Raw genomic sequence first — 144,179 nt, 5'->3', positions numbered from 1 at the left:
TGGGTTGAAGATTTCTGGTCCGTCCAAAGTTCTTTATGACAACAAAGTCTCCGGGTTTCAGCTGATGACCTGGACTTTCCGGAGGCTTTGGCAATGCATCGAAAACCTGTTGGTGAATGAGACTCAATTTAGCAGTCAAGTCAAAAAGGTAATCAATTAGCATTGGGTATTCCAGCTGCCTAAACTCCCTAGGTCTTGGTACCCCCCAAATATTAGCAGGGCGACCGAACACAATCTCATAGGGACTAAGCCCTACTCGGGAATGCACAGTCGCTCTTGTGGATAACAGGGCCAAAGGTAAGGCATCTGGTCAGGACAAGCCCGTGGAGGCTTGTATCTTAGCCAATTTCAGCTTGAGGGTGCCATTGTAGCCTTCAACTAAACCTGCTAACTGGGGGTGATTCGCACTGTGGAATTTTTGCTTGATGCTCAAGCCTGCACACACACTCTGCATAACTTTCCCTACGAATTCACTTCCATTATCTGACCATACAATCCGTGGCATGCCATATCTAGGGAAGTATTCCTTTAGGAGGATTTTGGCAGTGGACAAGGCAGTATTATCTTTGAGTGGATATGCTTCGATCCACCTAGAAAAAGCACAGACTACCACTAAAACATATTTAAGGTTATTACATCGATCCATGTGAATGAAGTCTAATTGAATCACTTCGAAGGGGCAGGAAGGAGGAGCGAAGTGACCAGCAGGCGTGGGGGTTCCCTTGCCAGGATTATGCATCAGGCATATCATGCAGTTTCTCACCACTCTTTCTGCACACTTACTAATTCCATCATTCTTCCAGACTGGAGCCAACATCTTACAAATCCCTTTAGAACTGATGTGCGCTGCTCCATGCGCCATCGTTACCACTGCAAGCACATACGCATCAGGCAACATCCAACGCTGTTGTTCCGTCAAATCAATCCAACATCCATTCGAGTCCAATTTACCCGTTTTCTCTTTCCATGCAAGTTTTTCCTCTTCAGTCGCTTCTTCCTGAATCGTTCTCACACTTTCCATTGTGTCCTCACACATTCCCGAATCAGTAACCCATCTTGCAGATGTTGCAACATACATCCCACTCATCAGATTCCTAGCTGTCTGTTTTGCTGTCTCATCAGCAAAGGCATTTCCTCGACCAACATCATCCGTGATTGCTCGATGAGCACTTCACTTTACAATCACAACTTCCATTGGTAAGGTTAGAGATTCCAACAAGTCATTAACTAGCTGACCATGCTGGATCTTAGTCCCATGGGACGTAATAAAACCACTTTCCTTCCACAATCGGCCAAAACTATGGGCTACGCCGAACGCGTACTGACTATCTGTGAACACATTCACTCTCTTTCCCTTAGCTAAAACACACGCTCTAGTCAATGCAATTAATTCTGCAGCTTGGGCAGAATTCTGACTCACTCTTGCAGTCTCCACAATCGTACTCAAAGTCGTTACTGCATAGGCAGCTGTTACATCACCATTCTCCAATTTAAAACAAGACCCGTCAACATATAACGTGCCATCTGGGTCTGATAACTGAGTGTCTTTTAGATCAATTCGTCCTTTTGTCTCTTCCTCAGTTCTAAAACAACAGTCATGTGGCTCAGAATCACTCGACTCCTGACTAGTCGGCAACAATGTTGCTGGATTCAATACATTGCATCTCTTAATCTGAATATGACTTGCTAACAGTGTCAGCTCATAGCCTGATAATCTAGCACCGGTAAGGTGCTGCGTCTTTGTTCGGTTCATGAGTGTATCCACGGCATGTGGAACCATGACCACTAGCATGTTGTTCATGACCAAACCAGCAGATTGTCGAATGGACGCTGCAGCTGCCGCTGTAGCTCTCAAGCAACTAGGCAACACTCTGGCTACCAGGTCTAATGTTGATGAAAAATACGCACAAGGGCGTTGTTTATCACCAAATTGTTGCGTCAAGACACTCAACGCGCAACCTTCTCTTTCGTGGACATAGAGTGTAAATGGTTTACTGTAGTCAGGTGTACCCAACACAGGAGCTGAACATAGTGCGTTTCGTAACTCAGAAAAGCTTTGCTGACATTCGTCAGACCATGGCACTGGATTCGGAACACCTTTCCCAGTCAAAGCCACCAACGGTTTTGCCAAGAGAGAAAAATGTGGGATCCATTGCCTGCAGTATGAAGTAATACCTAAGAACGCACGCACTTCTCTCTGTGTGCTAGGAACATTCATCTGCGTAATTGCTTTTATTCTCTCTGGGGTCAACCTTCTTCCCTCCTTTGACAAGAGATGACCTAGGTAGGTCACTTCTTGGCAACAGTATTGCATTTTGGAAGGTGACACCTTGTGATTTAAATCAGACAAATGATGCAATAAGGAAATTGTAGCTGCTTTGCAAGTTTCCTTGTCATCGGCAGCCACTAGAAGATCATCGACATATTGCACTAAGGCAGAACCAGGAGGAAGTACAAAAGAATCCAACTGACTTTTTAATGCCTGACTGTAAATGGACGGGCTTTCACAATAGCCTTGTGGAGCACGTTTAAACCTGAAGCTTCGTCCTCCTAGAGAGAAGCCGAAAATATCTCTGCTTTCTTCGGCTATCGGAATGCTGAAAAAGGCATTCTTCAAGTCGATCACTGAGAACCACGTGGCTGTAGCAGGAATCAACGTTAACAATGCTGTAATGTCTGGAACCACAGGAAACTGTGGAATCACAATTTTGTTAACCTCTCTAAGGTCAATTACAAATCTATAGACTGGAGGTTTTGAGGGATCAGTGCGTTTTAGAATAGGCAGTACAGGGCTATTACAGACATTTCCTCTAGTTTCCTCTATCACGTCTTTCTTGATCAAATCTTGTACTATCAGTAGGAGCGCACGCTCACCTTCACTAGAGATTTTGTATTGTGGGATTCGTGGAAATCTGACATTTGCTTTCAAAGTTACTACATATGGTGGAATTTCCAAAAGACCTACATCGTTAGGACCAGTCGCCCAAAGAGTATCAGGGAGAGAACGCAGCTCCAGTGGGAGCGCATCCATTAACAAATACATCGGGGAGATGATTCTTCTACCTAATGTAAGCTGTACTCCTGAAGGAGAACAGTACAGTGTCGCATATAGGCGTTTTAATAAGTCTAAACCAAGCAGATTTTCATTACAACCAGTCGTCAAAATCAAGGGTGCTTTCAATTGACGAGGCCCAACAGATATAGACAAAGGACCAGAAACAGGGTTGTGAACAGGGGCGCCTGAAAAACCTACAGAAACATTTGTTAAGCCGGACAAAGGTGCGCCAGGGAGTTTTGCATGTATGATAGAACTTTTTGCTGCGCCAGTATCCAACAGAAACGGTTCGACTACACCTGATGTGGCTACTGCGACATAAGGCCCACTCTGGTCTACTGGAACTGATACTACTCCCTCTCTTTGCCCAAGGCTGTCCTAGTACTAGTTTTGCTGAAATTCCTCACCAACTTCACAGTAATCTTCAACATGATACTGTTGAGATCTAGCTGGCTGTGTAGACTGACCATTTCATTGATCAAAATAATTAGAAGGGCGATCATTCATTTGTGGAGGCATAGCACCTCGTCCTCGACCTCTAGAATTTTGCATAGAACCACCACGACCTCTCTGAGCTGCAGCAGCATTATTTTGTGCCAGTACCGGACACTCATTCTTATAATGACCTTCCTTTTTGCAATAGACACACTGATTCCATTGGTACTGCGGTCTCTGTGAACCATAGTCGGTCCTCTGATATGGCCCTTGCTGTGTATTCGTTTGATTAGTGCGAGGCGGATATGCTTGTTGCAAAAGGACTTTGGTTTCTAAATCTTTCGTTTTCTTATCTGATTTTTCCTTCTCTTCTTTATCCCTATTTTCATAGTACTGGGCAGTTGCAAGTATCTGTGCAGTCGTAGAGACAGCCCACGCACTTTCAGAATTCTTTAATTTATTACTGAGCTCTGGTAACAGATTGTGCACAAATTTATCAACAAATAATCTCTGGCCTCCTTCCGTGCTCATATCCTGACCACTGTGATCTACGAAAGTTTCCTCAAATCTAGTGAAAAAGTCGGAGACGCTTTCGTCTTTCTTCTGCCTGCATGCGGACAACTTGTCCCAGTTAACGCGCAATGCTGGCATCAGGGTTTTCATTAAATCGATTATTCTACCGGGCAAATTAGCAATTAAAGGTTCATGTTTAGAACCCCCAATTTGTTGACCATCTGCCGCAATAATAGCTGCCCAATCACCACCTAGGGCAACTGGATGATTTTCTCTACGAATTTTAGCCCAGATTGGTTGCGGTACTACATTACCAAATAGCATATCAATGTCCGCTAAATTCATTACGCAAGCTTCAACCGTCTGAGCCAACTCTTTGTAATATCCAGCGGGATTTTTACGTGGATCTGGCAAGGCCTGTTTTACTGCAAACACTTCAGCTCGCTTCCACGGAATGTGTATCCACACTTTCGGGAATTGGGCCGGAGCGGCCGCAATACCATTCACTGCATCAGCTTGCACAGCGTCGCGCCATATTGGCGGAACCTCCCTCATAGGGTATTGGCGACCTTTATTTGCGCTACCTTTCTCTGAATCTCTTGGTGAACGAAGGGAAGGATCAACCCTAAAACCTAGAATCAGTTCCATTGCTTCTTTTATCTCCTGACCAACTATCATACCTGCAGCAAATTTTTGTTGAATATGAATTAATTCGTCTGGAATTTGTTCAGAATCATTCTCATCCCATTCCTCACGTAAAAGGGAACACATAACATCAAACACATAGCGTTGTGTCGGTTCATTCCATTGCATAAATGTATCTAATACATCTCGTACATTATACCTTCCAACTTTCGAAATCCACCTGAGAGCAGTGGAATCTAATATTCCTCGTTCCTCAACACTAGGAAGCTGACTACGTCTCTGAACAGATTCAGAGGCAGGACTTTTAATCAAAGTTTTGTAAAAGGGGGAGAGAATATTAGAGACAGATTCAGTAATTCTCCGACGAACAGAAAGCGGAGTCATATAGCTAGAGGAAGTTTGAAGTAGAGTGGTAGTTGGGACAGAAGAAACAGCACCAGTAGGTGTAGGAGGCAAAGTAGCTTGCGAAACAACAGGTATCAGCGGTACAGGCATAGGCAAAGGAGCTGGCAACCCTGGAAGAGGGGGTGCCGGAGGAATATTGTTAACCACAGGGAATGCAGGAGCTTGATTCAGGGGAGCAGGAGCAGGTATACCAGGCTGTCCAGCAGCCGGTAACACAACATTCGGCAGAGGTGGAGCTGTAGCACCCTGTGCATACGGTGGAGGTGACCTCAACAAGTAAGACAACAGAGGATCGTTTTCGGAGTCCTCCACTATCTTAGCTGTACTTGATGGCAAAGCAGGATAGCACTTGTCTATCGCTAAATTACGCTCTCTATCGGCTACCTCTATCGCTTTCTCAGATTCATTGAGTTGCAGCTGCTTAGCAGACTGTTCTAAAGTCAATTCTTGTTCTTTCTGCTCTTTCTTCAACTTTTTAGTCTCTCTCTGTTTGGATTCTTTTCGCCAACAACGGAAAGAATCAAACATTGCCGGCCTGGCTTTCTTTTTAAACAACTTTCTTTCTAGATTATCGAGAATTTCAGGTTCGAAACTACCATGTAGTGGCCAACTAAGGACACCATCTTTCTTCGTGTAGCGGATCCATACCTCGTTATAAGAGATAGGGCCCACACCGAACTTGCAATAAAGATCATAAAGAGGAGTTCCAATCCGAGGAACCGAACACGAGTCCTCCAACCAGGAATCCCTGTTGCAACCAAAACATGAAAACATAGAACTTTTCTGACTTACCATGTTATAAACCGGAACACAGAACAAACACAAACAAAGGTGAGCACTCGAACTAAGAACTTAGGCCTACCAAAGTGAACAAATGTATCGATACCCAAACCAAACCAAAAGATTATCGTAACTAGAACAACCAGTGATAATCTTACAAAACCAAACCAAACCAAGGAACTAAAAGGATTATCCAAACCCTTACGAAGTAACCAAACAACTAGCAACCACTTAATACTTAACTGAGGCACTGAAGACGTCACCAAGGAAAACCCGCCACGTCTCGCTGTACTAAGGTCTGCACCTCGGGTCCAAGACAGGGCGACGGTCAAGGCAACGGACCACTGCAGCCGTCCGAACGGGAACCCTCGTGGAAGAGAACGTCAGGCCACTTTTGCGATATGCCGGGATCGATGAAGTGGGGCGCCTCCCTCCGGAATCTTCACACGAAGCTTCTCGAACTCTTCAGGCTTTTGGACCGGTACCGAATGACGTCGCCCTACGTTGGGCGCCAACTGGAGTTCTGGACTTTTAATTACGGTCCAGAGGTGTCAGGGACAACACCCGAAGACCCCTGAGTTCTACCTGTCTCGGTGCACAAATGAACAGAAACACGGGCTTCTCGATGGTGGCGTCAAAGACCAAAGGTTTATTACTGCAGGGACACAGAAGTCACAGAAACTACACACGGGCAGATTCTAGGAGCCTGTTCGATTTGCACTAAGTTGGTTGCTTCTTAAATACAAAATATTTAGCTGGGGGCAACATTCTCCACATACTAGTGTGTTTCTCAAACTTTATGTCCTAAACAATAAATATTTGGCGTTACACAGGATTCGTCAACAATATCTGATGTCAAAACATTTACGAATGAGAGCTTCCCACTGTTCCATCATAATCCCATGTCATCTTTCCATTCAAGAGCCGGACCGCCTCATCGTAAATTTCGTTACCTCCCCCTAATAAAGGCCCAGAAGGAAAGGAGCAGAGCCAGGTGCAGAAGATAGAAAACAGGATAAGAGATGTTTGTGGGTCGTAAATGGGCAAGGCTATCAGCTTCGGCCGCCTAATCATGATCAGGCCAACGAACACGAGAACCAGTATAGCAGGACTGGCCTCGGGCCTCGGAGGCAGCTTTTGCCGAGTCATGCGGCCACAGCGTTTCTGTCCTAAGGTGCACGTGTCACTAGCAAGGTGAATCGCCGGCCAAAGCCTACGTGTCCTTAAGTGAAAATGAGGTGATCAGGGGTCACTGCGTGTCCATTGACTATGTGAGGGCAAGAATACAAGATGGATGCCATGATCTAAAATGGATGCCATCGGTGTATCAGAAATGTGTTTATAACAGGAGTGCTCTTGCTCGTAGCATAGCGAAAACACCAGGATATACTAAATGGATCATTTGCGGTTCATCGGTATCAAAATTATGAGTTTACGACAATGTTGAAAACACGGGTTCAAATCGTCACGGAACCTCAGACCCTCCTTTTGCCCTTACATAGGCAATTACTCAGTCTATGTCAGAATCTATCTCGATGTTCATTAGGTCAGTGATATGTTGTTGCATCATCATCCTTTCTCGCACCTTGTCTCTAAATACAGGCGGTTTTCTAAGACAGGTTGCAGCACAGAGGCTACACAAAGCGGGACCACATTGGATAATAAGGCAGCACGAGAATAGGAATACTAAGAAAATACCAACGACCATCAGAACCTTCCATCCCCACGCTGACAGTAGAGTCCAAAGCCATTCCATTAAGGACCAATTTCCCTTGTCTACGTGGATAGAGTCGGAAATCTTGTGAAGCTTAGAGATCGCTTCATACACTGTCGGAGCATTATTGGGGATAAAAACACAGCAGCTCGATTGGATCATTCTACATACCCCACCTCGATCTGCAAGTATTACGTCAAGAACCATACGATTCTGTAACGTCATGAGACGATCCACCTGGAGCTCAGCTGTTAAATTACTAAGGGCACCCGCAGTTTCTGTAATAGTAGATTCAACTACCCGTGTTAGTTGACGTAGGTTTCTACTATTGGCCATAGGCCCCCAGAACGGAAGGAAACCTTTGAAAAAGTCTCCGGCTTCCTGACCAGCGGTATCTTCTTTGCTGAAAAAACCTCTTGCTACTCTGGTCTTGTGATAATCTGGGGAAGCAGTGTATGTCGGAGGCAATAGTCGAGCAATATAGCATGAACCTGAAAAGTCAGCAGGCAACCATGTATATGCCCTATCCTGACAAATGAAGTAGGTACCCTTAGCAGTTAGAAAGGCAGGGGAAGAGTTAGACGGATACACATAAGTCTCAACACAGTCACTCTTCCCTAGCCGAGCTCTTGGATTTCTCCCATTACCTTGCAAACAGACTTGACCTCGGTGAGGCACGACCCAAACTGGAGTGGAGCTCTTACGCTTGCTTTCACCCAAACTAATGCGATACTCTGTAGAATTCCAACTCAGATAAACTCGTAGTTCATCCCTAGGATAAGATGGGGTGTTATTGACGTCTTTAATCATGTCAATGATTCCCTTGACTAAAGCTTTATTAGCGGAACGTGGTGGACGCGGGGGATAGGTCTCGAGGGCATAAACAAATATAGTCTGAAAGGCCTGAAATGATCCATTATAGCTAAAAGGCAAAACCAGATAGGGAATGCCTTTATCCATAGTGTGTGGTATCAGACCACATACCCAGCAGTCTATTGTGTTAACTACCAGTTGGTGTTGATGCAAGAGCTGTACAAAAGTGTTATTTATGAATTCTGAGCATCAAGCTTGCTCGTGTTCGGGGAACGGATGAAAGGAATGAATAGAAGCAACAGTAGAAGAAACAGGATCAAGGGGAGGTACTGTAGTTGTTATCGGTGCAAAAATCAAATGAATACCAAATATGATTCCACCCACCAACATTAGTAAAACAATTAAAAACGTAATCGCACATTGCATCATAAAACATTTGTTATGAAGAATCTTGTACAGTCTATTTCTGCGAACATAAATTACATTCTCTCGGTGCAGCCCAGGAAGCTCCATCTTCTACAACCGCTCGCGACCACTGATGGTATGTACGTAGTTGAAAATGCCTCTACCAGCCCTGGGAGTTCCCAGAACTAACAGAAAGACCGACCTTGTGTCTGGCCCCCGCAGATTCAACTAGGCACAAAGCCACGACCCTACGGCTACCCAGACGGCAAGGTAATAAGCACAATAGAAATATACAAAGAAATGCAAAATATTTAGCAAACTTCCTGGCTGGAGGCAATGTTTTTAGAGCAAAATGATCAGAAAATGGGCAGTTTCCTGCTTTATTAGTCTTTAGAATAAGATCGGAGGTTGTATCTCAGTTTTCCTGGAGTAGTTTGATCGGAAATAGACTGTTTTCAGCAGGAGTGACAGTGTTCGAGTTCGCAGAGGGCAAGTTTTCGATTGATGCAGTGTTCTGGTCAGTGTTCAAAGGAGCAGCTTCAGAAAAAGAGTCAGAGTTCGGTGGATCAGTTATCCGTTCTGCATCACTGAAAGGAACGTATTTTGGAACCGGTTCTGTTTCTGAGGCACCAATTCCTTTTCTAATCCAATTATCATAAGGGAGTGGTAGGGGTACACGCTTAGTATGTGTCGCGTGGACCCAATTTTTTCTTCCAGCCACTCGTACAGCAGTCCTTGTTGCCAACAGCACCTGGAACGGTCCAACGAATTTGGGTTGAAGATTTCTGGTCCGTCCAAAGTTCTTTATGACAACAAAGTCTCCGGGTTTCAGCTGATGACCTGGACTTTCCGGAGGCTTTGGCAATGCATCGAAAACCTGTTGGTGAATGAGACTCAATTTAGCAGTCAAGTCAAAAAGGTAATCAATTAGCATTGGGTATTCCAGCTGCCTAAACTCCCTAGGTCTTGGTACCCCCCAAATATTAGCAGGGCGACCGAACACAATCTCATAGGGACTAAGCCCTACTCGGGAATGCACAGTCGCTCTTGTGGATAACAGGGCCAAAGGTAAGGCATCTGGTCAGGACAAGCCCGTGGAGGCTTGTATCTTAGCCAATTTCAGCTTGAGGGTGCCATTGTAGCCTTCAACTAAACCTGCTGACTGGGGGTGATTCGCACTGTGGAATTTTTGCTTGATGCTCAAGCCTGCACACACACTCTGCATAACTTTCCCTACGAATTCACTTCCATTATCTGACCATACAATCCGTGGCATGCCATATCTAGGGAAGTATTCCTTTAGGAGGATTTTGGCAGTGGACAAGGCAGTATTATCTTTGAGTGGATATGCTTCGATCCACCTAGAAAAAGCACAGACTACCACTAAAACATATTTAAGGTTATTACATCGATCCATGTGAATGAAGTCTAATTGAATCACTTCGAAGGGGCAGGAAGGAGGAGCGAAGTGACCAGCAGGCGTGGGGGTTCCCTTGCCAGGATTATGCATCAGGCATATCATGCAGTTTCTCACCACTCTTTCTGCACACTTACTAATTCCATCATTCTTCCAGACTGGAGCCAACATCTTACAAATCCCTTTAGAACTGATGTGCGCTGCTCCATGCGCCATCGTTACCACTGCAAGCACATACGCATCAGGCAACATCCAACGCTGTTGTTCCGTCAAATCAATCCAACATCCATTCGAGTCCAATTTACCCGTTTTCTCTTTCCATGCAAGTTTTTCCTCTTCAGTCGCTTCTTCCTGAATCGTTCTCACACTTTCCATTGTGTCCTCACACATTCCCGAATCAGTAACCCATCTTGCAGATGTTGCAACATACATCCCACTCATCAGATTCCTAGCTGTCTGTTTTGCTGTCTCATCAGCAAAGGCATTTCCTCGACCAACATCATCCGTGATTGCTCGATGAGCACTTCACTTTACAATCACAACTTCCATTGGTAAGGTTAGAGATTCCAACAAGTCATTAACTAGCTGACCATGCTGGATCTTAGTCCCATGGGACGTAATAAAACCTCTTTCCTTCCACAATCGGCCAAAACTATGGGCTACGCCGAACGCGTACTGACTATCTGTGAACACATTCACTCTCTTTCCCTTAGCTAAAACACACGCTCTAGTCAATGCAATTAATTCTGCAGCTTGGGCAGAATTCTGACTCACTCTTGCAGTCTCCACAATCGTACTCAAAGTCGTTACTGCATAGGCAGCTGTTACATCACCATTCTCCAATTTAAAACAAGACCCGTCAACATATAACGTGCCATCTGGGTCTGATAACGGAGTGTCTTTTAGATCAATTCGTCCTTTTGTCTCTTCCTCAGTTCTAAAACAACAGTCATGTGGCTCAGAATCACTCGACTCCTGACTAGTCGGCAACAATGTTGCTGGATTTAATACATTGCATCTCTTAATCTGAATATGACTTGCTAACAGTGTCAGCTCATAGCCTGATAATCTAGCACTGGTAAGGTGCTGCGTCTTTGTTCGGTTCATGAGTGTATCCACGGCATGTGGAACCATGACCACTAGCATGTTGTTCATGACCAAACCAGTAGATTGTCGAATGGACGCTGCAGCTGCCGCTGTAGCTCTCAAGCAACTAGGCAACGCTCTGGCTACCGGGTCTAATGTTGATGAAAAATACGCACAAGGGCGTTGTTTATCACCAAATTGTTGCGTCAAGACACTCAACGCGCAACCTTCTCTTTCGTGGACATAGAGTGTAAATGGTTTACTGTAGTCAGGTGTACCCAACACAGGAGCTGAACATAGTGCGTTTCGTAACTCAGAAAAGCTTTGCTGACATTCGTCAGACCATGGCACTGGATTCGGAACACCTTTCCCAGTCAAAGCCACCAACGGTTTTGCCAAGAGAGAAAAATTTGGGATCCATTGCCTGCAGTATGAAGTAATACCTAAGAACGCACGCACTTCTCTCTGTGTGCTAGGAACATTCATCTGCGTAATTGCTTTTATTCTCTCTGGGGTCAACCTTCTTCCCTCCTTTGACAAGAGATGACCTAGGTAGGTCACTTCTTGGCAACAGTATTGCATTTTGGAAGGTGACACCTTGTGATTTAAATCAGACAAATGATGCAATAAGGAAATTGTAGCTGCTTTGCAAGTTTCCTTGTCATCGGCAGCCACTAGAAGATCATCGACATATTGCACTAAGGCAGAACCAGGAGGAAGTACAAAAGAATCCAACTGACTTTTTAATGCCTGACTGTAAATGGACGGGCTTTCACAATAGCCTTGTGGAGCACGTTTAAACCTGAAGCTTCGTCCTCCTAGAGAGAAGCCGAAAATATCTCTGCTTTCTTCGGCTATCGGAATGCTGAAAAAGGCATTCTTCAAGTCGATCACTGAGAACCACGTGGCTGTAGCAGGAATCAACGTTAACAATGCTGTAATGTCTGGAACCACAGGAAACTGTGGAATCACAATTTTGTTAACCTCTCTAAGGTCAATTACAAATCTATAGACTGGAGGTTTTGAGGGATCAGTGCGTTTTAGAATAGGCAGTACAGGGCTATTACAGACATTTCCTCTAGTTTCCTCTATTACGTCTTTCTTGATCAAATCTTGTACTATCAGTAGGAGCGCACGCTCACCTTCACTAGAGATTTTGTATTGTGGGATTCGTGGAAATCTGACATTTGCTTTCAAAGTTACTACATATGGTGGAATTTCCAAAAGACCTACATCGTTAGGACCAGTCGCCCAAAGAGTATCAGGGAGAGAACGCAGCTCCAGTGGGAGCGCATCCATTAACAAATACATCGGGGAGATGATTCTTCTACCTAATGTAAGCTGTACTCCTGAAGGAGAACAGTACAGTGCCGCATATAGGTGTTTTAATAAGTCTAAACCAAGCAGATTTTCATTACAACCAGTCGTCAAAATCAAGGGTGCTTTCAATTGACGAGGCCCAACAGATATAGACAAAGGACCAGAAACAGGGTTGTGAACAGGGGCGCCTGAAAAACCTACAGAAACATTTGTTAAGCCGGACAAAGGTGCGCCAGGGAGTTTTGCATGTATAATAGAACTTTTTGCTGCGCCAGTATCCAACAGAAACGGTTCGACTACACCTGATGTGGCTACTGCGACATAAGGCCCACTCTGGTCTACTGGAACTGATACTACTCCCTCTCTTTGCCCAAGGCTGTCCTAGTACTAGTTTTGCTGAAATTCCTCACCAACTTCACAGTAATCTTCAACATGATACTGTTGAGATCTAGCTGGCTGTGTAGACTGACCATTTCATTGATCAAAATAATTAGAAGGGCGATCATTCGTTTGTGGAGGCATAGCACCTCGTCCTCGACCTCTAGAATTTTGCATAGAACCACCACGACCTCTCTGAGCTGCAGCAGCATTATTTTGTGCCAGTACCGGACACTCATTCTTATAATGACCTTCCTTTTTGCAATAGACACACTGATTCCATTGGTACTGCGGTCTCTGTGAACCATAGTCGGTCCTCTGATATGGCCCTTGCTGTGTATTCGTTTGATTAGTGCGAGGCGGATATGCTTGTTGCAAAAGGACTTTGGTTTCTAAATCTTTCGTTTTCTTATCTGATTTTTCCTTCTCTTCTTTATCCCTATTTTCATAGTACTGGGCAGTTGCAAGTATCTGTGCAGTCGTAGAGACAGCCCACGCACTTTCAGAATTCTTTAATTTATTACTGAGCTCTGGTAACAGATTGTGCACAAATTTATCAACAAATAATCTCTGGCCTCCTTCCGTGCTCATATCCTGACCACTGTGATCTACGAAAGTTTCCTCAAATCTAGTGAAAAAGTCGGAGACGCTTTCGTCTTTTTTCTGCCTGCATGCGGACAACTTGTCCCAGTTAACGCGCAATGCTGGCATCAGGGTTTTCATTAAATCGATTATTCTACCGGGCAAATTAGCAATTAAAGGTTCATGTTTAGAACCCCCAATGTGTTGACCATCTGCCGCAATAATAGCTGCCCAATCACCACCTAGGGCAACTGGATGATTTTCTCTACGAATTTTAGCCCAGATTGGTTGCGGTACTACATTACCAAATAGCATATCAATGTCCGCTAAATTCATTACGCAAGCTTCAACCGTCTGAGCCAACTCTTTGTAATATCCGGCGGGATTTTTACGTGGATCTGGCAAGGCCTGTTTTACTGCAAACACTTCAGCTCGCTTCCACGGAATGTGTATCCACACTTTCTGGAATTGGGCCGGAGCGGCCGCAATACCATTCACTGCATCAGCTTGCACAGCGTCGCGCCATATTGGCGGAACCTCCCTCATAGGGTATTGGCGACCTTTATTTGCACTACCTTTCTCTGAATCTCTTGGTGAACGAAGGGAAGGATCAACCCTAAAACCTAGAATCAGTTCCATTGCTTCTTTTATCTCCTGACCAACTATCATACCTGCAGCAAATTTTTGTTGAATATGAATTAATTCGTCTGGAATTTGTTCAGAATCATTCTCATCCCATTCCTCACGTAAAAGGGAACACATAACATCAAACACATAGCGTTGTGTCGGTTCATTCCATTGCATAAATTTATCTAATACATCTCGTACATTATACCTTCCAACTTTCGAAATCCACCTGAGAGCAGTGGAATCTAATATTCCTCGTTCCTCAACACTAGGAAGCTGACTACGTCTCTGAACAGATTCAGAGGCAGGACTTTTAATCAAAGTTTTGTAAAAGGGGGAGAGAATATTAGAGACAGATTCAGTAATTCTCCGACGAACAGAAAGCGGAGTCATATAGCTAGAGAAAGTTTGAAGTAGAGTGGTAGTTGGGACAGAAGAAACAGCACCAGTAGGTGTAGGAGGCAAAGTAGCTTGCGAAACAACAGGTATCAGCGGTACAGGCATAGGCAAAGGAGCTGGAAACCCTGGAAGAGGGGGTGCCGGAGGAATATTGTTAACCACAGGGAATGCAGGAGCTTGATTCAGGGGAGCAGGAGCAGGTATACCAGGCTGTCCAGCAGCCGGTAACACAACATTCGGCAGAGGTGGAGCTGTAGCACCCTGTGCATACGGTGGAGGTGACCTCAACAAGTAAGACAACAGAGGATCGTTTTCGGAGTCCTCCACTATCTTAGCTGTACTTGATGGCAAAGCAGGATAGCACTTGTCTATCGCTAAATTACGCTCTCTATCGGCTACCTCTATCGCTTTCTCAGATTCATTGAGTTGCAGCTGCTTAGCAGACTGTTCTAAAGTCAATTCTTGTTCTTTCTGCTCTTTCTTCAACTTTTTAGTCTCTCTCTGTTTGGATTCTTTTCGCCAACAACGGAAAGAATCAAACATTGCCGGCCGGGCTTTCTTTTTAAACAACTTTCTTTCTAGATTATCGAGAATTTCAGGTTCGAAACTACCATGTAGTGGCCAACTAAGGACACCATCTTTCTTCGTGTAGCGGATCCATACCTCGTTATAAGAGATAGGGCCCACACCGAACTTGCAATAAAGATCATAAAGAGGAGTTCCAATCCGAGGAACCGAACACGAGTCCTCCAACCGGGAATCCCTGTTGCAACCAAAACATGAAAACATAGAACTTTTCTGACTTACCATGTTATAAACCGGAACACAGAACAAACACAAACAAAGGTGAGCACTCAAACTAAGAACTTAGGCCTACCAAAGTGAACAAATGTATCGATACCCAAACCAAACCAAAAGATTATCGTAACTAGAACAACCAGTGATAATCTTACAAAACCAAACCAAACCAAGGAACTAAAAGGATTATCCAAACCCTTACGAAGTAACCAAACAACTAGCAACCACTTAATACTTAACTGAGGCACTGAAGACGTCAGCAAGGAGAAACCCGTCACGTCTCGCTGTACTAAGGTCTGCACCTCGGGTCCAAGACAGGGCGACGGTCAAGGCAACGGACCACTGCAGCCGTCCGAACGGAACCCTCGTGGAAGAGAACGTCAGGCCACTTTTGCGATATGCCGGGATCGATGAAGTGGGGCGCCTCCCTCCAGAATCTTCACACGAAGCTTCTCGAACTCTTCAGGCTTTTGGACCGGTACCGAATGACGTCGCCCTACGTTGGGCGCCAACTGGAGTTCTGGACTTTTAATTACGGTCCAGAGGTGTCAGGGACAACACCCGAAGACCCCTGAGTTCTACCTGTCTCGGTGCACAAATGAACAGAAACACGGGCTTCTCGATGGTGGCGTCAAAGACCAAAGGTTTATTACTGCAGGGACACAGAAGTCACAGAAACTACACACGGGCAGATTCTAGGAGCCTGTTCGATTTGCACTAAGTTGGTTGCTTCTTAAATACAAAATATTTAGCTGGGGGCAACATTCTCCACATACTAGTGTGTTTCTCAAACTTTATGTCCTAAACAATAAATATTTGCCGTTACACAGGATTCGTCAACAATATCTGATGTCAAAACATTTACGAATGAGAGCTTCCCACTGTTCCATCATAATCCCATGTCATCTTTCCATTCAAGAGCCGGACCGCCTCATCGTAAATTTCGTTACCTCCCCCTAATAAAGGCCCAGAAGGAAAGGAGCAGAGCCAGGTGCAGAAGATAGAAAAACAGGATAAGAGATGTTTGTGGGTCGTAAATGGGCAAGGCTATCAGCTTCGGCCGCCTAATCATGATCAGGCCAACGAACACGAGAACCAGTATAGCAGGACTGGCCTCGGGCAGAGGAGGCAGCTTTTGCCGAGTCATGCGGCCACAGCGTTTCTGTCCTAAGGTGCACGTGTCACTAGCAAGGTGAATCGCCGGCCAAAGCCTACGTGTCCTTAAGTGAAAATGAGGTGATCAGGGGTCACTGCGTGTCCATTGACTATGTGAGGGCAAGAATACAAGATGGATGCCATGATCTAAAATGGATGCCATCGGTGTATCAGAAATGTGTTTATAACAGGAGTGCTCTTGCTCGTAGCATAGCAAAAACACCAGGATATACTAAATGGATCATTTGCGGTTCATCGGTATCAAAATTATGAGTTTACGACAATGTTGAAAACACGGGTTCAAATCGTCACGGAACCTCACTATTTAACACCTTGCCTGCGGCACCAATTCTACCCCGGTGCTGAACATTCCAATCGCGGGTGTGGTCATGGCGGAACGGTTCCGTCATGAGCACAGCGCGACTGATGCTCATGACGGAACCGTTTCGTCATGAGCATCGAAGGGGTTAACATATATATGTCCTCTTTGGCGCCCCTTATTCAGTCTTTTGGGTTTAGTTTGACCCATTATGCGGATGATACCCAAATCATGGTTTCATTACAACCAGCTGAGTGGCGGAGCAGGGCATTCCGATTTAAGGACTGCATGAATGCCGTAGGGATTTGGATGGCCCAAAACTGCCTTAAATTGAACTCCGGTAAGACGGAGGTGGTATGTTTCGGAAATGATCCTAATTTTTGGACCCCTGAATGGTGGCCAGATACCCTGGGTTCTCTCCCTTCACCTAACAGGAAGGTAAAAAACCTAGGAGTGTGGGTGGACCAGAAGCTTAGTTTCAGAGTCAAAGTGAATTCAGTGGCCTCTGCTACGTCCTCTGCTCTCAGGTCCTGCAAGAAGATTCTGCCGCTTTTACTGAAAGAATGCCGCCAACCAGTCATCACTGCTCTCACTATGTCTAGGCTGGATTACTGTAACAGTCTGTATTTTAATATCCAGTAGGGAATAATGCAGACCTTGCAATTCCTGCAGAATTTTGCTGCTAGGTTGGTGTCGGGCATTCCAAAATACGCACCAATCTCGAAGGAGATACGGAAGCTTTATTGGTTGCCAGTTATGAAGCATACCCATTTTAAAGCTTTGTATCTGGTTCACAAGGCACTTCATGAGACTGGTCCGGCCTATTTAAAAGAGCGCCTGTTGTGGTATACTCCAATCAGATCACTGCGGTCATCTGATGCAAAGCTGGTCCATGTGCCATTTGCAAAAAAAGCCACCTTATGTGCAAGAAGCTTTGTAGTGAATGCAGCTAAGGCTTGGAATAATCTTCCAGTATACTTCAGAGGTATGACCAGCTTATTGGCTTTTCGAAAAGCTTTAAAATACTTGGCTGTTCACAGGTTAATATTACCTCTGTTCTGAGCCTTGGGCAAGATTTCACATAGCGGTAGGACACCTACGGGTAACAGTAGTGCTTAATAAATGTTATAAATAAATAAATAAAATACATGGATTCCCCTGTCAGATTAAAAACATCACAGGTTAGTGTTACTAAGGGGGGTTTAATGCACCCTCGGAGTCCAGTTTGGCACCCTTAATTGGTTCAAATTCTGGTCAACATATTTTGCACCCCACATGGTCAAAAAGGATCTGTGGCGTTTCTAGGAGTTGGCCAGACCATGAGGGACAGTCAACGAGACTGTTTCATGTTGCCCTCACACATACCGAGAGATGTCATACTTCTTCAAAGGGCAGTTGCTCCTTGTCGGGCCAGCGCTGCAATGCCCTATGGTCCCCCCGAAGGGTCACTTCAGCAGAGATCTTTTGTTGTCTTGCCATTTGATGAATGCAAGTGGTATCTAAGCGGAGTGGTGTGATGTGAGCTAAGAGTGATTGGGGATATCACCTAAACCTTTATGCTAGATATTCCTGCTAGATCTTTCTGCAGCATTTGATATGGTCCATCACGATTTGCTGATGGACCGGCTGCAGGAGATCGGAGTACAGGGCTCCGCCTGGAGACTTCTGAGATCTTTTCTGTCAAACCGGAGTCAGTCAGTGTCTCTGGGGGAATTCTCTTTCGAGCCTTTCTCATTGCCATGTGGGGTCCCACAGGAGTCCTCATTGAGTCCGTATCATATGTGTCCTCTTTGGTGCCCCTTATTCAGTCTTTTGGGTTTAGCTTGACCTCCTATCCGATGATACCCAAATCGTGGTTTTATTACAACCAGCTGAGTGGTGGAGCACGGACGTCCGTTATAAGGACTGCATGAATGCCGTAGGGATTTGGATGGCCCAAAACTGCCTTAAATTGAACACCGGTAAGACGGAGGTGGTATTTTTTAGCAATGATCATAATTTTTTGACCCCTGAATGGTGGCCAGACACTCTGGGTCCTTTCCCTTCATCTAACAGGAAGGTAAAAAACCTAGGAGTGTGGGTGGACCAGAAGATTAGTTTTGGAGACCAAGTGAATTCAGAGGCCTCTGCTACGTCCTCTGCTATCAGGTCCTGCAAGAAGATTCTGCCGCTTTTACTGAAAGAATGCCGCCAAAGAGTCATCACTGATCTCACTATGTCTAGGCTGGATTACTGTAAAAGTCTGTATTTTAATATCTAGGAAGGAATAATGCAGAAGTTGCAACTTCTGCAGAATGCTGCTGCTAGATTGGTGTTGGGCATTACAAAATACGCACCAATCTCGAATGAGATGCGGAAGCTTCATTAGTTGCCAGTTAGGAAGCGTACCCATTTTAAAGCTTTGTATCTGGTTCACAAGGTACTTCATGGAACTGGTCCGGCCTATTTAAAAGAGTGGCTGTTGTGGTCTACTCCAATCATATCACTGCGCTCATCTGATGCTAAGCTGGCCTATGTGCCATTTGCAAAAAAGGCCACGGGGTGGAAGAAGCTTTGTAGTGAATGCAGCTAAGGCTTGGAATAATGTTCCACTATACCTCAGAGGTATGACCAGCTTATTGGCTTTTCGCAAAGCTTTAAAAACTTGGCTGTTCACAGGTTAATCTTACGTCTGTTCTGAGCCTTGGGCAAGATTTCGCATAGCGCCAGGACACCTACGGGTAACAGTAGCGCTTAACAAATGTTAATAAATAAATAAATAAATAAATAAATAAAATACCTGGATTCCCCAGTCAGATTAAAAACATCATAGGTTAGTGTTACTAAGGGGGATTGTAATGCACCCTCGGAGTCCAGTTTGGTACCCTTAGTAGGGTCAAACTCTGGTCAACATGTTCCACGCACCTGGTGGTCAAAAAGTATCTGTGGCGTTTCTTCCAGACAAAAAATATGGGTGGGATTCCTACCCCACAATTGTTTCAAAAGATATTAACCTAACAGTGGTACCTACTTGTCTTGGTATTGGATGTCCAACCGAGTTAGAGAAAAGGAAATAGTGCATAAAGTAACAACATAGTCATCATGTTTTTGGCATTAGACTTTCTAATTAACCAGAATGTGCCTTCTCGTGGACCATAAGGTATGTCAGGAGCTGAAATGACCACCAGATACAGACAGGCAAGCAGATAGGCATGCAACATATATGAAATAAAATAAAACATAATTGTGCGGAGGCATACTTACACATGAGGTCATAAGCATTAGGTTTCCCATTGTATCTTGCCATGGTGTCAAATCCCAAGCTGTGCCAGCCTTTGTTGTTCAGCCAATATCACTGTGCAGTTTCACAAATATTGCCCAGAGAATCGTAGATTGATGGTGATAGCCACATGCCACCTTAATAAGTGAGAAAATAAATAGATATGGTCGAGTCATGCTTAAATCGGGAGATTGCGGTACAAAAGGGGGTGGTGGAGAGATTGATCATATTTTCTGTTTTGTATGATATAGATACAAGAGAGGAGCGGCCTTACCTAGCTGCATGTTACAGAGCACCATGGGATGAGGCAGAGATGCCGCTCACTGGTGTGCTAAACTGGAGAAAGGGAGGGGGAGACGGAATTAAGTACATTTACCTTAAAAAAAAAGTGTTTATCGGTCGAGCTTTAACTGATGGCTCGTTTGTTTAAATTGGAGTCTGCCACAGTACTCACGGTTGCTGAGTGTGAGCCGCTTGACGCACCTAACCTGATCCTCCGCTCTCCCGAATGATTCTGCCGGGCGGTGGAGACACGTGTTTTAAAGGGCTATTCCTATGCTGGGAGGGTCATGACCCGTAAATGTTCCAATGAGCATGTCAGGCAGATATTTTGGAATAGATATTCGCTGTTGTCTAGTTGTTTAAAAAAAAATCAGCGATGTTTGAGAGAAGAGGCTGTGTGTTATGGGGCCTTTGTATTTACAGAATCTATTTTTATGTTGCATTTTGGCAGAAATAAATGGAGAGTTTCAACACTTCTATCAGATTGCGCTGTTCACGTTTTAACACAGCGGCACTCCCTATGAATCAAAAACGGAAAGGTATGTATAACTGTTGTCTAATTGTTATTAACTAGTGAATTTCAGAAAACAGGCTGGGAATGAATGTATACAGAGACAATACATCTGTGTTCACAAAAATCAATTTCTGTGTTGCACTTTAGAAAACATAATATGCATGGCGAGTTTCTATATCTCTATCAGATGGTGTTAGCTGTTTTTAACATAATGGCATTCTTTATTGATGCATAAAAGCAAAAGTATAAGTATAATCTCTGGTAAGGAGTCATGATAAAAGCCGCATTGAGGATCTGCCTACTGGTCACATCATTTACGGTTATTTCTTCATGTGGCTGGGATATAGTAGGTAAAGATGAACTTCAACTGAACACTCGAAAACATTACAACTAGGCAAATTCTGGACAAAGAAACAACAAACAAATTGCAATACTAGGAACCGCATTTATCTTATAACGTGCTCATGCCATACGTTTTACATCGGGATGACATCTAATCCAATCAAAATAAGAATAGGGGAACACAGGAGTACCATAAGATGTGGACGCAATGCCACGAAGATGTGCAACCCCTTCAATGAATTAAGACACTCCACTGAAGGCTTGAAGTGTAAGGACTTTGAATCAAATCCAATGTGGGACTCCACCACACTATGCAGATGTGAAAAACAATGTGTGTTCCGTCTTCACACTAATCTCGATGGTCTAAATGATGAAATTCTCCAGATCGGAGTGAGGGTACATCAATCTGGGCCCGCTGTGAAAAACGTTCAATGTATAATGATCATTACCTGCACCATAGACACATGATCAACATCCAATGATGAAGATCTTCCCACGAAACGGACTCAGCGGTCTTTTACTACTATTAGTATTTACACAATTTATATATGGTTATATAAACATACACTTTACCTACTATAACCCAGCCACATAAAGAAATAACTGTAAAATCATGAGCTGGAGCTAGATGGAAAATGAGTTTTGTGGTTCCATCAGTAGAAGATTTTCAGGATGAAATTTTCATGGTTACACATCACATGAAAAACTGTCTAAATTAAAGCAATGATCTTCTGGTGTTCTGTAAATGTTAAGCTCAGTTTTGGAAAACATGCATTTTCCAAAACTTTATGGAAGTTCTCCTCCATTTGGGGCATGTAGACAGAGACCGATAAGATGAAAACTCTAGCAGAACATCTGGCTCCACAGTCCTTCTGGGATTTCCTTTCTTTCTCAGTATGGTGAATGATTGTGTTTGATCATTTCATTATTTTGCACCTGTTAATTGCCGCCCCACTAAAACCTCACAAATAAAATGCCAATTTCATCAAGTCACAGTAATGTCAGGCATCATTCGATATCATCTGAACAATGATGTCAATACCGGTCAAGTGCATCTTAGGTCCACCATGCATGTATATGACAGAGTCTGGAAGGGGCCACAGATATTAGCTGCATATGTAAATTGAAATGTGATGGACACAGAGGAGGAATACTGATAGGCTGAAAAGGAGAACTTTGAAGTTCTGTGAGTTTTTTCACCTTGTCCTCCCTGGAAATAGGAAAAAATGCTGCTGTCATGAATCATTCTTCTCTTGTAAATATTTCTGACAAACCAAAGGGCATACAATGGCGAGGGGTGAGTGTATAAACATATGGAAACAAAGCCTCACTTTCCTGAAGGGGTCCACCATCTATTGGTCAACTGCGCCACACCTCCCTTCCTGGAAATAGAAAAAGGACAGTGTAAAAGAAGGGGAGAAAGAAAGAAAGGATAACCACAGGACACTCAAAAGGGGAAGGAAAGGAGGAGTCAAAAACAACAAAAGGGACTATAGTTTCGGGCCTGGGAGAGAATGCCTGACAACGATTCTCCTGAAAAAGAGAGTGAACACTGGAGCTTGAAAGAGCTCCAGGAGGGTTTCACGAAAACAGACATGTAACAAGAGGATGAGGGAAATGTCCATCCCAACTTGGAGCAGCAGACAGAGGGAGCTGTCAAACTTGAGGAGGGAGCCGACAAAGACCCCCGAAGTAGGGAGTGGTAGATGCCACCAGTGCTGATGGTCACAGTCATACCTGCCCCAGTCAGGAGGTCTGTGACTAACCAGGTGAGTCCCAGCATCAAGGAGAAGTGAGAAGAGGAGGAGGAGGGGGCGAACACAGGTTGCTTATCAACTGCCAGGCACGACGGAGTAAAAGAGTAGGATCCTGGAGATTTATTTTAAGGTGGGAATGGCTTCATGGGGCAAAGAGGAGGCACTTCCCTGATAGATAGATACCTGGACTGAGGTGAAAAAATACCTTAATGTGGGAAACTGCCCTATATCCTTATTAACAGAGCTTTCTTTTAATATTCTTATTTTTCTTTTGTGTGTAAATGGGTCTGCTTACCTGAATAAAGTACCCGCCACCATGCAACCATAAAAAGAATAGTTGGACTAAGCAGGGAAATGTGATAGACCTGCCTATTTAGGGACAAGCGCTGACAAAAATGAAGGCATAATTAGTAGATTGTATCTGTTTACCTATGTTTTTTTCTGGACACTTACCTGAGAGCCTGTCTCGCCTAGCGTTGCAGCGCGAATGCGCTGCCATCGCTTTGCGAGGCATGCAGTATGCACTGTAGTGTGGAAGCTTTGTGGAAGCTCCGCCCACTCTACGGCCCATCTTCTTCATTGGCTTAGGTTAAAAATACTGCCTTCTGATTGGTTTTAAGATTGTTCGTCCCTCCCCTTGACAGCCATGTCAGTCATTTGTATTCTTCCATGGCCACTGGCCCCTTTACAGCACAGATTACTTTCTTCCTGTGCCCCCTCCCGCAGTCGGATGCCACTGGCTCATGTGGCTCCTGGGAGGCTGTATTTTGTGTAGATGTTGTGGTAACCAAGGTACGTTCACTTGGAGAAAGGGCATCACTGAAAATACATGCTTTACTGCTGACCATTTATCAGGGCCGGCTTTATCACTGGTGACTCCCCTTGCGATAGTGTTTGCGCGCTCCCCCAGTGAACTCCTCTGTGGATTCCATCACCACCACCCTGTAACAGTGTCCCTTAAGTCTCCATAACCACTCTCATATGCATTATTTTGTTTTGTAGCGCTATTCCTACCAGTACGTAATGTGTTTTCACTTTATATCATACAATCGCAAGATCATGAATTGTACGTGTATAAATCATTGTGTAGTAAATATTACATAAGACAAAGGTCTACAAGATGTAGGGGTTGAATGCCATCCATACTCATAGACAGTATAGTCTGAGTGCTTGGTCTGGAGAAGCATAAACTGAGAATTTAAAACATGATACAGAGGTTGTCTTTTCAAACAAGAATTGATTTGTACCCAAGTGAACTCTTTTACTACAGTAGGATAATAAAAGACTGTGGAACAAAATAACTAACCTATACCTTACAGTTTGCATGCAGCTCTCTGACAGTTAAAAGCGAACTGTTCTGTATTATGATTTTAACATATAAGCTGCAAGTAACAAAATTGTCTCTTTTACAGCAGCGGGAACCTATTGAACTATCTACGTTATATGCACTTTGTGATTTGCATGTGGTTTGCAACAGACATGCTAAGCGCTACTTTACTTTAGATTAGACAAAACTCTGAATTCTCTTCAACAGGTCCATTATTCACCAGAGCTATCTTGGCATTTTGTTGCTGAACACTGATCGGTGTTATTAACAGCATTTAAAGAGGACTGGCATTCACTATTAAAGTTATGAAAGGTGTGCTAAAGGTTGCTGGGCAAAGAAATAATCAATTAGTTAAGTTTCTCTTCATTGGAAAAGTGTTTATTATGGACAGAACGCGTGTGTGTTAGAGATGGAGTAGGGCAGCACGGATATTAGCGTTGAGTAACATCTCAGTTTGTAGAAGGTGCGGAATACTGCACGTGAATTTTCCTTGAACTACAGCTTGAGAACCGGTAGTTGTCGCTGCAGAAGTGTATGATTCCATTCTGTGCTTTAATTCTGAGTGGAAGCACAATGCGCCACTCTGTGAGCTATACAGATGCTTTGGTGCAAGCCGTGAAGGGTGCCTTGGTCTGTTATTAAATCAATATTTTGTTAGTGTACATTGACTATAAAAGGGAGGCGGAGTATTGGAGAAGCAACAAGATGCTACTGCTTACCATAATGCTAAGGTTTGAGGGAGAAAGGGGAGGTTGGGAAGTAGGAGGGGGCTGTAGGCAATGGCAATAGATGGTGTGCATGACCATCATATATGGTTATAAAGATGGCACTCTCGGAGGCCGACAGTATAGATCGAGGCAAGACTTATTGTATATCTCGAAGCAAATTTGTGGATGTGCATATAATTGGTAAATACTGGTTTTCAGGGATGGTGGAGTGCTAGGTCTTTGGTTTTTAAGGGGGGTGGTGAGTAACTGGTGTGGGCCACGCTCATCTGAGCTTATGGGGTGCTCTGTTCTATTGTATTGTTGCCTTTAAACCCAAAGCATTCTACAGTTTCAAGGCACTTGTGTTTTTATTCCTGTGTAACACAAGTTTAGGGGCCAGATGTAGGTAGACAAATTCCGGTCGGTAACGGCTGAAAATACCGAATTTCGGCCGTTACCGACCGGTATTTGCATTTCGAGATGTAGGGGCTCAAAAAACTAAAGAATCAGTAAATTTACCCAATCGGTAAAGTTACTGACTCAGTAAATTTACCGACACTGTAAATTTACAGAATCGGAAAATTTACAGAATCTGAAATTTTACAGAGTCAGAAAATTTACTGATTCGGTAAATAAGAAATGGTAAAAAGCATTTTGAGATGTAGGTAACCTCTAAAATACCAAATTTTCCTGAAATTCGGTATTTTAGAGTCTGTATTTACCATGGATTGGAAGCAGAGGGTAACCAGGTGCAGGCTATAAAATAGGGCACCAAAATGCAACAGTGTAACCAGCATGGCGGCATTCTACGTCATAGCAAGGCGGCTACGGCTACAGGCAGCAGGAGAGAGGGAATGTAGAAGGGAGAAGCAAGTGTACAGGCAGAGGATCACACTCTTCCAATTGACTGAGCCAGAGATACTGCAAAGGTACAGGCTACACCCCCAAACCATCCTGGACCTGATCAGGGACCTGCACCCACTCTTGGAGCACCCAACACCAAGGGTGCACGCCATCTCACCCCATGTGCAGGTACTCTGTAGCATACACCTGCTTGCATCTGGGAGTTACCAGAGTTTTTTTGCTGTGGTAGGTGGGGTGTCCCAGAGCTGCCTGTCCCGTTTCTTCAGGAAGTTCCTGGATGCCATGATGCAGAGAATGGAGCATTACATCCGCTTCCCGGAAACTGATGCAGACCTGCTCAGGACCAAGACTGACGTTTACCTAATGGCACATTTCCCACACGTCATTGGCTGTATTGATGGGACCCACATCCCAATATGCCCAACTGCTGCCACAGAGTACATTTACAGGAACAGGAAGTCATCACACACAATCAATGTACAAGTAATCTGTGATGCCAAGTACATGATCTTGGACATAGTGGCCAGGTACCTAAGAAGCACCCACGACTCCTACATCTTCCAAAACAGTGGGATCTACAGCCGCCTGACAGCGGGGGAATTTGGCGAAGGATACCTGCTAGATAAATTACTGTGTGACACTCCCTTGATAGTTAATGCAGACGTAGTGTAATGTGTGCCTGTGAGTAATGGTTTTCTCATTTCACTTTAGGGATTAGTGCATATGCCCTCCATTCCTTCGTCCTGACACCCTACCTCAACCCCACGACCCCCAGCCAGAGACGATACAATTTGGCACATGAATCAACCCGGAACATCGTGGAGCGCACCTTTGGCCTTCTGAAGAGCAGGCTCTGCTGCTTCCACAAAAGTGGAGGGCACGGCAGTACTCACCAGTCATCTGCTGTAAGATCATTGCAACTTCTGCAATGTTGCACAACCTTGCTACTAAGAAGGGCACCAAGGTGGAATTGAGCGACTAATGAAACCATGATGATGACCATGCACTACCTGCACCCAACACAGTAGGAGTTCTAACACCAACAGACGGCAGACAGAGACGGGCAGAGATCACACACAACTACTTTTGAGTAAGTAGAGAGACACAGCAAGGGTTTCAATGCAATAAACCTAGTTTAATTGGCACTACGGTAAATGTCTGAAGACACATTTGTTAACTCCCAAGTGTGCCTAGCCCAACTGGGCGGAAAGGGTTCACCTCACCCTCACATGTCCACTCGAAATTTGGCAGCCTTACTGTCTGCGCCCATGCACTAAACTGCGTGATGCCTGTGGGTGGGTCTAATCATGGTCTGCTGTGCCAGCGCTTGTACTCTGGCGTCTGCTGCTCCTCTGAATTTCCGGGATATGGGTGCTGCTCCTGCTACTGGTGTTGTCTGTGTCCCCTAAACCTTCACCTCCTGTGGTGGCTGACTGGTTAGTCAGCAGCACTTCCATTGCTGTAGTGACTCTCCCCATCCCCCTTGTGAGATCTGTGCAGCAGTGCACCAGCCCCTCCTGCATTGCAACAGAACGGCGACACAGCAGTGAAGTCGCGTTTGCCAGACGGTGCATGCCCCTTGTCTGCTGTTGCATGCCCTGCCTCTCCCTGCACCTTTGTGCGCGGTCCTCATGGAGTTCGTCACAAAGTGACATCACACACTGTGACATGTCCCTGACCCCATCGGCCATGTCCCTCATGCTGTCCGCCATTAATGTGATCCATGATGTGATTCATGTTATCAAAGTTTTGATTCATTTTGCGCATTTGTCTGTGGACTGCACTAATTGCTTTCACCGGCAGGCGCTGCACCTTCACCATTGTTGTTTCAAGGCCACGGAAGACACCGTCACCATGCCTACTCAAGCTTGCCTCCCGGGCCCTAGGGCGTCTTGTGCCTCCGGATACAGTGACAGGAGGAGTGGACGGAAGACCAGCTGTATTTTCCACCATTGACTCATTTGGGATCTCACCCTCCCTTTCCTCATCAGAGGATGTTTGTAGGATTCTTAGCGGGGGAACATCATGCCTCCTGAGCCTGCAGATTTCTGACACCTCTGAGTCTGCTGGTGTGGAAAGTTGTTGTGGCTCATGTTGCGGTGAGTCAAAGAGCAGAGGAGATGATGGCAGTTGCATGGTGGCTGCCTCTGGTGTGGCAGCTGCTTGTGTGCAGGGTGCTGGAGGTGTTGCAGTGTTGGGCCCTGCATCCCTGGCTTCTTCCTCACTCCTCTCCCTTTGGGGTGCCCTCTTCTCCCTCTCCTGCATTGTCTTGCGCGAAGTCTCTCCTGTGGACAGATATGGACAGTGGCTTAGTGGTACTTTCACTGTGTATTTCTTTAATAAATCACATATCATTTGCACTATTTCATGGTCCTCCCTTGTCTCTAATTGTATTGTGTGGCATGCCTCACATCCTTTCATTTTGCCTGCTCTGATGGGAATTCTTATGATTACCACTCCCATAATGTATTGCAGGTGGATACAGAAGCCTGTACTGGAGTTCCTCAACACACAGCCACATTGGGGTAGAGAGACAGGCAAGGGGTGAGGAATGATGGACATGTCCCTTACCTTTCTTTGATGCAGCTCAGACTGAGCTGTCAGCATCACCAATTCCTAAAACGCTCTCTGGCTCCAGTGTGGACTCCACAAGCTCTTCCAGATCCGTGAGAGCAGGTGCCCTGTTCTTTCCTCCACCTGTAGCATTGGCCTCTTTCCTTCTTGCTGCTAATTTCTTTTTGGTAATGATCCTCAGATCATACCATCTCTTCTTTAGATCTTCCACTTCCCTGGTTGTCACTCCAATGGCGTTCACCTTGGACTGGATCCCCAGCCAGGTATTCCTCTTCACAGCCTCTGCTTCCTGCAGAGACTGCTTTCCAAAAAGCTTGGAGTCGTGCTTTACCACCTCCTCCACCAGCACCTGCAGTTCACCTGTGCTGAACTTCATCTTCCTCTTTCTCTTCCTCTCTGCACCTTCCCTCTGGGAGTCTTGGGGATCCATTTTTCACTCCTGCACAGCTCAGCTTCACAACAGCCTGTCATTGTGTAACTGCTCTCCTGGGTTACTTTGCACCTGCATGGGAGTGGCCGCTTACTGGTTGTGGGGTGGGGTGGATGCATAGGATTGGTTGATTCCTCTGTTGGTTGGCTGAGGGGCGGGGTGGAGGCACGTGATTGGTTGGTGGCTCAACTGCTTGCTTTTTTTAATCCCCGATTCGGCATTTACCGATTCGGTAAATACCAATTCGGTAAATCCCATTCATTCCTAGGGGCATCCAGGCCCTTAGGAATGAAAGGGATTTACCTAATCGGTATTTGCAGAATCGGTAAATACAGAATCAGTAAATACCGAATCAGGGATTCCGTTTTTTACCGATTCGGTATTTATTGCCGATTTTTTCCCTACATCTCATTTCCCATTTCTAAAATACCAAATCGGTAAAATTAGGTATTTTAGAATCGGTAAGAATTAGTTACCTACATCTGGCCCTAGATCTTTATTTGCACCTTAGTAAACAAGCTTGTTACCCAATAGCGCTCAATGGACAGGTCTTTTACTTTTCTAGCTATCAACCTGAAGTTGATGATGTATTGTGTAATCTTAATTGGTGTCACAGGGGTGTGGAATTTAGTAAAATATCTGCATGTCCATTGGGCAAGTTGCTTCATAAATCTACTTGTACTGTAACAAAATCCACTTGTCCCTTTTGTTCCATTTAATGCTGCAACAAATTATGGCAGCAATCTCATTATATAAGAGGTCTGAATTAGCCTCTCTGATTATGCCAGGGATACTTCCATAATAGGGTTTGAATACTAGCAATTCCCATATGTTGCCATGTTTCCACAGATCTACATACTGGGGCTGAAAGTAATTGTAAACAATAGTTCCAGGGTTGGAATGCCTTTTTGAGTCTGAGCAAACCTACTTACATGCATGTTTTAAGGGTTTTCACCAACTCGTCTCTAATCTTTTCTGATACTGTGAGAGGTTGGAAATGTACTCCTGACAATAGCAGATATAAAACTTCTTCCAGGGTTGGGGAAAAAGTGGTTGGAGAGAAAGTGAACTTGCAAACGCTCTGATTTTTGCATGAGCAAATCTACACCTGCATATTTGCTCAGGCTAAAAAGCATGTTATAAATATTTTGTAGGAGTACTATTTCTTGGCCTATTTCTGTAAAATCTTGATGATACTTTAGTATATACTTATATTGTTATATGCTTTGTGGACTCTGGAGATCGCGTAGGGTCTTTTTTTCTGTTCAACTGCCTCTATTTAACTGTCTTGATAGAAAACGACCAGCAGAGGTCAGTAAAATACCAGAATTGCTTTCTGCTTAGGGACTTTCTTTTTTTATTTTTCTGGCAACTGTCTCTATTTAACTTTCTTGACAGAAAACGACCAGCAGAGGTCAGTAAAATACCAGAATCACTTTAGCATTCTCTAGATTCCAGTCCATAGAAATTGTCTTCCATGAGCACCCATAGCTAATAACATTTTTTCAAATCTTGTATTTTCAGTGATATGACCACAGAAGGCCCTGATTTTATATTGAAAACAGAGCTTTGGACTATACCAGGGGGAATTTCTCTCCATGTGTTCCCATACCTGGCATGTCATGCAGTTTGGTGCTTACTTTCCCTCCATGTTAAAAAACAGTAGATGTTTCAGCACCCAGGCCAATGTGCTGCATAGCTAAATACATATAAGGCCCCAAAGGCGAGACCGAATGCATTGCAAATACTTTTTCTCCGAGGGTACCGCTGGCCAGTGGATCACCCACTTGACACCTATGAAGAAGAAAAGAAAGGCATGAAACTATGAAGAAATGGGAAGACCTGAACAACAGTTTCAGAAACCCTTCCCAGACTTAAACAAATTCTGCTTCCATTAAGTCGACCATATAATCAATTACAATTGCTAAAAGACTAAAACTCAAGATTCCTATACTTTATTTTCACCCACCATTCAACACACCTACCTCAAATTCTCCAGCAGTAGGATTTGTATAGCTCTTTTGTCTGTGCCCTGTGATTTCCAAATGTGTATACTTTTTGAGTTCTCTACTCTTTCTTTGCAAAGTAGACAAAAGAACTTCAAAATATCCTCTGTCTGATGTAGTTATAGAAACTGTTATGTAGCAGAGAGCTTACAGAATCAGTCCGCAGAGAGTAACTTTTTTTTGTAAAAATGTTTTTGTCCTCATGTCACCATGGCTTTCTGCAAGTCTTGGACCATTTTCTGGTGCCCTTGTTTGTCTCATGGTCCATTGCTTACGCCCAAGCCTTTTACAAGACTCTTGTTGCTTCCAAGAGGGGGGATTTACCTCTCAAGCTGCCATGCTATTATGTAATCATAGGACTATGGAAAGATTCCTTTTATTTCATTTCACAATGGCCCAGTGTTTGTATCTCCATACTAGGCCTGAGCGGTAAATTCCGTTCCTCCTGTGGAATTTGCTGAATTTGGGTAATTTTGCGTTCCGCGGAGAACACAAAATTGCCAAAAATTCTGTGATCCACGGCTTCGCAGAATTTTTTGCTTGTTCGCGCTTTCAAAATGCGTGTTCGCAAGATATTTCCCCCCTAGCACGCCAACAGCGTTCGCGAACAGGAAAAAAGCATCGCGACTGGGCGGAACAAGCAATTCTGCATGTTTGCGGAACTCTGCATGCTTGCGGAGATTTTTTACCATTTTGCGGAGCTGTGCAAATTTTGCCCACCCCTACTCCATACTAACTTGACCATTTCATTAAATCCTGCCAAATGTCCCCCATCCTTAGTGGATTACAATCAGTGTCCATTTTGCTTGTCCACTTGGCTACTTTTAACCATTTGTAGGGTGTGGAGGCACAGTGTTTACATATCTCCAGTCTAGCCAGTAGTAACAGTAAAATATCAGACCCCTTTTTTCCAACCCAAGCATCGATGACACCATCAAGACCATGCGTACAACCACTCCGGCTCTCCGTCAGACCCATTCCTGCACCAAGTCTTCAACGGAGCAAGCAGCTTCATCGCACCCCACCTGCGCAACGTCATCAATTGCTCCCTCGAGACCGCGACCTTCCCAGAGATCTTGAAACACGCAGAGATCAATGCCCTACTCAAACAACCTAAGGCAGACCTAAGATACCTCAAGAACTTCTGGCCCATCTCTCTGCTCCCCTTCCCGGCCAAGGTCATCGAGAAAACCTTCAACAGACAGCTAACCCGATACCTCGACGAAAACAGAATCCTGGACCTTTCCCAGTCAGAGTTCTGCAGCAACCAGAGCACCAAGACTGCCCTCATCACCGCCACCGACGATATCAGGGCCCTGCTGGACAACAGCAGGACCACAGCACTCATTCTCCTAGACCTCTCTGCTGCCTTCGACACCGTCTGCCACCGCACACTAGGCGCACGCCTCCACGCCGCAGGGATCCGAGACAAGGCTCTGGATTGGACCACCTCCTTCCTCTCTGGCAGAACGCAGAGCGTCCGCCTCCCCCCATTCCGTTCCAAAGCCTCCGAGATCATCTGCGGCATACCCCAGGGATCCCCCCTCAGCCCGACGCTGTCCAAAATTTTTATATGGCCCCGCTCGCACACGTAGCCCGACTGCACGACCTCAACATAATCTCATATGCCGACGACACTCAGCTGATCCTCTCCCTCACCAAGGACCCAATCACCGCCAAAGCCAACCTCCACGAAGGAATGAAGGCTGTGGCCGACTGGATGAAGACCAGCCGTCTGAAGCTGAACTCGGACAAGATCCTCGGCTCCAACCATTCAGCCTGGGACGACTCCTGGTGGCCTACGGCACTGGGAGCAGCCAAGACACCCACCGACCACGCACGCAAACTGGGAATCATCCTCGACTCAACGCTCTCAATGACCAAGCAAGTCAACCCCGTCTCCTCCTTCTGCTTCAACACCCTCTGCATGCTCCGCAAGAGCTACAGATGGATCCCGACGGATACAAGAAAGACAGTCACGCAGGCCCTCGTCAACAGCAGACTCAACTACGGAAACGCCCTCTACGCGGGAGCCCCAACCAAGCTCATCAAATGACTACAACGCTTGGCACAACTGATCCTCGATGTACCACGCCATTGAAGGACTGGGTTTTCTTAAGATCCAGCGGTGCCAGGGATAACACCTAAAACCTTCGTGGGTAACCTGTTCCGGCGTACAAATGACAGAGACACGGGACACTTCCTTCGGCGTCAAAGATTCGAGGTTTATTACTGCATGGAACACAGAAGTCACAGGAAGTACAACACGTGTAGGTTCGAGGAGTCTGCTTCAACTTGCCTCTGTGGATCGCTCCTTTTATACAGTTTTTATGCATAAGATAACACAGTACACAAAGGTTTACAACTCGGTTCCCATCGTAAAGACCATAAGGGGTTGCTTTCATGTATTCAGGGCCCGGAACATAAGTACAGAAACATTTGGTAGTTCCCACCTGTAAAAGCCCGTCTTCCCACCATTAGTACATTCCAATCAGCAGTAAACAAATCGAGGAAGGGACAGAAACAGGTGCAGAGGAAGACAGAAACAGTGGGGAGATCGGAAAGGGTGTAAAAAGGGGTGGTATCGGGAAACACGAGCTGCATGCATCAAAGGGGACGTGCCTAATGAATGCACAACTAAGACAATAGACCGGCACGGCAAGATGAGCCTCGAGCGGGGCCATCTGCCTTACAGTGCCATCCCCCTCATCATAAAGACACTTTCAAAGGAAACGTGTCTTCCGCAAAAGTTTGGGAATCCCAGGATCGCGAAGCGGACAACGTCCGTTCGCTGGCTACTTGAGGGCAAGAGACAAAATGGATGCCGTATCTAAGATGGAACCCGTGGGCTCGGATGAAGAAACCCACGAAACAAACGAACGGTTTAGGCTAGCACAGCGAAAACGCGTACACCCACTAAACTCGTCATTTGCGGTTCATAGATACCAGACTCGACCATATTCGTGCGAGTCGAAAACACCACTTACGATCGTCACGGAACCTCAGACGCTCCTTTTGCCCTCATGTAGGCAAGCACTAGTCCGAATCATAATCGATCTCGATATTCATCAGACCATCTAGATGTTGCTGTAACATAATTCTGTCCATCAGAGTTCCTTTGGTAACAGGCGGCTGTCTTATACACGTCGTAGCACAGAGGCCACATAAGGCAGGACCACAGTGCACACAAAGACAACACGTGAACAGGAATGCTACAACAGCCCCGATGATCATCAGAATTTTCCAACCCCAAGTCGACATTAGGCCCCAAAACCACTCAAGTAGCGTCCAATCCCCTACGTCCACGTGTATGGACTCAGAGATCTTATGCAACTTTGAGATGGCTTGATAAACAGTCGGAGCGTTGTCTGGAATGAAAAAACAACAGCTCGAATGGATCACCTTACATACTCCACCTCGATCTGCTAAAACAACGTCTAAAACTATACGGTTTTGTAACGTCATAAGCCTATCCGCCTGAAGCTCTGCTGTGATATTACCAAGGGCACTGGCAGTGATATTAGCTGTCGATTCCACTACTTGAGTCAACTGTCTCAGGTTCCTACTATTGACCATAGGTCCCCAAAACGGAAAGAAACCCTTGAAAAAGTCTCCTGCCTCTTGACTGGCAGTGTCCTCTTCGCTAATCACGCCCCTCACAACTCGGGTCTTGTGGTAATCGGAGGCGACTGTAAAAGTCGGTGGCAACAAGTTTGCAATATAACATGTGCCCGCAAAGTCAAGGGGCAACCATGTATATGCACGGTCATAGCAGACAAAGTACGTACCCTTGGCAGTCAGGAAAACAGGGGAAGAGAGCATTGGTAAGACATACGTCTCGGAGCAAGCACTCTCTCCAAGGTGAGCTCTCGGGCTTCGGCCACGACCTTTTAGACAGAAATTACCAAGGTGGGGTACGATCCATATTGGAGACGAGCTTTTAAACTGTCTTTCGCCTACGAGCGCACTATACTCAGCCTCACTCAGATCCCTATAGGCTCGCACCTCTTCCTCTGGGATGAGCGACGGCTCATAGATATCCCTATCTAAATCAGCAATCGCTATTGCCAAAAGCTTGTGGTACGGACCGGGACCAAAGTGTGGAAGACGTGGCTCTCGATTGGGGTAGGAATCTAGTGCGCTTCGAAATATTGTTTGAAATGCTCGAGCTGAACCCTGGAAACTATAAGGAAGGACCAAGTACGGAATTCCCTTATCGGTGGTATGTGGCATTAACCCACACACCCAACAATTGGTAGTGTTTACCACCAACTGATGCTGATGAAGGAGCTGAACGAAGGAATTGTTCATAAATTCCGCACGTCTGACCTGCTCGTGTTGGGGTAGGATGTGGAAAGAATGAGGAGAAACAGTGGATGTAGGTTTTGGCTCAGAAGAAGGGGTAGGTGAGGCAGAAGGCAAGAACGACTGTATCATGTAATACACCCCACCCACCAATAGCGTAGAAACAGTTAAGAACAGAAGGAACACCTGAAACATGAAGCATTTTGTACGAGTAATTTGCTGCAACTTGAATCTTTGGCCCTGAGCTTTTTCCAAATCCACCAGCTTAGAGAATGGCATCCTCTAAAACCGTCCGCAACGTTTTTGACGCACTTCGTTCTGTGTAGCAGGAGTCAATCCCCAGGAGTTCCCAGGAACTGACGGCCTCTGACCTAGTGTCAAGACCTACTAACCAGAAGGAAGTACCCGCGCGGCCCTACGGTCCACCCGGATGTAAGGTATCTTTATTTACAAATATGTACAAAATTTCCTAGCTGTGGAAGCAAAAACACATATATGGAAAAAGACTCACAATATTACAAAAATCACAAGTATACGAGTGTGTTCAGACTGAATGGTGTCAATGGGGTAACGTGAATGTCGAAGGAGAAGGCAAAGCTTTTATTAGTCTTTGGTATTGGATCGCAGAAAATAGCGGCTTCTCCCAGGACGTGTCTGTTCGTCAAACAACTGATCCGATGGTGGGACAGAGTTCTGCTGATCAGTCAATTGTTCAGATCTTGAGTTTTTTTTCGATGACAAATGTTCAACAATGTCGTCCTGCTGCACTGAGGGCTCTCCAACAGGCTGAGCGTCGCTAAAAGGGACGAAGGTCTGCACAGTTTCCTTTTCGGACGAGGCAATGCCCTTCCTCACCCACGAGTCTGCCGGCAAAGGTATAGGTACCTTTTTAGTATGGGTGGCGTGCACCCAGTTTTTTCGTCCTTCCAAACGAACAACAGTCCTCGTGGCAAGAAGCACTTAATAGGGTCCAGTGAAGCGGGGTTCAAGGTTGCGCTTCCGTCCGAAGTTTCGCGTTACTACCCAGTCTCCTGGCTGGAGCTGGTGGCCTGGACCCTCCGTCTGCGTCGGCAGTGCTTCAAAGACCTGTTGGTGAATTAACCTCAGTTTAGCAGTCAGATCATGCAAATAGTCGATCAACATTGGGTACTCAAGATCAGAATACACACTTGGTCTAGGGACCCCCCAAACATTTGCAGGGCGGCCGAACACAATCTCGTAGGGGCTAAGCCCTACTCGGGAGTGTACAGTCGCCATTGTTGACAAAAGAGCTAAAGGCAAAGCGTCAGGCCACGAGAGACCAGTCGTAGCCTGAATCTTCGCCAACTTCAATTTAAGGGTGCCATTATACCCTTCAACCAAACCTGCTGACTGGGGATGATTGGCGCTGTGGAATTTCTGTGTGATTCCAAGGCCCTTACACACACTCTTCATCACACTCCCCACAAACTCACTTCCGTTGTCAGACCATACAATCCGTGGCATTCCATACCGAGGAAAGTATTCCTTCAGTAGGATTTTCAAACGTATTTCAGGTTATTGCATCGCTCCATATGGATGAAGTCTAGCTGAATCACCTCAAAGGGACATGAAGGGGGAGCAAAATGGCCAGGAGGTGTAGGGGTTCCCTTTCCAGGATTGTACATCATACATATCATACAATTCTTAACCAATCTCTCAGCACACTTTGTAATACCATCATTCTTCCATACAGGGGACAACAACTTGCAGATACCTTTCGCACTAATATGTGCCAAGCCGTGTGCCATCGTCACAACAGCTAGTACATACGCATCCGGCAACATCCACCTCTTACTCTCCGACAGATCAATCCAGCAACCATTCGCATCCAACTTTCCCGTACTCTCTTTCCACTTCGTCTTTTCAGACTCAGTGGCCTCGTTCTGAATCGCTTTCACACTCTCGATGGTGTCCTCACACATACCAGTCTCTGTAGGCCACCTAACCGAACTCGTCACATACATTCTAGTACTGAGATTCCGGGCAGTCTCCTTAGCAATCTCATCCGCAAACGCATTGCCACGACCAACATCATCCGTCACCTTACGGTGTGCACTACATTTAATAATCGCCACCTGCTTGGGCAATGTAAGTGCATCCAAAAGATCATTCACGAGCTGTCCGTGCTGAATCTTCGTACCATGCGATGTCATAAAACCTCTCTCTCTCCACAAACGTCCGAAGCTATGGGCCACGCCAAATGCATATTGGCTGTCAGTAAACACATTCACCTGTTTCCCTTTTGACAACACGCACGCTCTAGTCAAAGCAATCAGCTCTGCCGCCTGAGCAGAATTCTGATTCAATCTCGCAGTTTCCACAACAGTATTCAACGTCACCACAGCATACGCAGTCGTTACATCGCCATTCGGCAACTTAAAACACGACCCATCCACATACAAGGTCCCATCGGGATCTTCCAATGGAGTATTTTTCAGGTCAACACGACCTTTTGTTTCTTCCTCCGTTCGTAAGTAGCAGTCATGAGGTGCTACTTCGTCTGATTCCATACTGATTGGCAACAAAGTCGCCGGGTTCAAGACGTTGCAACGTTTAATTTGAATGTGACTTGCCAAAAGCATCAACTCATACCCAGACAACCTTGCACTCGTCAGGTGTTGAGTTTTCGTACGATTCAAAAGAGTGTCAACTGCATGTGGAACCATCACCGTAAGCATATTATCCATGACCAATCCTGCAGATTGTCGGATGGACACCGCAGCTGCCGCTGTTGCTCTCAAACAACTCGGCAATGCTCTAGCTACTGGGTCCAAGGTCGAGGAAAAATATGCACATGGACGTTGCTTACCACCGAATTGTTGCGTCAAGACACTCAACGCACAACCTTCCCTCTCGTGAACGTATAGTGTAAACGGCTTACTGTAGTCAGGAGTACCTAACACAGGGGCCGAACACAACGCATCACGCAGTTCAGAAAAACTTTTCTGACATTCTTCCGTCCATGGTAAAGGAGTTGGAACATCCTTGCACGTAAGAGCCACCAATGGTTTCGCTAGCAATGAAAAATTCGGGATCCATTGCCTGCAGTGTGACGTGATACCCAAAAAGGCACGCACATCTCTCTGAGTCGTTGGCACAGTCATTCGAGCAATCGCTGCAATTCTCTCTGGGGTCAACCTTCTTCCCTCCTTTGACAATAAGTGACCTAGATAGGTTACTTCTTGACAACAATATTGCAGTTTAGAAGGTGACACCTTGTGATGTAAGTCACAGAGATGCTGCAACAATGACACCGTAGCAAGTTTGCAAATGTCCTGAGTATCTGCAGCCACCAATAAGTCATCGACATATTGGATCAAGGCCACACCGGCCGGCAACGCAAACGCATCAAGTTGGCCCTTCAAGGCTTGACTGTATATCGATGGACTCTCACAGTAGCCCTGAGGAGCGCGTTTAAACCTGAAGCTGCGGCCACCAAGAGAGAAACCGAAAAGGTCCCTACTTTCTTCAGCAATCGGAATGCTGAAGAAAGCATTCTTCAGATCGATCACTGAGAACCAGGATGCAGAGGCTGGAATCAGAGTCAGTAGAGCCGTAATGTCAGGCACCACAGGGAACTGAGGAATCACAATTTTATTCACCTCCCGTAAATCGATAACAAAACGATAAACAGGAGGCTTTGATGGATCAGTGCGCTTCAAAATGGGCAGTACAGGGCTATTGCACACGTTTCCCCGAGTCTCCTCGATAACATCTTTCTCAATCAAATCGTAGATGATTGCTAACAACGCTCGTTCACCATCAAGGGAGATACGATACTGGGGAATACGTGGCAATCGAACATTAAATTTCAAGTGAACAACATAAGGGGAGATGTCAAGCGGGCCCACGTCATTGGGACCTGTCGCCCACAAAGATGCAGGAAGAGAACTCAATTCCGGTGGAAGCTTGTCGATGGATAAGTACATAGGAGAGACAACTCTCTCACCCAACGTAAGCTTTACTCCCGCAGGAGAACAATACAAAGTCGCATACAGACGTTTTAGCAAATCCAGGCCCAAAAGATTTTCACCACAACCAGTAGTCAAAATCAACGGGGCTTTCAGTTCACGAGGCCCAATTGTAAGAGGCAAAGGGCACGAAACCAGATTGCTAACAGGGGCGCCAGAGAATCCAACGGAAACATTTGTTAAGCCAGACACAGGTACGCCAGGGAGTTTCGAATGTATGATGGAACTTTTCGCTGCACCAGTATCCAACAGAAAAGGCTCAACGACGCCCGAGGTGGCAACTGCGACGTAAGGCCCTCTCTGATCAACCGGAACTGATACTACTCCCTCTCCTTGTCTATGGCTGTCCTAGTAATTACCGTCGTCAGCGTCCTGATCGACGTAATAATCGTCCACATTGTACTGAGCAGATCGCCCTTGCGACGATCCGCGCTGATCAAAACAATTATTAGAATCAGAAGAATTGTTGGAACGATCATTTTGAGCACCGCGACCTCTACCACGTGATGTCTGTTGAGGACCACCACGACCTCCTCTAGATGAATTACCACTATTTTGATCACGCAAAACTGGACAATCGAATTTCAAATGACCCTCTCCCCTACAATAGGCACACTGATTGTACCCTAACGAAGATCTCTGCGAAGAGGAGTCATTTCGTGATTGTGACCTATTTGACTGAGACTGCGATCGATTCCGTTGTTGCGAATCATTCTGATTCGAACGTGGAGGATACGCTTGCTGCAACAACACTTTAGTTTTGAGTTCTTTCGTCTTCTTATCGGCACGATCATTCTCCTCTTTCTCTCTATTCTCATAATATTGGGCCGTGGCCAATATTTGAGCAGAAGTGGAAACAGCCCACGCACTTTCTGAATTTCGTAATTTGTTGCTTAAGTCAGGCAACAGATTTGAGACAAACTTATCCACAAACAATTGCTGACCTCCCTCAGTACCCATATCCTGACCACTATGATCAATGAATGCCTCCTCAAATCTCGTAAAGAAATCAAATCCTTCTTTTGTTTGCAAGCGGACAGTTTGTCTCAATTCACCTTCATAGCTGGCATAAGCGTTTTAATTAGAGCGATAATTCTCTGGGGCAAAGCCGTAATTAGCTGTTCAGGCTTGGCCCCACCAACTTGCAAAGCATCAGCAGCCCCTAATGCATTCCAATCACCGCCTAATTCCGCCGCATGGTCTTCCTGACGAATCTTTGCCCATACCGGTTGCGGCACGACATTGCCAAATAGCATATCGATATCGGCAAGATTCATTATCGTAGCATCCACAAGCTGCGATAATTCTTTATAATACCCTATAGGATTTTTGCGAGGGTCAGGCAAAGATTGCTTCACCTGCAAAACTTCCGACCGTTTCCACGGAAGATGTATCCACACCCTCTGAAAATGTGGCAGAACTGCAGGATTTTGAGTAGCATCACCTGGCATCCACACTGGTGGAACTTCGCGCGTGGGATACTGACCAGGCGCTGCAAGCGGTCCCTCAATGTCGTCTAAAAACAACGCCCGAGGCATTATAGAAGGACGAAAAGACAACAACTGCTCAACAGCACGTCGAACATTGGTGCCCACCAACATTCCGCTCGCAAACTGGAGCTGAAGATTAGTCAGAGCAGTCATTACATCGTCAGATGCATCAGCCGATATTTGGTCACGTAGAACCTTACACATTTCTTCAAACACAAACCTTTGTGTCGGTATGTTGAATTGACAAAACGTATCTAACACCACACGTGGAGGATTTCTAAGGGGGTATTTCATCCAACCCATCGCCATATTATACAGTGTGTCACGTTCCCTACTACCGGGAAGCTGACTTCGTCTTTGAGGACCGTCCGAACCAGCGGACTCAAGAATAGGTCCGAGAGAATTAAAGAAGTTAGCAGCAACAGAAGGGGTACGACGTCGAACAGATGGAGAAGAAGAGTAACACAACGGGGTAACAAGTGAAGTATCAGGAACAGAAGAAACAGCAGAAGTAACCAGAACAGCAGGAGCAGCGGGAGCAGGAGTATGAGGAAGTACAAGCGGAGGAGCAGTAGGGACGGAAGCAGGTAGAGGAGCAGGAACGGGTTGAAGAACAGGGACAGGTTGTGGAACAGGAGCAGGTGAAGGAACAGGGGCAGGAGGAACCACAGGAGCTACAGTACCCTGTGCGTACGGAGGTGGTGACTTCAAGAGATAGGACAACAAGGGGGTCCTCTACCGATTCCTCCTTCTTATCTGTACCCGTCGGTAAAGCGGGGTAACACTTATCTATAGTCATACGCTGCAATCTATCGAAAACTTCCTTTTCCTTTTCCTCCTTATCTCGCTGAAATTGCTCTGCGTTTCTTACCGTGGTAACAACTCCTTCTCTCTTATTACGTTTAATCTGTTTGATTTCTCTCTGTTTGGCTTCTTTACACCACAACCGAAAGGAATCAAACATGGCCGGCCTTGCTTTTCTCTGAAACAATTTGGCTTCACGATTGTCTAAAATCGGGGTCTCAAAACTACCATGAGGTGGCCAACTAAGGACACCGTCTTTTTTAGTATAGCGAACCCAACACTCATTGAATGTAATTGGACCTAAACCGTGTTTACTGTACCGCTCATAAGTTGGAGTTCCAACCGGAGGTATCGGACACGAGTCCTCCAGTCGGGAATCCGCACCACAACTTCTAAAGCAACTAAACAAAGTACTACGGCCAGGCATCTTGCACACTAACCGAGTTTCACAAACGTCAAGGGTTATAGGATTGACAATGTCCCTGCAAAGAGCAAAAACCCTCGGTTTTTGGCAACTGCAGACGTCAAATATGACAACAAAGAACCAAGTACTAAGAACCACAAATGCAATGGAACCATGCAACAACTAAGCACCCACAACAAAGGACTCTGGGAGCGACCCACAAATACTTAACTCAAAGATCGATGGCGTCACCAGGAAGGCCCGTCGATCGTCTCGCTGTACCAAGGTCTACGCCAGGCGCCAAAACAGGTCTACAGTCAGGGCAGCAGTCCGTCGCAGCCGTCAGGAGGCGGGGATCTTTGCGGGAAAAGTTGTTGGGCCACTTGTTTCGACAACAGGATCGATGAAGCGGGGTGCACCTTCCCTCGGAGATTTCACACGAAGTTCCTCACGATCGTCGGGCTTGGACCGGTACCACTGATGTAGCCCCACACTGGGCGCCAACTGAAGGACTGGGTTTTCTTAAGACCCAGCGGTGCCAGGGATAACACCTAAAACCTTCGTGGGTAACCTGTTCCGGCGTACAAATGACAGAGACACGGGACACTTCCTTCGGCGTCCAAGATTCGAGGTTTATTACTGCAGGGAACACAGAAGTCACAGGAAGTACAACATGTGTAGGTTCGAGGAGTCTGCTTCAACTTGCCTCTGTGGATCGCTCCTTTTATACAGTTTTTATGCATAAGATAACACAGTACACAAAGGTTTACAACTCGGTTCCCATCGTAAAGACCATAAGGGGTTGCTTTCATGTATTCAGGGCCCGGAACATAAGTACAGAAACATTTAGTAGTTCCCAACTATAAAAGCCCGTCTTCCCACCATTAGTACATTCCAATCAGCAGTAAACAAATCGAGGAAGGGACAGAAACAGGTGCAGAGGAAGACAGAAACAGTGGGGAGATCGGAAAGGGTGTAAAAAGGGGTGGTATCAGGAAACACGAGCTGCAGGCATCAAAGGGGACGTGCCTAATGAATGCACAACTAAGACAATAGACCGGCACGGCAAGATGAGCCTCGAGCGGGGCCATCTGCCTTACAGTGCCATCCCCCTCATCATAAAGACACTTTCAATGGAAACGTGTCTTCCGCAAAAGTTTGGGAATCCCAGGGTCGCGAAGCGGACAACGTCCGTTCGCTGGCTACTTGAGGGCAAGAGACAAAATGGATGCCGTATCTAAGATGGAACCCGTGGGCTCGGATGAAGAAACCCACGAAACAAACGAACGGTTTAGGCTAGCACAGCGAAAACGCGTACACCCACTAAACTCGTCATTTGCGGTACATAGATACCAGACTCGACCATATTCGTGCGAGTCGAAAACACCACTTACGATCGTCACGGAACCTCACCATGACCACATCACTCCCACCTGAGAAACCTGCATTGGCTCCCCGTCAACAAGAGGATATCCTTCAAGCTCCTCACCCAGGCACACAAGACACTCCAAAATACCGGCCCAGCCTACCTCAACAGACGGCTCTCCTTATACACCCCAACCGCCAGCTACGCTACGCCGACCTCTCACTCGCCACCGTCCCATAGCCTAATGTACATGAAGGGTGTGAAGTGTCTCATTTGGAGGTTTCAGTTAAGAGTAAAACCCCACAAAAGGGGTAAAAACTCCTTTGGCAATCTTGAAGTTTGTGCAGAAATCTAAAGTCCTGTTACCACCTTTTATTCTGTGCACTCCATGTCACTTGTGGAAAATGCTTTAAGTCACTATGAGTATGGGAAGACTGAAATGGCCCAGCCAGCGAGGACACTCGGTAGCCCACAGTGTTTAGCAAAATGCTGATGGAGGGAAACATGTCTTTTCCTTCTGAACCCAGGCACTCTAAAGTGAGCTCTTAGTATGGTCCTCTGCACAGATTCCAGCACCAATGGAAGAAATGTAAGCTTTAGCTATATTTCAGCAAATCAATTAACTTTATATGCACATTACATGCCAGTTTCTCAAAATGCTTACATTTCACCATGAAATAAAAAAAAATACTTTCCATAAATAAGGTGATTTCCCCCAAAGAGATATTGGTTGTTTTTTATGAAAACAAGAACAGTATAGTTGTCCTAAAATACTCGATTTTCATTTTATTTGTCAAATCTCTTTATTGTTATCCAAAAATAACACATAGACTGGCCTGCAATCAGTGGCCTGTGAGAGAATTAATGACACTGAAACAACACGGTGTAACTTTCCAACCCACCAACATTACATTCCCTCCAAGAATAAGTTTCATCAAGTATGATAGGTGATTGCCTGTAGACAGATGTCCATGCTCCTTCCCGGATCCCAATGAACCATGACCCCATGTTATATAAGCACACTTATTTCTGTTCCTGTTCCTCCTGTGAGTCCAAACCTGAGTCACTGATTCTGGAGCAAGCTTCACTTCCTGTTCACTTCCTTGAGGTATATAAGCCAATCCACTTTAGCTACATCCATCGCCCTTGTGAACAGTCTTTTTCTCCTGCTTAGTTTCAACCATTTCTATAGTCATGTCTCATTGAACACAATAGTCAATTTCCGTCTATTGAGAGATGATACAAAAGCATGTCTCCATTGGTAATGGATTTTGTGTGACCTACGAATATCCATGATTGTCTAAATTATCTTCCCTTATGCAATGTTGGACTTGCCAAGTCTTGGAAAAACTATTCTTTACGACTTTATTTCTTCCCTTGGTCTGAGCAGTAACATCAACTACTTCTTCTCCTCAAAGAAATTATCCCCCATTAATATGTCAGGAGAGGCTTTGTTCTTTGTTCCTGTGGAACCATGGGTGTGATTTTACCACTTCGGAACTCTCTGGGCCAGTCTCTGATATAGTGAAGCAGGCCTCCAACATAGCTTGAATTTCTAGACTCTCTGCTCCTGGCAGCAGGCCTCTTGTAAATATGTTATTACATCTAGACCCATTCTCTAGATCTTCTTGTTTTCAAATACTTTCCTCATGTTACTGTTGCAGCATTTGGGAGAGGCACCACAGTTGGTGCTGTACTTCTGAACTCTTATCCACCGTCTTTTTGATGTCATCCACTCTGGTTTACAATAATGTCAGCTCATTCTTGAGTTCTTTATTGCAAGAGATGAGTACCTCTCTTAAATAAATCACCTCTGATTTGATTTCTGCCAGGACCTGCTGCAAGGTTGTGCATGACTTCCTGTGGGCATGATCTGCCACATGCTTATCAGGATAAGGGGTGTGTTATGGGAATTTGGTTCTTTGTCTTTCTGCAATTTCTTTGGCTAAAATGTCCATGACTAATAGCTCTCTCATACTTCTAGTTGCAGATCTATTTGCTTTGTGTTGGGATTAATTTGCTTACTTATATGTGTTCTGTGGTCTTTAGCATTTGACAAGGTCATCAGTCTGGTGAACCCTGGAACTGTTTATGTGCCTATTGGCCAAATATGTAACCCATTAAGTTTTCTCGTGCTTTTCTGTATTAGGCACTTAGGGGCCTATTAGGATGGCGGACGGACCTGCGTCCGTCCGCCACCCCCGAGGTGGAGGGACCGTCCGCAGGGGCAGCGGCGGTCCCTCTGGTGCAATTAGGATGTGACCGCCACCCTGGCGGTCACATCCTGTATCTTTAACCTTGCGGCGGGTGCTGCTTGAAGCAGCACCCGCTGCAAGGTTAAAAATGCATGTTTTACATTTACATGCACAAATCGGCAGGCACCGCACGGTGCCTGCCGCTTTGTGTATGTAAATGCTGAGGGATACCATAGGTACCCCCCATGTGCAACCCCACCACCTGACATCCTGGGGGCCCGCAACGGGCGCCCAAACACCAAAGACCACATGCTTTTCCACGGGGGAAAAGCTGCCGTGGAAAAGCATGTTGCAATGCAGATCGCAATTTAGCTGACGGTGTCTTGCAGACACCGCCACCAAATAGCCCTCCACACCCTGCCGTCCGCCGCTGGTCCCACCGCAATCCCACCGCTATCCTAATCTGGCTGTGGGTGTTTTCTGTGGCCGCGGCGGTGAATCCGCATACTCCAGGTCGGCGGTGGCTTCCGCCGTCCCTGAGGATGCGGATTCACCGACATCCTAATAGGCCCCTTAGTTCTTTTGTCCTGCCCTGATTTCTGTTCCACAAAGTACCAGGCCTCCTTTGCTGCATTCATGCTGGGATATCTCCCTGTAACTGTCATCCAAAGATTGCCTATTGCCTTGAGAGTCGATTTACTGAAGGAATGAGTGTATCTTTAAGACTCCTGTGTGCTTCTATCTATCAGGTAGGAAAAGCTGTTTCTCCCTGCCAGCGGATATTTATCCTATCCTGTCCTTTACATATATCCAGGGCATATTTCTTTTTTTAAATCCTACCTAAAGCAAAAGTGAAACATAAAAATACTATCTAAAGTCAAATGTTTGTCAATTCCACCACCACACCAAAAGACAACGCCCGCAACCTCTGCACCCTCCTAGACAGTAAACTCACCATGGACTGACAGGTCAACATAGTCTCCCCAGCCTGCTTCCACACCCTCTACATGCTCCGAAGAATCTTCAAATGGCTCCCCACAAGCACCAGGAAAACAGTCGTGCAAGCCCTAATCACAGCCGTCTGGACTATGGCAACGCACTGTCCACAGGAACCACCAACAAACTTATGAGAAGACTCCAGACGATACAGGATTTGGTGACCAGACCGATGCTTAACCTGTCAAACAGACCCACATCACCCAGTACCTGAGGAACCTCCACTGGCTCCCCGTCCAGAAAAGATGCCAATTCAAACTACTGACACACGCCTGCAAAGCCCTCCATGACCAAGGACCAGCATAAATGAAGCATCACCTGAACTTTTGCAAACTATCTAGAAACCTTAACTCAGCCTCCTTCGCCCTGGCACAAACACCTGTACAAACCCACAGTGGGGGACGCTCCTTCTCCCACCTTACCCCCAAGACCTAGAATACCCTCAGTCACCTCCCATCATCACCCTTCTGATGCACTTCAGGAAGTAGCTCAAGACCTGGCAATTTGACTAAGTTCAGCAACCGAGCACCTGGCTAACCTCACAGGTGATCCTCAGAAGCTTGTTTCCGGTCCAGGGAAGGCATGGCTTGGGAGTTCGGGCTGGACTGTTCCCATGAGGCACAGGGTCAGACTGATTTGCATATGGCCATGTTTGAACTGGGGTGGTGTGGAGTGCAAAAAAACGATAGATTTAGGCCCAGAACTCTGTACTGGGGTGAATGTATGACATTGTTCTGCATTCTGTCCATCAACTGTGGTTTTTGCATTTGTCAGCCCGAGCGGGATGGGTATGCTCAGACGTGAGTCCCATGCTCTCCACACCACTAGATTCAAGCAAGCCAGGCTGAAGACGGTTGGAATGCCAGAAACCGGTCCTCGGAAGCTTGTTTCCGGTCCAGGGAAGGCATGGCTTGGCAGTTCGGGCTGGACTGTTCCCATGAGGCACAGGGTCAGACTGATTTGCATTTGGCCATGTTTGAACTGGGGTGGTGTGGAGTGCAAAAAAACGATGGATTTAGGCCCAGATCTCTGTACTCTGGTGAATGTATGACATTGTTCTGCATTCTGTCCATCAACTGTGGTTTTTGCATTTGTCACCCCGAGTGGGATGGGTATGCTCAGACGTGAGTCCCATGCTCTCCACACCACTGGATTCAAGCAAGCCAGGCTGAAGACGGCTGGAATGCCAGAAACCGGTCCTCGGAAGCTTGTTTCCGGTCTGGGGAAGACATGGCTTGGCAGTTCGGGCTGGACTGTTCCCATGAGGCACAGGATCAGACTGATTTGCATATGGCCATGTTTGAACTGGGGTGGTGTGGAGTGCAAAAAAACGATGAATGTAGGCCCAGATCTCTGTACAGGGGTGAATGTATGACACTGTTCTGCATTCTGTCCATCAACTGTGGTTTTTGCATTTGTCACCCCGAGTGGGATGGGTATGCTCAGACGTGAGTCCCATGCTCTCCACACCACTGGATTCAAGCAAGCCGGGCTGAAGACGGCTGGAATGCCAGAAACCGGTCCTCGGAAGCTTGTTTCCGGTCCGGGGAAGACATGGCTTGGCAGTTCGGGCTGGACTGTTCCCATGAGGCACAGGATCAGACTGATTTGCATATGGCCATGTTTGAACTGGGGTGGTGTGGAGTGCAAAAAAACGATGGATGTAGGCCCAGATCTCTGTACAGGGGTGAATGTATGACATTGTTCTGCATTCTGTCCATCAACTGTGGTTTTTGCATTTGTCACCCCGAGTGGGATGGGTATGCTCAGACGTGAGTCCCATGCTCTCCACACCACTGGATTTAAGCAAGCCGGCTGAAGACGGCTGGAATGCCAGAAACCGGTCCTCTGAAGTTTGTTTCCGGTCCAGGGAAGGCATGGCTTGGTAGTTCGGGCTGGACTGTTCCCATGAGGCACAGGGTCAGACTGATTTGCATATGGCCATGTTTGAACTGGGGTGGTGTAGAGTGCAAATAAACAATGGATTTAGGCCCAGATCTCTCTACTGGGGTGAATGTACGACATTGTTCTGCATTCTGTCCATCAACTGTGGGTTTTTGCATTTTTCACCCCGAGTGAGATGAGTATGCTCAGACGTGAGTCCCATGCTCTCCACACCACTGGATTCAAGCAAGCCAGGCTGAAGACGGCTGGAATGCCAGAAACCGGTCCTCTGGAAGCTTGTTTCCGGTCCATAGAAGGCATGGCTTGACAGTTCGGGCTGGACTGTTCCCATGAGGCACAGGGTCAGACAGATTTGCATATGGCCATGTTTGAACTGGGGTGGTGTGGAGTGCAAAAAAACGATGGATTTATGCCCAGATCGCTGTACTGGGGTGAATGTATGACATTGTTCTGCATTCTGTCCATCAACTGTGGTTTTTGCATTTGTCACCCCGAGTGGGATGGGTATGCTCAGACGTGAGTCCCATGCTCTCCACACCACTGGATTCAAGCAAGCCGGGCTGAAGACGGCTGGAATGCCAGAAACCGGCCCTTGGAAGCTTGTTTCCAGTCCAGGGAAGCCATGACTTGGCAGTTCGGGCTGGACTGTTCCCATGAGGCACAGGGTCAGACTGATTTGCATATGGCCATGTTTGAACTGGGGTGGTGTGGAGTGCAAAAAAACGATGGATTTAGGCCCAGATCTCTGTACTGGGGTGAACGTATGACATTGTTCTGCATTCTGTCCATCAACTGTGGTTTTTGCATTAATCCACACAGCACAACACTGATACAATAACCGCTTAGAAGTTGGAAAATCAGTGCCCTAAGTACAATAATTCACCAATCACGACAATGGAATAAAAAATGTGGTGTTTACTTGTTACAACGCATTTTTTACAACGCACTACTTTTACAACGCATCCATTACAACGCGGATACTGTTACAACTCATGTTTTTACAACGCATTTTTTTACAACGCAGGTACCTTTACAACGCATACCACTACAACGTAAGTATTGGTAAGTATATAGTTATATTTTAAATGTTATATGTTTTGGGTTAAGGGGTATTTTTAGGGGTTAGGGTCAGTTTTGGGTTTTAGGGTAAAGGGGTATTTTTAGGGGTTAGGGTCAGTTTTGGGTTTTAGGGTAAAGGGGTATTTTTAGGGTTCAGGGTCAGTTTTGGGTTTTAGGGTAAAGGGGTATTTTTAGGGTTCAGGGTCAGTTTTGGGTTTTAGGGTAAAGGGGTATTTTTAGGGTTCAGGGTCAGTTTTGGGTTTTAGGGTAAAGGGGTATTTTTAGGGTTCAGGGTCAGTTTTGGGTTTTAGGGTAAAGGGGTATTTTTAGGGTTCAGGGTCAGTTTTGGGTTTTAGGGTAAAGGGGTATTTTTAGGGTTCAGGGTCAGTTTTGGGTTTTAGGGTAAAGGGGTATTTTTAGGGTTCAGGGTCAGTTTTGGGTTTTAGGGTAAAGGGGTATTTTTAGGGTTCAGGGTCAGTTTTGGTTCAGGGTCAGTATTGGGTTTTAGGGTAAAGGGGTATTTTTAGGGTTCAGGGTCAGTTTTGGGTTTTAGGGTAAAGGGGTATTTTTAGGGTTCAGGGTCAGTTTTGGGTTTTAGGGTAAAGGGGTATTTTTAGGGTTCAGGGTCAGTTTTGGGTTTTAGGGTAAAGGGGTATTTTTAGGGTTCAGGGTCAGTTTTGGGTTTTAGGGTAAAGGGGTATTTTTAGGGTTCAGGGTCAGTTTTGGGTTTTAGGGTAAAGGGGTATTTTTAGGGTTCAGGGTCAGTTTTGGGTTTTAGGGTAAAGGGGTATTTTTAGGGTTCAGGGTCAGTTTTGGGTTTTAGGGTAAAGGGGTATTTTTAGGGTTTAGGGTCAGTTTTGGGTTTTAGGGTAAAGGGGTATTTTTAGGGTTCAGGGTCAGTTTTGGGTTTTAGGGTAAAGGGGTATTTTTAGGGTTCAGGGTCAGTTTTGGGTTTCAGGGTAAAGGGGTATTTTTAGGGTTTAGGGTCAGTTTTGGGTTTTAGGGTAAAGGGGTATTTTTAGGGTTTAGGGTCAGTTTTGGGTTTTAGGGTAAAGGGGTATTTTTAGGGTTCAGGGTCAGTTTTGGGTTTTAGGGTAAAGGGGTATTTTTAGGGTTCAGGGTCAGTTTTTAGTTTTTGGGTAAAGGGGTATTTTTAGGGTTCAGGGTCAGTTTTGGGTTTTAGGGTAAAGGGGTATTTTTAGGGTTCAGGGTCAGTTTTGGGTTTTAGGGTAAAGGGGTATTTTTAGGGTTCAGGGTCAGTTTTGGGTTTTTGGGGTACAGGGTAACAATAAATTAAATTTAATTTTAATTTAAATTATTTAATAGCAAATAAATTACATTAAATTACTTTGCATTATTTTTGGGGTTGAGGGTCAGTTTTGAGTTTTTGGGGTACAGGGGTACAGGGTAAAAATTAAGTAACATTAATTTAAATTTAAATTAATTTACGGAAATTAAATTATTTAAAATTACATTAAATTATACTTTTAAAATTAAGTTACTATTATATTATTCTTATTAATATATACTTACCAATACTTACGTTGTAATGGTCTGCGTTGTAAAGGTACCTGCGTTGTAAAAAAATGCGTTGTAAATACATGCGTTGTTACATGACCCGCGTTGTAAAAACCGCGTTGTAACAGTATGCGGAGTAAAAGTCCGCGTTGTAACATCATATATCCAAAAAATGTATTTGATAGACTAAACTCTGCAATCCTCTCAATACAATATATAGTAAATCCAGTTCAAAAGGCGTCACACGCTTCGAGGTATTATAATTTCCAGTAGACGTTAAAGTCGAATTTCGCCCAAGACAAACGTTAAACTCCTGTGTTACTTGTAATTATCGGTCGTTCATTATTGGTACTGTCTTGCTTAAAAATAAATTGTGACTGTGTACTAGGATTCATGTTTAAATATGAATGTTTAGTGAGGTTTTAGGGGTAAAAGTAGTACACTGATATGATAATGTACTTAGTTTTTTTAGCCCTAAACAAAAGAGCAGTAATTAGTATGTTAATAGGGCTTTGAATTATGAAGATAGCTGTGTAATTGTGGCCTAAGTGACATCCGACTACACAGGGCTGCCTATAGCTATCAAATCACGTGTATATTACCAGTATTGACGAAACTTGGTTATAACATTATTTGATTAATTTCTTTGCTTTCAGAGATTGGAGTTATTTTAATTCATTACCATAAATTAATTACTTATATGCCTTTTCAAATAGCTGGTTTACATAATATTCCACGGTGTTTATTCTGGAGAATTTTACCCACCATTGTTCCCTGTCGGGCGCATCATGTGTGCACAGTGGAAGTCAGAATTATCTATCTAATAAGGTGACTACTTTCTACAAGAGTCAGTATTTAATTGTGCAATTAACTTGCCCTGCAAAACATGCAAAGAAAAATGAAAAATAAACATTTAGGGAATCTGTGATGGACCCTTCAGACCAAAATAAACAGAAGATGACTAGAAGGTTAAGGCACATTTGTGAAGAAGCCAGTCATTTTGCAGTCAGATCCTCGCTCGTGAGCCTGGATCGCTGTTTGCAGAGCTGGGCAAACAAAAGTTTATAACAAGCATTGGCATGGACAATAGGTCGCGCCTTTGGGGCCTTATAAGTGTTTAGACAGAGCTATTGGCTATGTTAACGTTTTTAATGTGTTGTAGAGCATTGGGAATGTTGTGCAGCATGTTGAAAAGTTATAAGTTATAATAAAAAAGTGGTATAACCATTTTTGTCACCTTATATATAAAAACATTCTTTTAAGCCCCAGAGACTCCCTCCGTACCTCTGGGTGGTAATTTTTCTGAGCCCTCTGTGCTCTACAGCTTTAGGTTTGTTTCAGCTGTTTTGAAAGAGCAGGAAAGAAACGTTAGATGCGCTGCATAGTGTTACTGCTAATGAAGCAAAATAGCATTTTGGTTTTGGAGCACTCCATGCATGTTAATCGAAATAAAAGGAACATGTGCAACATTTAATATAACATCACCCATGGGAGGAAGGGAGCCCAACAGAGCTTCGTATTAGTGTAAAGTGTAGCTTTGTCAGTAAGATTAAGAAGTGGGAAAAAGTGGTACTTTGTAAAATGAGACCGTATAAAGTGCACTGGATATGGCGTGTTACTACATCGTGAGATGTGCTGTGCTATTAATAAAGCGCTCTATTAGCCTAAAGAGCAGCCTTCTTTGTGATATTTCAAAATGGGCAAATAAATTATTATAAGCCCCAGAGACTCCCTCCGGAGTTCTATGCGGCAATATGTCTGACCCTATGTGCTCTGCAGCTTTAAGTTTAGTTTCAGCCATTTTTAGAGAGCAGGAAGGAAGGATTGGTGACGCTGTATGAAGTAACTGGTATGGAAGCAAAATAGCATTTTAATGTTGGAGCACTCCCTGCATTAAAAGTACAATAAAATATTTGGTTAATATTTGTGCAAATTAAACAGTAAAGTGTGCTTTTGTTACAGCTGAATGCAACTTGTAGGGTTTTATGTAACCTGAAAGGGCGGAAGATGGAGTGTTATATTATAAAGCTGTTACATAGCTGTTGGAGGTTTTAAAATGCAATAAGAGCTGCTGTAATTTAGTGCCAAGAGAAGGTGTATTTGTAACGTTAAATATCATAAATAGCTATTATTTAACTGAGAAGAAGAAAAGGTGAGGGATGCATTGTAGGAGTTCAACAGAAATATAAAGGCAAGTTGTGTGCACCGTTGGAGGATGGGCGGCCAATATAATTCCTAATTAGCATATAGTGCAGCTTTTTCCATTATATGACAAAGTGTGGACAAAGAGGAAAAGTGTGAAAAAAGGAGATAAAGTGCACTTGATATGGCATGAGGCCATTGATCCCTTCCAGAGGTCTAAGTGATATTAATAAAGCTATCAATTAGCGTAAAGTGCAGTCTTCTTTGTGATAATAGGTCAAGATTGGCCCGCAGCTACAGGTGGCCAAGGGTCTGTCCCTAAACATACAACCCAAAGGCGAGTAACAGATAAGCAACATCTGACATCTAATGAGGCCCATGATTAGGGGGTAGATCCAGAAATGAACTGGCTGCACACGCTGCTAACATGCTGCTGCAAGTCACCATCAACTTCTCATTTCTGCCTCTGATGTTTCAGTCGTACAAGTTATGCTAGTAAAAGAAAAGTAATAAAAAAACAAGAAGCCTTTAAGGAGCGTGCTTTGAATTACTTCATAGACTAAATTTTTCTGCTTGAAGCTTCAGGTCCTGTTGAATAATACACTCTGGGGTTAGGAAGTTTGCACAGCTCACCGGTCTGTGTGTGTGTTTGTGTGTCCTTGCAGAGCAGACGCCATCCCGGCGGGTGCTGAAGCCCTCGCCTCCCCACTGTGCCGATGCCCACACCACCCTGTGACTTGTCTGTGATGGACGGCTGTCTCCTGGCCTCTCACTGGAACATTGTACAAGTGAGAACACCATTAGCATGGCCATTCGAGAATTGTTGCCAGTCGCAGCACAGATTCGACACCCCAGATTGTTGTGGGTAGCAAAGATGCCAAGTGACGGAATGCAAGCAAGGAACAAGCATTTCAAAGAAAATCAGGATGGCGCGTTTACATCAACATCAATTAGTAACCAGATGAAGGATACAGGAATCGCCAAATATGCAATGAAAGCTATAGCAGGCCTGAAAAGGAAATAAATTGCTTTAGCAGATAACAAGCGAAAGCACATGACCCAGAAGGAATGCATCTGCCAACCTGCTTGCTCCCGAGACCCATAGGCCATGGGAGTGAACATTTTAAGAAGATGTGGGACATGCACCCGCCTTTGACCAATTGCATGCTTTCATTTCTTGAAAGCCACACGCAAAGGCCAATTGATGTGACAACCACATGCACAAGCTTTCTGAAAGCCTTCTAAATGTTTGGAGTGATTCCAAGAGGCCCTCTCCTAATGCAGCGCATTCGCACTGCACTCCAGGCGAGACCTAAAAAAGGACAAGGCACATGAGGGTGCATCAGAGACATGCCAAGCTGTCTGGACTTGAGGGGTGGAGTTCGCAGCCGTCCTGCTTATAACAGGATGCAGTTTATTGTCCCAAAGGCATCTGGCTTATAGTAATGGGAATCTGAAGATGATTTCATAAAGAAGCCCCCGCGCTTTGTAAGGAAGCACTATCAGCAAGAATTCGAAAGTTTGAGAAGGATTGTGCAGGACATTTGACCAGTGCCTGAAATGGAAAAATAGAAGTGCAGGTACTCTGTACCACTATCTGCTTGTTTCTCTGAAGTGTGGTACTCTTCAATTAAATGTGTTACATTTCTCTTGAGAACCGCAAAATTAAGAAGTGCAGGTACTCAGTACTGGCCCATTTAAAACACTGTGCCTGAGGATGGGAAGCAGATACTGGAACAACACAACACGGTTGCCTGCAGTGTTATTCCTGGGTCCTTCGCACATTTTGAATGTAAAATGGTATTGCAAAAATGTTCCAGGCAGGGGGTCCACCTCACTCCATGCCGTCACGACTGTGGATCCACTCCTGAGCTTTTCATCTACAAGCATTCAGGTGTGCCAGTCTAATTACTTTAATGGAAACAAGTCAAGCCTACAATGCCCAGAATGCACTGAATTGACACAGAAAACCCCCAGGACTAGGAACTGAGGCTGTAATGACAGAGAGTGAGGTGGTCACCCTGGTTCCAGGGTGAGCTCCACTTAATGATGACAAGGAAAGCTGTTGATAAAGGAGGGGCTGCTCCTCGCCTGGCACAGAAATGCATTCAAGAAATAGCAAAGGCCGAGTCCCTTCTCCAAGTGCGCTCGAGTGTCAGCTGCCTCTCCTGCAGCTGGGACTGTGGGGGGGCAGCAGAGTCCTGGGTGGTCGGGGGGGAGGAAGGAGGGTGGTAGGGTATAACGCAGGCCCCTGCACCCCCGTGTTTCAGTGGGGCTTCCAACTCTTCAGCAGGACCACAATACAGCCAGAGGCCAATTAATATTTGTGAAATATTCGAGACCCAGAGGCCCTTCATCACATTCTGCAGGTGGGGGGGGGGCAACAGTTTGACTTATAAATCTGAGTAGGGGCACACGAGGCCCTGTACTGACTTTACTGAAAAATATTTCTCAGAAGAGCGGATCAAATGAAAGTGAACTTGAGAAGCGGGAATGGCGCCTGGAGGTGCTGGAGCCTTATGCTCTACATCAAACCAGCACATCACTCATCCTAAAGGACATAAGGTTCTCTGTCAGACCCCAAGCTGAAGGCGACGACATCCTTTCAATAATGATGGGTCATTAAAATATGATGTTTCTAAAGTCCAGCTTAATACAAAATAGCTTTTCTTCAAACAACGTTTGCTGTCTCTAGTTGTCTGTACTGCAGCTGTAAAAAACATGGGGCTAAAAATAGTGCCTTCCAGAGCGTCCCTTAAAACATTGGACACCCATGCCATGTTCTTTGATTGGCGTCTGATACGACTCGGGTCTTAGTAAAGGGCGAGAGCAATGTGCGAAGGCAGCTGACACCAGACCACTGGCGGCCATTTAAGCGCAATGAAACCCAGGTGCTGCATATCAATACTTTAAAAAGTTCATTTCATGGGTTCAAATATTTTATTGTCCAGCCCGGTGCTAATGAAAGTGAATGTAAAGAAACACAAACCTTCCATTTTACCAAGAAGACGTCCAGTGGTGAAGTCATGCGCGCAACGCCCATTGGGCTGCAATGGCTTCCCCACCCCCGTGTTCCGTAGCCGGACTGCAGCTGCCTGGGTGTCTCTCGCAGGGAAAGCCTGGGTGAAGTACAGCTGGAGAAGAGAGGTTGGAACAAATATTTTCTTTTCTCTGACAGACGCCTTCAGCTTATTAAGTTTCTGCAGTGTCCTCAAATGAGGTAATAGGGGTCAAAGATGCATCACAACATCCAGAACAAAAACCTCACAGTGGGGGTTTTAATTGTGCAAGGCAGTGTGATTTACTGATCTCCATTGTCTTAGAGAGAGACAGTGCTTGCCCATTAACGCAGTGGCGCTGTGCTAATGACGAGCTGAGCTTGTCATGACTACCGCTGAGCGACCACATGGGGATAATTCCCCTGTTGTGCTGGGCGTTCTATTGTTCTGGGCGTGGTCATGACGAGCTCAGCTCGTCATGAGCACAGCGCCACCGTGCTGCGCGACGAGCCGAGCTCGTCACAAGCATCGCGGTGCTGCGCGCTGCCACCCTCCCCTCACGTTGCGGGGGAATTAGCCCCGCGGCAAAGGGGCTAAAGGCACAGATTGAGTGATTTGACCAGGATCATGTGCCGTTGAGCTGACACTGGGATTCAAACTCCCCAGTTCCAAAGTCGGCAGCTCAGGCTATTAGGCCACATCTCATCGGTTTATTGATAACAGCGGCGGCTGGTCATCTTTGGAAGTGGTGAGGCGTAATACTGCCCAGGAATTCACCTCATTTTTTTCAAAATTTGCCTCACGCATATTTACTGCTTCTTACATTTAGGCCCAGATTAACAAACATTTTATGCTAGGATTGAGTCCGAAAAGGGATGCAAGCCTACGCAAAATGTGTTTTTATATTGTACTTTCCAGCGCAAAACCTATTTTGCACTGGAAAGTTGCCTGAAAATAATGCAAAGCAGTGCAAAGCACTGCTTTGCTTTACTCTGCTTCAAGGGGGTGTTCTATGGGCGGTACATGGGCATTCCCATGAAACAACCCATGTTTTTTTCACCCAAAACCCTATCTACTAACAACAGTAGACAGGAGTTTTGCACCAAAAAATAAGCCACTTGAAAACAGGCATTACAAAGGAGAAATGTATTTATTTCTCATAACCTTTCCCACTTTGTATGTGTACTACACTGTACAACTGACATCCTAAGTAGGAAAAGTTTTAAAGTTAGACAAACCATGGTATTTTGTGAAGGAAATGCTGGAAGGCCACCCATCCAAAACAAAACCTATGCTAAGACTCCCACAAACATCTTTACACTATGGTGCAAAGGTGTCTGTGTGGCACTTGGCAGCCTAAATGTGCGCCAGCGATACACAGAGGGCAGGATAGTACAGTATCATTGTAGATAAGGTCTTTTCCGGGTCTCTCCATCTCACGCAATGCAGCTACTTAGGGTGGTGTTCTGTGTTGTGTGAACGTTTTGATAATCTGAGCCTTAGTCTCTTTCCCCTCAATCACTCTAACTCATATTGTCTCACTTGTTCATTCTCATGCATGCTTATTCCCACTCACTGTATCTCATAAACAAACGTACTCATATTCACTGGCTCTCACTCTCTCTTTCTAACACACTTATACACACTCACTGTGGGCCCTGGTGCAACTGCACCTGCGGCACTACTGTCAGGTACACCCACAACTTACTTCCCCTTCTCACAACCTCCAATCAATCACTTGTTCACTCGTTCTAACACATTCATTCTCCTTCACTTGTATTCACTTCTACTTATTCATACACACTCTCAAACATAGATTCTCACTTTCAATCTCATTGAAACAAGTACTTACACAGAGAGATTAGGTGTTTGTGCGTCCAGATTCAGTGGATCTCTACCACAAACAGACCTCATCCTCTTCTAGAGTTGAACTCACTCTTCTGAAGATAGAGCTGAGCTCCAGCACAGGTGCAGCAAACTTCCTGCGTTCATAGTGCTGAACCCATAAACAGCTAGAACAGGAGACCGTGAACCCATACGTAATTTCTTTCAATGAGCTGGAGATGAGTTCCTGCACACAAAACACTGTGGCCCTGGGCAAACAGACCTGAGCTCTTCCAAGTATGCAGCTGAGCTCCACTGCAGACACTGCCGACTCCCTGTGGAGACTGAGACCGAGGTGAGCCAATTCAAAGGCAGGTTTGAGCTCTTTCAGCATCTATTCATATAAAGTAAAAGCCGAGGTTCGGTGGAGACTGAGAAACCAGGAGCGACTAATATTCTGTGGGAGTATCACGTCTCCCACCCGGGTTATTGTTACCCATGGCCTGTTTCTGCAAGGAGGAGAAAGTGGGAGGGAGGATGACAGTAAGAGAGAAGGAATTGAGAGAAGCGATTGAAGAGACAGCGACACGGCAGATAGTAGTGAAAGAAAATTGAGCACGTGTGCAAATATGGACAGAAAAGTGAGAGAGATACAAATGAGAGTAGAGTGTGACTGAGATGGAAAAGAACAGAGACTGTGTGAAATGGGAGATGCCACAGAGACATTTGAAAAGCAAAGTTTCTTGTGGAGCTCAAGTACTAAGAAGGCAGCTCTAATGTGTAGGGGCAGGTCGTTCCAGGCTTTGGGCATGAAGTAGGAGAAAGTAAGAAGGCTGATTCTGTTTCTATGTATGCAGGTGATGAGTGCAAGCAGGAGTCTGGCTGAGCAGAGGTGTCTGGTGGGTATGTTGAAGTTGATGAGGCTCTTGAGGTAGGTGGAGTAGGGGTTGTACAGGACTTTATATGTGTATGTGAGCAGTTTAAATGTGCGTGGGTTTGTGAATGGGGAGCCAGTGGAGGTCTTTGTGGTGCCGAATGATGTGAACGCGAGGAAAGCCTGAGTATGTGTCTAGCCGCTGCGTTTTGTATAGTCTGAAGTCTTGTAGCAGTTACAATCACACAGAAGGGGGCCCCTGAACTGATACATAGGCGGGGGTACAGGGGAAAACCATCAATAATCAAACACACAAATCCGCTACCTGCAACCTATTTATTATATAACGCGATGACATCTTAATTTACCAAATGGGAAAAAAAATTACATCCTCACTTTCGAACCAGCACAGTGTGTGGACAAAAGGGCAAAATTGACCACCTAGGTATTAAACAATTTTTCATTTTATTGAGAATATACAATAATACTTTATAATGCACATCCATAATGCAACACTCTAGCAAGGTTTGTACATAAATAATAAATATTCAACAACAGATATACTCAACAATTAGTATTGCTACTGAAACAATTCCCAGACCAACACATAAATCAAAGTAATATTTAGGAAAACCCTACAAATTCAATAATTCAAATAGTGAACGCATAACCCATTCATACAAACACATGGACAAAACACGTAACAAGACTGGTCAACTCAATGTAAACCACAGAACATAAACACATAAAAAAAAACTCAGAAAGAAAAAATGAAAAATAACATTATCCTGGTACAGATTAATGAAAGTGTCAATATATGTGATATCCTAGTTTCATAAAATTATTATATACACATTTTTTTGAGAACTTTATGTTCTAAAAGGTATCCAAATTTCTTAGAGGAGTAGCACCATCCATGTGAAGAAAATGTGCCATTCTGCATGTGTTGGCTGGCAACCATTGAAGATTTCATTAAGCTTTTTGAGGTTGTGGAAGCAGGAGGCAGTCACTCTGATGACTAAAGTAAACTTTACAGCACATTTCCCCCCATTCCTTTTACTCCTTTCATCATAAATCAGCCTTTCAGTATGTCATGGGCAGTGCTGATGGTGGCTGTGGATGGTACCAACACCAATCTCCAAAGAAACATTTTGGTCACCAGCACACTTTTTTTAAAGCAAATTAAGCACCGGGTGAGAGAGAAGGTGTTGTATATGCGACAGATCGACTTGGCAGCTATGTTTTAGACTTGTATAAGGCGATCTGGTCCAATTCGAAATTGAGTTTCACATGGAAAATCAAACATAAACCTTTCACACACATAAGGAGTTTGATGTTTTATATATTTACTTCCCTGGTGTGGTTGAAGCACGCAAAACTCCAAGTGAGTGGATGGAAGAGTTAAGCATAAAGCTTGTGAAGGCAGCTCACCTTAAAGGGTACAAAAATAAGGGTTTCTTGCAGGAGCCTCTGTAAGGGCATGTGCGCTAACAGTTAATGTATTGCTTGGTGGCACCACAAACAAAGGGAGGGTCCCAATCATGGTGCCCTCAAATCATGGACCCCTCAGTGTACAAAATATCTGCATATCTGCATATTCCCTGTACTGCTGGCTGTACCTTCCATCTTCCTGTAAGAGAGCACAAGGCATATGTCAGGTGATGGAACATGAGCTCCAAACTGGCTGAGAATGCAGGTGTGGTGCACCGTCGGGAGCTACTGGATCCCATTGAGAGGAGTGCAGCACGGTTATGGGCATACATACACTCTCCCACATTTTGTTTTTTAGTTAAACAGATTTTATTGAGGTTTTCATCAAGTGCTCAGAACAATTACATAAGAACAGTAAGTTCATGATAGGGATCATGAGGCATTAGCACTTGAAATGCGTACAAATGTCTCATTATAAAGAAATAGGCATCGAAGAAGTAAAAACAGCCCCACCCTTTCCCTCCCTCCCCCTCTGAACACACCTTCCCACATGCATGAGTCTAGTCAAGGGTCTCCTGGCTATCGCAACATAATTCTGCAGGAGTGTCTTATACGTCCGATGCTCACTATAACAACAATAAATTACATTTTTACATGGCTTCAGCTCCTTCATTAATGTGGCTGCCAACACTAATTCCCATGACGCATTTATATTGCAGCATGCATCTTTGACCAAACTTCTTGATTTTTGGAGAAAAAGAAACACGTTTGACTTAGGCGTAAGTGTGTATTTTTTTATAAGAAAATGAACTCGGAAACAAACAAAATGGGAACTGGCTGTACAGATGTAATTTACAATATTGCCTCACTTCCCTTACAGCAGTGCATAGCCATTTTAAGTTTGAGAAGTCCCTACATCTTTGAGTAAAAATAAATATATTTCTTGTTTTGGTATTTGTGTTGCACAAAAAGCAGTCGTATAAAACCCATGTAGTACAAGAAACCATGAATTATTGAAAATATTTCACAGTTAAGTGTGAAATACAAATTTTGGCATCATAATGATAGCCCCCAAACCACTGTGCAGAGATTTTACATATTCTAGGCTACTGAGAATATGCAGCTTGGAGGACCAAAGTTATCAAAGTTACGTGGCAAAAATGCAAATTATGAGGCACATGGGCTTGTGGTATTATTTTCATCAGTTTGAGCTAAAAACAGATTTGGTGAAATCTGCATATTTTGGACATTATTTGGACATTATGTGGCAAATTCAGTAAATCCATAATTATGCTATAAACTCTGCAGCCACAAATTTACATAAATCCACGTTTCTCACCACTCCCTATTGTTTTATCAAGAATCTGTTTATGATAGGGAAAGAACCTCAACATTTTTATTCCAGTCAATGCCCATTGTTGGTTGCACTTTGAACAAAACAGCTTGTAATATTACAAAATACATAATGCTTACCTTGTCATTGCCATCGCAGACTTCTGGTGACCTTTACAAACCACAGGGCCAAAGATCCCACTAGAGCCCTTCAATGCTAATATTCGACCAGATTACACAGTTACGCATTAACCCCTTCGCTGCTAGACATCCCCCATGCCTAGGCTTTTTTTTGGCTATTTGGAATAGTTTGACCTTAGGCCCCCGTAACTTTTTGTCCACATAAGGTATTCACCCCAAATTTGCGTCCTTTTCTTCTAACATCCTGAGGATTCTAAAGATACCCAGGGTTTGCGGATTCTCCTGGATGGACCAAGAAATTAGCCAAAATACAGCTAAAGTTTGGGGGAAAATGGGGAAAAGGTGCTGCAGAAGAAAGCACCTTTTTTTCCCCTGCAAATGGTATCAACAAAGGGTTTGTGGTGCTAAATTAACTACCTTCCCAGCTTTCAGGAACAAGCAGACTTTTGCCAGAAAACCAAAATTTTCTACACAGTTTTGGCATTTTACTGGGACATAGCCTATGGTAGAAATGGGTATGAAAGCAATAATGGACCCTGGCTGGAAAGCTATTCATTTCTGAAAGTAGACAAAATTCTAAATTCGGCAAAGGGTCATTTGTGTAGATCCTTCAAGAGTTTCCTATAGAAGCAGTTGAAAATATAAAACATTGAAATTAAGTTGAAAAAAATCCGCCATTGTGCCAGCGTTTTCACATGTAACTTTGTGTAAGTATGGCAGATTATTTAAATTAATATACTGTTATGTCTGCTGGATCCTTCTGGTTGTAGGGATACATAGGACTTGTATATTCAACAAGATCCCGAGTTACCCAGAGCCAATAACTGAGCTGCGCCTTGTCATGGTTTTTCAATGTGTACCTGGTATATAGCAATTCATTTGGTAAAATATAAATAGTGAAAAATAGGTATCAAGAAACCCTATATATTTCCTAAATGGGAGCAAAATATAAAGTTTAGAAGAAGTGGTTATTTGCATATCTCCGAAAAGATGGGTACCTGTACTAGCAGGTGAATTAGCGGACATTTCTCAAAATTACTTATTTTTTACACATTGTCGTACATTTGGAAGGCAGAAATGCATAGAAAGTCAATTGGTAATAACACTTGTTCTACTGTTCTGTGTTCCCCTAAGTCTCCTGATAAAAATGGTGCCTCACTTGTGTGGGTAGGCCTAGTGCCCGCGACAGGAAACGACCCAACACGCAACTTGGGCACATCACATTTTTCCAGTGAAATCGGCCCCTTTTTTTGCAATGTGCCTAGCTATGGATTTCAGACCCTCGCTCAGCCGGCACCTAGGGAAACCTAGCAAACCTGTTCATTTTTGAAAACTAGACACCAAGTCGAATCCAGGATCCGGTGACTTGTATGGCTCCCACCAGGTTCTGTTACCCAGAATCCCTTGCAAACCTCAAACTTTATAAAAAAAACATATTTTCCTCAATTTTCTGTGATGGAAAGTTCTGGAATCTGTGGAAAACCATAAACTTCCACCAACCCAGCAATCGCCCAAGTCTCCTGATAAAAATGGCACCTCACTTGCGTGGGTAGGCCTTGTGCCCGCGACAGGAAACAGCTCAAAATGCAACTTGGGAACATCACATTTTTCCAGTTAAAACTGACCCATTTTTCTCAACGTGCCTAGCTATGGATTTTGACTCTCGCTTAGCCAACACCTAGGTAAACCTAGCAAACCTGTACATTTTTTAAAACTAGACACCCAGAGAAATCCAGGATTAGGTGACTTGTGTGGCTCCTACCAGGTTCTGTTACCTAGAAAACCGTGTAACCCTCAAACTTGGTCCAAAAGAAACCATATTTTCCTCACTTTTCTCTGATGGTAAATTCTGGAATCTGTGTGAAGCCACAAACTTTCACGCACCCAGCATTCCCCCAAGTGTCCCGATAAAAATTGTACCTCACTTGTGTGGGTAGGCTTTTTTCGCAATGTGCCTAGCTGTGGATTTTGGACCCTAGCTCAGCCAGCACCTAGGGAAACCCAGCAAGCCTGTATATTTTTAAAAACTAGACACACAAGGGAATCCAGGGTGGGTGACTTGTGTGGCTCTCATCAGGTTCTGTAACCCAGAATCCCTTGCGAACCTTAAACTTTGTCAAACAAAACACATTTTCCTCACATTTCTGTGATGAAAGTTCTGGAATCTGTGGGGAGCCACAAACTTCCACCCTCCCAGCATTCCCCCAAGTCTCCCGATATAAAATGGTACCTCACTGGTGAGGTTAGGCCTAGTGTCCGCGACAGGAAACAGCCCAAAACACAACTTGGGCACATCACTTTTTCCCAGTGAGAACGGACCCTTTTTTCGCAATGTGCCTAGCTGTAGATTTTGGACCGTCGCTCAGCCGGCACCTAGGGAAACCAAGCAAACCTGTACATTTTGGATGACTAGACACCCACGGGGATCTAGAATGGGGTGACTTGAGTGGCTCTCTCCAGTTTATGTTTCCTAGAATCCCTTGTAAACCTCAAACATAGTCAAAAAACAAATGTTCCTCTATTTTCTTTGATGGAAAGTTCTAGAGTCTGAGGAGAACCACAAACTTCCACCCACCCAGCATTTCCCCAAGTCACCTGAAAAAAGGGTACCTTGCTTGTGTGGGTGGGCCTAGTGCCCTTTACAGAAAACGGCCAAAAAACACAATGTGGGCACATCACATTTTTCCAGTGAAAACTGACCCTTTTTTCTCAATGTGCCTATCTGTGAATTTTGGACTCTAGCTCAGCCGGCACCTAGACAAACCTAGCAAAACCTGTACATCTATGAAAACTAGACACCCAGGGGAATCCAAGAGGGAGTAACTTGTGTGACTCTCACCAGGTTTTTTGCCCACAATACCTTGCAAACCTCAAACTTTGTCCCAAAAAGCAAATCTTCCTTACATTTTTGTGTTGGAAAGTTCTGGAATCTGTGTGGAGCCACAAACCTCCACCCACCCAGCATATCCCAAATCTCCCAATAAGAATAGTACCTCACTTGTGTTAGGCCTAGTGCCCACGACAAGAAATGCTAAAAACATACTATGGAGACTTCTCAATTATCAATCACAAAAAGACTTGGTTTTGGGAGGCAGACACCTGCGTTTTTGGTCCCGGGTTTGGCGGGTATCTAGGGAAACGGACCAAACTCAGATATTTCTGAAAACTTGAGACCCAGAGGAGTCCATAGAGGTTTGGCATGCATTGATCTCCCAACATTTTCCTACCCAAATTCCCTGGCAAAACTCAAATTTAGCGAATACAAATCACGTTTTCCTCACTTTTCTGTGTTGGAAAGTTGTGGGATCAGCAGGCCGCCACAACTTTCCTACCACCAGTGTTCCCCCAGGTCTCCCGATAAAAATGGCCCTACTTGTGTGAGTAGGCCTAGTGCTTGTGATAGAAAATGGCCCAAAACGTACTGTGGAAACAAAATTGTCGATCACAAAACTATCTGTTTTTGCGAGGGAGTCACCTGCAACATGCTTTTGGTTCAGGACTCAGCAGCCATCTAGGGAAACCTACCACACCCAGACAGTTCTGAAAACTAGACCCCGGGGAAGTCCAGGCTTGCATGGATCCCCCAATGTTTTCCTATCCCCTGCAAACCTCAAATTTAGCGAAATAAAATAAAAATGTTCACACATTTCTGTCTCCGGGGGGGAGGCAGAATGACTTTTTTTTTTGGGGGGGGGGGGGGGTGGTAGCTTGCCCAATCTGGGCAGTCCCGAACCCTATGTATACAAAAAAGCATAATCCCTAGTGCCTAGTGGGCTTTCTGCCCCCGGGGGGAGGCAGAAAAACTGTGGCAATTTGTTTTGGGGTCGTGGAGGCATTGGCATGCCCACTCTGGGTAGCCCTCAACCCTACGTATAAAAAAAGCATAATCCCTGCTGCCTAGTTGGCTCTTTTCTCCGGGGGGCAGATAAGGGGATATTGTCGCCATCTGTCTCCCGGGGGGGGGGGGGGGGGCAGAAAGATTAGGTCAAATTATTTGGGGGTTGGGGGCATTGGCATGCCCATTCTGGGCATCCCCCACCTCTATGTATAAAAACAAAATATAAACCCTGGTGCCAGGTGGGCTTTCTGCCCCCCAGGGTGCAGATCAGAGGTTATTGCCCCCATCTGCCTCATGGGAGGCAGAAAGACTGTGGCATTTTTTACGGGGTGTGTGGGTACTGGCATGCCAATTTGGGCCATCCCTCTATATATAAAAGGAATAAATCCCCGGTGCCTAGTGCGCTTTCAGCCCCCCCCCCCCCCCGGAGCAGATCAGGGACTATTGTCCCCATCTGCCTCCCACGGTGGTGAGGAAGACTGAATTTTAAGGAAAATGTTGGGGGGCACCCCTCCCTGGTGGCTAGTGGGTGGATCCCTGCTTGGGGATCACCCTCCTGCGTTGGGATCCACTAGGGTGGGGTACCAATGATATCTCTTCTGTCTGCCTTAGTGCTCTGGTGGGTGAAATAGCCCCCTGAACACCGAGGCAGTGAAACGACTCATTTCAGTTTTGGTTGAACTGAAATGAAGTCAGAGCGGTGTGTGCGCTTATCGTCATTTCAGTGAAAGAATCAGAACAGCCTCAGGAGCTGGGGAAGATCTTCCTCAGTTCCTGAGGCTATTTGGGGGGAAAGGAAATCCCTCTGGTGCCCACACCAGAGGGATTTCCTGTGCCATGTGGTTGGACGCGCGGGAGCCATCTGACGCATATAAGCACGTTTGCGTTGGACGGCTCCCGGCTGTCCGACGCATGGAAGGGGTTAAATATCCTCTGTATGTACTCAACTCTAAATGATTGTGTAGATGCAACTAGATAAAACTCACCCTTAAGAAGAGACCACTCATTTAGCTGCTCCCTATGTATAACATATAAACATTCACTCGACCCACTAGACAGCATGAGTAATACGGCCTAATGCTGATGTTAAAACATCAACAGAACATGAGCATTCACAAGGAGTGGTGAAATCAAATGTTTAAAGCTTTTTACGGAAAGTTCTCATACATCAACTAAGGAAGGAGGTGTGGTCTATTTGCTAAACAGTCAATCTGAGGACCATGGTTTGAATCCAGCTTGGCATTGGCTGAAAATTGTGCAGTCACTTAATCAGAGTTTTCCTAAAATGTAATTGTGTGCAATACTACTGTGAGCGTGTGTAACAAAAAGATTAAGTTACCACTTGATGAATACAACCTTGCATCATTTTCCATCACCACCCTTAATGTGCAACGCTCTGTTGTGCTTGGGCTGGGTCCATGCTTTAGAAATAACCAACACACACAGCCAAATAAAATCCCCCGCAATTTTATTTATCCTGGTTTATTCTTCACACCTCAAGTCTACTTCTCAATATATGTGGGAGCACTTTCTTGGACACATTGAGAGATTCCTCCCTCACTCATCTTCCTGTTCATTGCAAGCATTTTATCATTATGCAGTTTGTGTTACTTTTAATCAGATAAGACACTTTTCTTTTCTGTGCATCAGACCAGGGGTGTAGCTACCATTGGTGCAACAGGTGCATTGGCACTGGAGCCCATAGCCCTTAATGGCCCATTGAACCCTAATAATTGCGGTATTTTCCACCACACCAGTATACATACTGGCCATTTCCCCGGCTTGCACCAGGGCCCATGGCATCCTTGCTATGCTACTTGCTCAGACATGCATAGGACTTGCTTGGTACTGACTGTCTTGCAGAATTCTGATTTTTGCAGTTCTGGTGTACACTCTCTGCGCTCGAGCAGTGCTTGTTGCCTCAGGGGAATGCATTCACAAAGATAAAAGATCTGGCTTTAATGTGCTATAGCATAAAAGAATAGGCATGCACATATCCCTTTTCCATGCATTAGCACATTAAACCCTTTCACACATGCCCGAGTCCCAGATTTCAAAATTGTGTCCCACCACCACTGTTTAGCACTAGCCCCCCTGAAGTTCGGGTCTAGTTGTGCCCCTGGTGAAGTCATGCAAACTAACTACCACATTTGATTCACACCACCAGAGAGGTTGTAGGAGCATGCTTTTAGCGGAGCATTACTAGACACTCCTACATCATGGAATAAACTCATATCCGGGCCTGATTCACAAAAGTAATCTGAGACAAAATCCTAACTTTATGACTTTTGGTATTCACAAAAGGCATTTAGTAGTAAAGTTCGGAATCCTACTAAATGCCTTTTGTGAATATCGAAAGTCGTAAAGTTAGGATTTTGTCTCAGATTACTTTTTTGAATCTGGCCCTTCTCAATGTTTAGCAGTAGCAGCTCTGCTGTTAGCATTGCCAGAGTGGGAACCAAAAGCAGACCTGACAAAAATGCTCAAAGTAGCCACCCAAAAAATAATTGAACCAGACCCTGCAAAGTTGTTCAACTAGCCCCTGTTCTCTTCTTGTCTTCTTGTCTCTTTCTTGCCTGTCTCTCTCTGACACTCTCTCTTCCTCTCTTTTGCCTGCTGTGCCTGCAGCATAAACCCAGCTGCTGGAGACCGTCAACCTTCAAAAAACAACCTCCAATGGCCCCAGCCCCCTGGGAAAATGCCTGATGGAATAAATGGCCCATCCAGCCTTGGTACTTACCATCAAGACCACATGGGACATGGATTTTTTTTTTATTTCACAATAACTTTTGTGCCGCATAATGAACCTGCACACTTTGGTAAATGTGTATGTAACATATCCATACATCAACAAAAAGAGGGGAGGGACCTAGGAGCCGGTTAAGGTCCAGTGTCCGTGCTTCTTATAACAGTAGTTTGAAAACAAAAGGACACTGTTCCTAGGGCGCCAAAAATTCGCCCAAAGACTAAAAACAGTGAAAATAGCTAAATCCTAGGTTGAGAAAAGCCCACTGGTAAGGGGAAAAGACCAAGTCTTGTATCCTGTTGCGCTCACACACCCCGAAGGATGTCAAGCTTCATTATCGGGCAGCGCTGCAATTCCCTACGGGTCCCCCGAAGGGTCACTTTGTCAGACATCTTTTTTCCAACGCCGGATGGAGCATGCAGGTGTGTGGGGTGTGGGTCCTAAATAAGGGTAAAAGAAGTGCGTGCACGGTGAATTAAAATTGCCTATGGGTTACTACGGGAAAGATACGGGTGTGGTGGTACCCTAGACAAAATGAAAATAAAGAGCACAAGTGAAGTGATAATCCCAGAAGGCACATTGTGCCCAGGTGTGACTGGCAAACATGTTTCGCGCCTATGTTGCCGTAAAGGTCATCGGCGGTTCTTCAGGACCAAAAGTAGAAAGGATTTAAAAACAAACCCTCTATATATACCAGGGCGAAGTAGCAGCATATGTACCCTACCAAGTGGTTACATGTAAAAGTTGGAACCGCTCCTGATATAGACCTAGGAGAGAAAAGAAAAATATGTGAGATATGCGCATCAGACTAGCTTGATGCAACATTGTGTGCCACAGCCGTGTGCACACTGTAATAAAGAAGTAAATGAAAGACCCATGAGACACCGAGACCGCATTGCCTATAAACACAGGGAAACAGTGTTGTAAGCTGTAAACACATAGGTAACGAATAATAGGCCTCCCGGACCCGCTTCAAACTCGTAAGGGAACCCAAATGCCAAACAAGGGGTTTGAGACCCTTAACAACCAATCTACATTCCCCTGTGTGCCATGCCATCTTTATTAGTAAATAATCACCCCATTCTCACAAATCACAGCTACTAATTTGTAACAATATTCACAGGGTCCCTACCTCTCATGAAGAGGAGAAATACTCCAGAAGCTGAGGACCGTTGTTGCCCGCACCAAGTCAGGCTACACAAACAAACATAAGAAGATAAGCCGTAAGTTAACCACATATCCAGCTCACCTACCTCATTTCAAACTTCTCATGGATAAAGAGGATTCATCATTAAAGGGGAGAAAAATGTATTTCCCATGATCTAACAGTAGAATTTTCCCTTTTAGTCCCTCTGGAATCTTGGGTTTTCGCTACAGCACAAACTGTTACATCGAATAACATAAAACGTGGCATTAAGATATATATTTACCCAAAATAGAACCTTTTGCTGTAGGGCATGCTTTGAAGGGTAAATATTGTTATCATGATTGTATTATAAATTTGCCAATCTTCAAAAAGAAAGAGGATGTGGCACAATGGCCTGAGCTGCCAACCGTGAGCCGGTGGGAACCAGGTTCGAGTCTCGGTGTCAGCATCCTGTGAGTCTGCACAATCACTTATTCTCCTTGTGCCTACAATTCAGCGCCTTGAGACACTCATGGGTGATTTGCTATGCTTTACAAATCCTGGACATAAAATATGTATAGGTACATGGAAGACCCCAGGATAAAAATGCTAAATATATTTCAAATCTCATTGGGAATGGGGACACTGCATTCTGTTGGCTGTGCCCACAGATTTGGTGCTGTGACTGAAATGTTTCATTGCTGCCTCTGTTATATGGTGCAAAAGATCCTTGGATATTAACGGATTCCCCATCAATGAAAACAAGCATTGGCATAGCCAATAGGTCTTGCCTTTGTGACCTTATGAGTATTTAGTTATGCAGTACAAAATCCTTGGTGCAACAACATCAACTGTTGCATGCTAAACACTTATAAGGTCCGAAAGGCGAGACCTATTGGCTATGCCAATGCTTGTTTTTTTTTGCGACCACCTCGTTAGGTAAAGAAGATCAGTCCCATCGGGGTTCTACGATTCCCTTTACAACTTCAGTTTCAAGCAGCTAAGGAGAAAGAAAGATGGGAGACTAGAAGGTTGGATCCCTGCTGTTTTCATTGATCTAATGCTCTTGTAAACAAATCAAAGCCACCAGAACTGGCCTTGTGTACCTGACTGGGATTAACACCAGCAATCACTGTGAGGGTTAACAGCAAACACAGCTGGAGCATGAACTGTCCTGTCGCTGCCTATAGAAAGAATGGGGGTGAAGTAAGAAACCAAGGACACTGCTGCCTACTAGCAGTTCTGGGACCACAAGCACTCATGCAGATGTTTCCCTCAAGCTTGAACCTTGAGTTCTCAAAGCCTTTCACTCTTTAACCAACAGCACATCTATGTATGATCTTCTTCAGCACGTCTGAATACACCTATAAATGCCACACTGAGCACTGTGGATGTGAGCATGCCTGCAGTCACAAATATCATGTCAAACGCGAAGGCAGTGGAAGCATGATTACAAGCAACCAATTGCAGCCGAATATGAGCAATCAGCAGCACCAGTGCAACGTCCACCTTTAGTAAGCCATAAGTGGCGAACCCACAATCTTTTACACCCACAACTAGCAGGCAATTTGTTACCAACCACTAGCTGTCAACTTGCTCCTAGTCACCAGCAGTGAATGAGTAGCATCTGTTGCTATATCCATTTGCAACCGGTGAGAGCAGCCATACAGCAGATGTATTGTGAAGCAACTTGTCCCACTACAGCTTGTAACATCCAGAAGCTGCCCCTACGACGCAACCAGCAAAACACACAAGATGATGGACGGAATGTTGCACATTGGGAAAACATTCACCCCAGTCACAGATCTGGGTTTAATCCATCTTTATTTTGCTCATCACGCCACCCCAGTTCAGACATGGCCATATGAAAATCAGTCTTGACCCTGTGCCTCATGGGAACAGTCCAGCCCGAACTGCCAAGCCATGTCTTCCCTTGACCGGAATCAAGCATCCTAGGACCGCTTTCTGGCTAACAGCCGTCATCACGCAGGATAGCTTGACTCTAGTGGCGTAGTGAGCACAGGACCTAAGTCTGGGAATGCCCTTCCCACATAGGGCGAACAGCAAAACACACAAGATGATGGACGGAATATTGCACATTGGCAAAACATTCACCCCCAGTCACAGATCTGGGTTTAATCCATTGTTATTTTGCTTTCTGGCAAAACATTCACCCCAGTCACAGATATGGGTTTAGTCCATCGTTATTTAGCTCACCACGCCACCCTAGTTCTAACATGGCCATATGCAAATCAGTCTTGACCCTGTGCCTCATGGGAACAGTCGAGCCCGAACTGCCAATACATGTCTTCCCTGGACCGGAGTCAAGAATCCTAGGACCAGTTTCTGGTTATCAGACTTCATCAGCCAGGATAGCTTGACTCCAGTGGTGTAGTGAGCACGGGACCCACGTCTGGGCATACCCTTCGCACATAGGGCTAACAGCAAAACACACAAGAAGATGGACGGAATGTTGCACATTGACAAAACATTCACCCCGAGTCACAGATCTGGGTTTAATCCATCGTTATTTTGCTCACCACGCCACCCCAGTTCTGACATGGCCATATGCAAATCAGTCTTGATCCTGTGCCTCCTGGGAACAGTCCAGCCCGAACTGCCAAGCCATGTCCTCCCTGGACCGGAATCAAGCATCCTAGGACCGGTTTCTGGCTATCAGCCGTGGGTGGGGGCTGGCCTGAGGTTGTTCCCCTCCCACCCCCCTCCTTTCCCTACCTCTCTTTAAAAAAAACATAATTTATCTGTGTATTATCAAGAAACCCAGACACTTTAATCAGTGAGCTATGAAGTCAGTATTTCCATTCTTATCTGCTGGATGAGTGGAAATAGAGCGGAGATAGCCGGTTCCGCGCCGATCGGTGGTGGGGAATGTTAATGAGAGCGGAGGGAAGGCGATTGGCTATCGGGGCCGGAGTATCTCTGCCATTATCAGGGCGCTATCGGCCCCACCAACGCAGCCCAGTAATGGTGTCAGTTCAACTCTCCGCATTATCAGGGAGCTGAAACCTGCAGGCCTCAGCCTGGGAGACAGAGGGGGAGCCAGTGAGGGCCTGCGCCTCGGCACTGGTGGGAGAGGTGGCAAGCACGTGCGTCTGTTCCACAGAATAGTGCGAAAAAAGGGCGGGCTCGTTTATAACCGATGCAATGGACGGTAAATGATCAAGCCTGCTGTAGCAAGTGTGAAAGCCTGCACTCAGGTGCGTCTCCCGTCCTCTTGCACTACATTCACCACGGCGAACCCATGCTCTTCCGAACATGCACATTGAAGGTGCCACCGGGGTATCCGATCACAATCGAAGCACTATATAAACGCTGCAAGGCACTATATTAGAATACATATAACATGTTATAACATAAGCAGCTTTGGTTTCGGTACCTGTAATTCCTAGAACTGATAAAAAATATCCGTGAATGTATCATCATTCATGTGAATTACAGATTTTTAGAAAATAATCCTTAAAATGGTACATGTGCCCTTGTCAACCAGCGGCACTGGAATTTTGCAATTCTGCTGCCGCACTGATTTCCAGATAATTATGAACCTACCACATTTGGCACGTAAATATGTTGTATAAATTGCCAATTTAATTAAAAAAAGTTACTAAAACATGGCAAAACGCCTAGTGAAAGGTCCTTCGCAAAGGTTGACTGGTCACCTTTGTGATAGCTTATTTGCACTAGTTGGGCGTTAGACTGGTATGAATGAAGGGAAGCCTATGCCCAAACTGTTAAGTGTAAAAATGTCAAAACAATTAAATAATACCATCACAAAATGTGCTGCATTATCTGCCTTTTCTTGTTGCATAATTTAGTTTGACACTGTCACATAGTTTGGTCCTCTCTTGCCACAGAATTGCATTGGCCCTGATTATGGTCTAAACAAAAACAAGGGGCGCCCTTACTCCAAAGAACTTGGTTATCAAGGCGACGGGAAAAACAGTGTTCCCTGAGGAATCAGTCTAAGGTAATCATGTATTTCAGCAAGGAGCTAAAATGTAGGTTACCCCGAATATTCAAGCTCAATCAATGTGACAAGACACAATTTTTACACTTTTATCTAATCCAAATATTATAAATACTGGAGAATACACAATTAATTTTGAACTGATTATAGTACGGGCATGCCATCTTTCTGTTCCCGTGATGTTCACAGAAAATTGAGCACCTATGACCAACCATATTGCCCGTCTTCACTTGCTCGTGGTCTGCAAAAGAAGAGTTTTCAAATCCCTGTGCCTGTTGCCTTGAATCTGGACTAGTATCCCCGGTTTCCAAGCCCCACTCATGGAGGTTTTACACTTCAACTGTTCTTCATTTTGCCAGGTTCAAACGTTGGGCTCTGGTGGATGGTTAGTGCAAGCATCCACCCACTGAAATCTACTCGCCTCTCTCTAATGGAATTACTAGAAGTCATATCGAGCCACATGCATCAAGCTAAAAACCGGTCGCAAACGGGCAGATTCTCAGAATCTGCCCCTTTGCGACCGGTATTTTTGCATTTGGGATGCATCATCCCGAATGCAAAAATTGCAGTTTAAGGAATCTCTAAATTGAGATTCCTAAAATTGCGATTGCATTTAAGGAATCCCAAATTGAGATTCCTTAAATGCAATGCATCAAAGTAAAAAAATTAGCGATTTCGCTAATAAGAGTAGCAAATTACCATGAAGTTGAACTTCATGGCAATTTGCAAAAACTTTGAAAAATGCACTTTTGTGCATTTTGCAAAGTTTCATGTTGCGCACACACATGCCCTTAGGGCATGTGTGTGCGCAACATATGTGCACAGATCAATTTCAGGGGTGCAACAGGGTGTCCTTTTGACACCCTAGCACCCTTGAAATTGCATTCTAAATTTGTGATTCTCTAATTGAAAATCGCAAATTGAGAATGTCTTCCCATTCATTCCTATGGGCCTCTAGGCCCATAGGAATGAATGGGGAGGTATTCCTTAATTGCGATTTGCAATTTGCAAGTTTTTAGAATTTAGAAATCGCTATTTTTTAAGCGATTTCTACATGCATAGGCTTTTCCGATTCCTTAATTGCGATTCCTTAAAAATCGCAATTAGGGAATCGCAAAAGCCAACATTGATGCATGTGCCTGATAGTGTTCAATAAACTACTTGTACTGTAGTCTGTATGGAGTGTTCTCATGAGAAACAGGGTCAAGACTGATTTGCATACGGCTGGTCCTAAATTGAGATGGGCCTGGTGAGCAAAGGAACAATGGGCTGGTTAGACTTATTGCAAGCAGCCTCCCATCACCTCTTATTTGTTTCATGTAGCACTTTAAGTGGCATAGGTATGCCCAGACATGGGTCCCATTCTCACTGGGTCACTGGAGCCAAGCTGTACCTGGCTGATGAGCGCATAACTAGGGAAAGACCAGTCTTGGATTGCTCGTGAACTGACCTGGCTGATGAGCCCATAACTAGAGCGAGACCGGTCCTGGATTACTTGTGTTCCGGTTTAGAAAGGACCAGGCTTGGCAGTTCAGGCTGGACTGTTCCCAGGAGAAACAGGATCAAGACTGATTTGCATATAGCTGGGCCCAACCTGAGGTGGCATGGTGAGGAAAAGAATGTTGGGTTGGTGTGCTACCCAGAGCTACTGCCAGTGGTTAGACTTATTGCAAGCGGCCTCCCATCAACTTTTGTGTGCTACATTAGAATTGGACCAAATGTTTGGTGTTACTTTAGGGTAACAGTTCACTCTAAAGTTTGCAAATAAAGAAATAAGAGTGATGGATTAGCCAGGAATCTCTGCCCTGCCTGTGTACACATGATATCCATAGCGTAGATTATATGCCAACTGTGAGATCTAGATTAACATTAATTAGCAACCATGTGCAAGATCTACTCATTTCCAGATTGATTTTAGTGGAAAGAGGTGTAATTACCCAATATCTATATCCTTGATTGCAACACCCCACAGTAGGAAAGTAAGGAATCCGGAGAAAGTTCCCAGTTGCCTCAATTCTGAAAAGGATATATTCTTGTGTGGAGATTTGCTTTATCATGAAAACTGGTGCACCAAAGATCAGATGTAGACCTTTTAGCCTTGATACCTGAATTACACCCCGAAAATTGGGTGAAAATGACAATGAGTAACTTTCCGTAAAGACCCTCCCCAATAGCAGTCTCTCATTGGGCCGGCGCCCAGGACCACAAAGTCTTAATAATCACCCAACTGATTTGTCTCAGTCTCTTGACCACTGTTTGTGGATCCAGTGGGCCCGTTGCTCACTTTGCCATTGGATTCAAGTTAGCCTGACTGATGAGGGGTGTCACCACAAAACCGGTCGCAGGATTCTGGTTTCCGGGCCTGTGATGACCTGGCTTGGCAGTTTGGGCTGGACTGCTCCCATGAGGTACATGGCCAAGGCTGATTTGTATATGGATGGGTCTGAACTGGTCTTGGCGAAGTGAGCTAAAGAACAATGATGGATTCAACTTAGATCTGTGACTGGAGGTGAGTGTCTGAAAAGTTTCAGCGCTCCGTCCATTGTCTCTTTTTGTTTGCTTTGTTCGCCTTAAGTTGGCAGGGTATGCCCAGACGTGGGTCCCTTGCTCACTATGGCACTGGATTCAGGCTAGCCAGGCTGATGAGGGGTGTTGCACTGAAATCGGTCCCAGGATGCTTGTTTCTGGTCCAGTGAAGACCTGGCTTGGCAGTTCGGGCTGGACTGTTCAGTCAGCCACGCATTGAAATCAACTCCCTCCATCACTCTTGGAATCACTAGTAGTCATTTAGTGTTCAATATACTACTTAAAACTTTTCAGGAGCGGACTACATTGGAATAGTACCATTGTCCGTATTGGAGTGTTCCCATGAGGCACAGCGTCAACACTGATTTGCATATAGATGGGTCTGAACTGGGGTGACGAAGTGAGCTAAAGAATGATGATGGATTCAACCCAAATCTATGACTAGGGGAGAGTATCTGAAAGGTTTCAGCGTGCCGTCCATTGCCTCCTGTTTGCAGTAGATCAACCTGGCACTAATAAATCTTTTAGATTATGCTCAGGACACCATCCTTCAGGAACGGCAATCTACTGCTAACACCAGATTCAGACTCTGAAAAGTTATTTCTGAGCAACACACAGACATCAAAAAAATAACAATGATCATGCTTGACAGGGAAAGAAACATGATTTTTAAATGATCTAGAAACACCCAATGATCCCCTTCGAAGGTGAAATGCAATGGGAAGCTCAATCCACTCGATTAATCAAGACTGCGAGAAAGCCAGCACAGGGACAACTGAAGTTTAATGTCAGATGCGAGAGGAGCATCGGCTGTACTTTGGGCAGTTTTTTCTACAAAAAATTAAAATGCCTAGATGCAATTTAGCTCGCAGAGCAGTTACAGTGAGCTAATTTTAGTAAACCATGGAAATGGGCCATGAGCTAAACATTGCAGCCAAATGGCTGCATACCATAGGACGGGATCGCCAACAGCCAGACTTAGATTTATCAACACCACTGCTGTGAACGCTGGAAGCTGTAGATGCAGGCTTATAAAGGTAAAAGTAAAACTACAACTCCCAGAATTAAAAGTGCTGCTAGCTCAAACTATATTTCATAACCCTCCCAATAGCATGAAGGTCCTGGTTTCCGGCACATGTGCTGGCAGAACCATTCATACAACAGGAATTGTGAAACTACAAGTCCCAGCATGCTTTGTACCTGTGATTGAAAAAAACAGGATTAAAAAGTCATACCCATGGCATAGGGTACCTTGAATACTACGTAAACAGTCCATGGGTTGCTGAACCTGACCATCTTAGCTGGGGATGTTTGCGGCCATCTTGTTGAGCGCTCTGTTGGGCAGACTAGCTCCCTACTTAAGACGCGATCATTTGGCAGGTCAGCCTTGGACAAGGCTTCTTTGCATCACGCTGCGCTTCTCAGGCTCATTGCGCTGCAGCGAGTAGTATTGTGAAGGCGTCCCCGCATTTTTAACTATTTTACCCGTTTAACGTATTTTGGTTCCTAAATTGATTTCTTTGCCCCTGTTTTTAAAATCGTACTATAGCGCTTACCTGCACTCTATTTGGTTATCGCCACCGCTGTTTTAGCGGGTCAGTAGCTGTTCCTCCCGTTTTTCGGACATTTTGGGGGTAGCTGGGGACGTTTGCGGCCATCTTGTTGAGCGCTCTAGTGCTCAGTTGGGCAGACGAGCTCCCTACTTAAATCTGTCATGGAGACGCGCAGCGGTGACGCGCAGCGGTCACGCCGTAATCGCGCCGGATTCGAGCCAGAGTCTTGCCTGTCTGCGCCCGTCAGCGCTAAGGAGGCGCTGAGCACTAGGGAGGACTCTGTCTCTTCCACACTTAGTGGAGGTATGTATTCAAGGAAGGAACTGTTGAGTATCCGGCATATGGTTTCACAATGTGCCATTGAGTTTATAGATCCACTCTCCGGTCCTTTTCAGTGTGTGTGTCATAATTTTTCACTTACGAAGCCAATCCCAACTGTAGCTTCTATTGAATCTTCCCTGGTTGCAGTGATGGAGCAAGGATTTGCACGTTACGCGACTTGCTTGTATTCATGAACCTCGAATAACGTTAACGTCATAACCAACACGTTTTGTCTTATTAATATTGCACTTTTACACTACACGGGGGTGTCCCAGTGACGCTTGCCTATGTGTTTACTAATCCTAACTAAGCTTGCACCGAAAATGGACGCTGCTATGCGGCATTCTAGTCTGCGCATGCGTCGGTCATACCCATGTGATGTGACGCACTCGCAGTTCTGGAGGGAACTTGTCGCTCATGCGCAGTACAGCTAAAATGGCCGCTTTGTTTCTCACATGCTTTTCGCTTGCACTGCTGCTTTTGCTCAAGCCGTTTCGTTCTGCTTAACTCCTAATGCTATAGTTATTATAAAGTAAGGGATGTAGTATAGCCAATCATGGTATACAGTGTATTCATTTTTTCTGTGTTTCTAAATTGTTTTCGCTTACTTTTCATGTATCGATCTTTGCGGGCCTGGGAGAGGTGTGCCACTCCATCTTTGAAGCCCGTGCGGTACTAATCACGTGATGAGGGAAAAGAGAGTCTTGCAGCAGTGGAATTCAGCCAGCTGGCTGCTGAAGCTAAGATGCTCCTGGGAAAGTGACCCATGCCCAGCGAAAAGACATCAACTCGTACCTGCACTCGATACATTTTGCGATATTTTCTGTATGCTCTATTGTATTCTGAATTTCTATGCCATGGGAACTGGAATGTAAGGGGTGGGTTCGAAAATTGAATATTTAGTATGGGAAAGTTCAAATTATAGGTGGTGTCATGACCTAACCACCTCTCTTGTCCAATCCGAAGTTGGGGATCCTTTCACTTGCAACATTGGTGGGTGGTACACTGACCCAAAAACAGTATAACTAGCCTAGGTTTAGCTAGAGAAATTGTCCGACTTGTCCGAATAGCTGACCTGTCACTGACCCTACGAACTCTATAGGTGATTGATACAGAGAGCTGCGGAGCACTCTGTCCGAAATTTCCACAAACTCAGTTTAGGGTGGAGAGACCTTAAGTGCTGGCGAAGCACTTTGCTGGGAGATTCGAGAACCCAATCGGGCTTATTGGCAGATTCCTTGCAGAGAGGGCGTAGCGCAGGCGTTGCATCCGAAGCTGCAGGTGCTGGTCGTACCCTTTGGTGAGCCCAGTCCTGATCCGAATCCTGAGGTTGTCCTGTCCTGACTGTCCATGAGCTGTACCTGCTCGCCTACTGGCATCCAAAGTCCTTGAGGGTCCTTTCCCGCCTTTTCCAACTGACCCGTGGCCAGGGTTAGTCTCCCTTCTGTCCTAGGTAAATATAATCTCCATGTGGGTGTTTGTCTATCTAAACTCTTTCCTCTCTCCCATTTCTTAAATAAAGCAAACTTGCCTATGTCAAAATTTCTCTGTCATTTGACTCTCACGTAAAGTATTTTTCCTAGCATGTTCCATATCTTTTCCCTACCTTTAGTCAAACACTGAACTGTTTACATATCTAGTATGTTCCACTCTTACCCTCCCTATAGAAAATAAATACATCTTGAAAAGTATTGTTTTCTTCTAAATCGTTAGTATATTCGAAAATCAGCATTGATTAGTATGTTCCCTTTCCTTACCCGCCTTTAGTAACGTCGTGAAAGTCTGTTAGACAAAATTAGTGTGTTCCTTATTTTCCCATTTCCTTTATTTTCGAGTTATAGATGATTCTTACTTTGATCCATAAGCTACATTATATTTCTGATCTTAGTTATTGATGTTTTGATCTGTGTAAATGTCATTCTCATGGCATTGGATGATGAAGATTAATTAGATAAAGGTGTTTAAAACTTCTTGCGTTTGTGGTTATTATAAAAGTGCAAACATTTTTCAAATTGTATATGGTATTTTTGGTTTGTGTTATCTTCCTACCCTCTGATAGCTCCTGATCCGTTGAGATCTTAGGTACCTGTGACAAGGAGTGGTAAGTCAGGTATACGGAAATAAATAGAAAAGAACAAGGATTACTGATAGCAGTGTGTAAGTTACCTGATTTATGAAATATAGTGGTAAACAACGTAATGGGCCCAGGAGCGTATATTTGGTAAATAAGAGTCGGGTGACCTGCGCGCTCTATCAGTAATTTTCTGGTAGCAGTAGAATGGTTAGGACTAGTTAAGATAGGTGGATAAATTAATTATTGATAAACCGTGAAAATTCAAATGTACTGTTAACAATTATTTTTTCTCCTTAAGATCGATCTGCTGTAAAAATTATTGCTTTAAAATGTTTTGAAAATGGTTTAAAATTATATTTTATGAAATGCTGCTATATTAAGTGTTTATTAACAAATTGTTAGTGATTGTTATATGTTGTCTGGAAATTCCCCGGGGATAGAATAGCGGGTGGTGAGTAGAATCCACTCCGCAGAGAGGTCACTGGCTGTGAGGAAGATTAGTGCATGGTTAGGCAGAACTGGAAGCGCTAATTAGGGTTTTCTGAATGAATAGTTGAATGAATGACAGCAACGAGTTCGCTGATGAAACTTCAGTTGTGATATAACCTAGTAAGGGTCACACGAGGAAGGAGTAGTAGGTTCATCAAAGCTTGAGTGATAGCAAAGGAGTTCACTGGTGAAACTTTAGACTTAGTATATATCCCGGAAAGAGTGGATGAGTCAAAGAAGTAACAGGTTCTCTAATGCTTGTGTGAAGGGTAGGCAGAAGGGTCTATCCGTAGTGTATGAAAAGTAGACAGAAGAGGTTTACTTGTAGTGAAACAAAGCGTTCTTTATAGACACTCGAGTACAGTGGCGAATGTTATACGTTGTATATTAAACTGAGCACTTGCATTTTAAGAAAATTCAAAAGTTTCCGTTACCTTGTGAAGGAGGGAGTCGGTCGTGGAGCTGCGCTGACGTCACTCTGTGCCGCGCTGGTATTGGTCGAAACAGCGGGTGTGTAACGACGCTAGTATTGTAAAGGAGGGGTGAGTGCCGGAGCGTGAGACCGCGTCTCGCGAAAAAGGCCGCGCACCCATTGGTCGGAAACAATTGTAATCATAGTGTTGATTGGTGGATGAAAGACTGAAAGACGCGCTAGCATTGGAAAAGGATTTGTAAAAAAAATACGTAGTTTAATACGAAAATTCTGGTTACGAAGTATATGTGGTATCCCGAATTTTTACCTGATCCACAACACTTAGGTTTCCGTAAGGATCAGATGCTAAGAGGCAGACCTTACAATATGTACGGAAGCAAGAGAAAACTGTCTTTCACAGACAAGGTCAAAAATTACTTCAAGAAAGATAAGTCCATTAAAACTAGATAAGGTGTAATCATTCCACCACCTAATACTCCCACGTCATTTATGATGTTTGACAAAGGATATCATAGACGCAGCGGGCACGCCGGCGGCGCACCGAAGGCTAGCCTAAGGCAAGCCCGTCTGCGCCCGCCCACGCCCCGGAGCGTCCAGCGGCCACAATCCCTGCCTAAACTGTGCCAATCCCTCATATACAGGTCGCCTACTCATCTGAGGAGCTACACCAGCTAAATAGTCACTCCTCTACTTGTCTTCCCCTGGATCCTTCAGCCAACAACTTAATCAATTGCCCTCAATGCAATTTCTCCTTTAACCAGGACACTCTGCCTGTAACCTCCTCGATCTCTTCTTACAAGTTTTGGAGTATAAACTGTCGATCCCTTCCAAAAAACAAAGATCACATCTTAGACCTCCTCGCTTCGTCCCAACCAGATGCGCTGTTCCTGACTGAAACCTGGCTTCATGCCAGCTCCGGCCCAGATGTGGCCAGTGCTCTTCCCCCAGGCTACGTCATAGTCAGACAGGACAGAGTTACTGGGAAAGGCGGAGGGATAGCGATTATCTTTAAGTCCACCCACGCCTGCCAATTAGAAACTCTTCCTTTCCCTGACTGCGAAGCTGCTTCATTCAAACTCTCAGTCTCCCCTCAACTTACAATATCGGGAATACTTATCTACCGACCCCCTGATAAATCCACCCGGTGGCTCACATCTTTCGCTGAACTAATAGCCCCGCTTGTATTAAAATCAGCAAATTTCATAATCCTGGGGGACTTAAACCTCCATCTAGAAGATACTTACAACAGCCTCAACAGCACTTTTTTATCGGACTGCGAGGCCATTAACTTGACACTTAGGAATCAGGGCCCAACTCATCAAGCTGGCCATTTACTTGACCCAATTATTTCCAACTTACCGCTTGACTGCAGTACCCCTGCCCTTTCCCTTGACTGGTCAGACCATTTTGCCATCTTTTTTAGCTTGACTGCAGAGAGCACCTACAATATGCACCTCCCTGCTACTACAAGCAGATATAGAGCCTGGTCTAAATTAAATATTCATGCACTTAATGACATGCTACTAGCTAGCCGCCCCTCTTCCAAACAAACCTGCACTTCACTAAATCAGGAAGTCCACCTTTGGCTGACCTCCAACATCAACCGGCACTTGCCGCTAAGCTCCAGACGTCCCATTTCTCATCTTCCCCCAGCGCCCTGGTTCACAAATGACCTGAAAACCATGAAATCGAAATGCAAACAACTTGAAAGATCTTGGAGAAAGACATATTCCTTAAACGCTAAACAAACCTATCGTTCTGCTCTTAGGCAATACCATCTAGCCTGCAGAAAGACGTAAGCCTCCTATGTCCTGGAGTCTATAAACAACGCCTCCAATCGGCCGAAAGTTCTATTCTCCACGGTGAAAAAGCTAGCAGGCTCAAACACTTCCCCTACTCCTACGGTACTGGGAGAGACCCAATCCAATGACATCGCAGATTTCTTCATTTCCAAAGTAGACAAGATCTACAATTCACTCTCTACAGCCCTTTGCAACTTATCCCCTGACCTGTCCATTCTGGACACACCTGATTCCCCTCCTCTAACGCCACAAATTTCAGAATGGCCCCAGCTTCAGCAAAACTCGCTCCGTGATTGTATGGCCAAGGTCAACTCAGGCTCTCCCCTCGACCCAATTCCCATCCACACTCTCTGCCAGCTCTCCCCTGACCTACTTCTAGTTATTCAAGACCTCCTTAACTCTTCTTTACGAGAATCCATAGTCCCGGAGGAATGGAAAAGAGCTATGGTGATTCCTCTTTTAAAAAAACCTGGCGCCGACCCTGAAACTTATTCTAACTACCGTCCCATTTCCCTGCTGCCTATATTTTCAAAGATTTTGGAAAGACATGTCAACACCCATCTTACCTCCCATATCGAGGCAATAGGTTTCCTACACCCATCCCAATCTGGGTTCCGGACCCATTTCTCTACAGAAACCACTCTTCTAGGAGTCACAGAGAACTTACGTCTCCACCTCGATCAGGGTGAAACCTCGGCGCTTATTCTTTTAGACTTAAGCGCTGCATTCAACATGGTTTCGCACCCTGTCCTTCTGAAGGCATTGGAGGCGGCCGGAGTCACCGGACCAGCATTGGCCTGGCTCTCCTCCTACCTCAGTGATCGCTCTTTCCAAGTTTTTTCTTCTAACTCTGCTTCTTCTGTGCGTTCAAAACTCTGCTGCCCGCCTACTCTGCAAAGTTCCCTGGAGATCTTCCATCTCCCCTTACCTCAAAGACCTACATTGGCTCCGCATTGAAAGCAGAATCAAATTCAAAGCCCTCTGCTTTATGCATAAGATCAAGCAGGGGCTTTCCCCTGCTTATCTCCAGTCCATTGCCCAACCTTACACTCCCTCCCGCCCTCTAAGATCCTCTTCTCAAGGAAATTTCCAAACCCCCGCTTCAAACTGGCAAGAATTGGCGGGCAATCTTTCGCCTGCCTTGCCCCTAAGCTATGGAATGCTCTTCCAGCTCCACTAAAACTTGAGCCTTCCCTGACTAAATTCCGAAAAAAGCTCAAAACCCTGCTCTTCCCTCAGTGATAACCCTCTCACCTCATGACCACTGCCTTCAGTCTTGCGCCGGGAGACCCCATGCGGGTAGCTGCGCGCACTACAAATTTAAAATACAATACAATACAATACAATATCATACCTGTGTATGGTTGGAAAATTGGGTAAAGTATACCAAGGATGATGGAATCTTAGCATTTCCCCTAGATGGTACCTTTAATAGTAGAATTCTGTTTAATTTGAGGACCCGAATGAATAACTTACATCCCAGACCAAAATTGACGCAATACGAGGCTTTAGAAGAATGGGAAATTGAGGCCTTGGAGCGAGACAGACCCAGAATGGACAAGGGAATAAGTAAATGGTACCCAAAAATGCAGAGAGAGACCAAAGAGAAAAAGATGAAACAATGGAGACAGAATATGATGGTTGAGGGATTATTTCCAGTATTTGGTGTAGACGAACATGCAGGAGGAAAAAGCACAGAGAAAACCCGACACCAAATGGCTGCGGGTGATTTAGAAGATGAATACTTGGAGGATTTATTTATGAAAAATCCACCACCCTATGATGAGGAGTCTAGGTCCCGGAGTTCGAAAAACCCATTTTACAGGCATCCTAGGGATAGAAGGGCCAGTACCACTGAAGCGACGGGACTAGGCACTAGACCTCGTGGAAATGAGGGACCAAGCATGTCGGATCCAACTATCCCTTGTTATATACCGATTTGTGATGAGGGACCAAGTAGGACAGTTCCAACTGCCCCAAGTCTTTACCCTCCTTTGGTTCCGCATATAATACCTGAAACCTCTATGGAAAGGATTTTGCAGGAAAGGGAAAAGGAAGCCTTAGAGAAACAGAGAATTGAACTAATTCAGAAAATAACCTAGCTAAATACCAGTCCTGAAGCTTTGACCATTCCAGTAACTATTGGCCCAGTTGTTCCTCTCTATGGGGATAGACAGGCTAGTCCAACAGCTCCAGTTATTACTCCAGCTATAGTACCGCCCAGAAAAGAGCCTTTAATAGTAGATGACCAAACAAGTGAATGCGAGTTTGTGATTTCCCTAATGGATTTACCCATAAGAGAACCAGAAGGCAGTGCACAGAGAACCAGAACCCAGACTAGTGCAAGAGAAGTCCTAATAGAGTCATCTGCAGGTACTCAGAGTGCCACGGTAGTGACTCCGGAAGAGATAGATCGATGGACCCGAGAATTAGAGAAGACAAGTCCTCAGCCAAAACCATTAGATATTTACAAGTTAAGAATCGAACTGGAAGAACTAATGGCAGGGAACGTGGGACTGGACAGGTTGAACACCCTTAGTGAGGACGAGTTATTATTCATCTGTAAAAGCATTACCAGAAACACCAGAGTGTTCCATGAGAAAATAATGGACACAGCCAGTGCTTAATTTGTAAAATATTAAGTGCAGGTGCTCAATTTTATTTAGGAGACCACACCCACTTCCTCTACTGGCCCACCCACTTCTTAAAGTGGCCCCACCCTCTGAGCCTAACAAAACACACAGACAGCCTCAGCTAAAGCAAAGTGGAGATCACCCAAAAATGTGAGTGAGCTGGAATCTGCGCTAAGAGATCCACCCAATACCATCCTTTGGAAGTTGTGTTTACAGTTTTAGCAGACACCTTGCACTTCGATTGGATCTGGCATATCCCCTGTGCCTAGAGCTCACATTCTCATCACCTTACAGAATTTGTGAAGCAGGAAATGTTCTTCACCTTCTGTACAACGAAGGAAAGGTGCATATAAAGCCAGGCTGTAGTACCTGCAGACAAACCCCTTCAGAATATGGCCCAAAGCAGGTGATCCCCAGATATCCCTGAATACATTTTCATGTCTACCAAGCAGCAGATACAAATCCGGGCCTCCCTGAAGCTGCTGCCTCAAGAGGAGATGTGGCCCCGTGCACATGGGCCTAAATTGGCCATCCCTGGCTCACAGACCTGCAGAATGACTAGCCCCTTCCCCTTCTTCACTGCTGTCATAAGCTGGTCACGGACTCAGTACATATGTGCCTAAGTTGGACACCCCTAAGTAACAGACCTGTAGAATGACTAGCCCCTTTCCTCTTCTAGATGCTGTCATGGCCCCAGCATGGACCCATGGCGCATAGACCTAAGTTGGACACCCTTGGCTTACAGACCTGCAGAATAACTAGCCCAATTCTTCTCCTTGCTGCTGTCATAGGCCTAGCATGGAGCCAGTGTATATGGACCTAAGTTGGACACCCCTGGATTACAGACCTGCAGACTGACTAGCCCCTTATACCTACATGATGTTGCTATAAGTACTTGGAAGAATCTGTCCTGCAAAAGTACACCAAAAACAAGGGTGGTGTTGAGAAACAGATTTTGCACACACTAGTCACCCGGTCCCTAGGGCTATAAAATGAGATTGAATTGTGTAAAACGGCCAGGCCAGGCAGGCTCCTGAAGGCATACCTCCTCGTTACCATATGAATAAACACCTTCAGTCTCTTCACTGGTTCCCAGTGCAAAAGCGCTCAGTGCTTAGCGCTCTCTGTATGAGTCACCAGGCACATTTAGGAAAAGAACCTGAAGACATAAGGTCTCACTTCATTCCTGACAGTCATCCACAGAAAAGATTAAGTCTTGGTTTTTCCTGTAGAGTTGTCTCTCCCTTCTTACCTTTACGGTATAGAGCGACAGGACACCCTTTCAGGGTAGCTGTGGCACTTTACAGGTATTGTGATTGTGCCTGGGGGCTTTGTTTGGGTTTCATAGCGTTTTCTCTCCCATGTTTGGGAGTCTCTCTACCGTCGGTATTTTAAGCGAAGGAAAATAAAGGGTATAACAAAAGGTTGGGGTCGCTTGTTGTTGTCTCTCCTGTGCACAGACAAATAAAAAAAAATAAGGATGAGTTTAATACAAAAAAAATGCATCTACCACTGCACTGCCAACTACTGCCTTTATAAAAACAATGGTCAATGCAGTTTTACATCTTTTGTTCTGGAAGCAATCGAACAGGAACGTTGAATAGACCATATGCCCTTTAAAAACTCCCTTCAACTAAGCTGCGAGAATGGCTGATTAGCGAGCAACTGACCCCGTCATGCACATCAGTTTAGACAACTCTTTTCAAAGAGTGCTGCAGCCAGGTTATAAAACTGCACACATTAGAGTGCATTTGTAAATCGAAGGGTGTCTTCTCTAAATGAGACGTATGTTGCGAGCTCTTGGAGAAAGCAGCGCTAGTTTTTTTTTTTTTTTTTACCGTTGGTATCTTTTCTGGGAGTACATGGGAACTAACTGCTGCTGATTTTACTAAAGAAGCCTGGAATCAGCTGGGCAAACAATATACACGTTTTCTGGGATAGTCAGCGAAGCAAGGCTTGGATATACAGGAAAAGTGTGTAGAGGTACAGAAGTTCGTTTTGGCGCGCTCACATTTATGAATCTTCATGCTCTCAGCTCACCAGTTCCTGCATGTTCATCCGACTTCCATAATCATTCGGATTAAAACTTCAGTTTTTGGGAACTACATCCAACTCACCTTTTTTGCCTACAGTTGCTCGAATTCAATTTCTGGATTGGTGGTAATTATGAATCCCCTGGTATTGTTATTGCTGCTTCCGTTGTTAAAAGGCTCAAACTGCAGCAAAGCATTACATTCCTCCTCGATGCGAACCTGCCAACCGCTGACAGGCTGCAAGCGCCCCAGAGAGTTCATTGAAAAACTGGAAACACGGGTTGTTCCGTGTAGCCTCAGCTGGGCCTCTGGATGGCTAAAAGTAATACCACAGTTACCAGGCCTCAGAGGCACGTCCGGAACTTTCCCAGCTTGCCTTGCCGCCCGCCCTAAGCTGCAATTATCCAAACGGAAGGAGCATGACGACGCCCTGTGGTAAAAGGCATGCGTGACTGCTGACATCACTAACGTGATGCAGTCGTCATGCCTGGACCTGGGTGGGTCGTTCTCTGCTGACATACCAGGAAGACACCCGATCGGAATTGAGAACAGGAAAGGTACGTACATTTATTTTTAATAATTACTGGGCTGAGGCTAGAAAAATACAATAGACCCGGCCCTGAAATATAAGTGCCGGTGCTAAGCACCGGAAAGCACCGGCCCAAATTAAGCACTGGACACAGCAGCTAATAGGGGAATAGATTTTAGTAGATCCAAAGTATTACAAAAACCCTACAGAGCAGAATTGTCTGACAAGGATTTAGAAAACATGAATGTGTCAGGGAAAAAGGTACAGATAAGAGAATTGCTGAATCTATTACAGAAATGGGAACATTTAGAAAAATGGAAAACTAGATGGGCGAAGAAAAAGGAAGACAGTAAGGGCAGACAAAGGACTTCTGAATATGTTCTAAAAGAAGTCGACAAGGCAGAGACTTTGTATCCTATGAGAGAAGTGCCAGGTGGGAAATATGTACATGTAACATGGTCCCGACAAGATATTGTGTCATTTACAAATGATTTCCCGAAATTACGAGAAAAGCCTGTAGAGTGGTATAAACAGGTTGAAAGATTTGTAAAAGTTCAAAAATGTCTTTTGAAGTCCCTAGATGGATTCTTCGACATTGTAGTTCCTGTAGATTTATGGACAGAATGTAAAATTGCAGTTGATTGGCCCAGTGAGGAGTATGAAAAAGACTCAAGAACCGGAGCTCCCTCCCCGGAGGTGATGAGACAGTATGATAAAGTAATACTGTATTTAAAAGGAAAAGTGCCCGCTAAAGAAACTGATTGGACCCGCATAGATAGAACTACCCAAAATCGTGATGAAACTGTTCACTCATATTATGAACGACTGTTACAAGTGTTCAAAACCTACAGTGGAATCGATAACATTGAGATGAAGGATATGACCCATTTTATTTATCGATTTGTGTTAGGGCTAACGGGCACATGCATCATTGTAGGAATTAGCATTTCCTAAATTGCGGAAATTAAGGAATCGCAATTTAGGAATTGCAAAATCCTATGCATCAAGAAATCCTAATTTTTTTTAGGATTTCTTAATTTTCGGAATTTGCGATCCCCTAATTGCGAATCGCAATTAAGGAATGGCATTTCATTGATTCCTATGGGCCTAGAGGCCCATAGGAATCAATGCCGTTTTGCATTTCTTTTTTTTGGAATTCGCAATTTGTTGATGCATTGCAATGGTGCAGAGGGGGGTCCAAAGGACCCCCCCTGCACCCCTAAAATGTATTTTAAAGTGCATGTTTCACACGCACATGTCCTAAGGACATGTGTGTCTGTAACATGACACTTTCCAAAAAGCATTTTTGTGCTTTTTTAAAGAATTTCGCAAATTAACACGAGGGTCAACCTCGTGTTAATTTGCACTTCCTATTTCAAAATTCGCATTTAAAAAAAAATGGATGCATTGCATTTAAGGAATCGCACAAATGCGATTCCTTAAATGCATTCGCATTTTTAGGAAATGCAAAAAAATGCGAATTTTGAAATATTGTTTCATGCATCCCAAAAACGTATTTAGGAAGCGCAAACGGCCGAATTTACCGATTCGCACCGTTTGCACTTCCTAAATAGGTTGATGCATGTGCCCATAAGACCCGAGATCTCACAGTGGATTAGAGATAATAAAATCTGTTGGCAAGGAAAACCTATAGACGAGGTCCTGAAATACGCCAAGTATTGTGAAGATGAGATGGGAAATAAACGGAAAACACTAAAAGAAAAAGTCATGTGGGTACAAGTGAAATTGACAGAACAACAAGAAAAGCAGTTAGGTAAAATGAATAATAATACCCCGAATACAGGCCCTGGGGGAGGAGGGAAACCCCGAGTAAAAATGAGTCGAGATGAAGCCCGAAAGAAATTCCCCTGTCACGGGTGCGGACAGATAGGGCACTGGAGAGACGAGTGTCCCTTGCTACAGAATGGTAATGTGCCAAATAATGATTTAAATCCACAGGTGCAGAAAGAGGGGCCACGAAAGACACAGCAGCAGGTAAAGCAGCCTCAGTTGCCTCGCGCACCTAGGCCAAACTATAAGAATAGAACACAGCAGAATGAGGAAATTGAGGTATGGGAGGATAGAAATGCATCAAGTTCGCAATTTCTGTTGAATGATACGTTTCTCTGTGATGAACCTTACTGGCGGGGCCTGAGGGGGGAGGATGAGGAGTGCGTACTTGGCGCCTCCTTACAGATAGTCCAGACAGGGCCATACATTGAAGGAAAGGTTGAAGGAAATGACGTCACCTTTCTGTTGGACACTGGTGCTACCCGTTCTACTGTGAGAACAGCAGACGTTCCAAACCTACCCCTCTAGGGAGAAGCAATCCAAGTAGTGGGTGTGTCAAACCAAATAATTAGTACCCCAGTAACTGAACCAATGGAAATGTCAATAGGGAATTTTAAAGAGATGCACAGATTTGTCGTCTGTGATTCCAGTCCTGTGAACTTACTGGGACGTGATTTGCTGTGCAAAATGAACTGTACCATCTTTTGCACACCAAAGGGCGTTGAAATTCAGACCCCGGACGAAGATGGGCTGTATAAATTAATGTCAATAAGGCCTGACTCAGAAATTAAGAAATTGACAATACAAGACTTACCTTAAGAGCTCCAACAGACAGTGAAACCAGAGGTGTGGTTTTTCACTGGAAAAGATGTAGGATTATTGGCAAATGTAGACCCGATTCAAATAGCTATAAAAGCAAATGCAGTTTACCCAAATACCAAGCAGAATAAAATGAGTGCAGAAGTGAAAGCAGGAGTTGCCATTGAAATAAAAAGATTGCTAGAAGCAAACATCATACAAGAAGTAATGAGCAGTCCTTGTAATTCGCCCATAATTGGAATCAAAAAGCCTAGTGGGAAGTACAGGGTAGTGCAAGACCTGCGCAAGGTGAACAAGATTGTTGTCCCTTGTTGTCCTATTGTGCCAAACCCTGCAGTGATTTTGTACCAAATTCCATGGAATGCTGGATGGTTTACCGTCATTGACTTATGTCACGCATTCTTTTCGATCCCATTGCATCCAGACAGCAAATTTCTTTTCTCATTTGAATTTGACAGTCATGTCTATGTCTGGAATCGTGTTCCTTAAGGGTACACAGAATGTCCTTCAATTTTCAATCAGATTTTGAAAAGATGCCTTGAATCATTAGTCTTACCTGGAGAATCAGTTTTGGTCCAGTACATAGACTACCTCTTGGTGGCGTCTAAAAGTCGGAACGACTGTGTTACTGATACCATTGCATTGTTGAATCATTTAGGTAAAGGAGGACATAAGGTATCACCAGAAAAATTACAGTTCTGTACAAACTCAGTGAAATATCTGGGGCACCAGATAGAAAAAGGTATCCGGAAAGTTACTTCAGAACGAATTAGGATAATTCGAGACATGGAATTACCAAATACTCAAAAGGAAATCAGAATGTTCCTGGGAGTAGTAGGATACTGTAGACAGTGGATTGTGGGAGTTGCAGTCCTAGCAAAGCCATTAATAAAAATGACCAAGAAAGGAGCAAAGGATCCAGTTGAGTGGAATGATGAAAGCATGACTTCCTTTGTGAAATTGCGAGACTGTCTATGCACAGTTCCCGCATTGGGAATGCCTGACTATTCAAAAGACTTTGCCCTGTTTTGTGACACACGAGACAATTGTGCACTCTCAGTCCTAACTCAAATTCATGGTCTGACCAGACGTCCAGTGGCATTTTTTTCTGCTACCTTAGATCCAGTGGCTGCTGGATTGCCTGGATGTCTGAAAGCAGTAGCTGCAACTTGCATGAGTCTTGAACAAAGTGAATCCATCGTCATGGGACATCCGGTAACCGTGTATGTCCCACATGCAGTTGTAATCCTACTGACCCGAACCAAGACTCAGTACCTCACACCTAGTCGGCTGACATAGTATGAAAGAATCCTGGTGGGTGCAGCAAATGTAACCATCACTAGATGTAATATACTGAATCCAGCAACTCTTTTACCAGATACTCTGGCTGCAGAAGTCAAAGAAGAGGTCGAGCATAACTGCATTGACCTGACTGAATTTAGCACAAAACCACGCCCAGATATCAAGGAAACAGCCTTGCCGATAGAAGATATTGAATTGTTTGTAGATGGCTCATGTTTAAGACATAGGGATGGAGGTCTAAGTGCTGCCTATGCTGTGTGCACTCTAGAAAAGACAATAGAAGCATCCTACCTATTTGGAGTAAAGTCTGCACAAGTAGCCGAATTGGTTGCATTGGCAAGAGCCTGTAAAAATGGGAAAAACAAAAGAGTAACCATATACACTGATAGCCAGTATGGTTACGGGGTTGTGCATGACTTCGGCCAATTGTGGCTGCAAAGAGAATTTATGACTTCCTCGGGTACCCCTTTCAGAAATGGAAAAGTGGTAAAGAACCTACTGGAAGCAATCCAGTTACCAAAAGAATTGGCAGTGGTCAAGTGTGCTGCTCACAAATCTGGCAATGACGATGTGACAGCCGGAAACAGATATGCTGACCAAGTAGCCCAACATTGTGCAAGACATAGAATGTCAGTGAATATCAATTTGGGGGGAATCAGAAACAGCTGCCAACTTATGGTGTTTGAGGATGTATCAACTTGGGAGGAACTGAAAGAGTTGCAAAAGGCAGCAGAACCAGAGGAAAAGGAAAGATGGGAAAAATTTGGTTATCGACCAAGGAATGAAGATGGTGTCATTGTCTGTAGTGATGGTATGCCTGTGTTACCAGACAGCTTGATTGCTCCTATGGCTAGACTGATACATGGAGACACACACATAGGGAGAGATGCAATGGTCCGTGTTTTCAAACAGGCATGGTACAATTCGAAGTTCAGGAACATTGCAGAGGCACTTTGCCAGAGGTGCTTAACTTGTCAGCAGTTTAATCCTGGGAAGAAAACAGTGGTATTGCCAAGTACAATTGGAAAGGCAGAGGGCCCTTTTATCAGACTACAAGTTGACTTTATACAGTTACCCCGTTATAAAGGAATGAAGTACGTCCTTGTCATAGTCTGCCTATTCTCAAAATGGGTGGAAGCTTACCCAGCTAAGAAAAATGATGCCATTACTGTATCCAAGTTGTTACTAAGGGAACTGATACCTAGGTTCGGTTTTCCGGTACAATTGAATCAGACAGAGGTGGGCATTTTGCCAATGACGTAATAACTCAGCTCTGTGAAGCATTCAAAATTACACAAAAACTGCACTGTGCATATCATCCAGAGGCTTCTGGAGTAGTAGAACAGCTGAATGGCACTATAAAGTCAAGACTGGGAAAAATGTGTAACTCTACTGGATTGCATTGGATAGACGCTTTACCCCTTGTCCTGATGGGACTGAGAAGTATTCCAGACCGAAAAACAGGCCTGAGTCCCCATGAGATACTGATGGGAAGAGTGATGCGGCAGGCATGGGTACGAGGACACAAACTGCTAAGTATTTCTGATGATTTGGTACTAGAGTACTTCAAGCAACTGGGTGACCAAGTGCGCTCTATCTCTCACCAGATTTGGGAAGACACCGTCGCCAGGCCAACAACTCCAGTCCATAATCTGAACCCAGGTGATAGGGTTGTTCTAAAGAAACACACCAGGTCGAGTTGCCTTGCACCAAAGTGTGGGAAACGGAGACAAGTGATTCTTGTCACCACAACCACGGTGAAGTGTGCAGGTGTGCCAAAGTGGATCCATGCCAGTCATACCAAGAGGGTGACAGAAGAAGAAGCAACTGAGGCTGAAGGTTGTGCAGCTGAAGGGTCTCCAGACGTTGGTCCTGAAATAGCTGATGACGAATAACCGAACACCAGTCAAGACGAGTGGGTCCCAGCAGACGATCTGACTCTCGATCCAATAAGAACCCGAAGATACACCTACTTAGATAGAGAGTGGGAGAGTGAGTACAAGACAGGAATAGAAGGAGATAATCAGATAATCGAAATCCATGTCAAATCTTATGAGGAGGAAGGTCAGATAGGGACAGAGCAGGTTATCGACACACCTCCAAGAACTCTAGAGACTGAAAAGGGACAGTTAGAAATTAGGGCTGAAGTTCATGCGGAAGAAAATCAAGGGTTCGAAGTGCATGAACAGGATCAGATAGAGATAGATGAATGTGTTCAGGAAACAGAATTTGAAACAAACGAAAGTCACAATCAGAATACACCTGAACAAGGCCAGCTTAGTAACCAGGCAGAGGAGACTGAAATAAGACCTGGAACTAGTCAGACAGGAAGGGAAGAAGATAGTGTTGAAACAAATGTGCCACAACTAAATAAAAATAAACGACCATTAAAAGTAAAACCACAGTGCCAGTTAAAAGACTCAAAAAGAAGAAGAGTGAACCAAGATTGATAAAAAGACTGAGACTAAGATTGAAAACTGTAGAGGAAAAGCTAGAAGACAGGAAAAGGGCCTCCAGTGAAAAAGAGAAAGCTGAAGCCAAGCCTAAAAGAAGAAGTAGCAGAATAAAAAGACAAAACGAAAAGTATCGGAGTCGAGACGAGAGTGAAGAACTGATTACTGACCAAGTTTCCGAAGAAGAAGACCCAACCTGAAAGTTACCCTGCGTAAGCCACCTGTGTAAAGTTACAAAGAGGGGTTGGAAAACTTCTTTTGAGCCACAATGTCCGATTCTAATGTGAATGGAAGACCTAGACAGAATTGTTGTAAAACATGCTGTAAAATATGTTTGTGTAGTGTAGCAATAGTACTGATATTATGGATAGGACTGACAATTACAATACCGTTCATGATGAGTAAAGACTCTAACCTGTATCCTACTAAACAAGTGACAAAAGACACAGAAATTCTGCCAACAGAAGAGACACCACGAAGTGTAGAAAGACGTGAGAAAACATTTAGTCTTAGACAGACAAAAATGGACGTAGATGCATCAGATGAGGGAGGACTACATTATCACAGAATCAAAAACAGAACACATTTAAATGTATTTGCAAACCTTTTAGTACACTATGTAGAAGCAATGGAAATAGAAGACTGCTATGTCTGTATGAAGCTGCCCACTTCTGTAGCTGAAGGTGTGACCTATCACCATTTACCACTAACCTATGGAATTTCCTGTAGTATTTTAGCAGGCTTATTTTATAGAGGAACTTTACAGGATTATTATTCTAACTCTGACATAATTTTTTCTGAACTTCCTATTCGTGGAAACCTGAATATTGTACATACTAAATGTGACGTGACACGTTATATGGGGGAATACTTTCTGACAATAGGTACTATAGATTTAGGTGAAGCACACCGAGATAACTTGACCTGTTCATTACATGAACAAGAGAAAATGTTTCTAAACATGGCAGAGAAAAGAAGGGAAAGTTTCCAAAGAAAGGACAATGATAAAAGACAGAAAACTCCTAAATGGGCAGAAAACATGGAAAGCACCTCAAATGGTGAAGCAAACCCTGCACTGTTACTGGATTTCGAAAGAAAAGGGATACTTTGTCTTCATAGAGAAAAGACCAGTTATTATAATAATATATTCATTGGTTCCAGTGAATGCGAACACAATTACAAAGTAATTGGAGGTTGGGGTTTCAAAAATGGGTCAGAACCTGTGTTTCCTGGAATTTATTATATATGTGGAAACAAGGCTTATTTCAAATTGCCGGATCACTGGTATGGAAGCTTCTATTTTGGAATTGTCTTCCCGAAAATATACCATGTGAATGACGCCGCTGGAAGCAATGAAAATACTAACGGTTTACTGCGTCGTACAAGAGAAAGTGTAGGAGAAATTTTAGGTGATATATTTAGTGCATTGATACCTGGAGTGGGAGTGGTTCTGAATACACACCGAATTTGCAAATTGTCTACAGTGGTGGATCGGTTATCAACTGACACTGCTGCTGGTTTCCTACTGGTCAATACTGAAATGGTTGCGATCAGATCAATGGTTTTACAAAATAGACTTGCTCTTGATACCTTATTGGCAAAAGAGGGCGGAGTCTGTAGAATGTTGAAGGCGCAACATTGTTGCACTTACATTCCTGATAAGAGTGTTGAAATTAAGAAATATGTGAGAAACATAACTAATTTGGAAAAGGAGCTCAAACCACTGGAGGTTGACAGTGCCTGGAAGAGACTAACTGATGGTCTCTCCTCTGTAGGTAGTTGGTTTTCTAACATAGGTAAAAGTCTTGTGAGTAAAATACTGATGCCAATAGCAGGAATAAGTTTAATTGTGCTAATAATAATAATTTGCTGTAAATGTCAAAAATGCAAAAAGAAGTATGCTGTGAATAAGAGAGGAGTGAAACGGAATGTTGATGAGCTTGAATTAGAAGAACTGAATAATCAGATTTACAAAAAATTGAAGAATTCCCATCCTAATAAGGATGCAGAAAAAAGGCTCAATAAGAAGTTTGTAGAAATTGAAATGGGTGAACTGTGAAAGAGAAAGTTGGCATCTGGTTCCATTAATAGTGATGATAGTAAATATCATCAAAGAGGGGATTGATGGAGCAAGGATTCGCACGTTATGCGACTTGCTTGTATTCATGAACCTCGAATAACGTTAACGTCATAACCAACACGTTTTGTCTTATTAATATTGCACTTTTACACTACACGGGGGTGTCCCAGTGACGCTTGCCTATGTGTTTACTAATCCTAACTAAGCTTGCGCCTAAAATGGTCGCTGCTATGCGGGATTCTAGTCTGCGCATGCGTCGGTCATACCCATGTGATGTGACGCACTCGCAGTTCTGGAGGGAACTTGTTGCTCATGCGCAGTACAGGTAAAATGGCCGCTTTGTTTCTCACATGCTTTTCGCTTGCACTGCTGCTTTTGCTCAAGCCGTTTCGTTCTGCTTAACTCCTAATGCTATAGTTATTATAAAGTAAGGGATGTAGTATAGCCAATCATGGTATACAGTGTATTCATTTTTTCTGTGTTTCTAAATTGTTTTCGCTTACTTTTCATGTATCGATCTTTGCGGGCCTGGGAGAGGTGTGCCACTCCATCTTTGAAGCCCGTGCGGTACTAATCACGTGATGAGGGAAAAGAGAGTCTTGCAGCAGTGGAAATCAGCCAGCTGGCTGCTGAAGCTAAAATGCTCCTGGGAAAGTGACCCATGCCCAGCGAAAAGACATCAACTCGTACCTGCACTCAATCCATTTTGCGATATTTTCTGTATGCTCTATTGTATTCTGAATTTCTATGCCATGGGAACTGGAATGTAAGGGGTGGGTTTGAAAATTGAATATTTAGTATGGGAAAGTTCAAATTATAGGTGGTGTCATGACCTAACCACCTCTCTTGTCCAATCCGAAGTTGGGGATCCTTTCACTTGCAACATTGGTGGGTGGTACACTGACCCGAAAACAGTATAACTAGCCTAGGTTTAGCTAGAGAAATTGTCCGACTTGTCCGAATAGCTGACCTGTCACTGACCCTACGAACTCTATAGGTGATTGATACAGAGAGCTGAGGAGCACTCTGTCCGAAATTTCCACAAACTCAGTTTAGGGTGGAGAGACCTTAAGTGCTGGCGAAGCACTTTGCTGGGAGATTCGAGAACCCAATCTGGGTTATTGGCAGCTTCCTTGCAGAGAGGGCGTAGCGCAGGCGTTGCATCCGAAGCTGCAGGTGCTGGTCGTACCCTTTGGTGAGCCCAGTCCTGATCCGAATCCTGAGGATGTCCTGTCCTGACTGTCCATGAGCTGTACCTGCTCGCCTACTGGCATCCAAAGTCCTTGAGGGTCCTTTTCCGCCTTTTCCAAATGACCCGTGGCCAGGGTTAGTCTCCCTTCTGTCCTAGGTAAATATAATCTCCATGTGGGTGTTTGTCTATCTAAGCTCTTTCCTCTCTCCCATTTCTTAAATAAAGCAAACTTGCCTATGTCAAAATTTCTCTGTCATTTGACTCCCACGTAAAGTATTTTTCCTAGCATGTTCCATATCTTTTCCCTACCTTTAGTCAAACACTGAACTGTTTACATATCTAGTATGTTCCACTCTTACCCTCCCTATAGAAAATAAGTACATCTTGAAAAGTATCGTTTTCTTCTAAATCGTTAGTATATTCGAAAATCAGCATTGATTAGTATGTTCCCTTTCCTTACCCGCCTTTAGTAACGTCGTGAAAGTCTGTTAGACAAAATTAGCGTGTTCCTTATTTTCCCATTTCCTTTATTTTCGAGTTATAGATGATTCTTACTTTGATCCATAGCTATATTATATTTCTGATCTTAGTTATTGATGTTTTGATCTGTGTAAATTTCATTCTCATGGCATTGGATGATGAAGATTAATTAGATAAAGGTTTTTAAAACTTCTTGCGTTTGTGGTTATTATAAAAGTGCAAACATTTTTCAAATTGTATATGGTATTTTTGGTTTGTGTTATCTTCCTACCCTCTGATAGCTCCTGATCCGTTGAGATCTTAGGTACCTGTGACAAGGAGTGGTAAGTCAGGTACACTGAAATAAATTGAAAAGAACAAGGATTACTGATAGCCGTGTGTAAGTTACCTGAATTATGAAATATAGTGGTAAACAACGTTATGGGCCCAGGAGCGTATATTTGGTAAATAAGGGTCGGGTGACCTGCGCGCTCTATAAGCAGCTCCACATACTATCTCTCCTACCCCTAAAGATCTTGTTATCTGGAATCTTAATGTTAGGTCCTTGGCCAAGCACTATTCTGCGATCCATGACCTTATCACGGAGGAGACTTCGGATATTTTTTTCATGACGGAAACGTGGCTACAGGACGAGGCCACGGCTGTAGTAAATCTTGCTTTGCCTACAGAATACTCTATCTATACTCACAATCGTAACTCCAGAGGCGGGGGGATTGCAGTGATTGTTAAATCCTGTTATCCTTGTATCTGGAAGGTACAGAATATGGATGGCTGTGAAAGTGCGTACTTCCGTATTACGGTCAGCCACCACTTTACTTTGTCCGGATTATTGATCTATCAACCCCCATGCAATGATACTGCCTTTAGAAGGGCTCTCCCTGAAACAGTGAGCTCGCTCGCAATGGGCTCTGCAAATTTTTGTGTTATTGGAGATCTTAATCTCCATTTTCATCTCAGCCAAAATTCAACTATAAGTAGCACTCTTGCCGACTTAGAGGCACTGCAGCTAAGTCAGCTGGTTATTTACCCCACGCATGTGGGTGGACACATATTAGATCCTATTTTTACGAACCTGACTGGGGCAAAGGTATTGCAGCCAATCCCAGTGGCATGGTCCAACCACTTTCTCGTGAAATTGCACATTACTATCAAGGATCTGCCTTTCAAACCTTTTGACAGAGTTGTTTTAAAGCGCCCCTGGAAAAAACTTAAGCTAGAAGACTTTCATCGTCTGCTTGAGGAAAACCCGCCTGGTCAGTTCACTGATGTCGAATCGGGGTATGATCTCCTCTGTAATTGGATCACTAGGGCTCTTGATTCTCTGATTCCCGCTACCTGGAGTAAAGTTCACTCTTTGGAACCTAGTCCATGGTATGATGGCACTCTTCAGCTTTTAAAGAAAGCTTGTAAACAAGCAGAAAGGAACTGGCGCAAGTCTTATGAGGCAGGAGAAAAAACATTGTATCTCTCTAAGGTTAAAAGCTACCATAGAGCTATATGTAGGGCCCGTGCAGCTTACTACTCTCAAAAGTTTAAGAGCAGCCCAAATCCCTCGAAGTTGATCTTTAAGGTCCTTAAGGATCTGACTGCGAAAAGAGCTCCCGCAGCGGAAATCTGCTCGGTGTCTCACTGTGAAGACCTAGCGGCTTTCTTCCTTGAGAAGGTCCAGGCGATTTATCGCTCTTTTACTAATACTCCTTCCCCTTGTGAGACGCCAAAGCTCAGTGTCAACACTTCCGGGGACTCCCCTCCCTCCCTGCTATGTCAGTGGAGGTGTTTGATAGGTTAGTCACTAAGGTAAAATCGGGCTCTCCTGCTGACCCCCTCAGACCGGCGCAATTCAGAGAAGCATCGACTCTCTGTCTTCCTCCAATGCGTCATTTAATAAACTAATCACTGTCTTCTGTTACAGTCCCAATTTAATGGAAGCAGGCGGTAGTCACCCCTTTCCTCAAGAAGCCTACGCTGGATCCCCTCAAGTTGGAGAACTATCGTCCGATTTCACTTCTTCCATGGGCTGCGAAAGTAGCTGAGGCTCATGTTAATGTTCTCCTCTCTGAGTATCTCCAGAGGGCTAATATTTTAGACCCTTCCCAGAATGGTTTTCGTGCAGGCCACAGCACTGAGACTGCCCTTCTCTCGATGACGGAACACCTGCGGGCCGTGCTCGATTCCGGTCAAACAGCGGCACTGGTGTTACTCGACCTCAGTGTCGCGTTCGACACGGTCTCGCACACGATATTGGTGCAACCTCTAAGAGAAGCTGGTGTCTCTGGCATGGCACTAAAATGGTTCCAGTCTTTCTTGGGAGATCGTTCATTCCGAGTCGCCATTCCACCTTTTGAGTCCAAATTCTATCCGTTAGAACTTGGAGTGCCTCAGGGGTCGGCATTAAGTACCACACTGTTCAATCTTTATGTCCAGCCGCTGGCTGCGGTCGCCAAGCAGTGGGGTTTGACTATGGTCTCCTACGCTGACGATACGCAGCTGGCGGTTGTTTTGAGTGGGAAGTCCGACCTTGATGCCCCCAGGTTCAGAGCGGGTCTCCTGGCGGTGGCTGGCTGGATGACAGCAAACCGTCTTCAGCTGAATGCCAAGAAGACTGAGATACTGGTCGTTGGTAAGCACAGCAACATGTGGAGTGATGAGTGGTGGCCTCCAGAGTTAGGTGTTACGCCTACTCCGGTATCGGAGGTAAAAAACTTAGGGGTTTGGTTAGACTCTGCCCTTAGTTTCTGTGCCCATACAAAAAAAGTTGCTGCCACCTGCTTCGGGATCCTTCGAGGGCTTAGACTCATTCTGAAGTTCTTTGACGCCCCTACCAGGCAGTTGATCATCCAGGCCACTATTCTATCTCGGCTCGATTACGCCAGTTCGCTCCTCTTAGGGGCGAGCCAGGCGGAAATCGCCCGGGTGCAGCGCGTCCAGAATGCTGCGGCCAGAGCCCTGGTGGGGTTACCGAGGTTTTGCTCTGTGAGAGCAACTATTCCGACTCTTCACTGGCTGCCTATGGTGCAAAGGATTGACTTTAAGACTCTTTGTCTTTCCTTTAAGGTCCTCAAGTTGTCTTCTCCTCAGATTCTTGAGAATCTTCTCATTCCCTATGTTCCTCTTCGCTCCCTGAGGTCTGCTTGTCAAAATCTGGTGGTAGTGCCTCGGTTCAAGCTGTGTAGAGCTGGACGGCGGTCCTTCCGGGTCATTGCTGCTAAACTCTGGAATTCTCTTCCGCCCCACATCCGTGCACTTGAAGATCTGTTCGTATTTAGGAGGGTCATTAAAACGTACTTGTTCCTTAGTGTTTCTTAGTCTCTCTCCCTCTTTTGCCTTGGTCCTGCAGTCTGTGTGGTGTTATGTGTTTATTTGCCTGTTCAAAAGCGCCGGGACGCCCCTTTGCTGGGGCAGCTTCGCGCTATAAAAATATGTATAACATAACATAACATCTTGGCAGGACAATCTTGGGCAGCTACGAATATAGGCCTGGTAAGCGGAGAACAGATGTTAGTGGCAGGGCATCGCCAGTGGTTCACCTGACAAAGCCACGCCACTCTTCACCACTGAAGCAGCAAAGAAAATAAGGACATGTATTCAGATACAGACGGAGGGGATATCCAAGAGGTGTGGCTGGCAGTCACACCTAGAAAGGCCCAGCATGCAGCTCCTTGCTCCAGCCACAGCAGGACTACATTGACCCTCTTTCCCTCTAACAATGGCTTGGCCTGCACATCCCGCGCATGAGACAGAATGTCGAGGAGCAGCACCGGGTCAAGTGTGATTCTTGACATTCTTGTGGGGCGATTACCTAGGAACACCGCAGGGCGCTGGAGGGGAACAATACTGTAGCATTTCACGTGGTGCAAGGAAGAGAGGTTACTTTCTTTCGCGAGAAGGACCTTTTGCCTGTTTGAACTGTGCAGTGAAGAACAGTCACTGTAGTCTTTTCATCAGTTAGTTTAGTTGCAGATTTAAGAGGACTCTGTCATTAAGCATGCAACTCTGATGAGTTACTGGAAACTACTGAGGGCGATAATTATGCCGATGTGAAGTCGGGGAGTCAGTTCTTGATGGTTCACACAGGAGAAGTAGAGGGCAAAAGAGGCTTGTAAGCTTAGAAATATATAAACTTTGCTTCCTACGAATTCGATGTAAAGAAATTACTGTGTGAAGTTAATGTTCAACTTTTGCTTCTAATAAATGAACTTGGTGAGAGTATTTTGGTAAAAAACAGTTTAATCCAAAAGGCTGTTATCGAAAGCACTGGCTGCATTCTCTGCTATGAACAAACGGGGGCGTCCAAGGTCAACAAATGTTATGGAAAGCGCTGCGTTGGAGTCTTTATGTGGCGCTTGCCATCTACGTCTGAGAACAAGCGGCAGTAGGGGAGGGGCCTGCGCGATTCCCTTGCGGAAGCGTGCGACCATATGGCACCACCATATGGCGATGCGCGCTCCCGCAAGGAAATCGCCAGACGTGCACGCAGGGAAAGCTGTGCCAATGCATTAGGTCTCTCTCCTATGCAGCGCATGCGTAGGCGAGACCTAAAAATGGGGAATGTAGGTGTACTCAATTAGCGAAACCCTGCCTTCAGGGAGGATGCAGGGAAATCAAAAGAGGAAAATTATTCTCCCCATATAAATAAAACACTGTTTTGTTTTGTGGTATCTGTGGGTGCAATGAGTAACACAGAGTTACATATCTTACATTTAATAAAGATTTTTAAGCAAAATACCAAATGAAAATACTTTGTTCAATGGAAGACGTTTTGGACACTTTCCTAAGGCAACAAAATATTCTTTGCTATATACAGCCATATTAAAAAATAGTCCCCTAAAAACAGAGCTGAAGGTTCTTTATGGATACAATCGAACCTTTAAAAATTATTACAAGTCAGTTACAGTGACCTTCCCCCAGTCTGCTGCCCATGCCCTCATATAGGGCGAGACAAATGACATCACAAATGGCATCAACAATGGCATTATGGAATCTGTGATGGACAAAGTTGAAAGCCCAAAGTCAAAGGCTGTGCCATATGGCTTATGAAGGCAGAGTCGAAGAGTTCTGGCCTGAAAAAAATGTCAATGTTAGGTATTTAGACTATTATATTTTAATGTTCAAACTTTGGGAAAATCAGTGAATGAGTCAATCAATCAATCAACAGGATTTGTATAGCGTGCTACTCACCTGTTAGGGTCTCAAGGCGCTGAGGGGGGGGGGAAGGGGGGTCGCTACTGCTCGAACAGCCAGGTCTTGAGTTGTTTCCTGAAGGAGAGATGGTCCAGGGTCAGCCGTAGGTGAGTGGGGAGGGACATCCATGTCTTGGCTGCCAGGTAGGAGAAGGATCTTCCTCCGATGGTGGATTTGCGGATTTGTGGGACGGAGGCGAGGGCAAGGCTGGCGGATCGGAGCTGGCGGGTGGGTGTGTAGAATGTGAGGTGGCTGCTAAGGTACTTCGGGCCTGTGTAGTGGAGAGCTTTGTGTGCGTGGGTGAGGAGTCTGAACGTGATGCTCTTGTCGACGGGGAGCCAGTGCAGGTCTTTCAGGTGGGCAGAGATGTGGCTGTGGCGAGGGATGAGTCGTGCTGAGACGTTCTGAATGGCCTGGAGTCTTTTCTGGAGTTTAGCTGTGGTACCGTAGTCCAGACGGCTGGTGACAATGGCCTGGGTGACCATCTTCCTGGTTTCGGTGGGGATCCATCGGAAGATCTTTCGGAGCATGCGCAGGGTGTTGAAGCAGGATGACGAGACGGCGTTGACTTGCTTGGTCATCGTGAGGGAGGAGTCTAGGATGAAGCCCAGGTTGCGTGCGTGGTGCGTTGGCTTGGGTGCGGTGCCCAGGGCAGGGGGCCACCAGGAGTCGTCCCAGGCAGAGGGGGATGGTCCGAGGATGAGGACTTCCGTCTTGTCTGAGTTCAGTTTCAGACGGCTGATCTTCATCCATTCCGCGATGTCTTTCATTCCTTCCTGGAGGTTGGCTTTGGCGGTGGCGGGGTCGTTGGTGAGGGAGAGGATCAGCTGGGTGTCATCGGCGTAGGAGATGATGTTGAGGTTGTGTTGGCATGCGATGGCTGCGAGAGGGCTCATGTAGGCGTTGAAGAGGGTGGGGCTGAGTGAGGATCCTTGCGGCACACCGCAGATGACTTCGGTGGCCGCGGATCGGAACGGGGGAAGGCGGACTCTCTGGGTTCTTCCGTCGAGGAACGAGGTGATCCACTCCAGGGCCGCTCCTTGGATTCCGGTGTTGCTGAGGCGCTGTATCAGGGTGCGGTGGCATACGGTGTCGAAGGCTGCTGAGAGGTCCAGGAGGATGAGGGCAGCAGTTTCTCCATTGTCGAGCAGGGACCTGATGTCGTCAGTGGCTGCGATGAGGGTGGTCTCGGTGCTGTGGTTTGCTCGGAAACCGGACTGTGAGGGGTCGAGGGATCCGTTGGTCTCGAGGAAGGCGGAGAGTTGTCTGTTGATGGTCTTCTCAATGACTTTGGCTGGAAAGGGGAGGAGCGAGATGGGGTGGAAGTTCTTCAGGTCCGTGAGTCAATGAGTTAATAATACCTAAAAACCCTTTAAACCATATTCAAGTGTGAAAAAAGGAGTTTGAGACAAACTGGTGATATACCGGAGAGTTGGGATTATTCAAAGGAAACTATGGGCATAATTTGGAGATTGGCAGGCAAGATACTCAGTCAAAACTTTTCAAATATCCTGTCTGCCGCATTACAAGAGTTATATGTCATAAATGCACTTGTAAAACTACCATTTTATGTTACTGCTTCTCGCACTGCGAGAAAGCAGAAGTGCCTGGGGTGGGCAGGTGGGCGGTCCTGATCGAGAGCAGGGGGAAGTGGCTTGCCCACTATTGTGGACCCGGACTGTTTGGTCGGCTCTCTGGGGCCGACCAAAAAGTCAGGCGCACTCTCCCTTTTCTCGCAGCCAACATAGAGAAAAAAAAATGGGCTCCCACTACAGACACCCGACAGGCGCTGTCCACACCAATCACAATGCTGTCATTGCAGCGTTGTCATTGGCTTAGGGGAGGGATCCGGCCAGGAGCAGCAGGAGCTAAGGCAGCGACGCGTGACCCGGAGAAAGGTACGATTTTTTTGTTATGGTAATTACCGTCCCTCTCCCTCCCCCCTCAGCCAGCCCCCCATGGCGAACCCCACCCGCCCGTCATGCCGGCCACGACTGATTAATTGTGTTCAATATCTTGCAGTGGAAACTTAAAGCTAAGCTTAGTTTTCAGACAGACAAAAGGCACTCTTCACTTGCTTTGAATCGTTGATTTCTATACATATTCATCTTTATATGACGCACATGACAAAATGATGGCGATGTTTTGCGAGAAAAATATGGGGGGTACGGCTGACAGAGCCTGCCCATGGAGAGGAGTAGTTGTGGGTTCACCAGGACAACATGAAGGGGAGCCGTTCTCATTATCTGTGGGTGACTCGCCTAGAAGGCCGCACCTCAAAATGTGCAGGGTGTGGGGTATCCCTATTCAGAATGCTCGGAAGACTGAGAGATAGGAGACCTGAAGAGAGGGTCAGATGAGGGTAAAAATGAGGGCAAAAAATGAGCGTTATTGGAATTACAATGGACTTTCAAAGCAGTCTAGAAATACTCCGGGGAGAAACAAACACGTGTGTTGCAGTGTCCTGCCGGCCGCCACTGTGTTATGTGGTATTTCTGTCTCAGAACGAACTACATACCTGCTCTGGTGCTGTAATACTGTACACCTGCTGTCATGCTGAGTTCCACTGTGGTGTAAAGGCCATACACCTTTTACGTATTTGATTTCACTACTATTAAGCTCGTGCCTCGTCAGCTAGGTGACCGCTAGCGCAATTTGATGCGTTTAATTTTGTTGCGTGAAACGCTTTGCAATTTGCGTAACACATTCTGCTGCCGGACTGCGGGAGAAGAGGGGAAGTGGGAACCCTTTCTCTCAGATGACTTCTAAAACTGAGTGAAGTCATCACGCAAACAGCGAGGTAACGTTTAATAATGGAAAGAATGGGCTGATTTTTTTAATGTGTGTGCGTCTGATTTAGTCTCTGGATGGCGCTGTTTGTAATGTTTTTTTCTCTGATACTACCACAAACATTGCAGCAAGAAAAATGCATGCAATCTCCCATACCTTGCAATACACCTGAATGCTCGGGACTTTGATGTTTCTGGGAGTGCAGAGCTGACCTCGGGTGGCTGTCCAATTTGCAAGTAATTCTACGGATAATGCAGCAGTGGTGCTTTGTTCTGCTTTATTATGATTTTAAATATTTATTTTATCCGTTTTTATTATTACTGTCAACTTAGGGGCATATTATCAAGCCCTTTATCGCCGCGTCATCGGCACTGTTCTGCAGATAACGCGGCGATATTTGCATCGCCCTATTATCAAGGCAGCGTTAAGTCAATTAACGTGGCTTAAAGCAACTTTAATTGACTTAACGCTGCCTTGGTAATAGGGTCCCTTTCACGATAAACTAATCGTGAAAGGGGGCGTACAGTGGGTATTGCTGTGGGCGTTCCACCGCAACACCCATTCACTTCGACGCTGCCACCTATTATCAAGAGAGGCGATAATAGGTGGCAGCGCCGAATTTAAGAACAGGAAAGAGCTGTTCTTAAGGTGGCGAAACAATGAGAAATGTTTCATTTTTCTGCGTTTTTGCTTTTTCCATGTGTGCTGCCTTGTGCAGCACACATGGAAAAAGCAAAATGCCAAGGTTTGTTTACGTACAGGAAGGTGTTCCTTCAGGCATAGCGAAGTACTATGCCCAGGGTTAATCATATCCACCCTGTCCTGCTGTTGTCTCTCCAAGCACTACTGCTGCTGCATGTAACTCATATCAGTCCTGCTGCGGCATCTGCCCTTCAAACACAAAGCTGTCATCATCTGCTGGTCCAGCTGTCAGTCTTATGTTCAGGGTTGGATTGGGATTAAAAATCAGCCCGGGCACGCATAAAAAAATCAGCCCACATTTGCATAATGCCTTCCCTCAAATCACTGCTTCAGCGTTATTTTACATAAAAGGGAGGGGGAGGGAGGGGGGAATATGCACGCATCAGTTCACACTAGTGAAACACCCCTGAAAACAAGCGAGGCCACTTCTGCTCAGGCCCCCTGCCCCGCTCTGTATGCCTACATTAATGGGAGGCCCAGCGAAAGAAAAGGGGTGACACCTCTACCTGTTGCTGCTATACGGGAGGTAATGAGCGCCCATCTCCCTCCAGAAAGGCCACTTAGACACCCACTGGGCCGCTGGCGGTATAGTCGAACAACAGAGACGCCGCCCAAATCAGCCCCAAGCTGCTCAAAAGCAGCCCTCAGGTGGAACTCGGACCCCGGCCCCTCGGACATTGCCCGAATGCCCCCGTTACCAAGCCGACGCTGCTTATGTTCATCCCCAGGCTTGGATGCAGCAGGCAAAAACCAAATACAGTGAGTGGAGGCGTAATGAACAGAACCAGGGGCGGATTGGCAAGGCGGGCATTCGGGCATGGGCCGAAGGGCCGGTGCATCAGTGCCCTCTGTGGGCCGTTTTTTTCTCCCCTGTCCCAGTCCACAGAGAGTGGACTAGGAAAGGGGAGAAAAAAAAACGGCCCACAGAGTGCACGGAGACAGACAGAGAAAATGAAAGCAGCCTCGCTGTGCGGCTGGACAGCGATTGTCAGCTGTGGCCTCTCCTTCACACCTGCCCTGCCAAGCAATCAAGCTGAGGCTTGGCTGGGGAGGGGGGATTGTTTGCAAGAATCGGCCTCCCTGGGGGCCAGGTGTTTCTCAGGCCTTTGAGCCATTTTCACCTCGGCCCCCCTGGGGCCCATGCAGCCAGAAACGGTGTTAGTCTTAGCACCTCGCCCACAGCCCTTCACATTCAGGGCATAGTGGGCGAGGAAGAATGGGTCTTGCTGTGGGGGCCAGGTGATGTTTGGAATTTTTTTTATTTTTTATTTATTTATGCGATTTTATATAGCGCGGACTTTACCCGAAGGTGTCAGAGCGCTTCACACAAGGAACAGCAATACATGAGGAGAAAAATTACAAGTGGACAAATTACAAAAGCAAACGTTAAGTTACATGAATCAAAAGTGACAATAGTGAGCAACTAAAATACATGAGGTAGCAATCGGTACATTACAGGAGGAAAAAGTGATATGTGTGCAGGTCACAAAAGCGTACAAAGTACAAGTGGAGGTATAATACTGCAATAAATGGCAGACACTCCAGCACAAGAACAAACGTTACGTAGGCAATGGTGGCACTTGTGCAAGTATCTAAAGCAAACAAAAGTGAGAGGTAGCATACAGTGTGATACCAGAGAAAAGTGACGTGTGCAAGTTACAAAAGGGTACCATACACAGGTACAAGGGTAATACTACAGTAAATGGTAAATACTCAAACTGCCAGAACACACTGGGAAGGCACTTCCCATGCACCAGCTTCACCTCAGCCTCCCCCCTGGCTACCTGGCTACCTTGGATGACCCAGAAAGTTGTGTTTTGTCCTCCCCTGCCAGGACATTTTCCCGAGGCCTGGAGGGCTGATTAATTTACTAATTGCAGGGGCCTTACCTCTGTTCATGTGCTCCTGAGCTGAAGGTCTGGGGAGGGCTAAGTAGGTTAGTAATAGCAGGGGCGTTTGCTGCTTTTCAGGTGCTCCTGTGCTGGAGGGCTGGAATAATTTTGTGACAGAAAGGGGCCTTGCTATTTTTTTTAGTTGCTCAGCATGTAGGCCATTGGTACCTTGGCCCTGTGTCCTGGCAAGAACAGTATCCTCCCACTTTCATTCCTTGTCTGTGCAAATAGTGTTTCATGAAAGGGCACGCCCCTTGAATGTGGGCCACGCCCCTTAAATATGGGCCACGCCTCTTGAATGTGGGCCACTTTTTTCGTCAGTGCCCGGGCCGAATTGTGATCCCAATCCGACCCTGAACAGAACCTGTTAGCGCAGCTAAACTTCAAAAGTACAGGAGGAATAGGGATGTCCTACTGGAGCTTTACTTAGTGCTTATGTCACAGTTGGTCGTAAAGGAAGCTAAGCTTGCATGGTTGGTACCTTCTGTGAAGAAGGAAAGCGTGTTAGGGAATGGCTTAGATTGGCAGTGCCACAAACAAAGGGGTTGTCTGTCATGGCCCTCCTAGTAGAGAAAGGATCTGTGCTCTCACGTATGGTGCTGGTTTTTCTCTTTATTCCTACAAGGCAGCACCCTACATCAATCAGATGAAGGAACATGAGTGGTGCACTGTCTAGGAGGGCACCAGATGGAGGTACGTGGCCCTGCAACGGGGTTGCACTGTGTTTACGGGCACACCTGCCTACATGCATGGGTGTATCCTCAGGTCTTACTCTGGCAATCCCTATATGTCTCAAACTAATCCTGCAGCAGTGTCTTGTGCTGTCTACTCAACATAAAAGAATACACAGAGGCATAGCTTCAAGGGGGGTGCTTTGGATAGTTGCACCTCCCTAATAGATGTAAATCGTTGGGTACAGATGCTCTCCGTCAGGAATGGTGAGCTCTCTGTCGGATTTCTCATGAATGTTCAAATATACACATAGTCACAACCACACACACTTTGTTGGTTGTTTAACAAAAAATTATGTTTCCTGCCACTAACTATCCCTAACAACCAACATTCCTCTTGGTCTCCACTGCCCTAACCCCCCTCATGCCCTGCTTGTCATGTTATTATAATTTAACTAGATATGCCAGTGTGATTGTTGGAAAATCTGCAGGTAACCTCCCCTACTCCCCCCCCCCACCCCCCCCATCTTTCTGACCAAGATATGCCCCTGAGAATACATTTATAATTGTATGCAGCTTCGGCTTCTTTACCGACGTGGATGCCAACACTACTACCTGTGAGGAATCTCTAGTGCTACAAACATGCAGACTGAAATCCCAGCACCTACCTGCAATTTCCTTTCATTTGCAGAAAAATAAATTCTGTGTGACTACAGATACCGCATAAGCATGCACCCATATTTAAAATAAATAACTAGAGCTTACAGAGTGGGAACTGCCGTTATGGTTGTAATTTAGAAAATTGACTCATTCCTCTCACAGCAGTCTGTGGTCATTTGAAGGATGTAGTGCAGGGCCAAAGATTGAAAAATAGATTCACAAACTGTGTGAACACTACTTTAGGCGACATAAAATACCGCAATAAAAAAGGACGCTCACCATCCTGAACACGAACTCCATAGATAGAATAATGATATATTATTTATGATAAATCATCATCTCTTCCATTACTTATTCATATTTTTCACGTTAACCTTTAAACCACTGCACAGACACAAATAGATGAACCTGAGGGGCATACTTACAACAAAAGTGTCGGAACACGGGTTAGTTCCAAAATAGCTAAGGCCATAATCCATCACTTTAGAAACACAGGGATGCACCGTATTTGCAATACGGTGCACCTCTGCATTTCTCCCTACGACAGTACTAAATTCAGCTGCCTAGCGCCAATACAGTCACCCTTGAACCATAGTGCAATGGTGCCTGCATTGACAGAAAGATTGTTTATGTGCAGGAAGGGACATCTTCCTTCACATAGACAATAATTCATGGCATTTTGCTGTTTCTATTCATACAATAAAAACGAGGAGAAATTAAATATTTCTCCTCGTTTCACCATGTTAAGACCAGATTTTCCCTGATATTAATGTTGCCACTGCCCTACATTTAAGCCATGCTTGTAAATATGGGGCAGCATCAAAATCAATGGGTGTTGCAGCAGAACGCCCACTGCAACACCCATTGCCCACCCCTTTCATGCTAAATGTAGCATGAAAGGGTACCTTATTTACAAGGCAGTATTAAGCCATGTTAAGTGGCTTGACACCGCCTTGTAAATACGGCAAAGCCTCTATATGCACAGGAACGTCTTTAACCCCTTAGATGCTGATGACGAGCTGAGCTCGTCATCTAACGCGGCTTTTTGAAAAAAGCTGCATAGCGCGAAAATTACCGCCGCAGCAATGAGGTTAAAAGCGACGACCCTGCGGCGATAGGGGCTTATAAATATGCCCCTGAATCTTAAACATAAGAGAACATAATCAAGGTACATAGACAGCTCCATACCCATTCATAATACCTGCATAATAAACTCATGCGTATACTGGTCTACTCACTTCAAAGCAGGGGGAACACAACACAATGTCAATAGAATATTTTGTTCATAGACATCAGGCAGTTTCTTTCCCTCATCAATATCCGGGGAACATTCCCCAGTAAAGTACCCCCATATGTTTTAGAGCGGCAGCTCAGTAATAACTTTTGAAATCAGGAATCGAAACTCCCCCCCCTTTCCCGCAGCAAAGACCTAAACCTTGTTTTTCCATGTGCCCAAAGAAACCTGTTAAATAAAACTTCTAATGTACTAAACCAAAATTTCTGAAACTCCAAAGGGATTGCCCTAAATAAATATAAAAATTGTGGCAAGAAAATAATTTTAATAACATTGCAACGCCCCACCAACGATAAGTGAAGATTGTTCAACCTGTCTAGATCAAGCCTAGCCTTTCTAATAACTCGTTCTATATTTTTAGCCACTAATGTTCCAAGATCTGTGAAAATGTGGGGAGGTGTTTTGAAAAATTTTCAGAGCCCAGTTATTATAAAAAACGAAGTTTAAGACTCTGATTGCTGCTTTTAAGATCTGGGGGTCATTAAAGAAGGAGATTGGTCTGGGCAAAGTCAATTATTATACGGTGCTATATAAAAACCCTGCATTTTCAGAAATATTTTCGGATGAAATTATGGCAGGGTGGGACGCCAAGGGTGTCCATAAGACTGGGGATTTATTTGGAATAGATGGTTTTCGCCAATTTAGTGACATACAGTTGGAGTTTTCATTGGAGAACTGTCATTTTTTTATTTAAGTATCCACAGATTCGTAGTTTTTTTGTAAAAAAAACGGGGGGGATTGTGGGTTTGAAAGCAATGTTATCGTTAATATTATACAAGGAAGGAAGAAGGGGGGTATTAAGTTGATATATGCAGAATTAATAAGGCTAAAGCAAGAGGATTTAATTAAACAGGAGGCTAAGTGGGCTGAGCGAGTGGGAGCCGCTCCAGGTGTACTTCCGAGGTCTCTAGAGCTGGGTCAGGCGATTCTATGCTCCGCTGGACTTCAGGCACAGCATTACAGAACTGTGTTTTCACTGTATTACACACCAGCCAGAATTGCTCAGTGGGGCGGGTCATCAGGGACAACCTGCCCAAGGTGTGGGGGGGTGGATGCAGATCTGGTCCATATGTTTGCATCTTGTCCCCATTTGCAAGAGCTACTGAAACAAATTGAGGAAGATTTAGATCAGTCACTTGGGGTGAAAATTAAATTAACCCATGAATTAATTCTAATAGGAGTCAGCAGTGTGACCCAAGTGGAGAACACATATCGGTGCCTATTTGTTGCTATGGCTGTTTTAAGTATTACAATTAATTCTGCCTGGCTAGATCCCCTACCACCCACATTTCAGCAATTGCTGGCTTGCCTACTTTATATATATACAATAAAGAGAGCAATATATGATAGAAAGGGTAGGAAATCGAAATTATTGGGACAATGTATCTGGGCTACTTTAATAAAATGGAACGAAAAAGAACATTAATGAAGGTTGGGGAAGAATTTAAGGATGATAATATTCTTTTTCAAGCGTTGTCTTAATTGTGTTTTTTTTTGGTTTCTTGTTTTTTCTTATGTTTTGAAATATAATTCTGTGTTTATGGAGTAGAGTGTAGATCGCTTTTTTATGCATGGCTGTTGCTTCACTATGTCTGATGTACATATACGCTGATATGCTTGCGGGGGGGATTTTTTAAAAAAAAAACTCAATAAAGATATTTTTTGAAAAAAGAATATTTTGTTCATATGGCTTGGTAAAGGGGAACTTTGCAGTATTTCTAGCTACATTTTGAACTCTTAATAATCGGTGAACGTTTTGTTACAACTACTAAGGGTATGTTATACAGCATGCACATATTTCCCACTCACCTTTGTTCACCTGCTATACTTTCTCATTTTGTGCTAGCCTGTCAGAAACTTCCACACTTTTCCTGATCCGAATGTATTTCACATACCTTTAGTACCACTCAAATAGCTGGTCTTAAAATTAGTGTAAACACATGGGTCATCATATTAGAGGTTTGGTGCTGCTCTGCGACAAAACAAAAGGGCAGGAATACACACTATCAATAAGATAGGACTTATTCCTGGGCCTCATTCATGAAAAGTGTTGCATCTCTGTGACAAAACAGCGTTGCAACACTTTTCACTGCTCCCTTCTTGCGACACCATGGATGCGCCGTATTCACTGTATGGCACTACATGTTACATGTTGGCGTCTGTAAACGTTGACGGAGTGGTGGTGCCGAGGGAGTTGACGAGAAGTTCTTTGATGGCCTTGATTCAGCTCTGACGGGGGTGGGCGATGATGCCGGTGATGTATGGTGGGCATGGTGAAGGCGTGATATATACAATGATGGCCAGTCCAGGGGAGTTCAGTGGTGTGGCTGTAGTAGAAGTTCCCGCTGGCAGAGAAGATGGGCTCGAGCATGTGTCCAGCTATGTGCAGTGACTAGCTGCTTGAGTCCGATGTTGGCGAGGTTCCCCAGGTGGGGGTGGGGTTCTGGTCACTGGGTTTGTCCAGGTGGAACTTGAGGTCTCCGAGTAGGATGTAGTCGGAGGATGGGAGACCCTGGGGTGCAATGAGGTCGACAATGGCATCGGTGAATGGGGGATAATGGACCTGTGAGTTTTTAAGTGCCTACCCTGGGATCCTGGGTGGCTTTAAAAGTGGAGTAACACAAAAAGAAGATGGACGAAATGCTGAACATTATCAAACATTCTCCCCCAGTCACAGGTCTGGGTTAATTCCATAGTTTTTCTGCTCACCATGCCACTCAGTTTGGACCCAGACATATGCAAATCAGTCTTGAACGTGCTTCCTTGGGAACAGTTCTGCCCGAATTGCCAGGCCAGATCCTCTCTGGACCAGAAAACATCCTGGGACTGGTTTCGGGGTATCACTCCTCATCAGCTGATATATAGTTATATATAGCCTGTATGCTGTGTTAAGTTAGCATGAGCCTTTTAGGTGTTTAAGCGCCATTTTACCTTTCTGCTGCTTTTGCACACAACACTTAGTTGTTGCTTTAGCTTTGAGCCTAGTAGAATGTTTTCGATTCATACGCGAATAATATGTTGTTACACTGATATCAGCCTTGCTTGGCGAGCTGTGTCTGTACAGTGAGTGCTGAAACCTTCAAGGATATTTCAACACAGTAGTTATTGTGAGCACTGATCTTCGCACATTCCTAGACATAACATACATGCAGCTGCAGCCAAGTTCTGGCTTTAGGCGCATTTTATATTGCTTTGCACAAGAGCATACAAAGACACTTGATGGTGCTTCACATGCAGAAGAGCTGATTGCTGATGATGTGATCCCTTACCACTAGGATCTTGAGGTATGGGGCTGCTCTGCTAAAACGTAAAGAAACCTTCTTAGATATAATATAATATACTAGCTAGGGAGGGTGAGAATTAGGTTTTGTTAAACCCTATTCATTCTAGCATAATACTATGCTTTCACCATTTGTGTTCTATGGACTAGTGACTATGCTGATTATTTTGTTTCTTATAATATGTTTGCTTGTATTAGCTAAGATACTGCGTTTGAGAACACTGCATTAGTGAATAAACATTTCAAATATGCACGTGTCCTCTTTTACTCCTTGTTCTGGATTGAAATGATTGTATAACGAAAGAGTGTTCATGTGTTCCACGTTACCTGAGGTGTACTAAGTTCATGTTCTGGTTTGTCTAAGCATTGGGAGTTTATGATGACCAATGAGACACTGTAGCTAGTCTGGTAGGGGATTTTTGGGTACTAAGGTGAGTTTTGGCACACCCTAATTCACTGAGGTTCCAAGCCTCTATGCACAGTTCTGTCTGAGCACGGAATCCCTGCGACATGGCGCCCAATCGTTGGTGGTCTTATTGTGTGATACTTGAGTAGTACATAATTCGGTCCTTAACACCTTCACTATTTTTTCCGGTTAACAGTGGCGTCGGACAAACCTACCTGTATGCGTATAGGTCCTTTCAAGCTTGAATCTTTCTAAAACGGTTTCATTGAGTTACTACCCTGCTGTGCTACAAGGTTTCCTTTGTACCTTTACTTTCTCTGTGTCACTATGGCTGCGGTGGACATTCCGCAACATAGCCGCATTGCGGTGCGCAATCATTTGCAGGTTTATAATGTCCTTGAAGATGGTATGGCCGTGATCATGGTACTGAGTGCAGAGGTGGCTTACCCTTATGAGATTTTTTACTCATGGGTGACCTTTCCAGCTATGAACGCAAATACTCGTGTGTTCGACGCATACACTCCCACGGTTGTGCCGGCAGAATATGCACCATATAGGGCACAGGAGATTCCTATTGATACTTGGCAGCATTGAGTTTGGTTTAATGGCGCCCTACCCCATTCTTTAGAAGCTCCGAGGTTAGGTCCTTTGTCCATTCCAGGCGCCACTTGGCCTGTTTTGGCTGGATTTACGCCTCATCCTCTGCATGAAGCATGTAACGTAGCTGAGTTAAGATGACTACATGTAGTCGCAATTAGCGTAATTAGGCCGTTAGTGAAATACATTACCCGCAATCTCCCGGGCGGGGCCCCGGGTGGTGCGGCGCTTCCTGCCGGACAGGGCGGAATGAAGCTCAGTCCCTTTATGGTCAACACTGTGATGGGCAAGCGTCCCCAAGAACAGGATGAATTTCCTTTCTGGCTTGCCGAAAAGTTTGACCAATTGAAAGCGGTATTTCCTAACACGTCTCCTGGTGAAAAACACAGGATTCTGACAATTAGCTTACTGAAGGATTTGACCCCCGAAATCGGTGACTGTGAGACCTGGGGAAAAACGTTTGCGGCGGTCTACGTGAGGTGTTACGGCACTCCGTCTATGACTGTCCTGCCGACGGTCCTTAAACGTGTTCAGGATAAACACGGACCGGAGGCTGCGGTTGAATTGGGTATGCGTCTTTGTGGCACCTTTGATGTGGTATCCGATCTCATACTTGCTAATGTCAAGGGAGATGTGGTGAACTTTCAGGTTGCCAATGCTTTGCAGGCAATTCCCGATGCCGAAAAACCCCGGCAGTTGGCGAGGATTATTGTGGCGGCTTATAAAACCGTGGGCCGCAATAGTAGGGGTCTCAAGCCTTTTTCTACTAAAGAGAAAAAACAACCCCAAGGGCAGAAGTCGGAATCCGACGAACAGCCCAAGTCCAAAAAACAAAATTGGCCTAAAAAACATAAACAGGGAAAGCAACAGCAACAGCAGAAACAGGATTCCCGACCTGCGTCTCCATTGCCTGCGCCCACAGAACGTGTTTATGACTTGCGCGATCGCGCGATGATAAAATCACATGATCGTTTTCAGGTTTCTGATCAATACTCTCCTCGTTCTTTTCAGGAGTCATCGGCTTTTTCATCCGGTGGTTGAGGAGGCGGCAAGTGTCGGGGCGGCCAGAAAGGACGTGACCAGCCCCGCCCGAAAGACGGCAAAGGCAAGCAGGACGATTCTACACTGAAAAGACCCCAGTTTCAGAAAAAGAAAGTCGCTGCTTTAACAGCACACAGATATGCCACAGATAGTGAGAACCCAGCTTCGGAATCAGACATGGGCTCTGACCTTACTGGACAGCGCGGCGGAGATAACCATAGTGCGAGAGGCCCTGCGTCCACTACTGAAGGTGACAGCGACTGACCGTTATGTTGTTGTAGAGACAGCTGACACTAGAGTAGCTCCCCCTGACAGGATCTATGAAATGGTCTTATTCATTGAGGGTGACATTCAACGCACCATAGAAGGGGTATTTTGGGAGAATCTTACGACTATCTATGATATTTTGTTAGCGGAGGCTGACTGGCCCCCACCTTTTGTGCTGGTGGCTCCGAAAGGGGAGGAGGTAATCCTCCCTAGTTTCGCACACACAGTCTTGAAGGAGCATGCTCTGAATTTTGCAGAAGTGTGGGCTAAGGCCCTTGCGCCGGCTCTGTACCGTACTCACTGTGGATGGGATAAATTTTCCCCTCACCACGAGATTCCTTTGCAGTCTATGCCTCAGCCTCAACCCCAATATCCCTTGAAGCGCGAAGCGAAGGCTTCCGTTGCGGATATCCTTGAACAATTGGAATATCAGGGTGTTATTGAAACTTGTGTGTCACCAATGAATAACCCTCTTTTTACTGTAACCAAGCCTGACGGTTCGTATCATTTGGTATTGGATTACCGGCATTTAAACTTGCATTGCCGTACCTGTGCAGTACAGAATACTTACGGCTCTGCTTTAGTGGATAGTCTCGTGCGTAAGCGGTTTAAAACCACGCATGACATTTCCAACGGTTTTTATGTCCACCATTTGGATGGTCTTAGTTCCCAATGGACCTCCTTTACTTGCGGCGGTGTTCATGAACATTTCAAACGTTTGCCAATGGGCTACAAGAATAGTCATGGAGTGTTTGCTGCCCGCATAGTCTCTCTCTTAGAGAGAGTTGACCCAGATGCTTGTTCATATGTGGATGACATTTATCTCACAGATGATGAACTGTGGGAGCATCTGTGTCGAGTTGACCACTTAATTTGTAGCTTTGCGGACTTTGGTTACAAATTCAACTTTGCAAAATCACACATTGCAGAGTATACAGTGTTGTTCCTGGGCTATGAGCTCAACAATGAAGGTTGAGGTTTGGCTCCTCACTTCTTGGAGAAATGCGCACAATTGCGCGCTCCGACAACTCTGAAAAAATTACAATCCTTGCTGGGCTTTTTGAATTTCGGAAGGACATACATTCCGGATTATGCTCAGCGTATCAAGCCCTTGTATGCATTGATACAACCAAATTTTACAAAATCGAACTGGCTGCCTGAGCACTCAGCTATACTGCAGTCTTTGCAGGCTGATCTCCTTGCTTCTAAATACTTATTGACTCGTGATAATCACACCAACCTGGTGATAAGAATCATCCCTGGGACGGTGGGTTTCACATACCTTACTTTTAATGAAGGAGATACAGTACCTATTGCTTACATGTCACACTTGTACACTTCAGCTGAAATGCGATTTTCCACTGTGGAGAAAGTTTTGACGGCTGTGCAGATGGCGATTCTAAATGAACGCGCTCTGTCACAGGGAAAACGCATGTTAGTTGTTACCCCGTGTCCTGCTTTGGTACCAGTTACGAAAGCCAGTGTACCTAATTCGAAAGTTTTGCACCCTCGGTGGATACAATGGGCTGCATCATTGACTTCTCCGGATGCCACATTCATTATTTATGCCTCCTTACGGTCGCTGAAGTTTTTGCAATATGAGTTTGTTCATCCTTGCTCCTTTGGCTATGCGGTCTTTGGAGGATTTCCATTGTATCATATACACCGATGGTTCGGCGCAGGTTGCGCATGGCTCTAAACACGCCTACGTTTCCACTTGCGCCATTGTGGCTGGTGCCATGGTGAACGATGAGTTCAAGTCCAGAGTCGTGCACAAGCAGACTCTAGGGGACTGCACCACACAATTAGCTGAGCTGCGTGCTCTGATGCTTGCATTGGAGTACGCTGATCCGTGTGTGACCACACTTATCGTAAGTGATTCTTACTACTGTGTCCAGTCTTACAACGAAAACTTGTTCTTTTGGATTCAGAATGATTTTCGTGATTCCAAGGGTAGCACAATAAAACATAAAATGATCTGGGTCCGAGTGGCTGAGCTTAAATAGCAGTTGCCACTCGTGTTTGTAATTCATACTCCCGGTCACCAGCGCGTTGGAGTCCACGCTGTCGGCAACTCGCTTGCTGATGAAGAAGCGAAATCAGCGGTATCGACATATTTAGTTGCAGCAGTCACACGGTCCAAAAGTAAGATTGATGACGATATCTTGGCGGCTGTTGCTGCCACTGAGAAGGGAGATAAATATCCTCAGGGGTTCCCTTCGAAGTACACATACCACTTAAGTCCCGATAAGGTTCCTTATGTGAAAATACCTGAAGTTGGAGAGAGATTGATTCCCAACTCTGATCGCGGATGTTCACTGATCACGGCGGCCCATGAAGGGGTTGCATCTGCGCATGCGGGAGTTTCAGCTACTGTGTCTCAGTTGCAACAACGTTTTTGGTGGCGGGGACTGTACAAACAGACGCGTGACTATGTCCTTCAATGTGACATATGCCAGCAGATTAAGCCTTCAACTGCTGCGCGTCCGCCCCAAACACAGTTGTTCATTTCTAATAAACCATTTTGTTGTTTTTATTTAGATCACTGCGGTTCGTTTTCTTCTGATACTGCGTATAAGTACATCTTAGTAGCAGTTGATTCATGCACACGCTTTGTTTGGGTCTGGCCTCATCGCAGCGCTGATTCACGGACTGTCATGAGGGGTTTGCGTGTCTTTGTAGGGATTTTTGCCTGTGGTACCTTCCATTCGGATCAGGGTCCTGCTTTCGCCTCTAAGGCATATAGGGATGCCATGATATCGATGGGGGTCCAAGTCAAGTTTTCGTCTCCATACCGACCTGAGGGTAATAGTGTTGTGGAACGAATGAACCGTGTCTTAAAGCAATCACTGACAGCTCGAGTTATAGGCACTGGCATTGGTTGGCCCATCTTAATGGTGTGCAGCGTGCTCTTAATAATCTCCCTAGAAGGTCTCTGGGTGGGCAGACCCCATACGAAATGCTCTTTGGTATCAAGATGTTTGTCCCGGACCTTGACCGTCTAGACACCGTCGGTTCGGCTGTCTCCTTTGACGTAGATAAACATTGCAATGTTTTACAGACTCTACAAGAGACTAGAGATAGTCTTGCAAAGGAACACTTGCCCTCCACTTCGGATGATGCGTTGCAGATCCCGGTAGTTGGCTGGCTACCCCAAGTTGGAGAACTGGTTCGGGAGAAGATTGATAACAAAAAGGAATTTGGTTCCTCATACCGTGCTCCGGTTCCCGTGCTTGGAGTGAAGTGCACAAGAACAGTCATTTTACCACCTCTTCCAGGTCGTAAAGAGAACAGGTATATCTCCATTGACAATGTCAAAATACACAGAGTGGCTGATTCTTCTTAGCATGACACCTGAAGTCTCATGTCCTTCGATAGTGAGAAATTCTGTTTTGGCCACTGCTTCTGATCACGCACCGGAGGTGGCCCTCGAGATACCTAAAATTTCCAGTCCTTTATTGAGTGCTTTGCCTGGTACTCGCCTTGATGATACAGACTACACCTATCCAACTGACGTATTGATGCCTGATTTGCAAACTTGTTTAGCCACAGAATCCAGATTTTCAATTGACACTGTTTCACATACGTCGGAGAAGACCACAAGGTTAAGAGCCTACGTAACATTGTTTAAAAAACATTTTTTAATACCCCCTTGGACTTACATTTGGCTGGGGCTTTTTGCTCTCCATCTTTTTATGTCAATTGGTTTTGTATTTTATTTTTTTCGACTTATAAATGGACATTATGTCGATGAGAGAACATGCATTAGACGTCTGAATGGAACATTGGCACCCCACTCCTCTTCACATTCAGCCCACAGATTGAAAAGAGACTTGGCCTTTGTTAACATCACCGCATGGCCTGTCCTGGATGGAATAGTCTGGGATGCAGTTAAATTTCAAATCTATGGTCCGACTGAAGTTATTAATGTTCCTAATGTGCTTAGAGTTAACATGGGGGATGTGGTTCAACAAAACATTTGTTCTGATGATTGGGATGTTCAGGCCGTAGAGGATTTGTTTGCTGATTTAAAGTATTATGCTGTATTTGATGCTGAAGATTTGTATTTAGAATCTGCTAATTATGGTGATTTGTTTTGTTTCCAACATTTTGGCAATCATTACTTACACAAAACTAATTCTAGGAGGAGTACTGTGAATTATACCCAGTGGGAACATTGCCCTCTCCTTTGAGAGGCAGCTCAGAAATGTTTTTGAAAAAGTACACATATTTTACTGACTTAAATCAGTCCAATCCCGCCTCCTTTTACTTTAAAATAACAGACAAATCCATGTCCAAAGTTAGACTTACCGATACTAAGTTACTGTATTCGAAGTCCTTTCTAGACCAGCTAGCTGTTGGTGGCTACGAGTTGTGGAAGGAAACTATTGACCTTAAATCGGTTTAGGGTTCTGAAAGTTGGCAGGTACAAGGCACTAAGGCTTTGCACCGTGCATGTCTCATCCCAAATCATATGTTGTTTTTGAATTCTACTATCTCACAGACAACATGCTTTGGATTGGGTACTTCTAAAAAATTAAATACTCCTTCCTTCCCTGATTTGGAAGAATATTCGGGTTGGGGAAATTCAACTAAATTTTCAATTAGAGAGTTGCAGACCCTTTTGCTAAATGCATCCTTTAACATATCCGGTTTGGATCCTAAGGGTTGGTTGATGTGGCACAGAAGTGCAGATTCGTGCCAGCATCGTTTTTGGGCTTGGCTGAGGGTTTTACACAGGTCAGACTAGATCCCCGTTTTGACAGTGACCATTCTGTGACCACTTATTCAGTAGGCAAATTGTGTCAGAATTGGGTCAAACACTCTACATTGGCATCAGTAAAATTACATTTGTCTAGACTGACTGACAAGGTTGACTTGAATGATTTCATAAAAGGCCCGGCTAAAGGTAGATCTAAAAGATGGATCTATGCCGTTTATAATGAACTCTGGAAAACATCACAGATTGAAGCGGCTACCCGCCTTAGGGCTATTGATCAAGCTAATTTGGAAAAAGTGCTTGCAGTTGTGAATAACAGCATTAATACCCTTTCCTCACGAATTTATAGATTTGATAATATTGTCTCATCTGTTGTTGAAATTGTAAAGGATGCAGTGTCTGTTCTGTACCATGGTAAAAATCAATTGCGTTCTATTATGCAGTTTGCGTGGACCCTGCAGACACTGAGAAATGGAAAAGTGCCTTGGAATTACATTAATGTCACATCACTGTTTGCACCTTTTAATTTAACTGAAAAACAACGCTTGCTTTCAATGAGAGATGCTTCTTTTTCCATGTTACACATTGAACGCTTAGAGTCTTTACTCTTTGCAGAGGCCACAGCTGCAACGTGGCTTATCCAAGGGTTAATAACTTTACCTTTTGCGCTTTTCCAGTTCACAAAGTGCATGAAGTATTTTGCCATTGGCAGGTATGAACCGCTCGGCACCTCCTACTTACATGAAGCCTGGTCACTCCCTTTCACTTATAGGTGTCTTAGAGACGGGAAAGAGGTTTATCTGAAAGGAGATGAGTGTACAGAAACATCAGATCACTCATTGATGTGTAGACACATCCAATTGCATGGTTCCTGTAACCAAGACCGCCCTAATTTGGCATGTGTTTTGAAAGGTACACCGGTGCCTGCTAGTCCCGACTTTCGCTTTGTTAGCAAACGGGAGTTATTTACTTTCAAATAATGAGGATTGTTGTGGGTTATTGAAAGGCATAGCTTATGTTGTGACAGTCAGTGAGCGTGTGGTTTGCTGTAAAAATGTGCTGTATCTACCCCCGCATGGGAACCTGGATGTTTCCATCTGGTCGCGAATTCCGGCCTTGAAGTCTGAGTTCAATAAGATGAGCAGAATAAGAGCCTTATTGTCACAAAAAGAAGTTGCCCTGACATCTGCTCGCGAAACATTTGTCCTTCACTTAGGTAACACCCACACAGAAGTGCATGCCTTATTAAATACTGACCTTCCTTTACATTTTGGTGAGCTAATTCATACAATCTTTAACACATCCTCCACTTCGGGGCTGGCTCATTTTTTTAAAGTAGTGAGCAGTGGTCTAGTGACTTCTTTCCAAAAGATATTTGGAGTCATTCCTGCTTTCTTCCATTCGATCTTCTTCAGTCTATTTGGTGGATTTCCTGTGATACTGGCGCTGGCTGCTGGCTTTTTGTTGCTGTTTTGTTTAATTCAGAATGGATGCCCGTCCTGTGTTCACAAACGAGCGGGAGCAGTTAACACTGTTTCGCAACAGGATGCTTGATTACTATGGTGTGCTGCCCCTTGCCACCTTAAGTGCATCATATGGATTATCGTTTCGATTTTCCTATTTCACCTGTGTCCAGCCTGTGTTTCATTGCCTGAGCTGTGATTTCATTTGGGCCCTGGATTTGTGTCTCTGCAATTTGGTGTCTCCTGATGTGGATTATGATCATCTCATGAGTCCCTTAGTTACTCATGAATTGCTTTGTTCTGACGGAGGGATTATGACCTTTGCAGCGATGCATGGAGTTCTGGGTCATTGGAATATATTCGCAGCGGCACAAGATTTCTTGGCACACAGCTTCATTGAGAACCCACCGAGTTGTCCTCTGATGGTACTAGAGGCTCCGGTAATTGAAGAGCATGTATGTTCTTTCTCATTATTAAATTAGATGGCTGATTTATTTTCGGATGTTAACAGTGACCTCCTTTTGGAAGCAGTTGCTGCTTATTTCGCATACTCAGTTTTAGGCTGACTCCTATTGAGGCCTTTCATGTCATGTTTTTTTCTCCCTCTCCAATTTTTTTTTTTTCGAGTTATGATGGATATTATTTTTAAATCAGACCTATTGGCTTTACTAACATTGGACATTACAATGTCATGCTAGTGAGAGTTTGGATTTTTGAGCGGACTAAATTATTTTTTCCTCACCGACTTAATTTCGAACTGAACGTTTTTATTGAACTCTGCTTTCAACAATTGAGTCCCATTTCTTATCTTATCTTATCTGATAAGTGCTCGGATCAAGGGAGGGTGATATATAGTTATATATAGCCTGTATGCTGTGTTAAGTTAGCATGAGCCTTTTAGGTGTTTAAGCGCCATTTTACCTTTCTGCTGCTTTTGCACACGATATTTAGTTGTTGCTTTAGCTTTGAGCCTAGTAGAATGTTTTCGATTCATACGCGAATAATATGTTGTTACACTGATATCAGCCTTGCTTGGCGAGCTGTGTCTGTACAGTGAGTGCTGAAACCTTCAAGGATATTTCAACACAGTAGTTATTGTGAGCACTGATCTTCGCACTTTCCTAGACATAACATACATGCAGCTGCAGCCAAGTTCTGGCTTTAGGCGCGTTTTATATTGCTTTGCACAAGAGCATACAAAGACACTTGATGTTGCTTCGCATGCAGAAGAGCTGGTTGCTGATGATGTGATCCCTTACCACTAGGATCTTGAGGTATGGGGCCGCTCTGCTAAAACCCAAAAGAGACCTTCTTAGATATAATATAATATACTAGCTAGGGAGGGTGAGAATTAGGTTTTGTTAAACCCTATTCATTTTAGCATAATACTATGCTTCCACCATTTGTGTTCAATGGACTAGTGACTATGCTGATTATTTTGTTTCTTATAATATGTTTGCTTGTATTAGCTAAGATACTGCGTTTGAGAACACTGCATTCGTGAATAAACATTTCAAATATGCACGTGTCCTCTTTTACTCCTTGTTCTGGATTGAAATGATTGTATAACGAAAGAGTGTTCATGTGTTCCACGTTACCTGAGGTGTACTAGGTTCATGTTCTGGTTTGTCTAAGCATTGGGAGTTTATGATGACCAATGAGACACTGTAGCTAGTCTGGTAGGGGATTTTTGGGTACTAAGGTGAGTTTTGGCACACCCTAATTCACTGAGGTTCCAATCCTCTATGCACAGTTCTGCCTGAGCACGGAATCCCTGCGACACAGCCAGGCTAGCTTTTGAAGTATACTCCTATGGTGAATTTGGACTTAAAGGAATAAAGTTAGAAGGTAAAATCATTGGCCAGAATAAATCTTGTTGGTGTGTCCGACCTGTACTTAATCACGTTCAGTGTCAAATTCTTCCTAAGTTCCAGTCTGCCACGACCATTAACAATCATTGGCACTCTGTGTTTCTGGACACTACTTCTACTTAAAGCTTTAGAAATTCATATTTTTTGTTCCCCTTACTGGCTTTTTGTTATTTTAGTTGTATTTTGTTTATTAAAGTTATCTCTGTTTTTCTAATTCAGTTTGAGATTTGTATTGTTTTGCTTTTTATCTTTATTACAGTACCGGTACTGCATACATATTTCACGCATTGTCCTAAATTAAGCTTGTCCGCTCTGTGCCATAGCAGGGGGGAAGGGGATGGGGGTAGAGCCCAAGTTAAGTTGGTGACTTTTTTGATTCACCCTGACAAGGGTTGTGATTATTCCTTGAGCTAGTTAGTTACCCTCTCCAAACAATATTGCAATTTCTTACACTGCACCAATGTTTGATCTGAGTATGGCTCTGACACATTTTATGAAATGCTAGACACAACCAATTACTTGAAATATTCATTACCCTGCATCTTCAAAGTTATGCTTTCTTTGTGCCCTTAGGTCACCAGTCAAATTTAAGTAATAAGTGAATGTCAATGACAGATCGCAACGGTGCAATCAGAGTAATCAACCCTACATCTCCCATAATGTTACGTGTGGATTCTATTTAGTGCCTCGAAACAGAAGCAGGGCCGGCACCAGGCATGGGCAGTGTAGGCAGCTGACCAGGGCCCCCTTTCCAGCCGACAAACATGGGGCCCTGCATGTCTAAGGCCCCCTTGGGGCCTCACAACTCTGGTGTAGCGCTGCGAGGCCCCATCCCTCGCAATCATGTGTAACTCTGGCAGTAATGAACGAAGTGGGTAACTTCCCTGGGCTTTAGTTTCCCACACTGCCATGACTCCGAAGAACAGGGAAGGCGCCTCATCCTCCCCTGGGCCTCGCAGCTGTACACCGTAAGTGCATGCTCAGGGAACAAAGGCCCTCTCCCAGGCTAATCCCATCCTGTGAATGGGGATCCAGTCTGGTGCAGCTCACACAAAGGCAGGGCAGGACACCCCTTGTCCCGCACTTTTAACCCTTCAAATGGCAAGACACTCTCTTTCAGCCCTTGATGAGCTGTGAAAGAGGTGCTTGTGTACAGCAGACAGGGCTGCGGTGCAGCACAGGAGGGGTCCTGCGCAAATCAGCTTCAGTAGAGCCTTCAGCTAGCAGAATGAAAACAGCATTAAATGAATGCATGACACCTATTCAAAGGACCTGTACTGAGAGTATGCCCTGTTAGGTTATCTCAAAGTGCTGTCACAATGTTAAATCACCAAAGGGAGATTATTATTCGCACAGGAACAAACAGTTGATTAAATTAGTAGAGACAGGACAGTGACACACTTCTACTTCTACAGGGCCACTGTAATTACGCAGCAGAGGACAGTCACATTGTGTGGCAGGGTTCGCTAAATTGCCTTGGTTACAAACAAATGTATGCATTTTGTCATAGCATTACTTCATTATTCTCTCATTTTACACTTAACACTGTCGGTGGATAAGCTGCCCCTCATTAGTATCAGTTTAACACCCAAACATAGTAATAGGCAACCAATAGGTGGCCAGTGAACCTTTGAAATAGGCCTTCTATTGCTTGGCAACACGCGTTGCTGGGTTTTGAGTAACTTTTGAACCGTTTGAGCAAGAAACATTTTTTGTGAGTTACAATCTGTAGATTATGTAGCAGATGATGTGGCAAATTCGGCAAATTCGTCATGACGAATAATTGCATAGTGTCAGTGGCCCTGGCTATACATTTACCACTATATTCCATTTTGGTGAATATACCATGTGACTGGGCACTTCTCCTCTCCCAGGTAATATTTAGGGCCTGATTGCAACTTTGGCGGTCCTCCTGTGGAGCGCCACACCAGTGCATCACGGGAGGACCGCCAAGCAGTCTCCACACCACCTGCCGGATTACAACTGTAATCCTTGATGGGCGGATGTGCTGCGGCAGTGCCTCTCTAAGGCTCATAGGAGAGCCTTAGAAAGGCACCGCCATGGGAATGCCACAGTACGTTCCTGCACGGGAAAGAATGCACAATGTCAATCATTCCTTCCTGAGCGGAAACTAGGGGTGCAAAACTACAGGTGGGCACAACATGTGCCCTCCCTGCACACACCCCAACGCACAGAGGCACAAGGAAGCCCTGTTAGGGCCCCCTTTGTTGCTTCAACACCACCCTTTTCGTAGCAGTCTTACAGCCATGAAAAGGATGGCTGTGAGGCAACTTGTAATATGCTCAGCGGTCCCCCTGGTAGGACAGCCAAAGCCACTGCCACACAGCCCGCCGGATTACGAATGTAATCTTTGGCGGGTGGATGTGCTGCGGCAGTGCTTCTCTGAGGCTCATAGGAGAGCCTTAGAAAGGCACCGCCATGGGACTTCCGCAGTATGTTCCTGCATGGGAAGGAATGCACCATGTCATGCATTCCTTCCCGTGCAGAAACTGGCGGTGAAAAAATACAGGGAGGCACAACATGTGCCCACCTGCATGCACACTCACGAACAGCATAGAAAGTTGATAGGTTGCACTCCTGTTTTTGAGTCATTCAACGTCTAATTATGTCAAATTAAACCAAGCGTGCTCAATGGCTGCGTGCCCTGCCCCAGTGGCACGTATAATCAGACCATCCAAACACTAGGGCACTAGGTAGTGCCCCAAACCACGGCACTGTAGCTGCTGCTTGTTGCAGAATTATTCCACTTTTGTCTTTAACTGTTTTTTTAGTGCAAAAATACACTTATTTTCATCACTTTTTCTTCGAAATTCATTTTTACATTTTCTCACGTTTCATCCACTTGCAAAGAAATGCTTATTTTCTGTTTTTCTCATACTCCCAATGGGCCATCCGTGCCTCTTCAATCAAGAATACGTAAAAGTGCAAATTTCGTAAAAAGCAGTTTTATTTAAAAACCCAATCGTTACAACGACTTGCGCTGGATGGCGCTCCAGGACAAGGAATAGTATAATTTACTATCCAACACCTTCCCTACTGTACATAGACTAGAGCTGGAATAGTAAATTATACTACTCCTAAGTCCTGCGCCCTCCAATGCAAGTCGTTGTAACGACTTGCGTTGTAAAAACCGCGATGTAATGTACTGCTATGTAAATGTATGCGTTGTAATGTCATACATTCGGCTGTGAGCTCCAGGGGACCCCTCCCCTGGGACTCACAGTGCTGGGTCATATCTACATGGCCCAGGATTGGAGATTCTTCTCCACTGAGACTTGAGGTAATAGACAATTGATGTGAGGCCCAAGTCAGTGGGGCCTCCTGTCATGGGCCGTGCCACACCAGCCAGTTGATTTGAGTACCAGGGGATGGGCCCCCCACCCTCCCCTAGCAGTGCTAGACCATTGATGGGAACATAGTGGAGTGGGACACACCCCTTGGGCCTCACAGCACTAGACCATAGATGTGAGGCTCAGGGAAAAACTCCTACCCACTCTCCCGGCCCTCACAGCTTTGGATCATGGGGGGAACGTCCATGGGGGGAACGTCCATGGGAAGAAACCTCCATTAATTGGCCCTGCAGCTCCAGACCATTGTTGCGAGACCCAGGGAAGAGGGCTCCATTACAATGGGCTCCGCTCTCCTGGGCCTCCCAGCTCTAGACCATGGTTGAGAGGCCCAGGGCAGTGTGGGGTTGAGGGGTGGAGGCACTCTAGGGCACAAAGCTGTGGTCCAGTGCTGCAAGGCCCAGGGGAGTTAGACTACCTCATCACACCTAGTACCGAACCAGGGGTATGAGGTGCCCAAGGTACCCAAATTATGGCAATATGTTACTGTGCAGGCAGTGAACCAGGTTGAGGGGACACTTTTCATAGGCTTCACAGCCATGTTTTCACACTGTGAGGTTGAGGGCAGATTCTCTCCTGGGTCTCTCAGCCATGGTTGAATGCCCAGGGAGTTCCCACCAATGACCTTTGAGGCACTGCCCCATGGCTATGGGACCATGGGGGGGCGGTCTGTCATGGGTGGCACCAGGGTTCATGGATGGCAAGCAGCCAATGCACCAAAATTACTGCTGCGTTTTACTGGTCAGCTTAATTTACTTGCATCAGAGCCCATACTATGCCACTGGCCCCTTCTCCCATGCACCTCAGAGCCATGACCCAGAGCTGCGAGGACCAGGAAAAGCCTATCCTTTCCTAGCATTTAAAGCCTTTGTCCTGTGCTCAGAGACCCAAGAAAGGGAACCTTCTGTCCTAGGCCTCCCAGCACTGAACCATGGCTCTGAGGATCTGAGCTATAGGTATCATAGCAAGTGCAGTGTCACTGTTGCCTTGTGGGGTTTTGGGGTCAATGCACTTAAATTATGGCTGTATTTTACTGCCCATTCAGTGGCCGAAGGAACGATTTACCTTGTGTGCCAAGAGCTCAATGCACCACTGATATGATACGGCACAGTATTTCCCTTCCCTCTCAACCATGTTCCTATGCTGCAAGACCTCGCATCACAGGATTATCACCGTGAGAACCCTTGTAGGGGCGTAGTTAATTATGGTGCAGCAGTTGCAGTGAAATTGGAACTCTGGGGTGTTAGATCCCCAATGTACCTAAATTATGGCTGTCTTTTACAGGACTATGGCTGCGAGACACGAGGAATGTGGCCCCTCCCAGGGTCTTAGGTATCATTAGTGCAGAAGGTACAATGAGACTGGCGCCCAAGGTGTTTTGGACCATAATTACCAAAATTATGGATGAATTGTACATCCATCTGGGGGATCGGTTTGGGGGAGAAGATTAGTCCATTTATCTTTCCTTAACCATGACCCACTGCACTATTGTTACACCGCTGGCCCGCTCATCTATGCCTCACGACCATGGTCCAGCGCTGTGAGTCAGGTGAGGCCTTCACTCCCCAGGACATCACAGCCATATTCCAGTCTAGGGAGGCCCACCAAAGTAGGATGGCAGTGTACTGGATTGCTCTGTTCTTTATTTTAGTGCTTGCCCAGCATACTGTAGTGAGCTCCTGCAGGACCTTTTTGCTTGCCAAGGAACTGATTCAGACAAGCTGTCTAATCAATATGTGTTTTAAAACATCCAGTTTAGCTGGAGAGCCTGGAGCAGCCAAGTCCAGTGGCATATCTTAACACAGCCTCTCCTGTACAGGGGGCATCATTTACTAACATGGTAACTGGGATGGAGACTTGTACCAAACGAAGTGCCGTACCCTGGCCACTTTATTAAACATTTTCACCTTTAGAGTTGCTAAAATTGAGGAATGCAAACAATGTGAATGAATCACCCCAGACCGAGCAGCACTCACCATAACATCTTTATGAAAGAGGCGAGTCAGCCCATGAGATAATGGCAGATAATGAGTTAAAGGTACAGGAAGAACATGATTTGCCCAAAATCAAACAATTTGGTCAAGTAGGAGAATCAAGATTGCTTGTTTGTAGGCACATGCGTTTCTGAGCATGCTTTATATGTTGAAGAGAATATGAGCCTGATTAGGGCAGGGCGTAATGGAATGAAAATCTCAAAATTAACTCTGTGATTTTTGGTAACCTCCATACATACACCTTCTTGGTGACACCACAAGCATGCTAAGTGTCCTGCAAAGTAATAATATAAAGTTGACTTCAGTCCCGGGCGGATGCCTAGGGATAGGGTGGTGGAGCATGTTCTTCACGTTTAGAAGTAAGGGACTGATTCTTTTCATCAAGAGATCGCAGCCATGGCCCGATGCAAGTTCTGGGGGAGGTAGAGCGCTCCCGTGTGCTTTGCATTGCTGGACCATGGTGGGAAAGGCTCAGGGATAGGCCATCCATTCGGTGGGCCTTGCAGATATGGACAAGCGCTACATGACTTGAGGGGTCAGTTCCCTATCCTATATAAATACTGCATGCATATATATATGTATCTAATTCCCTAATCTGGAAACAAACTGTTAAAATCTGATTGAATGTATACGTTTTAAAGTGACCTAGTCCAAACCTTTCCATCCAGTGTGACCAACATAATGTATTTCCAGTTAATTGAAATTTAAAATAGTATTAATATTTAAGTTATTATTTAACTGATATCTGCACCAAGAAAGTTGCTTCTTGTAAAGTCGCTCAAAAATAGACAATTGCTGGCACTTCCTATGATATCATTTTCTGTGATTTCACGGTGTATGCAAAGTTGGGGGACCTCACTCATTTCCTTTCTTCCCGGGGCCCCAAAAGTCCTAGGACCGGCCCTGAGCAGAAGCACCGCTGTGACAGAGGCATGTCACTTCGTGGCAACCAGCTCCATTTAAGAACATGCCTACATAGCCTAGTTAGACAATCGGGCCTTCTCAGAGCACACACAAACTGTAGGGATTGTTGGATGGCTAAGTGAGCAATAGATTTCAGCAGGTAATGATTTTCTCCTCCATCAGTGCAAAAGCAACAATCTTAAACACAGTTTCCACTTTTTAGCTGCAAACTTCAATTCTGTGGCTTCAAATGCGCTTGGAAATATTGTTAAAATATATTTCTGTACAAACCTGGAGAAACAGCGCTCAAGGTCACTGAAACAAACGTGATAATGCACAATCAAAGCCAATTGCTGGCTGCAGCCAAATCACAACATTAAATCTAAACACGATAAAATGATGCTGCCAGTAGCGAGCACCCTAGTTTGCTGGAGTGTTTCAGATTACATTTTTCATAGTTTGGGCAACAAGCACGATTGACATTTCAACACACTATTAGACGAAAATGTATTTTGGCACTTGCCACTACATTTTTATGCTTCAAAACAAGTGTTTTCGCTAATCAGAACAGACACAAGTCCTTGCTGATGAAAATTACAGTCCCTAACAGGCTCTGTATAAGTCATCATTACTTAGAGTAATGCGGGCTCTTTCACACTGTGACAAAGCCAGGAAATATTACCGAGGTGGCCAGGCGCATTTGGGCGCTCGATTATGAGCTCAGCGGAGGAGACTTCATAAACTGATCGGAATTCCTGCGGGGATTCTGGGTATGTTAAAATTCATGCCCGCATGTCTCAATTCATTAGCACGGACTAAACGACAGATGTTAAAATGACGATCAATTTAGACGATCAGTTCGGGTGAATGCATAAACAATCTCTAGCGGCTGGGATTAAAAAATGATTAGCCCCTGGCTAAAAAAAAAAAGTATGTAAAATGTCCTGCGATTTGCAGATCACGGGTTCAAAGCATAGATCTGCCGCCCTGATTCTGAAGTTGAAAGAAGAGAAACATTGTGGTGGCGAATAAAAAACATATATTCTTCAATCGCCTAGAAACACTTCAGTTTGATAAACATGTTTCAGAAATTGTAATTATTATTATGATTATAATCTAAAGATAGCCTTGCATCAATCGCGACTCCCTCATTCAGGAGCAATAATGGTACTCTACGTTACATTAAGTTATGTGGGGCCCTCGCAAGGAGGAAGTTGTATAAATCACAGGAGCTTTGTGCAGCATTTTGGCCTTGCATCCCGTAGTTTATTGCAGATCCCTGACCAAATCTCACCACCTTTATAAAAATGGAAACTTCCACTATACCGTATTTGGGGCCCACCAGTAGGTTGGGGGGGGGAGGGGGAAGCACTGACCACAGACTCCAGAATAGTGTGATAAAGGCCGCTTTATTGGAAACAGGTGCACCCTGCAGCATCACCCACCTGGCCTGTGCCGAACAAAACTAATGCTCACTAAATAACAACTGCCTGACAGCCCCCCACCCCCACCCCTAAATGGATCCCCAACATTGCAGCCGAAATACAAACATCCACTCTGCAACCTACCCCCTACACACAAAACTGTAATGACCTCAGTGACTTCAATGACCTCAACCCCCACCTACGGAGACAGCCCCAGGCCTCCTGCAAATACCCCCCTTTTTTACTAGGAAAGCGCCACAAAGATACCAGCACCTGTCCCAGCGACACCACAGCACCTCCTGACACCCTATAGCCACCTGTGCACCATCTTCCAACAAAACCCTCCAGCTACCCGATCCCAAAAACCCCCACTACAAAAAAAAACCCAAAAACCCAGGGAGGGTGGTTGGGAAAAAACTCGGGCCCCCAACTGCGCCCGGCTGGTGTGTCACTGTGCACCAAATGGTGGGCAGTGACACAAAATGTCTGGTTAAATACGGACCAGCCCAAAAGGAGCCCAACGAGGAGGCCAAAACGCCCACTTGCAGCCCAACCAGCCCAAACACGTACCGCCTACAGTGCTACCCACTAATCCCCCCCCCACTGCCCCAAAATTCCCTGGGGGGCAAGCCTCCCCAAATCCCCATTGGGGCCCACCAGTAGGTGGGGGGGGGGGGAGCACTGAACACAGACTCCAGAATAGTGTGATAAAGGCCGCTTTATTGGAATCAGGTGCAACCTGCAGCATCACCCACCTGGCCTGTGCCGAACAAAACTAATGCTCACTAAATAACAACTGCCTGACAGCCCCCACCCCCACCCCTAAATGGATGCCCAACATTGCAACCGAAATACAAACATCCACTCAGCAACCTACCCCCCCACCAAACTGTAATGAACTCAGTGACCTCAATGACCTCAACCCCCACTTACAGAGACAGCCCAAGGCCTCCTGCAAATACCCCCCTTTTTTACATGGAACGCGCCACTCGAAAGCCGAAATGGGGGGGTCGAAAGCCTAGCGACTTTCGGCCCCCCCCATAGGACTCCTGACCCCTAGGATACCTGAGCACCATCCAACGCCTCCTTCAACTGCACTATGTACAACTCCATTCCATACCTAGATAAGTGAACCCCGTCCTCCCTGAAAAGTATACTGCCCCGTAACTCAACTCTGGGTGCTCCATCCTACCTATCCCTTCCTTGGCACAGAAATCCCTCATCTCCCTATTAATCTTCCTCCTTGCCCTGTCAATAGCCCCTGGGTGCTCTGCTCCCCTCCACACCCGCCTGGGGATAAACTTGGACCAAATCACGTAACAGCCCGCCCATTGCTTCCTGATTTCTCTCAGATCCCTCTTCATTTGCTTAACCAACGCTAGTCCATTACATTGCACTAGGTCATTCTCGCCCAAATGTATCACCACCACATCAGGGCACCCCCCCCCCCTGACCACAGTATTCAACAAGGGCAGTAACTCATGCCACGCCTACCCCCCTTTCCCCACCAATGACACCGAAACAATCTGTCATCCAATCCCAAATTAAGCTTCCGACATCTGTCCCACTCAGCCTGTTCTGCCCGCTTGACAAATGAGTGTCCCACAATGTAAATATTAAAAACTGCTACCTCCGGCCCCGCCACAGCACCTGCAAAGACACACATGTCAAAAGGCGAAAATCAATTCAAAATCCCCCATCCGCCTCCCGCATCCTCACGGACATCCGGTAGCAGTCCGACTTCCATCTCCCCAGCCTCTTTATCTCCTCCTTCCCCCACCCCCTCCGTGCTGCCTCCGTCGCCGCCCGATCCGAAAGGAATGCGTCCCAAAAGCCATTGAGTCCTCACCCATGTACCGCCGTCACTCTGCCGCCGCCATGCCGACCAAAAACTTCCTCCTCCCCTTCACACCCGCTCGCCACCAACCTCCTCCCCCACGCCGCGGGACACACCCCCTCCTGACCGCCCGGACCCAACACCACCCAGGTCCCCACCCCCCGTTGGTCCGTCTTGGAGCGATGCAAGCGCACCGCCACCTCCCGTGCCCGTATCTCCACATCATCCCACAACACTGCCCCCCTTTCGCACCCACCAACTCCGACACTCAGAACGCTCCAAAAAACAGCCAGGACATCAGGGTGGAAAACAATACCGTCTCGCCCCTATCCTTGCACACCGATGGCAACGCGCAAAGGATCCCCCCAAGTAGAACCACCGTGATAGGTCGACGCAACCGCACCTTCGCACCCCTCTCCCTCGCCCACCCCTCCAGTAATCGAGCCCCCAGTTCCCCCGCCGATGGAGGGTACCCCCACCACAGCTTCCCCATGAACGCCACCGCCGACAGCTTGCCCGCAATCGTCACCCGCGACATCCCTTGTCCATTAGCACCAACATGAACAGCACAACCTGCTCCTCGCGCTGCCACCGGTCCCCCCGCCTTACCGTGCCAGACAGAAGAAATTCCTCCCAGGTCTGCTCATACGCCTTCCAAGTAGAGACTGCTATTGACGCCTTCACCAGCTGAACCTCGGCCACTGACCATAGCTCCATCGAGACCGGCGTCTTGACTTCCTCTGCCGCTGTGGCTAGCCCATGGAATCTCTGCCACTGTGTACGAGACAAAGCATCCGCAATGTCATTGTCCACCTCGGGGACGTGGCGCGCATGAAACAGGATGTCATTCTCCAGCCAACGCAGCACAAACACCCTTATCAACTTCAACACCTGCGGATCCCGCGCCGACTGCCTGTTTACTACCTGCACGACGGGCATGTTGTCCACCCGAAACAGCACTCGCTTGTGTGCCAGCTCCGCCGACCAAACCGAGACCGCCACCACCAACTGAAACAATTCTAAGAAGGCAATACTTCGCCCCCCACTTGCCACTGTGGCAGCCACTGCTCCGCGCACCATTTTCCATCCCAGTACAGGCCAAAACCACCGCCGCATCAGAATACAGGGTGACGTCCCACTCCCAGTCCCCCGCCGGTGCCATGGGCACCCCATTGAAACGCCCAAGGAACGCTCCCAACATGCACAAACCCTCTTTCATCCTCACCGACAGGTGCACATGGTGATGAGGAAGGGTCAAACCGGACAACGCCAAACCCAAACGACGGCAGAAAGTTCGGCCCGCCCATACTACGCGACACTCAAAATTCAGATGCCCCAACAGCACCTTAACCTCCATCACCGTCACTTTCCTCTTCGCCAGCATTCCATCCACTAATGCCAACATAGCCGACCTCTTGTCCTCTGGCAGGCGTGCTTCCATGGCGGCCGAGCCGAGCTCAATACCGAGAAAGGACAACACCGTACTGGGACCGTGCATCTTCTCTGGCGCCAGGGGAACACGAAACTCCCCCATCAGCCCCGCCAAACCGTCCAGCTGCTCCTGGCTTTCTGTCGCACCGGGCCTTCCCACCAGGAAAAAGTCATCTAGGTAGTGCGTCACTGGCTCAGAGCCTGTGCGCCTGGAAAAAACCCACTGCAGGAAGGAACTGAAGCGCTCAAATAACGCGCATGAGATGGAGCACCCCATAGGCAGCGCCTTGTCCACGGAAATGAGACCATCAAAGTGAATCCCCAGCAGCTGGTGAACTGCCGGGTGGACCGGGAGTAAACGGAAAGCTGACTTGAAATCACATTTGGCCATCAGTGCGCCCCGCCCCGCCGCTGACACGAGCCTCCGCGCCACATCAACCGACGAGTAGATCACCGATGCAAGGTCGGTCGGAATGTAATCATTCACCGACTCCCCCTCAGGCCAAGACAGGTGTTGTATCAGCCTGAATTGGCCCGCCTCCTTTTTGGGCACCACCCCGATAGGCGAGATGATCAAACCCGGCAGCGGCGGCTCCGAGAAGGGGCCCGCCATCCGGCCCTCCCTGACCTCCTTGTAAAGCTTCCCCCGCACAATGCCCTTGTGTGCATTCACCGACTTCAGATTGTCCGCCCACCGAACAATCCGCGGGACCTCATAGCCCAGCTGAAAACCGTGACGCAGCACTGCAGCATCCTCCGCCCGCGGATATGCTGCCAACTAGGGCTCCATCCGCTCCAGCTTAACTGGCGCTTGAGCCTTTGCCCAAAGCTCTGGCTCCCCCCCTGCCTCCCCCCCACCTGCCACCTTGCACCCCCCTAGATTGTGCACTTCCTTGCGAAGGCTGCTGCCCCGGGGGATCTCCGACTCCCCAGCAGCGCACTACTGGGTGATGCTGCCCGCATTTGGAGCACTCGTGCCGGAAGCGGCACACCGTCCGCCCGCACGTCCCTTTATTGAAATCCCAGCAAGCCCCGACCGTGGCCTGGCCGGCAGACTCACCCTGCCCCACCCCCGCGGGTGGGGCAGGCCGCAAAGGGGGTCAACACCAGTGGCAAACCGCTGGCTGTATAGATGGTGCGCCTGAACTTGGCCCCACCCATCGTCTGCTGGTATAAGTCCAAATCCAGCTCCCGGCATTGCGCCTCCAGATCGGCCGCCATGTGCGCCCGGAATTCCTCATCGTAATGTGTCCACGTGAAACCGCCGTAGGTCACCTGTGCCCTCCGCACCACATCCATGTATTTGAAAAGCGCCACGGACCGGTCCGGAAACTTCTCACAATATACACTGGCGTATATGAGGAAAGCTGCCGACCAATTGTCCAGCGTCAGGGGCACCTTCGGACGTCTTGCTAATTCCTGCTCCTCCTCCTTAGACCCTTCTTTAGATGTCAACTCCCTGTGCAGTAGCTTCAGGATGTCATGTACTCCCTTTCCATATCTTTTCCTTTGTCACCAGCGAAAGGTGCGCCCCCAGCGGCTTAGTCACCCCCATGTACGGCAGCTTGCGCACCGGCACAACACAACTCTCTTTCCCCCCACCCGCCTCGTCCTTCGCGCCGACCGCCGCCATCCCGCCACTCACGCCTGACCCGCCGCCACCCGCTGCTGCGCCGTCCGTACCCACTCCTGTGTCTTGCACGTACCGGCCTCTCACTAGTCGCCAACCGTCTCCCCCCCCGAGCCCGTACCCACCGAAACCTGCACGCAGCGCCACTTGCCACTCCCCGCTCCGTTTCCCACCTTACCTGGCGTCAAGGTCGGCGTCCGCACCGGGTCCTGCCACCTAACCAGTGGAGCTGAGGGGGCCGTCACTGTAGGCGCGTCCTGCCGTGCCGGTACCTGTAACATACTGCCAATAAGGTTACTCACCCCCCCTCCCGGATCTCCCCCTCCTCTTCAGACTCCCCCGCATCAACATCCTGGCACTCCCGGCCACCCCCTAGGGGTTCCAGCTGGCTCGACCCCGCCTTCTCCCTACACACCTGCATCAAGTCAACCAGATACACACCCCCCTGCCCATCTGCAACACTCGCACCAAAAGCAGAAGTATGCGCGTCCACAAGCATCCCCCCACCCCCAGCGGCTGTACCGACCCTTCGGGGGTGGGCGGCGGAGACAGCTCCCGCCTCCGTCCGCTGCGGTCCCCTGCCAGGTCCCTCGCTGTAGCGCGACCGCCCGTATTAAGCAGAGCCGGACCATCCTCTCAGTGGAGCGGAGCCGCATGCTGCTCACCCGAGCGCCTCACCAACAGCTCCTGCCAAGGAAAAAAGGTGGAGTCCAGCATGCCGGGGTAAAAAAAACACCTTCCCCCCCATGCGCCCCCCCCCATGCGCCACCCCCACCCCAACCTCAAGGTGCCCCCTTCCCCAACACACCGAATGCCCTCCGTGCTTCGCCGGGAGCCCCCCGCCCCCATGGCCCAATCCCCCCTCCTCCAGTCCCAGCCCAGCGGCCCCACCGGCCCCCCTCACCCTCCAACCCCCCAACTTGGCCCTGCACCCCCCACTTCCCCCCCGACGCTCCCCCGTCTCCCCACCCCTCTCTGACCCTCCCCCCTGGCACCCAACCCCCCCTGCCTCCCCGGCCTGGCCCCTCCCCCCACCATTCCCCTCAGCGCCCGCCCCGGCAACGGAGACCTGCTCGGGCCCACCACGCCTCCCCCCTCCTTCGATGACGACGACCCCCAGTCCAGCTCGAGAGTTCTCCACTAATGACCCTTAAACTTGGAATGTTCTCCCATTGTTGGTACTGGCTGCCCTCTCCTTCCCACGCTTCACATCTAAATTGAAGAAACATCTAATGGATACTGGCTACACAGATATTCTTCTTTTTTTAAATTCATTTTTTATTTTCTTTAACCTTTATTTCAGGTTTCCATGAACAGTACACCCAACAGGGGTAGAAATTAACAATGGGGGTGGAGCACAGCTGGGGTGGACCTTCGTCATCGCGCAACATTATGTGATAAGTTATCGGCTTTCGCAGACATTAAATAGCAATACCGTTATGATAAGAATAACAAAGACTCAACAGGCATCGTCCTCGGTTCTATCTCCACTGACATCTGAGTCAAGCTGATAGCTTGGGTGACCCCCAGAGTTCAAGAACACATGGCATATCTCCATCCAAGAACTGAGGTCCTCCTCCAGTCTCTCATCCCTTCTGCTAGCCTACAGATGCATCTCCGCAGCCAAAGTCCATTCATGCACATCCCTTAACCTTGCATCTAGGGTGGGGGTGTGCGTCCCCATCCAGGTTATCGCCACCCTGTGCTCCGCCAGGACCAGAAGGAGTTGTAGTCATTTGAACTCCATTTTACGTTTCCTAGGTTTTTGTCACATGACCAATTAAACAATATAGCAGGGATGTCTGCACCCGAAAACCCATACCCCTTACTATCATCTCCACGACCCAGGACCAGAAGCAGTGTATCTCGGGAAAGCCCCAGGCCATGTGTAAAACGTCTGCCCCCATGGCACCACAGCGTGGGCATGTATCTGAACGTGTGGGGTTAATTCGGTTCAGGACCAACTGAGTCATATATGTGCGGTGTAAGTAGTTAAAGTATATCAGCTTGAATCATGCATTGCAGGACACTGTACGTGTGAGGGTGTTTATGGCTTTCCACTTTGACACAGAGAAGGGATCCGAGAGGTCTCCGGCCCACACCAAGTGACCTTAGGGCAGAGGATCACTACATCCGATCTCATGGCACTATAAAAAAGGGAGATAAGCCGACGGCCGGAGCTGCAAGTAAGCATCACGTCCAATGTTTGCGTAGCGGGGGGATAATAGGGTGTGGGATTCATGCTGTCTTTGCTAGGTATAGGAGACCAGCATATTGGAGAAATTGTCCCATACCCAACCCAAAGCAGTCACAGGCCTGCTCGTATGAGATAAACGTTTTGTTTGGGTACAGGTCCGCCAACACCTGGAAACCCCATCCCTCCATGCCTGGAACGACATCCCCTCCATAATTTTTCGCACTGGGGATAGTATCCATACGGGGAGTTCCCTGTGGAAAAGCGCGTGCTTTAATACGCATTCTACAAACAATTGCCACACTTGTGCGGTCTGTTTGACCACGTACAGCATGTCATCTACAACTTCGTCACCCTCCATCAGAGCCATTTGAAGTCTCTCTGGTTGAATTCGACCTCTCAGGACCTCTCAAGAGCCTTTTTTCCCCAGTTGTCTCCCTCGTATAACCACCAGGCAGCATGTTGTAATTAAGTGGCAAAGTAGTAGAAATCTAACCTGGGGGCTTTAAGTCCCACCTCCTCATATTTGCCGTGCCAATACATGCAGGGCAACTCTGCTGCGGGGACCCGCACAGAGCAGGGAGAACAGCGTCAAATTCAGTTGATTGAAAACAGACATAAGAACATTACACATTGCATTCTGAAGTGTGTATAGGCATTGTGGCAGCACCACAATCTAAGCGACTGCAAGCCTACCCATAAGAGAGAGAGGCTGAAAGTTCCAAAATGCCATCGACCCCTTGAGTGCCTCCACCACCCTCGAGGCATTGAGGAGCAGGGATTGCAAATCATCATTGGTCACCTGCACACCCAGATATCTGAAATGACTAGTCTCTCATTGTAGCCCTAAATCAGGAAGCTGCACCAACGGCAAAGCAGATAGGCTAGCCAGAGGGAAGATTAATGATTTGCCCTTGATTAGCCATTAGCCAGAGCACGGTCTGAAGTCTTCCAGGAGCTGAAGTAGCCTGGGTAATGACTCACAAGGGAGGAGATACAGAAAATGGTGTTGTCAGCCTATAGAGAGGTTACCTGAGGGCAACCCCCACCCCTATAACCCAGCCCTCGAGGTCCCTGCATGCCCAGACTGCGAGTAGTTTAATGGCCAGTGCAAAATGTAGCAGGGAGAGCGGGCAGCCCTAGCATGTTCCCCCCCAGTGTCCACCTCTCCGATCAACATGGGCCCACCCGTACCTGGGCTCAAGGGACTATGTGGAGGAGTTTAACCCATTTACAGAACTGCGGACCAAACCTCGTCAACCTCAACCCTTCCAGAAGTTACCCCCAGTCAATGGTGTCAAACAACGTCTCGAGGTCAAGTGCCACTAGTGCCAGCTCCTCGTTTGAGCCCCGAACTTCGTGTATGACCTGCATTAAGCGTCGTATATTCAGGGATGAATCCATATGGATCTATGTGTATCAACAGGGGCATGTATGGACACAGTTGCTTAGCCAGTACTTTACAAAGTATTTTGACGTCAGTGTTAATCATTGTTAGGGGGCAATATGCTACCAGTCGTGTTTGTCGCCCCCCCCTGTTTCAAAAGCATGCAAATCTCCCCTTCCCTCATGGTTGGGCGTAAAACTCCATGCTCAAACGCTTCCTCAAAAACTTGCAAAAGTGGCTGAGCTTGCTTCTGCAAGAAGTTCTGATAAAATTCTGGGGGAAACCTGTCTCACCCCGGTGCTCTAGCCCTAGGGAGTTCCCTCAGCGCCTCTAGAATTTCTTCCAGCGTCAACCGTGCATCCAACTCCCTCATCCCATCAGGAGGGAGGTGGATCGGTGGTATCCGCACAGATGGTAGGATCTGCAGTGTAAACCTGCTGTAGGTGCAGTTTAAAGATTTCCGTTATGATCGCCCTAGTATAAACCCTACTCCCAGTGGAATGTTGCAGGCAGGTCAGCAGTGGTGGAGACTGCTCCCATCTAGGTGTGTCTCCTGCAGGCAGACAAATGAGACCCAGTGTTGTTTTAAAAGGAGAGCACCCTGAGGGGCGTGGCTTAGGCGCCGATCAAGATGTTCGCCTAGAGTGGATCCTGCGTTATCCTGGGGCGATTTTCGGCAAATATGAGCTTTTTCCGGCGTTATATTGGCATGCTCATTCCTTTGCCATGAACCGAAATACTTTCTGCATCCAGTGAGACCGCTTGTTGTTCTCCGCTGCTGCCGGCTGGCCGTGTGAGCGCAGGGACGCGTTTCCCTCAGAGAAGCCGCCGCCATCCCCGCTGAGACCGCTCTCCGTGTGAGGAATGTGAGGAAGGTGGCGCGCCTGCCTAGATCGTGCTGCTTCTGCTTTTAGCCCATATTTAAGCAGTCCAAGTACTCTTTTCTCCAGTGTCTCATCCTACTAGTACTCCACCAATGGCGGGAGCCACGCCTAACCACTCTTCTGCTCCTCACTCCACTTCTAGCAAATCTTCTCCTCCTACTTCCTCATCAAAACGTTTGAAACAGGACCCTCCTTCTCCTGACAAACTTGCCTCTCCCATTTCTATGGAACTAATTTTGGAAGAAATTAGAGCATTGCGTCCGTTTATAGAGGATACTAACAAGGACATGCAACTTTTGAAAGAAAAGTGGTCAGCTATGGACACCCGAATTACTTTTGTGGAACAGCAAGTTTCGGAAGTACAAACAAACTCGCAACGCATTTCTTCTTTGAAAAAGTCTGTTCTCTCTCTTCAACAACACACTGAGGACTTGAAAAATAGAAATAGGAGAAATAACCTCCGTATTTACAAACTTCCGGAATCCCTTGAGGGAGATGATCCTGTGATTTTCTTTATGTCTTTTCTTCCAAAGCTCCTGGATATGCCACCTTCTACCTCTCTTAGCATACAAAGAGCTCACAGACTTGGCCCGCGTTCCACCACTTCTACAAAACCTCGTGGAGTTATTCTTCTCTTTATGAAATTTCAGGATTTGCTGTCGGTTCTCTCAGCAGCCAGATCTAAGAGGCAAGTTTCCTGGCTTGGCCAGAGGGTCTTCTTATCCCAGGACGTATCCAACTCTACTGCTTCACGTAGGAAGGAATTTTTGTCTTTGCGTCCTCCTCTTCGCTCCCTTGGAGCTCGATATGGGTTGTTTCATCCCTGCGTTTTTAAGGTCACCTATCAAAACCGAACATGGACTTTTCAGGATCCTGGAGAACTCAAGAACTTCATTCATCTTCATTCTAATGGCGGCATGGATACCTGTACACCTCCCACTGGTTGACCTCTGTGTTATTAGTATTTGTTGTTGCTTCTGATCTCTTTATTACAATGTTCTAGTTGATGTTCCTTTATTTGTTTGCTTCATGCAATTTCATAGAATTTTTTTATAAGCGGCTATGTGTGTGTTTCTTGCTTGTCTCTTCCAATTTGTATTTGTTAATAACATTTTTCTTTATTCCCTTTCACAGTGTCATGCCGTTTGCCCTGTACTTCATGTAAATCCCTTAATGTTCTTTTCACGTCCTGGTTTTACCGGAATCCTGCTCTTCGTACGGTTCATCTTGTTTCGTGTCACCACCTCCCTACTCCCCTTGTGTATCTCCCCATCAGGTATGTTTTCTACAGTCGTCCTTTTGGATATGTACTGTCTGTTCTTTTTCTTCCCTTTTCCCCTCTAATCCTCTTTGTTTCTTTTTTTCTTTTTATATTCTGTTCAATTCTTGCTGAAAGAGCGCATTCTTCATTTCCTCTCTTCATTCTCCTCTTTCTCACGTTTATGATGTATATGTATTGCATTGCTTTATTTGTTTTACTCGTTTTTCCCTATTTGACATTTATTTCTTTTTTCAAGTCGTATATTGTTCTTTTTCTCTATTCCTGTTTGCTTTTTTTCTTTTGCAGGATGTTTTTCACATGTTTTTTGGATTTCTCTATCGTATTTGCAATGTTCCTGTTTCTAGAGTTTTACTTATCATATTTCCCCTGGTTTTCAATTTAGAGTTATTGCATGGAATGTAAAAGGTTTTATTAATACCATTAAGAGACAGAGGGTACTCTCTCACTTATCTGCCTATACCCTTGATATTGTTCTTTTGCAAGAAACTCATCTCAATGATGTTGAGTCCCTTAAATTGAAAAGGAGTTGGGTGGGTAATGTTTTATTTTCGCCAACGGAGAACAAAAAGAATGGGGTTGCCATTTTGGTTCATAAAAAGCTCAAATGTAAAGTTTTGTTGCAGGAAAAGGATTCGGAGGGTCGCTGGATCTTGGCTAAATTATTACTTAATTCTATTCCCTTAACTGTGTTCAATGTTTATGGTCCTACCCAACCCGACTGTTTGTTTTGGCCGGTCATCACAAACAAATGTACACAACACAAAGATGATTTCCTCCTTTTAGGTGGTGATTGTAATCAAATTGTTGATCCGTTTCTGGACCGTAAGTCCACTGTTCGCTTTGTTCCCCACAAACCCCACAAGCAATTTCTGGACACTATATCTCAAACTAATCTTTCAGACTCCTGACGACTCATGTATCAAGACGCTCTTAATTATTCTTTTTTCTCACACCCCCATGCATCCTCCTCTAGACTGGATTACATTTTTCTCTCTCAACTTCTCACTCAGAATCTTGTATCTTCCTCTATTGAACCTATTGTAATTTCAGATCACGCTCCCATTATAACGGATACTGATCTGTTCCCCCCTCACCCCAAGTCTTCCCGGTGACGCATCAAC

Source organism: Lissotriton vulgaris, chromosome 3_1, assembly GCF_964263255.1.
Source record: "Lissotriton vulgaris chromosome 3_1, aLisVul1.2, whole genome shotgun sequence".
NCBI lineage: Eukaryota > Metazoa > Chordata > Amphibia > Caudata > Salamandridae > Lissotriton > Lissotriton vulgaris.
This window is presented reverse-complemented; position numbering follows the sequence as displayed.